At 36.1% G+C, this 144,179-nt stretch overlaps 2 protein-coding genes and 1 long non-coding RNA gene across 3 annotated transcripts; 2 read left to right on the top strand and 1 right to left on the bottom strand.

Moving 5' to 3' along the window:
* The first annotated feature begins 56,060 nt into the window (after positions 1-56,060).
* LOC131152041 (synaptotagmin-5-like) lies at positions 56,061-66,176 on the top strand. Its single transcript, XM_058103624.1, has 13 exons — positions 56,061-56,409; positions 56,661-56,767; positions 56,875-56,923; positions 57,075-57,195; positions 57,803-57,924; positions 59,337-59,438; positions 59,695-59,769; positions 60,518-60,597; positions 61,444-61,594; positions 61,681-61,911; positions 63,279-63,572; positions 63,696-63,809; positions 65,641-66,176. Exons 1-13 carry the CDS (start codon positions 56,305-56,307, stop codon positions 65,785-65,787), a joined length of 1,698 nt encoding a protein of 565 aa, XP_057959607.1. The 5' UTR covers positions 56,061-56,304; the 3' UTR covers positions 65,788-66,176.
* Positions 66,177-67,677: 1,501 nt separating this feature from the next.
* Positions 67,678-99,445, bottom strand: LOC131152039 (bifunctional purple acid phosphatase 26-like). The gene is made up of 10 exons (XM_058103622.1): positions 99,199-99,445; positions 98,090-98,302; positions 97,146-97,346; positions 95,899-96,010; positions 93,650-93,876; positions 72,823-72,961; positions 70,271-70,491; positions 69,060-69,181; positions 68,765-68,926; positions 67,678-68,104 (listed from the first exon to the last, which is right to left on the bottom strand). The coding sequence occupies exons 2-10, from the start codon at positions 98,282-98,284 to the stop codon at positions 68,011-68,013; spliced, it is 1,473 nt and encodes a 490-aa protein (XP_057959605.1). The 5' UTR covers positions 98,285-98,302; positions 99,199-99,445; the 3' UTR covers positions 67,678-68,010.
* LOC131152040 (uncharacterized) lies at positions 88,095-89,976 on the top strand. The gene is made up of 3 exons (XR_009135826.1): positions 88,095-88,361; positions 88,441-88,504; positions 89,575-89,976. It is a non-coding gene; the product is annotated as an uncharacterized LOC131152040 (long non-coding RNA).
* Positions 99,446-144,179: the final 44,734 nt, after the last annotated feature.

The raw sequence follows: 144,179 nt of genomic DNA, 5'->3' as shown, positions 1-144,179 counted from the left end.
TGTGAATGAACTATCTCCTGGATGTAAGTCTCCACCAACCTGTTGAGGGAGTAGCTGATCTTAATAGGCAAAAAGTGGGCAATCTTAGTTAAACGGTCAACAATCACCCAGATGGCATTTTGGCTGTGCAACGCCGTTGGCAGTCCTGACACAAAATCCATAGGTATATGATCCCACTTCCACTTTGGGATAAATAATGGTTGTAACTGTCCTGCAGGCCTCTGGTGCTCAGCTTTGACCTACTGGCACGTCAAACACTAGACTACATACTCGGCAATCTCTTTTTTCATACCACTCCACCAGTACTATTCTCGCAGATCCCTATACATTTTTGTACTACCCGGATGAACTGTGTACAAAGATCTGTGAGCCTCCTCTAAAATAGTCTTCCTGATCTTAGTATCGTCAAGAACGCATAATCTGGGATGGAACTGCAAAGCTCCATCGTCTACAACACTGAATTCCTCCCCCTAACCATTTTGCATTCTATCCATCACGTCTGCTAACTCCAGGTCTTCTTTCTGAGCAGCTTTAGTTCTTTCTTACAGAGTAGGTTGTACTACTAAACTAGAAATGTGAGCCTGAGAACCACTTTCAACTAATTCAATGTCAAGTCTCTCCATATCCATCGTGATCGGATACTGGATCTCCATAGCCACCAACATTGATTCCCCATATTTTCTACTCAACGCATCAACTATCATATTTGCTTTTCCTGGGTGATAACTGATAGTGCAATAAAAATCCTTAATTAGCTCCAACCACCTTCTTTGCCTCATATTCAGTTCTTTCTAAGTGAAAAAGTACTTTAGACTCTTGTGGTCGGAAAAGATCTCACACCGCTCGCTATACAGGTAATGCCTCCAAATCTTCAATGCGCGTACTACCGCAGCCAATTCAAGATCATGGATAGGGTAGTTCTTCTCATATTTCTTCAACTGTCTGAACGCATACGCCACCACCTTGCCATGCTGCATCAATACACAGCCAAGTCCCCTCAAGGATGCATCACTGTAGATAGTATAACCCTCACCCCCTGACGAGATGATCAGCACCGATGTTGTGACTAGCCTTTGCTTTAACTCTTGAAAACTCTGCTCGAAGTCGTCGTCCCATTCAAATATGGCATTCTTCTTAGTCAGTCGTGTCAGAGGTCCTGATAATGCTAAGAATCCCTCAACAAAACGATGGTAATACCCAGCTAGCCCCAAGAAACTCCTGATCTCCTGGACGTTCCTCAGTCTAGCCCAATTCACTACGGCCTCAACCTTTCTAGGATCCACAAAAATACCATCTCCAAAGATAACATGCCCCAAAAAAATGACCTTCTCAAGCCAAAAGTCACATTTACTGAACTTGGCATACAACTTCTTTTCTCGTGCATCTACAGAACCTACCTCAAGTGTGTCTCATGCTCCTCATACCTCCTCGAATAGACCAGTACATCATCAATAAAAACAATAACAAACTAATCCAAATATGGATGAAAAATCCTATTCATCAAATCCATAAATATAGCAGAAGCATTCGTCAGACCAAATGGCATAACAAGGAACTTGTAATGCCCGTACTTGGTCCCGAAGGCCGTCTTCAAGACGTCTTCTTCTTTCACTTTCACTTGATGATAGCCAGATCTGAGGTCAATCTTCAAATACACCCGTGTACCTTAGAGCTGGTCAAACAAATCATCTATACGGGGTAGAGGATATTTATTCTTAATTGTCACTTTATTAATCTCCCTATAATCTATACACATCCTCATAGACCCATCTTTCTTCTTCACAAATAGAATTGGAGCTCCCCACGGAGATACATTGGGTCGTATGAAGCACTTATCAAGCAGATCTTGCAACTGATTCTTCAATTCTGCTAACTCTGTTGGTGCCATTCGGTAAGGTACTTTAGAAATCAGCGTTGTACCTGGAAGTAGATCGATAGGAAAATCTACCTTGTGATCAGGTGGCAAACCTGGTAACACCTCTGGAAAAACATCTGTAAACTCTTTTACTACAGGTGTGCTAGTAAGTTTCAATTCATTCTCTAACACCTCCTTTACAACTACCACAAACCCCTGACAACCACTCAATAGAAGTCTCCTCGCCTGAATAGCTGAAACTAGCTGAGGTGGGGATTGTACTGGCGACCCTACGAACCTGAATTCCACTTTTCCTAGAGATTTGAATATCACTTCCCGTGAATGGCACTCTATGCTGGCAAAATTAGCTCCTATCCGATTCATACCAACTATTATATCGAATCCATGCATATCTAGCACTATTAGATCGGCAGACAAGATTTTCCCTTGAATATCAACTGAGCAATCCCGGAGTACCCTACTACACCTCACTGTTGACCCAGTCGATATAGATACCAACAATTCCGTATCTAACAACTATGTTTCTACCCCACATAGTCTAGTGCACCCCAAGGACACAAACGAGTGTGTAGCTCCTAAATCAAACAATGCAATAACTTTAAAAGAAAGCATACTAACCATAACTATCACCATGTCACCCATCGTCTCAGCATCACCTGACGTCAAAGCAAACACTTTGGTTGGAGCCGTATTCCTCTGCTGGCCCCCACGTGGTGCCTGATAACCTCCTCGGTATGGTCTGGGAGCTAAAGCTGCATTTGGTAGTGTAGGGCAGTCTCATACCATGTGCCTCGGTCTACTGCAGTGATAGCAGACCACACCACCTGCTCGACACTCTCCCCAATGTCTCCTACCACAAGTCTGACAGACTGGAGGACCCTGCACCGCCTGACCTCGCGACCTCCAGTCTCCTGCCTCTGCCCTATGCCATGGTTTCCTCTCCTCCACTGATTCTTTCTAGGGCCTTGCTGGTAGCCCGTTGATGCAGATCTCTTCCTTTGACTCTGCTCCTCTGCATCCAAACGCTCACCAACCTCTGCCAAGGCTGCTCTATCGACTAGCTCAGCAAAATCCTGGATCCATAGCACTACCACCTGCTTGAATATACTCCACCTCAATCCTCTCTCAAACTGCCTCGCCTTTTTTGCCTTATCAGGTACAATATACGGAGCGAAGCGAGGGAGCTCAATAAAACGCATCGCATACTATTGAACTGATAACTGCCCCTACTTCAGACTCAGGAACTCCTCCACTTTAGCTTCCCTAATAGTAGCTGGGAAATATCTATCAAAAAATAATTCTTTAAACCGACCCAAGTCATGGTTATCGACATAGTCCTCTACTACTCCAGAAGCTGCATAGCAGTCCACCACCTCTCGGCCTCTCCTGTTAGTTTATAGGTGGCGAAAAGGACCTTATGTTCTTCAGTACACTGCAACACAGCCAAGACTTTCTCAATCTCCTACATCCAGTTCTCGGCGGCTGCAGGATCAGCCCTTCCTGAAAATGTCAGAGGATTCATCTTCGTAAACTTCTCAATAGTGCATCCATAGCCAATCGACGGGCTACCCTGCTCCCTAGTGCTCCTAGTGATCTCAGTCATAACCTGCTAAGCCACGTTACGTAATACTGCGTCAGAGTTAGTCCCGCCTGCACTCGAGGGCCCTGCCCATCATTACCGCTCGCATGGGCACTACCTCCTTTTGGATCCATCCTGAAAACAACAAACACAACTCAGTAATCCTATCCTTATAATTTACCCACTAGACTTAGCCTCCTATATCAACACTCTCAGCTTATTTCTAACCCGAGTCCTACATTCTAGGAACATACCCGACAATAGTTTACTATGATTTTCCTGAAATCGTTACCCCAGGAAAAACACAGAAACCACCACGGTAGTCCTACCTCTAGACTATAGAACAAAACCTTAAATCATTTCCTATACTCTGGTATCGTTTCCGCTGCATTCTAAAGTCTACAGAACCTAGCAACCTAGGCTCTGATACCAAACTGTAATGACCTGTTTGATTTCCATACATTTTTTTCCATAATATAATGAAACCAATATCAAAAAACTCAGCTGATCATAATCCACCTGGACTCGTGGGTACCAGGGATACATCAGAAACACATAACAGAAGCCTAAGCAGCTGGAAACATACAATCATAATATCATAAACACAAAACCATCCATCACAATACCATCGTTGCTATATCCACTGTATATACATATGTAAACCACCCAAAAGAGTCCTAGGGTCATTCCCACAAAATCCAACTGACCCTAGCACAAAATACATACCCTTCAGAAAGGGCAAATCAGCCGTAACTATCACAACGGAGCTTTACCCGCTCTTTTATCAGGGGCTCCTGAAAAGTTCATATAATTCGGGGTGAGACACCTCTTAGTAAGCGAAATAAACTAATACTAGTGTGTGGCAACATGAGTATCTCCATGTTCTATATAAAACCATACATAAACATATCAATATAACTGTCTGTATCATATCTGGGAAACATATATTCTCATATCATGGCAGAACATACATAATTTTCATAAGCATAATTCATCTCATATAAATATAATACGAAAAAAATCCTGGTAGGTTAGCTGGCTATTGTCATGTATTACCCCCACATGACTGGGTTGTGTGGTCCGAAGGCGGGACCTGACAATGGTTGACTGACAACTACCGAGTCAAAAGTATAGAATATAAGTCTGATGGGTGTGCTAGACCTGGTCCGTACACCAGGGGCGCTCACACTTTTTAAAACCACATCGACCATCCAACCTCACACACTCCGTATAGCAGCGTTAACACAAATATCATGATGAATCATGAACACATAGCATCGATACCATACAAGTGCTAGCCTAAACCAAGCCGACCAGGTTCTAATAACATATAACATATACTGAAACTGTGATACATGAATATTTCATACCATTAATTACCAAATCAATATCATCATATTATTTTGCATATATACGTATATCATGAAAATCATCAGCCCATATGTTGGTATTTCACATTTTACCATAGCTCGGCCCGTACGCCGGTAAACCATATTTATAGCTCGGCCTGTATGCTAGCAAACATATCCATAACTTGGCCCATACGCCGGAAAATCATATCCATAGCTCGGCCCGCACGCCAACAAATCATATCCATAGCTCAGCTTGTATGCCGGCAATACATGTAAAAATTCTTGGCCCGTATGCCGATTTTATTATAAAAATCCACATCATTATCATATTCCTAGAAAAACAGTATTTCATTATAAATACTACTCATGCCACACAAAACAGGTTTTATACATATTTAAACATATCATCTTTTACAGCAGTATTTCCAAACATAAAGCATATATAAATATATATTTATTTTCCTGAAATTAGATGTTGTAATAACATACATACATTTTTAGAAAATAACTAATTTAGTTTATCCTTTTACCTGATTCCTGAAAAGCCCCTAAGAAAATATGTCCTGCACCCACAGGGTTCCTCGCTCAATACCCTGAAAATAATATTTCCCAGAACTAAAGTTCAATATTTCTACACGTACTACAATTCTTACAACTGTCAAGAAACCAAATACTGAGTAGAAAGCCTTACCCTGGATTTGGGATGGTTTCCAACTCAGCCCCACTGACGATCCACTCCAACAGATTTGAAAAGAACTCTCCCAGGAGTGTCGTGGTGGCTTCAGATCGTCGAACCGGTGAAAATCCGGCCTAGAAATTAAAAGAGAAGAGAGGGAAACCGAAGGAGGAGAGAGAGAGGACTTCTGAGACAAAATTCAGCCAAGAAATGGCATTTAGAACTATTTATACTATAGCCTTCGTCAACGAGCCACGTCACCTCGTTGACGAGGTCATGAAGACAACTCGTCGACGACCTCTCTCCTCGTCGATGAAATTCAGAATCACCCAAAACCCCCTCTCGATAGTTTCTCATCGATGAAACGTACCCTCGTTGACGAGCCCAATTGTAACTTCGTCGACGAACTCGAATTCCTTTCCATTATTATTTAAAATATTATAATTATTCAGGTCATTACATCCATCCACACGATTCCTCATATAGACGCAGCAATTGTACTCACATCTCCTATAGCCAATACAAGTCATATAGGCGTCAAACCTCTTATACCACTGCCTCGGAGACTGCTTTAGTCAGTAGAGTGACTTATTCAATTTGCAAACTAAGTGCTCTAGGTTGGCTAAACCCTTTTGTCCGTGTCATGTAAATTAGCTTCTCCGGGTTACCATGGAGGAATTTTGTCTTTACGTTCATCTACTTAAGATGTAAATCATGTTATGTCACTAGTCCCAACACTACCCTAATGGAAGTGTTCATGGTCACAGAGGAAAAGATTTCATCATAATCTACTCCCTTCCTCTACGAGTATCCCTTCGCTACCAAGCGAGCCTTGCACTTCTCTCTTTCTCTTTCTAAAACTGTTTCCTTCTTCTGGTATACCCATTTGCATCCAATTGCCCGCTTCCTAGATGGAAGCTTAACCAAGTCCCATGTATGGTTCTTATGCAATGATTTCATATCCTCCACCATTGCACCTATCCATCTACCCTTCTCCTAACTATACATGGCCTCCTGAAAGGTAGTAAGATCCCCACTGCTTGTGATAAAAAGCATAAGACACTAAAACTTCAAAACTGTTCTTAAGGGGTGGCCTAACGACACGTCTGGGTCTATTTATAGCTATACTCTGATGTGGCTTTTGGTTATCCAAGCTAGAACTCCTTGTGTTCTGAAGATCGTTATCTCCTCCCTGAGTTTCTAACTCCACATGCATCGCCATTTGATCTATCAAGCTAGGACTCTCTGCATGTCTGCCCTGAGTCTCTAACTCCACCTGAATCGTATTCTCATTGCTGCTGCAATTTTCTGGCACATGTTTCTCTATTTCTTTCTGAGTATGCCGCAACATGGTTTTCTCATTGAAAACCACGTCCTTACTAATCACCACCTTGTTTACCACTGGATCCCATAGCTTGAACCCTCTCACGCCTTTATGATATCCTAGAAAGTGCTCTATTTAGACTTCGCCTCAAGCTTAGATCTCTCCTCACTAGGAATGTGCGCATAGGCTGGACACCCAAATACTCTTAGTCCAGAGTAGTCTACCTTGTTACTCGTCCACACCTCCCCAGCAATTATCCCATTTTGTGATGCCCTAGGTGATCTATTTACGAGGAAACAAGCCAAACTAACCGCCTCGGCCCAAAAATTCATGGCAAGCCCAACTTGCAACCTGAGGCATTGAACTCTTTCAGTTAGGGTTCGGTTCATCCTTTCTGCCACACCATTTTATTGCAATTTTTAGCATACTGTAAAATGCCTCCTTGTGTCATGCTGCTCGCAGAACTCTCTGAAACCCGAGTTTGTGTACTTAGTCCCATTGTCTGTCTTGAGGAACTTGATCTTTCTTCCAGTCTGGTTTTTCACTTCAACTTTCCATAATTTAAACTTGGAAAACATCTCTAACTTCTAACACATGAAGTAAACCCAGACCTTTCGTGAGTAATCATCGATAAAACTTACTAAATACACATATCCCCCTCATGATGCCACTCTCATCGATCCCCAAACGTCCGAATGAATGTAGTCCAATACTTATTCCGTATTTTGTGTGGTTGTCATAAACTGAACTCAATTCTGCTTCCCAAGCGCACAGTACTTGCAGAACTCCAGCTTTCTCAATTTTACCCCCTTTAGAAGATTTCTCTTGTGAAGTTCCTTCATCTCACGCTCACTCATATGCCCTAAATGCATATGCCATAGAACAATTATGTCAGACTCAAACTCTACGGCTGCAACTCCACCTACAACCGTGGTACCCAATAATGTGTATATATTACCTAGCACTCTCTTCCCCTTCATCATGGTCAGGACTGCTTGGCTCACCTTCGTCACGGTCAAGACTTCTTGGCTCACCTTCATCACCCTACCTTCGGATTTGTAACTAAGCCCATTACAATCCAAGGTGCCTAACGAAACTAGATTCTTCCTCAACTCTGATATGTGTCTCATATCACACAATGTCCTTACCACACCATCGTACATCCTGATTCTGACATTCCCTATCTCGATCACTTTGCATGCAGCATTGTTCCCCATTAGAATAAAATCATAACTAATCAATCTGTACGTAGTGAACCAGTCCTTGTTGGGCGTCATATGATAAGAACATGCTGAGTCCAATATCCAAGAATCCACAAACTCATCCGACCCTTATAAAATCGAGAGCATATCACCGTCACTGCTCCCAAAGTCTCCTTCTTCTACTACATTCGCTGTTATTGACGAACCTTCTTTACTATCAACAACTCCCTTCCTCCTTTCCAGAAATTCAGGTTTTATGTGTCCTCTTTTTTTGTACTTAAAACACCGCACGTCCTTCTTCTTCCTAAACTTGGACCGAGCCTTATGGTTGCTCGATCCACCCTGGAAACCGCTCCTCCCACGACCATGATTCAACTTTGCCACGAGCCCTTTTGCATGTGAACCCTCATCGCTGGCCTTCAACCTTTAGTGGAACCCCAGTAATGCACTCATGATGTCCTCCTACACCAGGGTTTCTTTTCCCCAAGTCAGTGTCGTAACCAGGTTTTCGTATGTAAGAGATGTCGGTAGGGAATTCAGCAGCATCAATGCTTTATCCTCTTCCTTGAACTTCACATCAACTCACTTCAGATAACTAATAATCTGATTAAAAGTGTTGATGTGTTGAGTCAGGTCTGAACCCTTCGCCATCTTAAGCCAATTAAGCTTTTTCTTAAGATACAACTTGTTCGTAAGTGACTTGGACGTGTACCAGATTTTGAGTTTCAACCAAATCATAGCTGACAATTTCTCATCCATGACGTTGTACATTACGTTGTCGGCCATACAATGCCAGATAATGGACACAACCTTTGCTTCAAGCTTCTTCCAACTTGTGTCGTTCATGTCATCCGACTTCTTTCTGTATAAAGTCTTCACCATCCCTTGCTACACTAGCATGTCCTTCACTTTCCGTTGCCAAAGCCCGAAATTACCAGTTCCATCGAACTTGTTCACATCGAACTTCATCGAAGAGATCCTAGCCATTGAGAACCAATAGCTTTAATACCACATGTTGATATGATTCCCACCAACAAGTACCCGGTTCAAATACCAATTGTTGTGACAAACAACCTAGCTCTGATACCACTTGTTGATCGCGAATGCACAATGGAGGCACACACTCACACATGAATTAATCAACAAACAACCAATGTAATCACTTGATGATGAACAATACTAAATAAGTTGTATCAGAGCCAGGTTGTTTGTCACAGAGTAGAACGAAAACACAACCAAAATACGCAAGGTTTACGTGGTTTGACAATTTGCCTACATCCACGGGAGCAGCAACTTTGTTTTCCATTATGAACAATGTCAAAACTTATATTGTAATAACCCCAAAAAGGGATATAGAAAATTGTGGAGTGATTCCCAAAAAAATAAATAAATAAATAAATTAATTAATTAATTAAGTAATTAATTAATCAAAATTAAAAAAAAAAGAAAAAAAATAAGGAAAAAAATAATTAAAATTTATTTTTATTTTTATTAATAAAATATATTATTATTAATATTTAATTAAATATATTATTATTATTATTATTATTATTATTATTATTATTATTATTATTATTATTATTCTCCTGAAGCTTCTAGCTTCAGGAGATTTGTTTTTTTTGTTTCTTTTGGTTTTTCTTTTTCTTTCTTTCTTTCTTCTTCTTCTTCTTCTTCTTCTTCTTCTTTTCTTCTTCTTTCTCCTTTCCTGCATGCACAGACACTCTCTCTCTCTCCTCTCATTCTCTCTCCCTCTCTCCTTGATTTCGTGGCGGATTTTCGCCCGATTGAAAATCGAAAGATACCGCTGAATTCCATTCTCCACTGCCGTCATTTTTATCGAAGCGGATCGGTGGTAGGAGCGGCGTAGACGTATCTCTTGGGGTAAGTCAATTTCCCCTTTTTCTTTAATTTCTTGCAAATTATAAGCCCAATAGACGAACGGACATCACCACGAGAATCTAAGGATGATTACAAGTCTAGCGGGATGGAATTCTCGTGGGGTCGTCGTGGGCAAAACCCCAAATTTGGGGTACAAGGGTTATTAAGGGGCTTATTTTTAATTAATTAGGATTAATTTAAAAATACTAAAATGTTGAGCATCTGGAGTTGGAGTAGGATTTCTGGAATTTATGACTCGGGTGAGCGCCACGGGTGTAATTTTGGGACCCGTAGACAAAATTCAGAAAATTAAGTGAGGCTATTAAATGTTAGTTTAAATATTAATTTGAGGTATATGGAGCCTAGGGAAGGTTAGATGGGTATTATTTTGGAGAAATAAATTAATTAATTTGGGGAAAATATAAATTTCAGGAGTTGAATTTCGGGCGCTAACGGCGTAAGATTTGGGGTTTTAGCGAAACTCTCAATAAGTCAGGTAAGAGGAATAAATTATAACAGTATTTTTAGAATTACTCTTTAAATTAATATGTGAAAATGTGCTTATAATATTTTCTCTGAAAATTAGAATGATATAAATATCAAATAAATTGTGTGGCATTTGAGTAATTTTAAATTGTGATATTTAGGAGTGTGAAATATAACAATGAATAATTTCTGAGAAAATATTAAAATAAGAATTATTGATGTGATTAGTGAAAAATAATAAAATATGGTATTTATATGTGAGTAAAAATGTTTTGCTTGAAAGATGAGATTTTGTGAATTTCTGATATTAGAAAATAATGAATTATGGTATTTATTTGTGAGTGGAAATTATTTGTATGAGAAATGAGTTTGTACAAATTGTTGATATGAGTATTTTGGGAAAATATGAAAAATACGTGAAATATGATATATAATATTACGAGATGATGAAATGTGCACAGAAAATGATGAGAATATGTATATTGAACTGAATTATGATATACTGAAATGTGATTAATGAAATGCAAATACCGCATAATGATTGCGGGTATGTGGTAGTGAACCCTAATTGATGGTTATGATATTGAGCACAGTACCGTTGCTAGTGGTGTTAGTACAACCACACGGACTCTTTGAGCGAGTGGCATGACAGTCGACTAAGCCATTGTGTAGGGTTGTTGGCCCCTCTGAGTCCGGATCAGGGTTATAGGCCGGCCAGTCGTACTACAGACACGATATGTGATATGATATTTGATCTAAATCGGTCGGCCAACTGCGGTTAGATTCAGCCTTCGGGCCGCACAACCTTGACCATGGGGGGAAGCATGACGTGGATAGAAAGATCCTCAGGGTGGCCATGAGTTACAGACGCGATGTTGGTATTTGATACCGAGGATACTCATGAGCCAGAAAGTAAAATGAAAATGGAAAGTGAAAGAATGATAAAATTGGTTAAAATGATAAATGAAAGAAATAATGGAAATTGAGAAATAAAGAATGTTAAATATGATAAATGAACCGTGTGAATTAATAATATAAATAATTGAGGTGAAGTGAAACTCTTCACTTGAGGGCTTACTGAGTAAGGTGAGTGCCTTGATAGGTATTAGATGCGGTCATACCTGGCTGCATAACGTGTTAGGGCAGAGAGAAGCTACCTGTATGGGCGGGTAATCTTCCCTATTCTCGAGAACTTTGCGGATATTTATGTGTTGAAATTATTGAATTTAAGAAATGGTTTTAAAGCTTATAAAAGCTTGTGTTGTATATCTATATGAGTATGAGAATGAGTATATCAGTGTATTTTCTCAGATGAAACGATGATTTGAAAAGTAAATTATATTATAATTGAACTCATATGGCCACACACTGTAAATAATTTATTCCTTCTTACTGAAATGTGTCTCACCCAATTTATCTAAATTTTTCAGGGAACAGAGATTGACCGGGTGATAGAGCTCCGTGATAGTAGGGAGCTGGAACCTTGATATACATGGTGAGTTTGGACTAGGGAGGTGTGATTCCCCTAGTGTTGAGTAGTTTTTTTTGAGTTTGGGATAATGATGTATATGTGTGTATGTAGATACTCTGGGTATTGTATTCTGAATGATATAAATACATTGTCTTCCGCTGTTAAATTTTATAAATAAAATGACTTTTTACCTAGTACCCAATGCGGGCTAGGTCGTGCAAATGATAGTAGGATTGTTGATGTGGCCGATTTGTGAATGTTATGGATGATGAATGATTATTTATTTATTATTGAGAAAAAAAAAATTTATACAAAAATCGGGGCGTCACATGTATTAAGGTTACAATACATTGACTATATATGATCCCTAAGCGTACAAGAACCTTAGATCCTATCTAAACCATCCCTATAACAATCCCCAAAGGAAATCCCTCTGATTAGCCCAGTCTACTGGCCTCCCGATTTGAATTATGTGGCTTGCGTCTATTGAAACCGTCGATGGTTTAGGCCAAACCGCAGACGGTTAGAACCCAAACTGTCGATTGTTATCCCTCTGCCTACGGCCTCCTCTCATGCTTTTGCTCCTCGCTTCATGTAACTTTCCCTGTGCATTTGCTTCCACTTAATATATGAGCCACATCCCCAACAAATATGTTTTTATATATAAACAAGATTAATTAAATATGTTGTTGTGATTGTAGTAATAAGGATCACGTACATTAAATCAAGGCTTAGGTATTTTGATTCGATATGAGTCGTGCATATGTTGGAATGTATACACCTGCGAAACAAAGAGGATTGTTTGATCATAGGAGTATGCTGAAAGGTACACATGCTCGTGAATGATAAGGTAAACCTCACAAAATTGCTTTTTTTTTTTTTTTTGCAAAAATGAGTAAAGAATTTTTGAAATTGAGTTCAAAAGGATCATAGAACAATTTAAAATTAATCAAAGTTTTTTATGAAGCATAGCTCAAGCTTGAATTGAAGGAAGGTCATACGACCCAGATACGGTTCAAATGGGCGAGGAAGAAGATGCGGCTTGCATAGGGGTGTAATCCTACGTGTGGCCTAGGTGTGTGTGGGTGCACCCGGGGGTGGGGGGGGGGGGGGGCACACTTGCGAGCCCTACCATGGATTTTTTTAAAAAAATTTGAGATTTCATAAGTTTCTAGAATTTCTAGGATATATTCCATAATTTTTTTTAAAATTCCCCAAAAATTAAGTACTCAAAATTATAAAATTTTAAATGCATATTTCATATTGTACTTTCCAATTTTGGGATGAGAACTTTTGTGTTATTTGTGGAATATGCAAGAGATATGTTTAATTCATACTTTGACCATTGACATCATTTTGAGTTCAAATTGAAAATGTGAGTGCTATATGTATAAATGATATTAATGTACTTGAATTTCTAGTTTGATATGAAGTTGAAATAATTGAAAACAATCTAAAATGACCATGATTATTTAAGAGCTAATGAGCATAATTGGTTGTGTCCTCATCAATCGCGGGGTACAATCAATAGTGTTCATTAAAGTGAATTCTTTTTTATTTTAAAGATCTACTCATGTATACTTGTTTGACATTATTATTGGTGTTGGGAATTCCATGATTCGTGGTTATACCCTATCAATGTACTACTGGTTGTGAAATTTCTCGTGGGAATAAAAGAAAGTGAATTGGGTAATGGAATCTTTATTCCCGGATCTAGGGGTAATACGTTCAATGGAATAATTTTATAGATGTATTACAGCATCCACAAGGATTATGACCACTTTTTATAGGTCAATGGAATTTTTATGCTCGAAAACCCGATTCAAGTAGTCATTTATTTGCTACCCCCCAAAGGGGGTCTACCATTTTAACCCTTCTCGGGGGATTTCATCCACAAACGCAAAGTTTATGGTTGACTGATATTGCTCATCACCATTTAGCTATTGCATTTATTTTTCTTGTCACTGGTCATATGTATAGAACTAACACACTTGAAGATTCAGATACTTTATTAGTATTAATTTTTCAAATCTATAATATTCAATTACTTTGCTTTATTTTGCGGTGAATTGCTTTAAAATTGTAGTTTGGGACCCTTAAGCATAACCATAATGGAAAAGGGGGTGATGTTGCCCCATGTTTGAATAAGACAATGAGGAAATTGTTTATATAGCATGTTTTTCTTTGTTTGTATGCATAATGAATATGTTAATTTACTATTTCCTCAATTGCTCTGCCTCTGCAATTATCTGCCAATAAGATATTGTCTAGAACAATTATGAGAACTATATTGAGGCTTGTATGGTTTAGCTTGCCATCATGAATGTTGATTTGGCATTATGAGAGCATGAGCCTATGAAGCTAAATGGGAATGTCTTTGTTAGTGAGAAAACTCATTATGGGAAATGGGAACACTTAAATTGAGTGTGTCTCATGTTTATAAAGCATTATATGAAATAATCCATGAGGTAAAGTTTTCCTGAGATAGAGAATGTTAAGGTTTTTGAAAAAATAGTTTCTGAAAAATTTACTAATTTTGATAAGGTCAAAAAGGGACCTATATAAGACTACCGAGTTCCAATATGTATGACGGTTCAGGCGGAGTGCATGAGCATATCATGAAACTCACCAATTATTATAATAAACTAAATGAGATGAAAGTGTCTTTAAGAGAGTGTTTCTTGGTTGAAAAGTTCTAGAATCCTTGCCTTCTCAATTTTGCACTGAAAACCTCTTATAATGCTTAGAAAGAGGAATGTAGTTTGAATGAGATGACTGCAATTGTGGTTCAAGAGTGTTGGCTTTTTGAGTCCGATCCCTAGTTTTGATAATGACAAATCGCAAGTTTCTTATGTGTGTATTTTAGTGTGTGAACAGGTATTATTTTGGTCACACATAAGATCAAAAGAACATGGAAACCAAGGCAGGTCTTAAAGCACAAATCTGGCGTATTCCATGGAGTTAAAGAGCAAAGAAAATAAAGAAGACATTTGTTTTTACTTGTATATGCATTTATTTTTATATTTGGTATGTAATAATGCATGCATCTGCATGTTATGTCTTGTATGCTCAGATAGGCCTTAGATTGACCATAGGGAACGAAATGACCATAAGTCGGTCGACCGATGCCAGATTTTTGAGGTTATTTCTCAAAGGCCTTTGATTGACCTTAAGACTCATAATTCTGCATGAAAAAATCCCCTATTGTCTTATACTTAAGTATCATGTGAATAGGGACAATCTTATAAGAAGAAAAGGACTAAAATGCCCAAATTGGCATGTTCGGTAGACCGAACCCTAATACTCAGGGCCCTTCGGTCGACCGAACCTCCCTGGGGTCAACAGTTTAACCCTTCGATCGACCGACAAGAAATGCAGAGCAAAGCCCTAGTCGACCGAACGGACACGTGGGAAGTCCCAACTGCTTGGTCGACCGAACCACCAAGTTCAAAAGGACTTGGTTGACCGAAGTTCATAAAGTTCGGTCAACTAAACTCAATCTGGTCGACTGAACCTCGGAACTTAAGAATCGCCTCAAGTATGGTCGACCGTACTTGTAATTCAAATTTACCCTGGTCGACCGAACTTGGCACCACGGTCGACCGAACCTCTCAGATTGGGATATTTTTAAATGCTATAACAGAATTAAAATTTATTTAAACTTTTCTAATAATACCCAGTGTGTCCCCAATGATAAAAAAATTGTCAAACTCTATATATACCCCCCTTCATAAGCCAAAATTAGCAACTTTGATTAGCCAAATTTTTCTCTTTAATCTTTTGGGCTAATTTTTATCAAAGTCCCCCCAAACTAATTTTTCATTGCAAAAATCCTTCATTGGGGCAAAATTTTCAAACTCTTTCAAAACCTCTTTCATTTATTCATTCACTTGAAAAATCATTTTTTGAAAGAGAGTTTTTATTTAGGGCATTTACTTCATCAAAAGTATTTTACTCTCATTATTTCTTTCATTGTTTTAAAATCATTCTTGAGAGTAAATCTTGGTTCTCTCCATATGATTTCTTGAAAAACATTTAAAGGAGAATATTTTTGTTAGGGTTAGAACCTTTGAGTGTTCATCATTCGAATTATTTTCAAAGGTTGGAATATTATTTTGAAAAACACCTTTACTTTACTAAGCATATATTTCATATCATACTAGAGTGTTTATATTGAGTTTTAATGGTGTACATCCATGCTTGTATTTAGAAGTTTTTTCATATATACAAAAATGTTTTTCATGTATTGGTTGAGTTCAGCCCGGAATTGAACTGAGGAGTCTCAGCCCTGTAAGTTAGACCGGTTCGTTTTAGCCCGAAAATTGAATTGGAGAGTCTCAGCCCCATAAGTGAGACCGATTTGGCTCAACCCAGAAATTGAACTGGGGTTTTCCTCGCCCCGTAAGGAAAGAATGTAAAAGGCTTCTGCTCCACCTGTTTAAGTGAGCAGGGTTAGTGTAATCCTTGGGGCGTATGCCCAAGGCGGGGACGTAGGCTGGTTTGACAGATACTCGATAACAAATATCGTGTGTCACTCTCTCTCTCTTTATCTCATTTAATTACTGCACTTTAATTTCCATATGTGTATGCTTGTTTGTTCACTGCTATAATTATTCGCGTGCACACATTTTATTTAAATTGGATATGTTGCACAAGTGTATATCTGCACTGATAGCTTAATCATTTTACATACATGCTTGCATTATGAATGAGATATGAACTGTGTTGAATCGGTGTAAATGTTTAAATTAGCTAACATGTTTTAAAACCCAATTCACCCCCCTCTTGGGATCACACCAAAGTCAACAAAGAGAAAGATATATTGATAAAGGATAAGATGAACTTGGTTCATCTTGTCACTCATACTTTGTTTTCTTCTAGTGGTTTGAAGAAATTTAAGAGAAATGATAGGAACAACTTTCGATTTGGGAAAAAGAAAAAGGGTTAAGGTAAATATAAGGAATTAGTTGAATTTAAACCTAATAACTTCAAAGGGAAATGCAACATCCGTAACAAACTTGAACATAAGAAGATAGACTGCTAGAAGTATAAGAATTAAAATAAGAAGAAAGGTACCCTTCTAGCTTTGGTTTGATTGAATCAAATATTGTTGATATACCTACAAATTATTTGTGGCTAGATACTGGTACTACTATTCATGTTATAAATTCCTTGTAAGAATTCACAAGCCAGTGGACACCAAATGAGGGTGAACTGAAAGTGAATATGGGGAATGAAGTTAAAGCTAAAGTGGAAGATATGGAAACTATTAAACTTTAGTTGACTACTGGTCAAATATTAAAACTAAGAAATGTTGCTTACATACCCTCCATAAGGAGTAAATTTATTTCTATTTCACTTTTGGGCAATTATGGTTACTCTTTTAATTTTAGTAATGAAAAAAAATTGAGTTTTAAATCCCTTGTTGTTGGTGATGTCTTTGTATGACAAATTATATAAACTTGAATTGGAATCTTTTTTCATTAATATTGTATCTCTATAAGTGGGGAAATGTGGTTGTTGGATGTAAGCATGGAAGAACAACTAAAAATTCTTCTATGTTATCGCACAAACGTTTGGGGCATATTTTGAGATAGGGGATGGAGAGATTGACTAAGGAGGGTGTTCTCCATGAATTAGACTTCTCTGGTTTTGGGACTTGTGTTGATTGCATAAAAGGGAAAATTACAACTAAAGATATAACTAAAGGGGCTAACAAAAGTCAGAGTATTCTAGAACTGATCCTTATAGGTATTTGTGGTCCACTTATTCCTATTTCTATGGGTGGTTATAAATATTTCATTATGCTGACTGATGATTTTTCATGCTATAGTTTTATTGAACTTCTTCGTGACAAATCTAAATCACTAGATCATTCAAAGCATTAAAGCTTCTGTTGAACTTAAAGTGGGAAAGAAGATCAAAATAATATATTCAAACAAAGTAGGTTAATATTATGGAAGATATGATGAGATAGGTCGAAACCATAGGCCTTTTTCTAGGTTCCTACAAGAATGTGGTATTGAAGCCTATTATATACTATGCCTGGAACCCCTCAACAGAATGGAGTAGCTGAGCGTTGAAATCGTACCCTTATGGATATGGTGAGATGTATAATCAATAATTCTACATTCCCAGAATCTTTATAGGGAGATGAATTGATAACAATTGTTTACATTTTGAATCAGGTGCCTAGCAAGTATGTTCCTAAAATTTCCTATGAGCTTTGGATGGGCAAGAAGCCTAGTATTAAGCATTTTCATGTTTGGGGCTATAAAGCTAGGGTTAGACCTTATAATCCACAGTCGAAGAAACTTGATCTTAAATTTGTTAGTAGTTATTTTATTAGCTACTGCATTAGCTCATAAGACTCTAGATTTTACTATCCTATTAACACCACTAGACTAATTAAGTCATATTGATCCGTTTTCATTGAGGATGAGATTTTTAAAGATGATTTACAATCACACAACATTATTTTTTGAGAGGAACATGTCATAGTTCCTACAACAACAACTCCACATTCAAATGTTATGTTGCCAAAAACGGAGGTTGTTGTCATTCTACCAGTCATAATTCATGATTCAATATCAGTTGATGATGAAGGCTAAGGTCTAGAGGAGACTAATCCTCCATTAAGGAGATCTTAGAGAGCTAGAATGCCTACAATGTCAAACGACTTCATATTCTTTCTGCAAGAACATGAATATAACATAGGAATTGATGATGATTTGGTTAATTTCTCAAGAGCTGCAAATAGTCCTTAAGCTTCTTAATGGATGAATGTTATGAGATAAATTGACATCGATGGTTCACAACCAAGTTTGGGACTTGGTGGAGTTACCTAGTGGATGTAAAATAGTTTAGATATAAATGGATTTTGAAAACTAAACGTGAACCTAAGGGTGAAATTAAATGATTCAAAGTAAGATTGGTAGCTAAAAGCTACAACCAATGAAAGGGTATTGACAATAAAGAAACCTTCTCTCTAATATCTAAGAAGGATTCATTTTGTGTTCTAATGGTGCTGGTGGCTTATTTTGATCTAGATCTTCACCAAATGGATCATAAACAACCTTTCTTAATGGAGATCTGGTTGAGGATGTGTATATGGAACAACCAGATGGTTTTGAGGAACTTGGGAAAGAACACCTAGTGTGCAAAATGAAGAAGTCTATCTATTGATTAAAACAACCCTCGAGACAATGGTATCTAAAATTTCATAAAATAGTCACCTCTTTTGGGTTAAAAAAAATGTAGTTGATCCTTGTTTATATCTGAAGTTGAGTGGGAGAAAATTTGTACTTCTCGTGATATATGTTGATGACATACTACTTGTTAGCAATGATGCAGGTCCTTTGAGTGTCACCAAAAGGATGCTATCATGACAATTTGATGTGAAATATTTTTGGTGATGCATCTTTTGTTCTTGGCTTATCTTAGAAAACTTATGTTGAGAGATTTCTAAACAAATTTAATTTGCAATCTTGTTCATCGTGTGTAGTACCCCTGGTGAAGGGTGAGAAACTCTCAAGAAAACAGTGTCCTTAGAATGATGGTGATAGAAAATACATGAAAGAGGTCCCTTATTATTTGGCTATTGGTAGTCTAATGTATGCTCAAGTTTGCACACAACCTAACATTGCATATGCAATTAATATGCTTGGCGGATACTTGAATAATCTTGAGGTAGAATTATTGGAGGGCTACAAAGAAAGTCATGAGATATTTGCAGGGCACTAAGGATTACATGCCCACTTATAAGCGATGAGATCATTTAAGGTGATTAGGTATTCTAATGCTAACTATGCAGGTTCTTTGGATGAGAGGAAGTTTATATCTGGTTACAATTTTATGATGGTTGGAGGAACTGTGTCTTTAAAAGAAATGTTAAACAAACTCTTACAACTACATCAACTATGGAGGCAGAGTTCATTGCCTATTATGAAGCAACTCATTAGGCTTTGTGGTTGTATAATTTCATTATAAGACTCTATATGGTTAACTCCATTATAAGGCTACTATTAATATACTATGATAACATTACTACTAAGAGTTCTTCCCACTCAAAGCATATAGACATCAAATATTTGTTTGTTAAAGAGAATATCAGGATAAATAGACTTATATTAAGCTTTTATCCATAGAGCCAATGATAGAAGATCCACTGACTAAGTGATTGGCCCCTAAAGTCTTTCAAAAGCATGTGACTAGCATAGGTGTACTTGAAACCCTTTGATATGTTTGAGCTCGCGGGAGTGCATTATAATAATAGATGTTAATTATGTATTTATGATTGTATTATTCATGAGAATTATAAAATTGATCAACTTAATAATTCCTTGTTATGATGTGTGCACACCTATGTAAATTTTAAAATGGCAATATTATGAAATTGTGTGTGTGTGTGCGCATATGTGTGTATGTTGAGACATTTGTTTGGTCCAATTTATGAAATATTGATATTGTTGTCTCATTGTGATGTAATTGGAGACATTTTTGTATAAATCTTGATTGAATATTTTGATGTAAGCCTCATTTATGAAAGATAAAGACATTATGATTCAGTATCGTCATTGTATGTTTTAGAGACATTTTTGGTATTGGTCTCTATTGGCTCCTGTAAGAAGCATATGCATCTTGAAAGATACTAAGGCTATTGGAGACATTTTGGCTCAGACTCATTATGTGGTGTATTCAGAGATCTTTCAATAATTTAGTCTCAGTGAGCTTGCTTGAAGCTAAAGCATCTTAGGCAAATAGAAATGTTTATCACATTTTGTCATGTCGTTTTGATCACACTCCCATGTTGCATGCGATCACGAGATTATATAGGTCTTGAGAATGCATAGTTAATGCCCCTTTTGGCTAAGGTAAATTTACTTTGTTGGATATACATGATTTCATCATAAACCTAGTGCATGGTCACAAGGCTATGTGTATTTTGACGTGCATAATGTTGGTATCCTTATCACATACGACTCTTTGCACAGTTGGATATGCATAATCTCATTATGGACCGTTATGTTGGATGGTGTTTGCTTATGTTTGATATTCTTTTTTATGGTTACATGTGTATTTTAATGTGAAGAATTTGTTTTGGTTTTCTTTATAAAATCTTAACTATGTAGACCAAGTGGGAGATCATTAAAGTTTTTTGTGGACTTACATAGCTTTTTATAAAATTTAGAGACCCAAAAATTATAATAATTAAATAATAGAGAGAAAGGAAAAATTAAAAGAAGATAAAGTAGGGTTCGTCGACGAACGCGCTGGTTTCGTCGACGTAGTGTTCGTGGACGAGTTTTAGTGTTTCGTCGACAAAGAGATACCGAGAGGGGGATATTTCAGAGCCATTGGCTCGTCGACAAGCTTTTCACCTTCATCGACGAACTCCCTTCTTCGGTTCGTCGACGAATTCACGTGTCTCGTCGATGAAGCCATGTGGCAGCAGTCTATATATATTCGCAAAATCAGATTTTCAGCGAAATTTCATTTCCAATTTGGTTTCTCCGTCTACCTATGGTTTCTCTGCCTTCTTTCTAAGTTTTTGGCCTCGTTTTTTTCCCGGTTTGACGATCAAAAGCTACCACTATGATCCCGGGGAGATTCTCTATAACTTAGCCAGAGCAAAATTTTGGTTTGAGAAGTTAGGCCATTATCCCAAAATCAAGGTAAGGAGGTTATTTTAGGGTTTTTTTTATATATATAGTTATCGGGCTTCTCTAAACTCGGATTTTTTATAAGAAGAGAATATACTGGTGTTTGAGTTGATTAAACTAAGGTGTTGTGATTTCAGGGTTTGGATTTCCAAACACCTCAGGCATGGGTTAAGGATCCCAGCAGTTATTCCTCAAGAAATCAGGTAACGTTGATAAATGATTAATAGATTAGAATTTTATGGATATAATAGGATATGAGAGCCTGGGGAAGACATGAGTATAATTATTATTTTGAGTTTGGGTTAATTGAATTAAGGAATGTATATTTTTACAGGATTTTGAGTTTGGTATGTTGTGGGCGTAAGGATTAAGTTGGGTCAGGCTTCCCAGTCAGTTAGGTAAGGGAAATATGTTATGCCAGTTAAAATAGAAATTTTACCAGTAAAGCATAGTATTTGAATATGAGTTACAAAGTATGGTTTTTGAATAAATTAGAGCATGGAAATTGCACAGTATTACAGATGATATTTATTGAGTTTTATTTAATTTGTGTGGCATGAGAAATACTGGAATATTACAGAATTTAATACAAATCTATAGAATTATGTTATATAGTTTTCATAGAATAATGATATACAATATATACAATTTTATTTACAGAGCTACGACTATATAGAGTCTTACAGAATTAAAGATTACATGGTTATACAGAACTATGATATACAGTATTTTACAGAATCATGATTATACAGTATTTTACAGAATCATGATTATACAAAATTTTATAGAACCATGATTATCAATATTTCACATAATCATAATTATACAGTATTTTGCAGAACCATGATATATAGAGCATAGAACCATGACATAGAGAAATACAGTTGATACAAATATACTATAGCGTCATGGTTAATATAGAGATTTATAGCATCATGGTAAATATAGTTGATACAGAATCATGGTAAAACAGATAAATGTTATATAGAAATAGTATTATATAGTATCAGACAATGATGGAACAGAGCAGTTTACAGAGCATAGTAACGTAGCTATATAGTATAGACAATACAACCATATGTCTCAGATAAAGTATGGTACTGCCGATTGTGCCACAGGTAAAGTGGAGGGCTCCCTGGCGTCTGTACCAGGTAGAGCTGGCTTTTTGTGCTATAGATAATGATAAATACAGTTAGGCAAGCACTGGTAGGCCAACCAGTGTTCAGTCCCGCCTACGGGCCGCACAACCCTATCAAGAGGGGTTAAATCATGACATACAACCATCCACAGAAGTTTTTAGAATTATGTATATATATAGTATACACAGAAAACAAAGATTATATATTATAGATAGAAGTTTGTTTGAATTATTAACACAAAATTACTGTATTTTAAATGACATAGATGTGGGCAATAGTACAGATACTTTTACATGATAACTCTTTTATAGTTTTAAATAAAGGTTATGTTTTATGTACAGACTCATATGCCACACAGTGGTAATAATATGTTTCTCCTTACTAAGAGGTACCTCACCCCAGCATTATGAACATTTCAGGTAACCCAAAAAGATGTGTAGGGTCGGCTTAGAAATAGAGGAGGCGGTTGAGTCGGCATAGTTTTGGGGTGAGTCTCAGGTTGAGTAGTAGAGTCCTTAGTATTTTGGGATTTTTGGGGATTGTGTATTTTGGGATATGGTTGGGATATTTATGTTTTTCCGTTGCATAGGTAATATATATGGAATGCACAGGTTACCACGACATCCACTCTAGACCATGATGATGACGGATATTTATATACAAGGGGTATAAGAGTTATGATATAACAGTAAAAAAAAAAAAAAAGAATGGTTTGAAAATTTGTGTCGTTACAATTTTGGTATCAGTGCCTAGGTTTCTAGGTTCTGTAGACTACAGTGTACAGCGAAAAACAATACCAGAGTATAGGAATAGATTAGGAATTTAGTGAGTCAATGTTAGGGAAATTAAGATGAGTATTTAGGGTTTTGTTCCGGGATTGAGAAGCAGGATTTTCGTAGTGGTTTCTAAGTCTTTCCTAGGGTGACGATTTCAGGAAAGTCATAATAAACTATTGTTGGGTTATTTTTCTCAATTACTGGACTAAATCTTAAGTTAAGAATAAGGACGATATGTAGTGACCCGAAGAATAATAACATTTTAATAATAAGAGGGAGAGGAAATAGATACAGAAATAGAAGGAGGCTATAGACTTCGTCGACGAACACAGGGTCTCGTCGACGAAGGTCTTCAGAATTTCATCGACGAACACAGGGTCTCATCAACGAAGGTCTTCAGAATTTCATCAACGAACACAGGGCTTCGTCGACGAGAAAATACCGAAAGGGGTTCTCAAGCAGCCTGAATTTCGTCGACGAATACAGGGCCTCGTCGACGAAATTTGTGAAGGACTCGTCGACGAATACAGGGTCTCGTCGATGAAATTCCCTTTTTATATATATACGAAATTCGAGAAATGTTTCATTTTTAAGAAATCTCTCTCTCTCTCTCTACAACTCTCTTTCCCTTCTTCATTTTCGGCCCCACCAATCGCCGGATCGATGATCCGAGGCTACCACGATGCTCTTGGTGGAATTCCCTACAAGTTTGCCAGAGCGGATTGTCGAGAAAACGAAGTTGGATTTCATCCCAAATTCTGGGTAAGGTCTTTTATTGAGTTTTTGGCCTTATGGTAGTTATAAGAAATGACGTAGGTGGAAAAATAATAATATTTTGTTCTAGGATATTGTGTTTTTAAGAGGTTGATCTAGGAATCCTGCGGGTATAGAGCCAGATTTTTATAGGGGCTTTTCAAAGTTGAGGTAAGGGAAATATGCTATGCTAGGAATTTTTGTAATGATATTAGAGATTTTATAAATGCGTAACTACACCATTTTACTATACAGAATCCTCAGAATATGAATTTGAAACAGTATTTGTTTTAAAATATGAGTTTAAGTGATTGTGTGGCCTAAGTGATTTTTCATGAGATGAAGCAATTTATATAGCTTTAATACTGTATGTATGCATATTTATTCAGATCAGTATGTATATCATAGTTTTATACAAGATGTTATATTCACAGAGATTATATAGAGAATGTACATGCATTTACAGTTTTATAAGAATAGTTTCATGAAACAGAGATACACACACACACACACACACACACACACACACACACACACACACACACACACACACATATATATATATGCATATACATGTATACAATATTATTCAGATCGGTATCTATACCACAGCTTTATACATAATTTAGTATGCCATATTTCCTATTACCGTAATATACAGATAGAGATACGAAGGTAGCATCAAGATGCTACAGATGCAGTATACAGTTTTACAGTATATGTATATATATATATATATATATATATATATATATATATATATATATATATAGAGTACATAAAGATAACGTTACGGTAATTTTGGAAACATGATGAAAACAGTAAAAGAGTATATATGTATATAGTATCAGATCCCTGAGGAAAGATACACAGACAGATACAGATTACAGAGCACGGTATCGTTGCTAGATATAGATAGAGTGCAATCACATATCTCAGATAGTATGTGGGTACCGTCAGCCGTGCTCGGAGAGTATGCAGCTCCCCAGTACACTGGGTTGAGGGGGCCGGTTTGACAAGGTAGTAGCCAATCCCGAGCTTAGGAGAGGATGCAGTTTGGCCGGGCTGAGGTAGTGTAGAGTATGATGAACTATCTGGAGGGCCGACCAGATAAAGTCTCGCCTACGGGCCGCACAACCGTGTCATAAGGGGTCAAATCATGACGTACAGAGTCCCAGGGATAAAAGTACAGTTATATATATATATGTATACAGTTTTACAGTGTATGATGAGTATAGTATGATATTATCAGTATGAAAAGTATAAAATACAGATGATACAGTGTATTTTAAATTAAGAAAGATAGATATGCTTGAAAGATATGTTTTTACAGATTGTTGCATTACAGTTCAGTTGCTATATTTTAAAAGTATCCTTAACTTAGTTGCCACACACTAGTGATAACATATTTCCACTTACTGAGCGTTGACTTACCCCATTACCTTAATATTTTTCAGGTGAACCAGTTAGGCGAGCAGATCAGGCTCGCAGATAGAGTGTAGCCCAGATCACCCTGGTTATAGGATGAGTTTTTGACAAAATTGTGTATGTTTTGGGTTAGATGATACTTGAGGGGCATTTTTGTATGGTCTGTATATTCTGGAATATGGTATTGTACAGTTTATGTATAAATGATTTTATGATTTATGTTTCCACTGCGTAGGAATGTTTATTGTATATATAAAAAAAAATGGTATTAATTTTGAGGTCGTTACACGATAGGTTAGTTTAGGATATGAGATTTCAATTAGATAAATATGTTATTTATGTTATACAGATAAGGTCCTCAAACTATGTTTATCTTCTTTTCAAGATAGACCCCAGCGGTAGCAATGCCTACGCCAGTGGTAATGATGGTGCAGGCCCCTCTGGTGCAGGTGGTGGGGATTCAGATGCTGTTTTGCATATTGTGGTTCAGCAGGTTATGGCTGAGATTGTGCGGAGCTCTATAGAGCAGGGAGGCCTATTGACAAATTATGATTGTATTATTGAGAAGTTTACTAAAATGAATCCTCCGGCATTCTCAGGAGGAGTCGATCCTGCAGTAGCCAAAAACTGGATGTAGGAGATCGAGAAAATACTGACGGTGCTCCATTGTACTGATGATTAGAGGGTTCTCTATACTACCTATAAATTGATAGGTGAGGCTGAGAGATGGTGGACGGTTACGAGATTATTGGAGGAGCAGAGACATGTACCAGTGGTTATGACCTGGCGTCGATTTAAATAAATTTTCTTTGATCGTTATTTTTCTGCTACCGTTAGAGAGGCTAAGGTAGCAAAATTTCTAAAATTAACTTAGGCAAATCTTACGGTTCAGCAGTATGCGGTGAAGTTCATTGAGCTGTCATGCTTTGCCCCCTATGTCGTACTAGATGAGGTTAAAAAGGCGAGGATGTTTGAGAGGGGCTTGAGGCAAGATATCTACAAGCAGGTGGTAGTCCTAAAAGTGCAGGATTTCTCCGAATTGGTTGATAGGGCCACTATAGCAGAGGAAAGTGAACAAAATGATGCGGGGACCCTGAGTCAGAGAAAAAGGCCCACGCCTCTGAGATTTCAGGCAAGGTCCAGTCGAGGCTTTTGAAGGGGAGATAGATATGGCAGAGTTCAGAGACAAAAGAGAGGAGATCATGGGTACCAGGGCAAGCAAACATACCCTATTTGCCCTATATGCGGTAGGAGACATACAAGAGCATGCCAGTTGGGAAACAATATTTGCTACAGATGTGGTAGATCTGGACATATAGCATGGGAGTGTCATTGCCCACCGAACATTGCACTAGCCTATAGACAGATCCAGAGATATAATCAAGCACCCAGGGGTGGCAGCCAGCAAGGGAATACAACACTGGTGAGGGTTTATGCATTGACGCCGGGAGACGCTGAGACTTCCAGAGACGTCATGATAGGTATTCTTACTGTTTTACCATATAAAGTTGTTGTTTTTTTTTACATAGGTGCCACCCATTCTTTTGTGTCGTCGAGATATGCTAAATTATCTAGGGTCAAGGAACAACTGTTAGATGTTAAATTGTCAGTAGCCACGCCGACTGGATCAACATTGAGGTGTAGGAGAGTACTTAAAAACTTTCCAGTGGGTATTTAGGAGCAAGTATTACCAGCTAACCTCGTGATATTAGATATGCAGGGATTTGATGTGATATTGGGTATGGACTGGCTGACAGCTAATTACGCCAGCATTGATTGTCATAAAAAAGAAGTGATCTTCAAACCCCCGAGTGAGTGGGAAATCAGATTTATGGGATCATGTGTGCGCACCTCACCACAGCTGGTGTCAGCTATTCAGGTAAGGAGGCTGCTTCAGGGTGGTTGCTAGGGGTATGTTGCCTATATAAAGGAAGTGCCAAAGGGAGAATTGAAACAAGCTGATATTTCAGTAGTTAAAGAATTTCCATATGTTTTTTTTTTTAAGGAATTACCTGGTATATCACCCAATCGAGAAATAGAATTTACCGTGGATCTATTACTAGGATCGGCACCAATATCTAAAGTGCCCTACAGAATGGCTCCAGCTGAATAGAAAGAATTAAAAGACCAGTTGCATGAGTTGTTGGATAAAGGGTTTATTAGATCTAGTGTGTCGCCTTGGGGAGCACCAGTCCTGTTTGTAAAGAAGAAAAATGGGACTATAAGAATGTGTATTAATTATAGAAAAATAAATAAAGTGACAGTTAAGAATAAATATCCTCTTCCCAGAATTGATGATTTATTTGATCAGCTTCAGCGGACCCAAGTCTACTCCAAGATTGATCTATGGTCGGGATATCACCAGGTAAAAGTTAAAGCAGAGGACGTTTCAAAAATAGCTTTCCGAACTAGGTATTTGCACTATGAGTTCTTGGTAATGCCGTTCGGATTGACTAATGCACCAGCAGTGTTTATGGACCTAACGAACCGGGTATTCTAGCAGTACTTAGACCAGTTTGTTGTGGTACTAACGAACTTGGTATTGCAGGTATTGAGGGCAAAGAAATTGTTCGCTAAATTTAAGAAATGTGAATTTTGGCTAGGGCAAGACACTTTCCTCGGGCATGTGATCTCCAGGGATGACATATTAGTAGACCTGAATAAGATAAAAACAATGGTGAATTGGGTGAGACCGAAAAACGTTCAAGAGAACAGAAGCTTCCTAGGTCTGGCATGGTACTACAGGCGTTTTGTGGATGGTTTTTCAAGATTATCGGGTCTATTGACGTGACTCACAAGAAAAAAATGTAAAGTTTGAATGGACCGACGAGTGTGAGTAGAGTTTCCAGGAGTTGAAGCAATGGTTGGTCATTGCACTGGTGTTATCTATCCCATCAAGAGAGGATGAATTTGTTATCTAATATGATGCATCTCTAAAGGGACACAGATGTGTGTTGATGCAGCACGGGAGAGTTATTGCTTACGCTTCCTGACAACTTAAAGAGTATGAAAAGAACTATCCGGTACATGATTTAGAGTTAGCTGTAGTGGTGTATGCTCTAAAGATCTAGAGGCATTATCTTTATGGTGGGAGATGTGAGATCTTCACTGACAATAAAATTTTGAAGTATTTCTTCACCCATAAAGAACTAAATATGAGACAAAGAAGATGGTTGGAGTTCATTAAAGATTATGATTGCACTATCAGTTACCATCCAGGGAAAGAAAAAGTGGTGGCTGATGCTTTGAGCAGAAAAATAGTGGGAATAGTATTGTCAACAGTGGAGATTCAGCATCCGATTCGGATAGACTTTGAGAGGTTCGGTATGGAGTAAGTAGAAAATGATCACCAGACATATAATGTCAACCTAGTATTACAACCTGCTTTACAAGAGAAGATTAAAGCTGCTCAGAGGAATGATGCAGAATTGGTAGAGTTTATGGATAAAGTGCAGGACAGACAGGGAGAGAAGTTTACTATTTTAGATGATAGAACCCTGAGGTTTCGTACCAGACTGTGCGTATCTGCAGATGCTGAGATTAAGAAGGCTATTCTAGAGGAGGCTCACAGATCCCTTTACACAACTCATCTTGGTAGCACTAAAATGTATCGGGACCTTCGAGAGTCATTCTAGTGGAGCGGTATGAAGAAAGAGATAGCCGAGTTTGTAGAGCAGTGTTTGACTTGCCAACAAGTAAAGGTTGAACACCAGAGACCGGTAGGACAGTTGCAGCCACTCCACATTCCCAAGTGGAAGTGGGACTATATATCTATGGATTTCGTCACAAGATTATCGTCGGCGCTACATGGACAGAATGCCATTTGGGTGGTTGTAGACCGGCTAATGAAAACTGCCCACTTCTTTCCTATTAAAGTTAGTTATTCTATGGACAGACTGGCAGAGTTATACATACAAGAGATAGTTCGGTCTCATGGTGTGCCAGTATCCATAATTTCAAATCGAGACCCACAATTTACATCACGATTTTGGAGGAGCTTGCAGGAAGCTTTGGGATCTTAGTTAGCATTTAGCATGACATATCATCCTCAGACTGATGGGTAGACAAAGAGGACAATTCATGTAGTGACCCAAAGAATAATAGCGTTTTAATATTAGAGGGAGAGAAAACAGAACTAGAAACAGAAGGAGACCGTAGTTCGTTGACGACATTGCATTTTGGAGATAATATTAAATAATAAAAATTTCAGAAATTTGCCAAGCTTCATCGACAAACACAGGGTTTCGTCAACGAAGGTCTTCAGAATTTCGTGGACGAACACAGGGCTTCGTCTACGAGAAAATACCGAGAGAGGGTCTGGGGCAGTCTGAATTTCGTTGACGAATACAGGGCTTCGTCGACAAATTTTGTGAAGGACTCGTCGATGAGGTGACGTGTCTCGTCGATGAATCCGGCAGTATATAAGGAGGAAAAACTGGGATAATTTCATTTCTCTCGCCACTCTCTCTCTCCTACGACTCTCTCTCCCTTCTCTCTTCATTTCCAGCCCCACCGGTCGTCGGATCAACGACCCGAGGCTACCACGACCCTCCTAGAGGAGTTCTCCATGCATCTACCGGAGCGGATCGTCGAGAAATCAGAGTTGGAAATCATCCCAAATTCAGGGTAAGGCCTTTTAGTCTCCTTTTGGCCTTGTGGCAGTTAAAGAAAATGTTATAGACGAAAAAAATACTTATGTTTAGTTCTGAAAAATATTGGTTTCAGGGTGTTTTGTAGGAGGCCCTGCGGGTATCAGGCTAGAGTACAGTAGGGGCTTTTCAGAGATAAGGTAAGGGAAATATGCTATGTTAGGAAAGTTCTGAATATTATGCAGTTTATTTACTTACGAAAATTATGTATTTTAGTATGGTGTGGCTTATGATTATGTATATGGTACGGGGATATGTTTATGAATTTAGTTTCATGATTTTACGAATTTCAGTATTATGATTATACGCATTTCAATACCATGATAACACGAATTCCAGTATTACGAATATGCAGTTCCATGTTATGATTATTCAGATTTCAATACGTTATGCAGTATCGTGGTTATTTCAGTACTTCAGAATCATGGTAAATCAGATAGACATGTATATAGAAATATATTATACGATATCAGACCTTGTTGGACTTGCAGCTACAGAGCACGGTACCATTACTACAGATACTATGTTACTATATGAGTGCAACCACCTATTCAGATATACATGGTACGGTCAACCACCTAGGCCTTTGAAGAGGTTAGGCTCCCTATCCAAATATGGGTTGAGGTGGGCAGGTCGACTGACGGAGTTCAGTGATTTATTCCTGGTTGGCCAGCCAGGGTAAATCCAGCCTACGGGCCGTACAACCTCATCATGAGGGGCATGTCATGACACAGATGGTCACAGGGAACAATTTCAGTTACTATTACTTACGTATTGATTTTCAGAAACAGGGATCCTACTATATACACTAGAAGTATTTTGAATTATAACCATAATACTGATATGTTAAGCAATAAGGAAAATGGGTGGTGTGCTTTATTATTTGTATTGTACTTTTGTACCTAGTTATTCATGTTTATATGAAATAGATTTCATGATATGTAGTAGCTCATTTGTCACACGCTAGTAATAGCATATTTTCTCTTACTGAGCGTTGGCTCATCCCAGTGTTGATATATTTTTCAGGTGATCCAGGTAGGCGAGCAGATCAGGCTCGCAAATAGAGGGTGTCTGTAGTGCCCCATCAGAGAGTGAGTATCATTTCGAGAATGATTTTGTGTAACCCTAGCTAGTTGAGGGCATTTTTGGGGGATACAGTTATGTTGTATATATTGCAAAACATTTCAGAACTCTGGTATTGTACGTAATGGTTTAAGTTTTGTTTATATGATTATGCTTCTCGCTGCTTAGGATAATGTTATGGTATGATAATTATTACAGTGGAAAAAAAAATAAATCAGTTAATTAAGTAGGTCGTTACAATTCAGATACTTGAAGATATGTTACGAGTATGCGTGCTGGGTTTTGGGAATAGTTGAACCCAGTATATGCCGCTGGTTGAGTTTGTGTATAATAACAGCTACCAGGCCAGCATCGGGATGACGCCTTATGAGGCATTATATGGTAGAAGGTTTCGTTCTCCACTATACTAGGATGAAATGGGTGAAAGGTGAGTTTTGGGACAAGAACTAGTGCAATAGGCGTACGATAAAGTCCGACTTATTAAAGACAGAATTAGTGCAGCTCAGAGTCGTCAGAAAAGCTACGTAGATACTCGCCACCAAAATTTGGAATTCGGTGTGGGAGACCATGTATTTTTTAGAGTAGCACCGCTAAGAGGAACTATGAGGTTTGGGAAAAAAGGTAAGCTGAGCCTAAGGTTTATTGGCACATTCAAGATACTTGAGAGAGTGGGTTCAGTCGCCTATAGTCTAACTTTACCACCAGCTCTATCCAGGATCCATAACGTATTTCATGTTTCCATGTCGAGGAAATACGTCCTAGATCCCTCCCACGTGATCAGCTACGAAGAGATAAAGCTTAGAGATACTTTAGCATATGAGGAAGTTCTAGTGCAGATTCTAGATAGAAAAGAACAGGAGTTACGCACCAAAAGAAATCCATTAGTAAAAGTACTGTGGAGGAATTATGCAGTGGAGGAGGTCTCATGGGAGCTAGAGGAGGAGATACGACAGAAATACCCACATCTATTCAGTGGGGATCAATATTAGACAGAGAAGAAATAGCAATAGTTCAGATAAAGTAAGTTTTGTTTTGATTTCGTTTATATAGTACAGGGTAATTGATGTATGAGTTGTATATTAGGCTATAGGATAAGTAGTGTTTTGGTTTTGGGAGAATTTTATTTTATGTGTATATCTGTAATCTCCCAGAACCCTAATTGTAACCATGGTACTCCTCCGCCATAAGTGAGGGTAATTAATAAAATAAGTAGTGAATTTTTTCCTCAAAAGATGGTGTATAACAAAGATAGAAAATTTCGAGGATGAAATTTTATAAGGAGGGGAGAATGTAGAGACCCGAAAATTATAATAATTAAATAATAGAGAGAAAGGAAAAATTAAAAGGGGATAAAGTAGGGTTTGTCGACGAACGCCCTGGTCTCGTTGACGAGCTCCCATGTAGTGTTCGTGGTAGAGTTTCAGTGTTTCATCGACAAAGAGATACTGAGAGGGGGGGTATTTCAGACCCATTGGTTTGTCGACGAACTCTTCACCTTCATTAATGAATTCCCTTCTTCGGTTCGTCGACGAGTCCACGTGTCTCGTTGACGAAGCCACGTGGCAGCAGTTTGTATATATTCGCAAAATTAGATTTTCAATGAAATTTCATTTCATATTTTGCTTTCTCTCTTTACCTACGATTTCTCTGCCTTCTCTCTAAGTTTTCGGCCTTTTTTTTCCGGTTCGATGATCAGAAGCTACCACGATGATCCCGGGGAGTTTCTCTACAACTTAGCCGGAGCAAAACTTTGGTTTAAGAAGTTTGGTCATTATCCCAAAATCAAGGTAAGTAGGCTATTTTAGGGCTTTTTTTTTTTTTTTTTTAGTTATCAGGATTTTTTGAACTCGGATTTTGTATAAGAAGGGAATATACTAATGTTTGAGTTGATTAAACTAAGGTGTTGAGATTTCAGGGTTTGGGTTTCCAAACACCTCAAGCATGGGTTGAGGATCCTAGCAGTTGTTCCTCAGGAAATCAGGTAACATTGATAAATGATTAGTAGATTAGAATTTTATGGATATAATGGGATATGAGAGCCTGGGGAAGATATGAGTATAATTATTATTCTGAGTTTGGGTTAATTGAATTAGGAAATGTATATTTTTACAGGATTTTGAGTTTGGTTTGTTGTGGGTGTAAGGATTAAGTTGGGTCAAGCTTCCCAGTTAGTTAGGTAAGGGAAATATGTTATGCCAGTTAAATTAGAAATTTTACCAGTAAAACATAGTATTTGAATATGAGTTACAAAGTATGGTTTTTGAATAAATTAGAGCATGAAAATTACACAGTATTACAGATGATATTTATTGAGTTTTATTTAATTTGTGTGGCATGAGAAATACTGGAATATTACAGAATTTAATACAGATATATAGAATTATGATTATATAGTTTTCACAGAATAATGATATACAACATATACAGTTTTATTTACAGAGCTAAGGTTATACAAAGTCTTACAGAATTACAGATTACATGGTTATACAGAACTACAATATACATTATTTTACAAAATCATGGTTATACAACATTTTATAGAATCATGATTATACAGTATTTTACAGAACCATGATTATATAGTGTTTTACAGAACCATGATATATAGAGCATAGAACCATGACATACAGAAATATAGTTGATACAAATATATAAATATATTATAGCATCATAGTTAATACAGAGATTTACAGCATCATGGTAAATGCAGTTGATACAGAATCATGGTAAAACAGATACATGTTATATAGAAATATTATTATATAGTATCAGACCCTGATGGAACAGAGCAGTTTACAGAGCACGATACCATAGCTATACAGTATAAACAGTGCAACCATACGTCTCAGATAGAGTATGGTATTGCCGATTGTGCCACAGGTAGACTAAAGGGCTCCCTAGCGTTCGAACCAAGTGGAGCTGGCCTTTCATATTATAGATACTGATAAATACAGTTAGGTTAGCATTGGTAGGCCAACCAGTGTTCAGTTCCACCTACGGGCCGCACAACACTGTTATAAGGGGTTAAATCATGACATACAACCATCGAGGGAAGTTTTCAGAATTATGTATATATATAGTATACATAGAAAACATAGATTATATATTATAGATAGAAGTATGTTTGAATTATTAACATAGAATTACTATATTTTAAATGACATAGACATGGGTTATAGTACATATACTTTTACATGATAATTCATTTATAGTTTTAAATAAAGGTTATGTTTTATGTACAGACTCATATGCCACACACTTGTAATAACATGTTTCTCCTTATTGAGAGGTGTCTCACCCCCAATATTATGAACATTTCAAGTAACCCAAAAAAACGTGCAGGGCTGACTCAGAGATAGAGGAGGCGGCTGAGTCAGCATAGTTTTGGGGTGAGTCTCGGACTGAGTAGTAGAGCCCTTAGTATTTTGGGATTTTTAGGGAAAGGTGTACATATATGTATATGGTGGATCAGTAGTACTTTGGGTATTGTGTATTTTGGGATATGGTTTGGATATTTACGTTTTTTTGCTGCATATGTAATATATATAGAATGCATAGGTTACCACGGCATGCACTCTGGACTGTGATGATGACAGATATTTATATAGAGGGTATTAGAGTTATGATATATAGCTTGACAGTAAAAAAAAATGGTATGAAAATTTGGGTGGTTTCATAAAACCTGGATTAAATAGATATAAAGAATTATGGAAGCATGATTAAAAAGGCCTTATGGTATTTGAACGTCATATTATAGTTACTGGACTAGAACACCAATCCATGGGATTGTATATATGTGTGGGCTTTATTTGTACAAGGAGCCCATGGTGGGTAGGGTTTTCCTAGTGTTGATGTATATGTAACCAGGAGAGGTCTTGCCTTCATCCTAATCTCTATGTGGTTCCCCATCAAAGCTGCAAATATATGAAGGGAATAAGGTAGTAGTATCTTCTTGGACTTTGCAGAATTGTTCAAAACTTGAATAGTGGAATCTATGGTGCAAGGCACATAATTCTTAAAACCCTTAACTGTTTCATGATTATGTGTCTATGATAAATTTGAGATATTATTTTGTACTTTTAGAAAATTGTTGTTGCATTGTGCTAGGAACATACTTATTGCTTGCACCTATTTTTTCTAAAACAAAGCCTACTTTCATTTTTTAATTATAAAAGCATGAAGATAGACTATAAAAAAATGACTAAAAAAGGGAGGTGAAGCCTACCGTCAATTTGTGCATCCCATTATACTACCAGGGTCTTGCAATTCTTCTTTAAAAAACAAAGCCACCTTTTCATTTTTTTAATTATAAAAGTTTAAAGATTGATTAAAAAATGGAATGGAACCGACCTTTCATTCATGCATCCCACCATCCATTTTTCCATCCTATAACTTCCTTCCTTTTTTTTTGGTTTTTTACATAGGAACTCTTGCTCATCGATGCCCCCCTCGGGGACCCCTCTTCCGGCACCAAACCCATGGGTCAATGACCTTCCCCCCTGATGTGCCTCCCTTTAAATCTGAATGCAGTCACGACGTATATGGTGCCGAGTCAGACTTTCGGCCAACCCGCCTCCCAGGACCCTTCCCCCAGGATGCAGCATCATTGGGAGTATCAACTGAGTGCATCTACTAGGATTCGAATCCCCAATGCTCCTACTTGATTGCCTAGCAGCTTTACCACCGTGCCATGCCATCTCCACCATCCATTTCTCCCACCATACAAATCCCTTTCTCCTCCTCCTCTTCTTGTGGTTGAGTGTGGGGGCAGTCGTACACCTCTGAGAGATTGGGGTTCGTGTGGGGGAAAATTAATCTCCTTTTGTTGTCTAATTTAGTTCTAGATGGATGTTTATTGTGGAGGCTTGGCATGTGTAGGGGACATTGTACTTTGGTGGATTGCATTGTGAAGCTGGCTTCCTCCTTCCACAAGTCTTTTGTTGGGCTTTCCTTTATGTTGGGTTCTTTTGATTTTTTTCCTTTTCTCATTTGATTGTTTGTGTTTCATTAGCGTTTTCGACATTCTTAGTTACTTTAGTTTGTAGGTTCTATTTTTTGAGTTTGTTTCATCTGCATTTTCTAGCCTTGTCTATTTGCATTTTTTACTTGAATTAGTATATTATATTTTTTTAGTTTGTTTTGTTTGCATTTTTTACTTGATCTATAAGTTATATTTTTTAGCTTTTTCTATTTGCATTTTTCAACATCACTTGCTTCTATTTTGTTTAATGTTTCTCATTGACTATGATTTTTGTCTTCGCTTTGTATTCATGTGCATTCTGCTTTTTCTCATCTTATTTTGCATTACAACTTCATGCTATCAATCCAACATCTGCAATTTATGGCTTCATGCCATCTTACATGTTGCAGCTTCAAGCTACCTCACATTGCTGCGATAATATTCTATCAGCTTTGCATTATCATTTTGTGGCTTTGAGTCATCTATGTAGATTTGGTAGATAGTCCGATCCAACCATTGCACTTTCCCTTTTCTCCCTTATGTAGAGAAGGTAGGCAGTTCGATCTAGCCACTGCATCTTCTTTTTTGTGTAAAGATGGTATGCAGTTCGATCCAGCCATTGCACCTTTATTTTTCCCTTATATGCAAAGATGGTAGGCAATTCGATCTAGGCATTACGTCTTCTTTTTTGTGCTGAGATAGTAGGCAATTCGATCTAGCCACTACACCTTTCTTTTCTCCCTTACAAAGAGATGGTAGACAGTTCGATTTAGCCACTACATCTTCTTTTTGTGCAGAGATGGTAGGAAGTTTGATCTAGCCACCACATCTTTCTTTTTCTCCTTCACCTAGAGATGGTAGGCAGTTCAATCCAATCACTATGTCTTCTTTTTTGTGCAAAGATGGTAGGCATTTCGATCCAAGCACTGCACCTTTCATTTTCCCCCTTGCACAAAGATGATAAGTGGACACATCACTACTACATTCCTTTCTTGTGCATTGATGGTAGTTGGACATACTACCACAATACTTCTTTTCCTCTATATGCAGAGATGGTAACTAGACACGCCGCCACTATGTCCCTCCCTTATGTATGTTAGCCCCATAGTTTCATTAACTTGGTTTTGATGATAACAAACTATTGAGTACTAATGACTTGGTATTTAAGTTGTTCTTCTACAGGATTAAGTTCTCATTTAAGAGGATTTAAAAAAAGTGTTTATAGTACTTATCATTTAAAATAAGCTTCTACACACACACACATACACAAAAAGTGGCATTTGACTTTTATTACAAAAAATACTTATTACAAAAAGTTTTTTTTTTAGAACTTCTTTTTACAAAAAGTGAATTTTGAGAAACAATCTAAGACAACTTTTTAGTCACTTATAAGTGACACTATTCATAGGCGGGTCGATTTTATAAATATAAGAAAATTTAGTAGCTATTTTGTAATTTAGAAAATATATTAGAAGATAATCATATATTATATTTTAATGTATTATAATATACTAATTATTAATGAAACATAATTCACTTATGATATGAAGAAGAAAAACCACCTATTAATTCAGTTTAATATTAAAAATTAAAAATAATAATTTAATTAATAATATTATTTTAACATAAATTAATATGATAATCATATGTTATAAATATAAACTAAGAATAAGATTATTGTTAATCAAAAAATAATATTATATTATTTTTATTTAAAAATATTTAAATATTAATTAAAAATAACATATTTGTTAATTAAATTGTTAATTATTTTAAAATATTAGTAAAAAATAATAGATTACATAACTATTAATTAAAAAATAATCATATATTATTTTATTATGCACTATAATGTATTAATCATTGATAAAATATAATTAAATTGTGAAATGAATAAAAAGAACCTTCTATAAATTCAAACTAACATTAAATAAACTAAAATTTTTAATTTAGTTATTAATACTATTTTTAGCATAAATTAATGTGATAATAATATGTTATAAATATATACTAATAACAAGATTGTTGTTAATTAATAAATAATATTAAATTATTTTAATTAATAGAAAATATTTATTTTTTCATTAGAAAATTAATATATTAATTATTTAAATATATATCAATAACATGATTGTTATTAATTAAAAATAATAATCTTATATTATTTTTTAAAAAATATTTAAATTTCAATTATAACTATTTAAAATAATTATTGATGAAATTATTAATTAAAAATTTTAATATTTTTAATTTAAAATATGTTAAAAATAATCATATAGTACCCCATAATAAAAGTAAGTGTCTAAATACAAATTATTTTAAACACAACCAAACATCATTTATAACTTTCAGCACTTTTTTAGCTCAATGCTTATTATTAACACTTATTAAATTCAATATTTAACAACAAAAAAAAAAAACACTTCTGCATAAGTAGTTCCAAACGATCCCTAAAGCCATTGCAATTAAAGAAATGTTGAATAATTGTGAGAAGAAGTTGAAGGCTTTATTTGATTTATTTGTAATGTTTTTTCTCCCATTTGTGGTATACTTTATATTATAAAATCATAAGCAAATATAAGGCATAGCACTAATGAACCTAAGCTGGCAAAATGGGAGCAAAAGTATACCAAACTTGACCTTTGTGTCAGGGGCCGTTGATCGGCCCCTAAAGGCAGTCAACCGATCTTGTAGGTTTTCATTGCAACAGTCAGTTATCGCTCTCAAATGGCTACTACACGGTGGGCTGGACCTTATAGAAAGCCAACTCATAATGGGTAAATAAAATATTTTTTGAATTAGAGAAAATTAATTCAAAGAAAATATAAAATCAATTAGGAAATTAGGCTAAAAATAAAAAGAAATTGTTTTCTAATCATCCCCTATTTTTTCATGATTTTTGGCAAATAAAATATTTTTATTTATTTTTAAACTTTAAAATATTTAACAAATAAATAATTAAATTAAATAACACAAAACAAAAATGGATCGGTCAATTAGTTAGCATACCAATCTAACAGCCAAAAAGACTCTAACAAGCAAAACACGACTAGTTTTCATCCAATTCTATATATATCATCTTCTAAGCCTTAAGAATGTTAGATAAACTACCCATACTGAACATCTAAGCGCTTTTACTTTCAATTATCTCTCAATCTCTCTTTGTGCTCTAATTGCTTATCCTTGAAAGATAGTTTAGAAAACTCTTGAGCTTTCATTTTTCTTGAGAGTTTATTTTGTGAGCTTGAATTGTCTATCTTCCTTGTGAGAAATTTTCTTTGTAAGCTTAATTATATTTGGTTCCTTGGTCTTCGTAAAATAAAGGTTTTTGGTTTCCTTTGCCTCCATAAAAAACAAAGGGTATACTTGGTGTGTTTGCAGCTATTAAAGCAAGGGGAGTTAGTGGAACCTCAAGACAATTAGTCTTTAGAGAGTGGACATAGGTGGAGATAGTAGAACCATTGTAAAGGAGTTTGCAATTCTTTATCCCTTCTCTTCTTTATCTAATTAATTTTTTATTTGTATGATTTGCTCGATCATGTTATTTGCTTTAAATTATGTATCAAGATTTTAAATTTTATTACACCCAGTTCACCCCTTCTCTTGAGTTGCCTTTGGGGCAACAATTGGTATTAAAGCAATATTTGTATACTTGGTTGCATTTTTTTTTTAGCCTTTGCATGTGTTTAGTATGTTGCTTACTTTGAATAAACTAACATCATAATGAACTTTCCTCTAGTTGTGAGGATTATGTCTTCACATGCCTTTGAGAAATTAGAGGTAAGGGGGGGGGGGGGGTTGCAAACCTTTGGGAATCTCAAGGTGAGAGTAGTTTCTGTCTTTCGTATGACTGTCTAATATTTAAAGACTTGGTAATTAAATAAAATAAAATTACTAAAAGTCTTGATCAGTTGAATTTGAAGCCAATCTTAGGCTAATCAAGTATTATTTGATGAAAGAGAGTGTAAAGGGTGCTAGTACCTTCTTCTCACATAATTTTTTCCCAAACTTTATTTTGGTGACATAGACTTTGACTATTGGTTTCCTTGACCTGAGGTTTGACTTAAAGATCAATTAAAAAATAGTAATTAAGTGATCTAATCACACTTAGATAAATAAATGGTTAGTGGCGACTCCCTAGACTTTATTGATCCTATTTCTTGCAACAATCTTCATCCCCTATACTTTTAACCCATACTTTATTTGACACTTCCTTCCACTCGTCCATTATTATTTTCATTTATTAGGATTGTCATCCCTCAGCATTGACATCCCTCTGGGATTTGTCGACAAGATACAACAAAACCATTAGAAATTTGCAGGCAATAATTTAAATAGTTTCTTTATACAACTACTTTGAGAAAGAAAATGCTTGACTATGAAAAATTGCAAGGAAGAGGGAGTAATGCATTTGAAATAATAAATCTACTGTCAAAACCCCTTATAGATACAAAGCGATACAATTAATACCCTTTTCATAGACATTGTTCTTCAAAAGTTGTGTCTCTTCAAATAGATAGAGTTATTGCACTTAAATTTCAAACTCTATTTTAAAATGGCAGTTATTTTCAGTAGCCAATTAATTTGAAAAATTAATTATAAAATTTGAAAAAATATATATTTTTAAATTATAGGTCTTAATTAATCTCACAATGCATATAGCGAGTACCAAGTACACACACATATACTATTTAATTGCAAGGCTCTTCCAAATTTGATTCTAAATAAATGAGATGGAAAATACCATTTTTGTTTCTTTCAAACTTCGATGTGAGACAAACTTTTCCATCTTCCTCATATCACAGTCTACAAACTTAAAACTACAACAATCGTTATTGGTTGTGACTTTTAGGCTTTATTTGAAGCTTAGAAAACACTAAGAAAAGGAAACTTAATTTCATAAGAATCCATTTTTCTTATTTGGTAACCAAGGAAAATAAGAAAGAAGATAAAAAATATAAAATAAATTTGATTTTACACATCATTAAAATTTGAATTTTTTATTTTTAATTACATTCAATTAATTTTTATTTTTAATAGTATTTATATGTAATGAAAAATTGGTTTCTATCCCTACGGCATGATGCGGTGGAAAGACATTAGCAAGTAAGAAGGAGCATCGGGAGTTTAATTTTAGGTAGATACACTCACGGAACCAGCGATACTTGTGGATGGTGAGAATTTATTCTGTGAGCCAGCGAGAACCGTGGATGATGAGAGTTTTCTGTGAGCCAACGGAGATCGTGGATGATAATGAAGATATGTCCCATGAGTTGGGTTGGTCGAACATCCAATTAATGCACATAATTCGTGTCTACATTCGGACTTTACCCTGATCAGTGAAACCTGAGGGTGGAGGACGTTGATCCGTAAGTTTGGTGCCGCACCAGGGGGTCCAAAGGGCTTGTTGGTGGCTGAAGTTCCTATGTAATAAAAAAAATGGGTTTGTTTCTTATTTCTTTTTCTTCTCTGGTCTCCAAACAAAATTTTTGCTCTAAATGGACCCTAATCTTGTATTTAGAAACATAAATTGTGTCTTGGATTTAAATTTACATGAATTTAAATAAAGTATAATACAAAATTATATTAAATTTCTTGTAAATTAACACAAATTTAAATCCAAACTGTTGACACTGGATTAGTATTTTCCTTTAGAAGTCGTTTGATTCTCAACATTAAAAATATTTCCATGAAATGACATTCTTGGGAATCTCTTTTCACGGAATAGGGGTGCCTGTTTAATGAAATTTTTTTATTTTATTTGCTTGTAAGATTTCCAATATTGTAGACATGATTCCAATGTTAATATTTGATTCAACATAGAAATCCCGACTTATTTTTAAAAAAGATGACCATTATACCCTTAAATATACAAATAATAATTATATTTTTCAATATTTATATTTTTTTAATCCAAAACCTATTAAGAATACAACATTAAATTAAAGACTAAAATTTTTAAGACTTATAAATTTTTCAACACTTAATAATCAATTGACTGAAATAATTAAGGATGGTCTAGTGTCTAAATATTAATTATTATATTAGATTTTATAAAAAATAAAAATATTACTTTTTATTGAATAAAATACAAATTTCATTTATTAAAATGTCAATTAACGTAAATATTAATGTTTTTAATAGACATTTTAAACATGATCTAATAAGAAAATTAATTAAAATTTTTTAATTAATATTTTAAATATTATTAAATAAAATGAGCATATATTTATACTGATTAACATTTTAATTTGCCATCCTAATATTTTTAATTAAAATTTTATAATTAATATCTTCAATTAACATTTTATACAAGTTAAAATAATTAATATTTTAAATTTAAATATTAATTTTTATATGAAATTATTATAAAAATAATATTACTTTTATTTAATAAATTGCAATTTCAAATAATTAAATTTTATTGTTAATTTAATTAAAAATTTGTAATATTTATGCTAATTCACATTTTAAATTTCCATCCTAATATTTTTTTATTTAAATTAATTAAAACTTTAATTATTAATTTACATTTTATAGTTTAATATAATTTAAAATAATGAATGTTAAATTTTTATAAAAGATAATATTACTTTTTATCTAATAAATTGCAAATTTTAATTATAAAATGGTAATCAATAAAAATATTAACATTTTTAATAAACATTTTAAATATTTTCGAATAATTAAATTAATTAAAATATCCTTGTTGAATAACATTTTAAATTTCCATCCTAATATTTTTTTAATTGAAGGAAATAAAAATTTTATTTAAAACTTTATAATTAATATCTTTAATTAACATTTTATATATTTTTTTATCTATAAAAAATAATTAATATTTTTACTAATACAAAATTTTTACTTTTATATTATCAATAACTTATTGTTTTAAATACAATAATAGTATATTGTTGTAAAAGTTAAAAATAGTAAAAGTAATTATTGACCTAATTGATCACACCCAGTTTTGATCATAATAAATACTTTTGGTACTAATGGTTGTACTAAGGTTTGAATGCAGGTTCACTGTGCACGTGTATTCGGACTGAAAGATATACCATGATGGCGTGCGGTGTTCGTGCCAAAGAATGAAGAATTTTGTGTTGTATTTGTATTTATCATTTTATTTCTTCATTCTCAATATAATATTGTTATAGACTGTACACCCTATAGCCTGTAATATTTTGCATTATGCATAATAGGTAGTGAAATTAGGAATAGCTTCCCAAGAGGGGGATGAATTGACTTTTAAAAATTTCTTTTAATTCCTTTTGAGATACCTTAAACTTAATTTATTTCTTTTAACCAATTCTTGACTTGTTTGTTTAATTCTTTAATCAATCGAGAACTTAGTTCTTTTATCCAATCAATAACACAATTAAATAATCAATCAATTAAACAATATCTTCAAGCCAAACAATCAATTTATTTGCCAAGTACAAGTTAAACAACAAACAATCAAATCAAGATATAAATTATTCAGCACTTTGATAATATAACAACTCAAGATGGTTGTTTGTTTATATTTTCCAAATTTGAACCAAGCCCTGTAGTGAATGAAAATTTATACTTGCTGATGTGAAGTCCTGTATAGATGAATCAAATCACTCTTTCCAAATATTTAGAACTCAAATAAACTCTTGGTAAATTTATCTTTGGGATGTTAACCAAGTAACGTACTCCTGTAAGGTTTCCACAAGATATGGTGTAACCAACGTACTCCCTTTCAGTTTCCGCAACCCAAATCAAAATTAAACCTTAAGTTTGTTTGATTTCAAATATATGTAGTTTATATGATTTTCAAATTTTAAACCATCCACGCAATTTAAATATGCTAAAAATAAAGAGTAAGTGAAAGAGAGAATGAGACGGAGATTTTTACGAGATTCGGCTTATACCCAGCCTACGTCCTCACCTTTGGCAAACCACCAAAGGATTCACTTGTTCAGTTCCGTTGACGAGTGGAACAATACCGATTACAACACTCCTTGGTTAAGGTTAGAGCCCGCCTTCTCCAAACGATATTCCCTGATTCGGTCACTCCTTACATAGGCTAGAGCCCACCTCTCTAAGCAATGTCCCCTTGCTTAGTTAACGATCCAAACAACCCTTGGAACGTCAAAGAACTATAAGAAACAAGATATAATCTGCGTACAAATATACTCTCTTAAAGAGTAAGTTAGTACAATTTCAGCACTATATACTTGAATGTAAAATATCAATATGAAATACAATGAAGCTCAAGCGTAGAATTCACCAATATCCTTCTTAGATAAGGATTAGCAGTAGGAATTCAGAGGAGGAAAAATTAGCAATTCAGAATATTTCAGCAAAATAGATTTTCAATAAGTGAGCAAGAGAGCTTTTGAAGAACAAGAGTACTTTCAACTTTACAAGTAGATTTTTCAATTCTTGGATGAGTTTTGATTTGCAAAACCATGTATTTATAGGCTTTCAAACTTGTTTCCATATTGCAAAAGTTTCCTTAGAGAGTTTCCCAAGTTTTTAGAAAATTTGAAGCTCAAACGGCTATATTTTAAAACATTAGAATTTAAAAAATTTTCCCGTTGAACAGTGTTCAGATGACTGAAGGTTCGAGTTCAGTCATCTGAAGTTCTTTAAACCCCTTTAAAATAGAACTGGATATAGGGTCCATTAACTGAAATCAGGGTTCATACGTCTGATGTCGTAGGTTCAGTCGACTGAAGTCGCAAGTTCAGTCGTCTGAACTTGCTACTGTTACTCTTTGCCTATTCTGTCTTATTCTCTGTTAGTAGTGACCCCACTTCAATGTTTTGGCCATAATTTTTTTTTTATTTAACTCCAAATTAGGTGTTCTTGGTGTCAAATTAAAGTTAAGAGAAAATCCTACAACTTTCATGTTTACCACTTTTCAAAATAATGAGTTTTTGATAGTGAAAAATTCACCTAAATACGGCTGTATAAAAACTAAAAATGAAAGAACTCTTTTTGATACTTTTCATTCCAAAAATAACTCTAACCTTTTTAAAATAATTTTTGACCTTATAAAAATATTTTCCAGGTATTTTAAAAAGTATCTAGGTCTAAGTTAACCTAAGAGTTTCAAAATATTTCAAACGATATTTTAAACATTAAAGTACTTACATGAAAACTTTTAAAACTTTTTTCATTTTAGGTTCTTGAGTCTTCATGCTTTGTTTCTTCAAGCTTCCATCTTTTCTTCAAGCTTTCATATTCTTTGAACTTTATCACTTTGCTTTTCTTTGGATCTTTTAATATTCCTTAGATTTCAACAACTCATTTATGTCTTCATATTCTTCAAGGTTTGACATATTATCTTTAAATCCATGCTTTGACTCTTTTAAGCTTTATTTGATCCTCTTGAGCACTTTGACTTTACTTTCACATATATGAGCCATTTTTAAGCTTCATTTGATCCTCTTGAGCACTTTGACCTTGCTTTCTCATATATGAGCCCTGAAATATCATTACTCACACAAATACATTAAATTTCACTTGTTTGTTAGCAAAAAAACAAGATAACAAGGTTTTAAGCCTTGTAAGGCCAACAGGTAGGTATGTTCAGAAATGCCGTAGATTGACGTTAGGGACCGAATGACCTTAGGGCGCCCTTCAGTCGATCGACGCCAGGTTTTTGGGCATACTTGAAAAGACCTTAGGTCCCAAGACATATGCACTAATAAGTCCTCATTATCATCTTCATATCAGGAGAATTAAATTTGATTAAAATGAACTTAATTGAAAATGTTGAGAGGGTTGGGGCGACTGAACCCAAGCTGTGTAAAACGGCTCGGGAGACCAAACAAGCCAACATGTTGACTTTGTGTTCGGTCACCAGAACCACTTTTGAGCGTATCTTCCTTGGGCACCCGAACCTGTGTTAGGTTCCTTTTCAACTACCCGGGCACCCGAACGATCACGTTCAAAAAGGGCTCGGGCAACCGAATTGCTTGGTTCAGTTAACCGAATGTAGCCTCGGGCACTCGAACCTTGGACATTTGGCTACTGACTTTGGTTCAGTCAACTGGTTTTCAATTCGGGCACCCAAATATTTAAAAATTGAATTTCTGACCGAGTTTCTTCGGGCACTCAAATCTCGCGGGTCAAATTATTTTTTATTGGGGTTAAAATTTAATTAAATAGGGTTAATTTTCCTAAACCATTTTAAAATAATTTTAAAAATACCATACATGTCCCCAACGGTAAAAAAATCCTCCTTACCTATAAATACATGTTCATTTGTCATAATTAAAAGAGGATTAGCAAAATCATTAAGGCCAGATTCTCTCAAAATTTCAAAATCTTATTTTAGCCTATACTACTTCCAAACACTCATACACTCAATTTTCTTTTATCCTTCAAGTGTTGTGAGTATTTCTAAAGTGCTTGTGTCTAATATAGCCTGCTCATACTCTCATTAGATTATATTGATTGTTTGATTTTATTGAGAGTAGAAGTATCAAGTTCTTTGACTTATTTAACTTGATAAATCTTGTGTGGGAAGACTTGGAATGTTGTGGTTCTTGTATTGTTATTGTAAGACACCCAAGCTTATATTTTTGTGTGCAAAATCATTTTCAAAACTTGCATTCAAACACTCCTTATGCTTAGTACATTAAGAATATCTTGTTGAGATTGTTTTTGATATACACTCTAGATCTAGACTGATAATCTATACTTATTTGAATGTTTAGCACACATTAGAGTACTGAGCATATTTACATATCATACGTGCTTGCAATATTGCTTGAACTACATTGGTGTACATATCTGCTTGTGAAGAAGCATATTTCCGTGTACAAAAATTTTAAATCATTTGTTGTATTTCAAGCGTGAGTCTGAAGAGGGAGACTAGCCCTGTTGAATAGTTTCGGGCTGACTTAGGTCCGATTAAAAAAGTTAGGTGAGTCATCCTAGTAAGACGAGTTGGTTGAAGTCAGCCCCTTAAATTGACGTGGTTGTAATCGGTGTTACTTCACCCGTTTAAGTGAGTCGTAGTAGAATCCTTATACTAGTGTAGCCAAGGCAGGGACGTAGGCAATTTGGCCGAACCTCGTTAACATATTACGTGTATTGTTTATTTTTCCATACTTTACTTTTACTGCACGTGTATGTTTATTTGTTGATTGCATAGACAAACTTTAGGTTGTGTAATACTATTGTTAAACCGATTGACTTAGGTGATAACTTTTAAACTCCCAATTCACCTCTCCTCTTGGGGTTGCACCAAAGCTAACAGGTAATTATATTTAAAAAGTAAACATTTTATAGGAATGCGATTACTATAAAATTTATTTATGAAAAAAAGGTAAGAATAACGTATCAATTTAAATCTTATTATTATAAAATTTATTTATGAAAAGAAATAAGACATTATTATAAAATGTCTATATTTTATGAAAAAACCTTTCACTCTAAAAAATGTAAAACATTTTACGTTGAAATAAATGCAACACTCCAAATCTGGGTTGAACCAAACAGCTCCTTAAATTTCGCCCCTACGCATTGTGATGTTGTCTGACGTGGAGGTTGTGATGTAATTGGGAGATGGCAGAATCCTTGGAGTGCGTAAAGCTCGAGCACTCTTCTCCTTGAGGGCCTACGTGGCACGTGCACACTTCCACGCAAGGTCAATGTCGTCCATTAACCGCCACGTGCATGTGTCAGCCTGACACGTGTCGCAGTGCGGCAGTTCCAAGACTGATTGCAGCCAAAGAATAAATAAACAGAAAAAGGAAAGCTAACTTTTGGTTCTTTGTCCTGAAGGCATCTTCAAATAGAAAAGGGAGAATCGGATCAGATACTTTCTTTGCCCTGAAGGAATCTTATTTGTTGTTTATTCAACTTTTGCCCATCGCCCCCAAGATATTTTGCGTCTTGACTCCTTTCATATATTACTATACGACTTCTATAATTAATTTTAGGTTTGAATTTATATTAGTTTAAACTAAATTTAATACAAAATTTTAGGAATCTGATAAATTATGAATTATTTAATTTTTAAAAAAGTATCATTGATTTATCTTTATTTTTAATGTATAATCGTGTTAAATATTTAAGAGTGATAAGATAAATATGTTTTCATATTACCTTTAGTAATCAAATATATATATATATATATATATATATGTGTGTGTGTGTGTGTGTGTGTGTGTGTGTGTATTTAAGTGTAATATTTTTATTTGATCGAACCTTTTTCTTTTGATTCTCAAACGGTCAAATCATTTCTCTCAAATTTTGAACAATCCAACTTTGCACTTATGCTAAAGAAGAAGACATTAGGGATGTAAAAGAATAAATCAAAATCAACAAATTGTATTGAATCGGTCAATTTTTTATGTCAAATGGTTATATTCACTTTGGTTGAAATTACTATTTTTGCTTTTAATTTTATATTTTAAAAAATTGAAAGAACTTAAATCGACAAATGGATATGTGTGTGCATGTATATACATGTGTGTGTATATGTGCACGTGCGTATGAATCAAATAAATAAAGGTAGCATATGATTATTAATTATTAGTTAACTTTATTTTAGATCAAAACATAGGATTATTTTCTACCATCTCATCGAACTTTAAAATCTAAAATGACTTGGCAATTTACGTAATTTAAAAAGACTCATTTTGTTATTTGGTTAGTATCGTTTGAGTCACGCATATAATTTAATGAAATTCACTATTTGTTATTTTTTTATTGAATGAGAAAGTCTAATAAAAAGATCGAGAAAGTCTAATAAAAAGATCATATTAGTCTCTCGGAGGATCTAATTTTTTCACCTATCAAATTAATCAAATCTAATCGAATCAAACTAAATATTTTCAGTTCAGGCTTATGTCTTCTCTCACCTCGACTTAGTTCATATATTTCATGAATCAAATATTTTGATTTACATGAATTTTTTTTCTCAAAAAAATTGGATGGATTCCATTTGGTTACACCCCTAAAAGGCTTATAAGGGCAAAGGGGATTTGGTTGCAAAGAAGCACTAATGTGAAAATAAATATTGGGGGTAAGTAGTTGTAAAAAGCAAAAAAAATGGGGGCAAAAATTTAAAATATTGAAAGAAATGAAGGAAATAAAAGCAAAATGAAAAAGAGTTTTTGACTCAATCAACTATTGAAAAGTTTGTTTCGGTATTAAAAAAAAAAAAAAACTTTGAAATGTGTCAGAACTGACTTTTGGAAAGTCGGTTCCTATAAAGGTTGCCCTGCCCCCCTGCGCCCCACTGCCACCCCTCATGCCCCCTTTCCCCCCACCTCGGCCTATTTCTTCTTCTTCCCTCTCATTCTCCCTCCCTCTTACCATTTGTCCCTTCTCCTTTATTCTTCCTTTCCCTTCTTCTTCCTTTCTCCTCCAGCCTCCCTCAACACCTTCACCCTTTTACTCTTCCAACAGCTCTCTTTCAAGGGTCAGTGAGTATGTTGTCAGTTACCATTTTCACCTATTTGGAGTTTTGTTTTGATTTCATACATTCATTTCATTTGATATTGAGGCATGTTTACGATTATGGTGTATTTATATTAATATATTTTTGTGAGATGATGATTTATGTATATGAAATAAGATTTGTTTGATACTATTGCTGTGATTTACTCATAATATTTATTATTGTGATGAAATTTTTTAATATTATTACACATGAATTATTTTTTTTAACCTTGATTCTTATTGTGAAAATAATAGTTCTTACTGATTTGAAAATAATTAATTGTTGATATTTTGCTTGAAATAATGTTTTTTTTAAGCAAATAGGAATTAATATCTGTTGAGAAATTTTTATTCAGATATTTGTTTTGAATTGAAGTTAATAATTGTTAAAAAAAATATAGTAGCAGTAAGGTTTTGTTAAAAAAAGTCATTTGAATTAAATATTTTTTTAGATAAAAATAATAATATAAAGAAAAAAAATGTAGTAGCTGATGCATTGAATTGGAAATCAGGAAGTGTCTTAGTATCAGTAGTGGTGGGGCAACATCAGATTAGAATGGATTTGGAAAGGCTTGGGGTGGAGTTTGTAGAGGGTAATCACCAAGCGTTCATCGCTAATCTGGTTAGACAACCCACGTTATAGGAAAGAATTAAAGCTGCTCAGATAAAAGATGCTGAATTATTAAAGATTATGGATAAAGTGCGGAATGGTCAGGGAGCAGTGTTTAATGTCTTAGAGGATGAAACTTTAAGGTTTCATACCAGACCTTGCGTACTTGTTGATGCTGAGACTAAGAGAGTTATCCTGGAGGAAGCACATAGATCCCTTTATACAGTGCACCCTAGAAGCACTAAAATGTACATAGATCTTCGGGAGTCTTTTTGGTGGAGTGATATGAAATGAGAGATTTCCAGATATGTGGAGCAGTGTTTGACATGCCAGTAGGTAAAAGTTGAGTATCATATGCCGACGGGACAGTTGCAACTACTTCAAAAACCTGAATGAAAGTGGGAGCATATCTTTATAGATTTCATTACAGGGATGTCTTCGGCACTTCATGGACACGATGCTATCTGGGTAGTCGTAAACCGACTGATGAAGACTATCCACTTTCTTTCCATTAGAGTTAGCTACTCCATGAGTAGGTTGGCAGAAATATATACATACATATATATATATATATATATATAAATGAAAGTGGGAGCATATCTTTATAGATTTCATTACAGGGATGTCTCTGGCACTTCATGGACATGATGCTATCTGGGTAGTCGTAAACCGACTGATGAAGACTATCCACTTTCTGTCCATTAGAGTGAGCTGCTCCATGAGTAGGTTGGTAGATATATATATATACAGGAGATAGTGAGATTACATGGAGTGCCTGTGTCCATCGTCTCTGACTGAGACCCCCGGTTCACGTCACATTTCTAGAGAAGTTTACAGAGGGCTATGGGGTCTCAGTTGACATTTAGTACAAATTTTCATCCTCAGGCTGATGGATAGAAATAGAGGACCATATAGATATATTATAGGATATGCTGCGAGCTTATGTGTTGGACTTCGAAGGTAGTTGGATAAAATTTTTGTCATTAGTTGAATTTGCATATAATAACAACTATCAGACCAGCATTGGGATGACACCATATGAGGCGTTATATGGTAGGAGGTGCCAATCTACATTATACTGGGATGAAATTTGTGAAAGACAGATTTTGGGACTCGAGTTAGTCCAACAGACTTATGATAAAATCAAACTTATTAGAGACATAATAAGGGCAGTTTAGAGTCGGCAGAAAAGTTATGCTGATATTCGCCGGCGAGAGTTGGAGTTTGATGCAGGGGACCAAGTGTTTTTGAAAGTTGCAACGATGAAAGGGATTATGATATTTGGGAAGAAGGGTAAGCTGAGCCTTAGGTTTATTGGACCATTTGAGATATTGAAAAGAGTAGGTCCAGTTGCCCATAAGTTAGCATTACCACCGGTTTTGTCTAGAATTCATGACGTATTCCACGTAACTATGTTGAGGAAATATGTCTCAGATCCTTCAAACGTGATCAGTTATGAATTTCTAGAACTCGAAGATACTCTGTCTTGCGAGGAAGCGCCCGTTCAGATTTTGGATCGAAAGGAACAAGAATTGCGCACGAAGAGGATTCCGTTGGTCAAAGTACTCTGGCACAATCACACAGTTGAAGAGGTTTCATGGGAATTGGAGGAAAAAATGCGTAAGAGATATCCGCACTTATTCGGTGGGATCCATAATTGGACAAGTAAAGGTAAATAATGATTTTTGGCTTTTTTTTTTTTATATAGTGTAAGATAGTTAATTATAGAAATGTATTTTGGTTTTAGGATATAAACGGTTTTGGGAGAATTTTCTTTTTATAATTGATTGTAATCTCTCAGGACCCTATTGTAACCACGATATTCCTTCGCCATAAGTGATAGTAATTAATAAAATTACAGTAAGTTTTTCCTTAAAGACTGATACATAAGATAGACGGAAAAATTCAATGACGAAATTTTTATAAGGAGGGGAGAATGTAGAGACCTGAAAAATAGAAATAATAAGAAAAACAGAGAAAAGAAGGAATCTGTTTGGTATAGACCAAACCGTCAACGGATTGGTGGGGGTGCAGAAAACCATCGACGATTTTGCAATTACTGCAACACGGTTAATGGTAAAATGGTGAAAAAGGTTTGGTTAAAAGCCAAACCGTCAACGGTTTCAAGAAAATCGTTGACGGTTTTGTCTAGTAGTAGCTTTTATGTAAATCCTGCAGCTCATTTTTTCTTAAAGGAAATTTAATTTTCCTCTTTCTCTCTCTTAGGGTTGCTACTCTCCCTCCTTCTCTCCTCGATTTCTCACCTGATTTCAACCTGAATCAGCCGATAAATGTGATTTCGGGATCTCGACGATGATTCTCTACAGTTTAACCGCAGTAATTTTGTGAATCGGGCATTTCAGGCACCACTCCAAAACTAGGATAAGGAGGTTATTTTTAAAAGTTTAGCTAGTTATTGGTAATATGTGAGCCTAGGTATGTTGAATGACTGTTATTTTGGGGTTAAGTTGATTGAATTAGGGTTTATGGATACAAGCTTTGTGCAGGGCCCACAGACATAATATTGGATTCCCCGTAGGCATAGTTCTAGGAAACAGTTAAGGGGAATAGGTTATGCCAGTTAGTTTTAGCAATTTTACTAGTTAAAGTATAGTATAAGATTATGAGATATCAGTTTATGATTTTCTGGATATTACATGATATGAAATTATGGGCATGAAAATTTACGATTCTTTTCAAATGATATGCACATTTAGGAAAATTCAGAAATTTGGGTTGTATGAAAAACCCTATAGATGATATATTATTTTCATACAATAGGGAATATAATTTTCCCATATAGTAATAAAATACAGTTTTCTCATATAAAATATATTATTATGAGCATTACTCAAATTGTGTGGCATGAGAAATACTAGTTTTAGTACAGAATTTTAAAGCTTTTACAGAACCATGATATTTTAGCTTTTACAAAACCATGATATTATAGCTTTTACAGAACCATGATATTACAGTTATTACAAAATCATGGTATTACAGTTATTACAGAATCATTTTAGTTTATACAGAATCATGGTAAAACAGTAATATACAAAAATAATATTTTACAGTATTAGAATCCTGATGGACCAGAACAGAACACAGAGCACGGTACCGTAGCTATTACAGTATAGATAGTGCAACCACACATCTCAAATATAGTGTGGAATGACAGTCGATTGTGCCTCAGAGGAGAGTAAAGGAGCTCCCTGATAGTTCGGATCAGGTTGAGCAAGCCAATCGTACTACAAACGAGTTATAGTTTGACTTAACCTAGTAGGCCAGCCATGGTTAAGTTCAGCCCACGGGTCGCACAACCCGATCATGTGGGGTTAATTCATGATTACGGTTATCCACCTAGGAAAATTATCACAGTTATATATATACGTAGATTTACATAAACAGAAACTATGAATTATGACTAGAAGTATATACAAATAAAAATTTGTATTTTAAATGGTATGGGTGTGAGTTATGATACGTATATGCATTAAATGGTTATCTTAGTTACAGTTTAAATTAACAGTTACGTTATTTGTGTAAAACTCATCTGTTCCACACTAATATAACTTATTCTGTCTTACTGAGAGGTGTCTCACCCTACGAATCTTAAACATTTCAGGTAATCCAGGTAGCCACACGGAGCGAGCTTCGAGATAGTGGAGGTGTAGTTTCAGGAATACAGGGTATGTGTTTATTTTGGGGTATGGGGTTATGTTCGAAAATCCCTGGGATTTCTGATAGATTTTTGGGAAGTCTGTATGCATATTTTAGAGACTTTAGCACTCTACTATTGTATATAAAGTTTTGGTGTATTATGTTTTCCCCTCCGTAGTTAGAATGTATTTATGATAGGTATATCCCCGGTACCCCACTTTGGGTTCGGGGTTGACTTTGTTCACAATTTATGGTATTAGAGTTTATTAAGTAAAATGGAAATATATATATAGCCAAAATATTCGGGGCGTTATAGAATGAGGCTCGCCAGTAAGCTCACGGGGTTGCCCTTGTCGACAATGATGGTACACATGATGCCACATTCGACAATAACACCGCAGCTGTTGAGTAGGTGCCGCATAGGAGATGTCATGTTGGGCCTCGTTAGAGGCATGGGTGGGTCGCGCTCAAGGAGATGGTGCAGCATTGGCCTAGCCGCCACAGTGTAACTAGGGGATTGATGATTATATAATATTGTTGGTGGAGCAGTTTATACCTACACATACCTCCCCCTGTTCTGAGGCTTCTTATTTCTACTCACATATGCCATATACCTCTATGCAGACGTCTTAAGATCCATATGAGACATCCAGCAGTACACTGTATGTGCCGAAACCATCGCAGTCCATTCCATTCTACTCACCCCCAATCTACTAGGGATATGAGTGATACCAATATTTCCTGATTTCATCACCGATCTCATTCGATATGTTTAGTGAAATGCTGACTTGTAACAACAGATCCCAAAGACATCACATGTTAACGATGATGCACATGGACATAGGAGACAGCGACGTGTGCGTCGTATGCCTACATAGTAGCAGCAACCATGTGAACAACTATAGAGACAGAGAAGATTACGACCTTGTGGGACATGATTGTATTTTTTGTGCATTATTGTATATATTTTTTCGGGACATTGTAGTGTATATATAAAACTATTTGCACAAACAAATAGTATGAAAACCGTGTATTATTATTTTTCTATTTCTTAAAGTATTATAAAAATAAAAAAATTAACTCATCTTTTGTAAATTACTTTAAATCTTTTTACTATATTTTTATAATTTATCTTTTTATTAATAAATCCAAAATAGATAAAGATTGGAACAAAATTAAAATAAAAAATTTAAGGAAAATGGAAAAGATGAAAACATAAATTGGAAGGATGTTGTATGCATGGAAAAGGTAAAACCGACTTTTGACAAGTCAGTTTTTCTAAAATCCATGCAATTTTATATTTATTTAAAATCGATAGAGTATAGCCGATTTTTATTGAACCCAGAGAGCAATAGTAACCACTTCATCGACCTCTCTCTTTCTCTCTCTCTCTCTCTCTCTCTCAACTTTTTTATATATACATATTTTAAAAAATAAAAGTAAGGTGTCATTTTTTGTAATATTTAAAAAATTAAAAACTATTTGCACAAACAGATAATATCAAAACTGTTTATTATTATTTTCCTCTTTCGCATAAGTATTGTAAACATGAAAAATTAATTCAACATTTGTAACTTTCTCTCAACCCCTTTTTACAATATTTTTAAAATTTATTTATTTATTAATAAATAACAACTATAATAAAATTTAAACGCACAGTTGCACACATGGAGGGAATAATTGACTTTCGAATTGTTGGTTCTCTCTTCTCTGACTTCCTTGATTTCATTGCCAATAAAGTCGATTCTCTCTCTTCATAATTTTTGAATACATAATCGGCTTTTCAAAAGTCAGCCATCTCTTTAAATTGTTTAATATTTTTTATGCTAAGAACGGACTTTTCAAAATCGGCTTCTCTCTATTGAATTAAAACTTATTTTTCAAAATTATGTTTTGCTTAAAATTAACTTTTTGATTTGAGTCCATTAGTCCTTCTCCCCAATAATTATGCTTATTCTATTTTAATTTAAAATTTTCCGTAAGACTCGAAGGAAAGAACAGATTACTTTCTTTATTCCTGATCAAAGTACTGCTAATCACGACACTTCTAATTAACCAATCTCCTGATAATTAATGCACGCACGCTAGCCCTTGCGCTTGCACCCCCAGGCCTTCCCAAATCAAAATCAAAATCAAAATCAAAATCAAACTCTGCTTTTTTGAAGAAGCTCTGTTCATTAATGGTTTCTTCCATTGTCGATCCCCGCATAGCAAGCTCCCGTTCGAGCTAAAATCATTGTATAGGTCTCTGAAACTGGTCTGGGTCTTCTTGGTTCGTCGAATTTATCTACTGCATTTGACGAACAATGTCATTCTTTGTGGGTTTTGTTATTGGGATCAGCTTCGGCATTGGAGCGATCGTCGCTTTTGCCCGTTTCGAAAGCAGCCGATCCAGGCGTCGTTCGGAATTGGTATGCGTATACATAATTGTACATATATCATTCACATTTCTTCGCATTATTGAATCGTGATTGCTGATTCTGTGTTTTTATTCTGTTTTAATTTGTTTCATGTTTCTTAATTTATTTGATTTTAATTGAATGCATATATCCGTGGCCGTTATAGATTAAATCAAGCTCGCTATGTATTGTTTTAACATTTCAAAAAAGTCATAAATATTGCTCTTTGATGATTTTTTTTTTGTTTATAATATTATAATTAGGCGACAACTGTGGCAGCTTTTGCAAGAATGACAGTACAGGATTCAAGGAAACTTCTTCCAGGGGAGTTTTACCCTCATTGGCTTGTCTTTACACAGCGACAGAAGTTGAGTTTTACACTTGCAAATCTCCCTCTCTCTCTCTCTCTCTCTCTCTCTCTCTCTCTCTCAGTTGTTGGTTTGAGTTCTGACATTGTTTCATTTAATCTTTGCAGTTAACTTGGCTTAATCTGCAACTTGATAAGATTTGGCCATATATTGATGAGGTAATTCTCTTTCTTTTTCCTAGTCTTTCCTCTTGCAATAACAATTATATAAAGATTAAACACTGAAAATGAGTTTTGATTTCTCTGTTTTCTCTTTTGTTTTTTTTTGAATTTTTCTTTTCTCTTGTGGGTGATTGGGGTGGTGGCATAGGCAGCGTCTGAGTTAATAAGAACATCTGTAGAGCCAGTTCTTGAACAGTATAAACCTTCCATCTTATCTTCCCTCAAGTTCTCCAAGTTGACTCTTGGTAATGTGGCTCCACAGTTCACAGGTTTGTCTCCTTAATTACTTACAATCCAAAGTTTTAAATAGATAGGACTAGTTCCAATTTTTTGTGCTTTGGTAGATTTTGAGTGAGCAGTGAGGGATTGTAATTTTATACTTTGCGTAAGCATACAACATTAAAGCACTTTACTATGACCTAGACTTGATGAAAAGTGTCTATTTTCCATATTGATGAAGGGAAAAGGACTGCAGTTTTGGCCACTTTGTCACCCACTAAACCCAAAGTTGCCTTTTGATATATTCACACCCAAAAGAAAAGAGCCTTAGATTGTACCTGCATTGTGCAATTGTCCATTACACATTGTGACCTTCATTCTGCAATAAAACGAGGGTTATCAATGTTCTTGTCAAATTTCACCTTGTTATGGGAGGAGTGATACCATGTTGAAAAGTTTTTGAATGCCAATACTGCAGGTTATGTATTACACTAAAATGAATGTACCAATCAAGGAAAATGGGAAGTTTTCAGAATTTAGGAACATGGAAATTCCAAGTTAATTATAGGCAAGAGCATATTGATTCTCTTTTCCTTTTTTAGCTCCAATCATTTGAAATTGACTGCAATGCTCATGCACTGTGTCCATGTACTGTAGGAGTTTGTGTTCTTGAAGGCGGAGTAGGGGAAATCACCATGGAGTTGGAGGTGCAGTGGGATGGGAATCCAAATATTGTACTGGATATTAAAACTAAATTTGGCGTGACACTACCCATACAGGTAATCTTGAACTTATGACTTACACTCAAGCTCAATGCTAGAATTGGTGAAAATCAGTTTACTGGTTTTTTTTTTTTAGTGTTTGCTTAAAATTGGATTAGTTACTGCTAGTTTGATGGACAAATAATGAACTTAATTATTTCATTGTTAAAGTAATGAACTTTACTATGTCATTGTTTCGTCATTGATAATTTTTATACATTGCTCTATACTAAGGTTAATAAAAATTCATTTGAAAAACATAATTCACTGCTGCAAATTCATCCAAAATGTAAATATGTAGCAGAATTTTGGATATTTTAAAATTAACTTTTGTAAGTTTTTAAACTTCCAATTTTGAAGTGGATTTCAAATGAATTCAAAATCTACTTATGCCAGAAAGAAAATAGGTGTTTGCTAGCTCGCAGCTTATATGACATTTACATTCATTAACACTCTTAATCTTGACATTTATTAACACTTTGAAGTTTTATGTTCAAGTAATTACATTATTGTGTTTATGTGTATTTGTCTTTCTGGTTGTATTGGCATCCTACTCTCTTAGCTCAACTGATGCTATCTGCAAGCTCTCAACTGTTCCTTTTGCCTTCTAAAATTTTACACTGGATAACCCATAAAGCACTTCCTTCTCTAGAGCATACATTGTTTGCATTTCTTTTTAGTTTTACAAAAAGTAAATGTATTTTGAAAGACAAGTCAAGAAATGCCAATGAAGAAAAAGGATTATACGGATCATTGATGCAGCCCACTAGGCTTTGGCTAAACAACTGAAACAGGGAGATATCCATCCCCCATTCCAAACCCTCCTCACACCATCCTAAAGTTTGAGTGGAGGACCTCCAATATGGATGTTCCCCATGATCAAACCAATGGGCTGTCCCTTGGGGGTTATTGATGTGCTGTGATTTGTTGAATGCTTTTCAATATTGTGAACACAAACCATGTTGGTTTTTTCACTCAGTAGTTTCATCAATAATTTTTTACAATTAATTTTTTTGTTGCATCTTTGCCCCTTGCTCAAGATAGAAGCTGATACACATAAATCTAAGATGGCATAAAAGAAGAAAATTTTAATTGTTATTCTATGCTATAACTTTCTAGTAGAATAGTTTTTAGTATCAAACTGCATTCACATGCAACTATATTATGCCAAATTTAAGTTTTGTTGTTAAGGAAGCCATGTCTGTTTATCCAATTCAAATTATCTGTCATCAGTGTACATGTATGTAAAAATTAGGTCATATATGGGATTCTGCTATTTGTCATAAAAAATATATGCGTAATGTTTTGGCCATGCTGAATGTTTGCATATGAATGTAAAGTTATTTTTCATGAGAGTACTAAAATATTTCATTAACGGTTCTTTAGCATTTTTTTATACTTCATGTTTTTTTTTTGTTTTTTTTCTCTAGGTCAAAAATATTGGTTTCACTGGGGTTTTCAGGTTGATCTTCAAACCATTAGTTGATGTGTTTCCTTGTTTTGGAGCTGTTGCTTACTCCTTGAGAGAAAAAGTGAGTTAATATTGTTGCCATTTTTCTTTCCCCCCTTTCTGTTGCTGACATTTTTTTGGAAGTAGCAAAGATATTTGGTCAGGTAATTTGTCAGTGATATGCACACATCTATGCAGATATATATATATATATGAAAAAATATACATGTAGAAGACAACACATGAGCACCTGTTCATCCATACAACAAAATTTTTTTGTTACTTTATCCACACATATTCGTGATTAATATCAACAATCCATATGTTTCCACATGCAGAAAAAGCTGGATTTTACACTTAAAGTCATTGGTGGAGACATCTCATCAATCCCTGGGATTTCTGATGCTATTGAGGTTTGAAATTTTCTGCTGTTCTCTCTTAAAATTTATCCTCTGTACACATGCATTCTAATGATTGTTTGTGCTTCTGGATCTATGAGTTGCCTTTACTATGAAAGATGTTAATCCCGTGTTTAGAATTGTAACTGCGAATGAACATATATTCTTGGCACCAAAGAAGTGGGAAAAGCATGTCCACAGAAGCAGGATTGTTGGCTCTCAATTCAGCGGTTCCCACTAGGCAGCATGTAATTTCCATGAAATTAATTATTAGATCAAATAATTGAGGAATGATTTGTTATACTACTTTGGGGTGCCCTTTTTTTTGAATGCTAAAATTTCTTACTTGGTTGATCTTTGGGGAGGAAAAAACTTGTAATTACCTGAACCTCCACGATTGGCTCCCTCAGTTAGTTGGTCCCATACCTGGGCAAATGTACTCTATTCAAGTGAAAAACTGTATCATGATAACTTGGTCAATGGGCTAACTTGATCAAAACAATATTACTAGCTCACTAAAAGTATTTTACCTACCTCTTTCCTACAGTCTAACGTCACAATTTGTAGAGCAAGTCTTCTTTTGTAGGCAGAATCCTAATTACTAGTGATAAAATTCACTGACAGGGAAATTACATGTCACATAACAGATGATTATATGTAATAAAACAGTGTTTAATTTATTCTTGTTGCATTGCATTTATTTTGAGTACCAGAGTTTGTTGGACTTATTGCTTTCTGATGAAATTGTCATCTTCATTTTTAGGAAACAATTCGAGATGCTATTGAAGACTCTATAACATGGCCAGTTCGAAAGATAGTACCCATAATAGCTGGAGACTACAGGTACCGTAGTCTGGAAAAGATAATTTTCTCTGCAACTTCTGTAGCTTAAAAGGACTAGCTTTTCATTTTCTCAATCTTAGTGCCCATATCTGAGGCACAGGTAATCCAGATCAGAAAATGCTAGCCTGAACTCATCTTTTGAGGCCAGAAGAAGCATTTTGTCACTGAATTCATGCTTGAATTTGAGGCCGAAAATTTTGGGCTAAGTTCATGGACGGGACTGCTGATCCTCAAAGCTCAACTTAGTTTGAGTTTGTATTCTTGATCTTTTGGGAGTTTTGGGCTCCTTCAAAGAGCTAGAATGTTTGTGCTCAGATTGAGACTATTGAGAACAGGGTGACCTCATCCTAGTACAATGTAACTCAACTTGGATCACTATCTTGGACCCTTCCTATTCTTTTAGTTGACAAGTCCAGTTCTTTTATGATCTCACCTTTGTGCTTGTGTTTGTATAATATATATTATTTACTTGTGTCTAAAAGCTCAGTTCCACAGTTTGGGTTAGTATTTATTGAATTTCACTTTGTTGTGGTGGTTAAGGCTGTATGCATCTCACTGCACTGACCCTACTTTAGTGGGAACCTTGTGCAATGGACTCTGCGGTCATAACCCTCTAGTTTTGTACTTTTAACTGATCAATTGACCAAATCTAGCTCAGCTTCAGAGGAACCAGCTATGGATAATTTTTTGGCACTAAATGGTCACACACACACACTCCTCTGAAGCCACTATTGAGTTGCCATTAGGTCTAGTTGAAAGATCCTTGATGTACAGACACACTTGTACCAGAAGCAAACTTCTTGCCTACTGTGCAAATTGCTTCATTTGTGATTACCTTTGTTTTAGTGACTTGGAGTTGAAGCCTGTTGGAACATTGGAGGTGAAGCTTGTGCAAGCCAAGGAATTAACTAATAAAGACATCATTGGGAAATCTGATCCTTATGCTGTGTTATTCATACGTCCACTACATGCCAGAACAAAAACCAGCAAAACAATTGTGAGAAGATTTGTGTTTTTTCTCTTTGAATTCAATATTTTCCAACAGTTCAATATAATTATTCTTTATTTAATTTATTTTCACAGAATAATGATTTAAATCCGATATGGAATGAGCACTTTGAGTTCATAGTCGAAGATGCATCTACTCAACACTTGACAATAAGAGTTTTCGATGATGAAGGGGTTCAGGCTTCTGAACTCATTGGCTGTGCTCAAGTGCCACTGAAGAACCTTGAACCTGGTAAAGTGAAGGATGTGTGGCTAAAACTGGTTAAGGATTTGGAAGTTCAAAGAGATACTAAATACAGGGGTCAGGTGAGAATGCCACTTGCATCTCTTTTTCTTGCCACTGTTCAAGTTTGGTACTTGTGAGAGAATATTTCATCATTTTTCTAAGTTTATAAATAACAGAAAATTATGTCCAATCCTAATAAAATAATTTATGTAGCTAAGTCCAAGTGACAACACTTTATGGGGATTAGATGAACCAAAATAAATGAGGAAAAAAATAAAAGACTAGGCTGTAACATATTAATGTCTACAATTGATCAGAGTAAAGTAACTTCACATCTTAAGAAGCCTCCCAGTGGAAAATAAAAGAGGATTGTTTAAGCTTTCTTACATAATATTTGTAAATCATGCCAATTGGATCTTCTTCATCTCTTTCCCACATTTCTGTTTTATAATTACAATGTTATTTTTTTTAATCATGCATTACTTCTTATTAATTTTTGAAGTCTTAGGGTGTATCTCAGCAATAATTAAGTGACTTTTGATCAAGTCCACTTAGATTTTGTTGGACAGCTTGGATTGCAGGCCTCAGATTTGGATTTGTGTGGATTTGAATGAATCTCAATACAATTTTATATTGTATTTTATCGGAATCCAAGGTCCGAACTCCAAGCTCACAATCATAAGTTACAAAAGTTATAATTTTTTCAGGTTCAGCGACTTTTACTTTCTATGTAGCTTCCTAGTTGCACCCACTCATAGGCTGTTTTGTGGTGGAAACCTGATTGGTGACTGTCTTACCTAGGATAAGCTGCTAAGTTTTAGGAGTGGTTTGCATTTCTTGAGCAGCCCTACAATGTACCTTTTCTAAAGTAAGCACTGAGGCATTCAAATGTTCTTGCAATTCAATTTCCTAGCTTCTGTTGTGTGCTTGTTTACGAGCATGTGTATTGTGTGTGTGCATGTGTGCACAAGAGAGAGAGAGAGTGAGAGAGAGAGAGAGAGAGCCAGTTAGATGTCCTTGCCATTCAATTCCCTTGCTGCTGTTGTTTGCTTGTGTAGAAGCATGTGTATTGTGTTTGTGCTTGTGCAATTGTGCATGCATACACACATGTGAGGGAGAGAATTCAATTCCCTTGTTGCTGTTGTGTGCTTGTGTAGAAGCATGTGTATTGTTTTTGTGCATGCTCACTGTGTGTGCGTATGCGCAAAAGAGAGAGAGAGATGATTGGCCATTGTAATTTTACTTTCCAGCGTTAAAACACAATATTCCATTGCTAAGGCTGTTGTGATTCGTCTATAGTTTCACATGCTATATTCCACTACATGTGAATATATGATCACCTGAACTGCTCATTTTCTTTGCTTAATTTCTTATGAGCGCTTTACAATTTCATATTCTTATATTTCAGTACACTAGATCATCTGAACTACATTTTTCTTTGCCTTAGGTGCACTTGGAGCTATTATACTGCCCTTTTGGAATGGAAAATGGGTTTACAAACCCTTTTAACCCCAATTATTCATTGACCTCTTTGGAGAAGGCTCTTAAGGCTGGGGATGAAACTGCTGCAGGTGATATTGGAAAAACCGCCAAACAAAAGAAAAGGGATGTCATAGTGAGAGGTGTACTTTCTGTCACAGTGATATCAGCCGAAGAATTGCCTGTTGTAGATGTAATGGGAAAGGCTGATCCATTTGTTGTCATCCGAATGAAGAAAACAGAAGTTAAAAACAAGACTAGGGTGAGTTGAGATTCATATTTTAAATCCCAAAACAGTGCCCTTGTTTTGTAATTATCAGTAAGAGACTATTCATTCTAGTGCAGTTCCTTACCTTCTAGATCTCTTGCATTTTTGCTTTCCCAGGTTATTACTAATAGCTTGAATCCTGTTTGGAATCAAACATTTGACTTGGTTGTGGAGGATGGGTTGCATGATATGCTAATTCTAGAAGTTTATGATCATGACACTTTTGGGAAGGTAGTATTCTTTTTTCCATCCATTATTTGTTTAGCAATCTAAGTTTTTTTTGAGTTGTGGTAATGAACGTTGATATAGATTCTATTGATATATAAACCCTTCACAGCTGTTAAATGTCACATTTGGAATCTTGAAATCTTATAGTTTGATTTTTAAACCTCAAAGAAACCAAGTTGGATCAAAGCCAAAATTCCCTCCTAGAACAAATTCTTATCATAAATCATTAATCTTAGTTTAATGCATCGATTTAAGGCAATTTAACAAGATCCGTGTAAACAAACAGGGATCCTACAAATGCTGTAAAAGAAAATTCTATATCATTCTCCCCATATGCCCTTGCAAAACTAAAATGGCTGGAACAGAACTGCTCATATACCAAGGTAATAAACAGTGATGAAACTAACATTGGCATTGATTATGTTAGCACTGGAGGTGTCCTCACAAGTAGGCTCAATATACATGGGTGAGCACTAATTTGACCCAAAAACTTAAACCATTAGCTCTTGAGCCCAACCATATGCATAAGCCAATCATACTCCACTCAATTTTCCCAGGTGGGACAAACTTAGAAGTTAAATTTCTCAACAATATTCCTGTGACTTGTGAGTTTCAAGCAATCCCCTTAAGTGGAAGACATTCTTAATCACTTAATGTCAGGCATTCAAGTAGGAATAATTACTTGTTCATCTGGGGATTAGTGTCCATCTAATCCACCATTCCTCTTCCACGGGGCATACATCCGCAAGATCACATGCATAAATACTTGAGCATAGCTTGAACTAGTGGCTCTAATACAACTTTTTAGCACAAGGGAGTTCGCATGAGCAGTTATATACATGTTTGAGAACAACTTAATTTAAAAGCTTAAGCTGTTAGATCTTGGGCTCAAGTGCCCATTCATGCACATAAGCTACTCATCCTCCACTCTATTTTCAATGTAAGACAAACTCAAAAGAAAAAATTCTCAATAGACTGTTAACATATCCTCTCACATTTTTGCCTGCTTTGTGGATTTCTCATATTCATCTGCTTAATATATTTTTTTGGGATTTGCTCATCTTTTGGGTGCTTCTGCCTCAAATGATGAATTCGTCAAGTCAATGCGCAATACCCAGTGCACAAGGGTCTTATGCTGCATGTTAGGGTCAAGGAAGGGTATAATGTATGCGAGCTCACTTCCACATTTAGACATGCTCTTTCTGTGACTTGAACGTGTGACCTTTAGGTTTAGTGTAATGACCTTACTGTTGCGTCAAGGCTCGCGCTCATTCGACATGTATAATGTCATTATTATTTTCTTTCTAATAAACAAGAGTATTCAGGTTCCAAATTTGATTGGGGGTGTACGTAGCTTCTATCATTTATATTTCCTGTGTGTATATTGTCTTGATTAATGCAATAGGGACTGAGATTCTTTTTAAAGGAACAATTAAGAGAAAAATGTATGAAAAAAAAAAACTTCTATGGCCTCTTAAATCCAGGAATAGCTATTGGTGATTCAACCAACTGTGCTGCATTTATACCAATATGCAGAAGACCATCTCGTGAACTTTGATTTCGCATGGTTTCATCCCATTTTAGGCACCTGGTGTTTGGCTTTCACTGTATGGGCAGGATGTGAAACCTGGGTTTGGATAAAAAGGAATGGAGGTTGCTGATCCCCAAAAAGTATATACCAACAACCGGCTACTGTTAAAGTTGATGTTGCTGTAGAGTCTTGCTCTCAAGTTGTTTATAAAGGCTTAATATGATCAGCACTTACAATGCTGATTACAATCTTGATGATTCAGTTTCTCGACAATTCTGTAATGAACTTTTTTGAATATTTCAGGATTATATCGGGAGGTGCATCTTCACACTCACTAGGGTCATACTAGAAGGAGAGTTTAAGGACAGCTTCATCCTAGATGGGGCTAAATCAGGAAAGCTGAACTTACATCTGAAATGGACTCCACAGCCAATATACCGGGACTCGTAATTGATGAAAGACTTGCCATACTTTGCATGACTGACTTGCTTCTATGATTCTGGCATGTCTTCCTCCAGACAAGGGCATGAAAAAATTATGCTGCCTGCCCATCTGTAATTAAAAATTTGAGGAAATATATCTAAGGCCAGTCATTGCTTGGCATATACAGGGATTTGGATATGCTTATTCTGCTAGAGCTGCAGGGAAATTTTTTGATATCACACGTAGAGTTCACATTTTTTAACCTTGAATTTGTCAATCATTATACTTCTGCTATTGTAGATATGGAAGAAGTTGGATAGATTAAATTGAGGGGGATATTTTTTATATAGCAGTATATATTTGGCTTCATGTATACACTGCAGGACCTTTCTTGATAAAATTTTCATATATTCACATTTCTCTTGGAGTTTGTAACTTCTAGCTGATTATATATTTTTGGCTCTACTCTGCCAATCACTGTTACTTATTCTTTAGATGCCGTTCAAGAAACAAGATAGGGCTTCTCAATTTTGTTTGGAACATAATTGTCACGCTGTTTGCTCTTAGGGGAAAGCAAGAGATTGAATTTTCCATATATTAACATGGATAGAAAATTGAGTTCATAAATGAAACATTTTTCCGTGCAAAAGCTGCTGCTTCTCATGAAAGAAATTAAGGACAGATTGGTACAAGTGTTACAAATTAAGAAAATCAAAATAAAAAAATAAACAACTTATTTGGTTAATATTTTTAAAACAAAATAAATTAGAAGTTGGATGAAACAAATGCTCTTTTTTATTTTGAATAAAATAATAATTAAAATTATAATTAAAATAATAAAAAGTACAAGAAGACAAATTAAATAAATATTTATAGTAAAAATAGAAATTATTATCTTACTTAATAATTATATTTCAACATTCATTGTTTAGTGTACTGCAAGAGCAATTGTTTTGTACACTAATTTTAAAAAATAAAATTATTTTTTATGATCTTTATTATTTTTTCTCAAAATTTTAAAAAAATTTATGAAAGTTTTGATTTTATTTATATTTTAAACTCTGTATCGAACAAAAATGGACGATTTAACTCGCAATAATAAATTCTAAATATTATAACATTCTGGCAATTCTTTAATTTTTTTCAAAAGCATTCGAAAACCTACACCAGAAATATTTCACTAGTGACACTAAAAAATGTGTTATAATATATATATATATATATATATATATATATATATATATATTTTAAACCATATAGAAATAAAAATAGAAAATAGAAGTGATATGGACCCTAAAATATTGAGATCGTTCAAGCATCAGGAACCTTGCTCTTACATACAGAGGAGCACAAAACAAACCTTCCATTTTACATGCACACGACAACTCAATAGGTGGAAAAAATAGTGGGGATTTAAGATGTGCTGGTTTAAATTTTTGAGATTTGTACCATTTTAAGCACCTTGTTTTCATAAACAATTATCCAGCTGTGGATGTCTATAGAATGCCTAGCCATACAACAAACAAAAGGCAATTGGCAATTGGCAATTGGCATGGACTACCGAAAACTAAAGCAGCAACCAGAACAAAAACTTAAGTGGCCTTCTCCCAGACCATCAGTAATTGCTGGGGCTTCTAATAGGATACTCCAACTGGCGAAATGGTCCGTGTGTGTTACAAGTGGTTCACAAAGATGATAAATTTTTGGTAATGCTTATGGAAGTACCATACTCACATATAATCAGTTCTTTTGCTACAAAAACGAGGCTGCTGCATGAGGTCAACATTTTGTTTATAATGTAGCAGAGTCTAACAGCATTTAGGCATGACATGAAAATTGAATCATTCTATCATTAGAAAGTACTAATAAATCCATTATATTGATTCAATTGCCAAAAAACAAAAATCAGAACAGAACTTTTAAAATATAAATACATAAATAAATGAATTGGTGTTGTCCATCATGTCATATTACAAAATCATACAACCAATCAGATACATACGACAAAATAGACAACATAGAGCTAATTAGATGCACAACTCAAGAAAACACAGTGGAATACTCCCATTAGACATCCAAATGTGAGCTCTCCTTGGTGAAATGGTTCGGAGTGATGATGCGGTCCGCCATCACGAAGAAGTGGGACTCCATTTAATCAAATGAGTTCAGAGAATAAACAAAGCACATCCAATTATTTTTTTCCAATTATGTTCCGTCCACAAAAGCATGTCAAGCTTTAATAGTAAGTGCCTAAACCGATGAGGAAGTTGCAGAAGTCGCAATGCGGCTAGCAATGGTCCTGAGATTATTCTTCTTGAGCCTCCTCCTCTGAAGATTGCTGGCCCTGAATAACAACCCATTTCAGTGAAATATTTCATAATAAATAGAGCCAATATCCAGATAAATTTGACGGTCAATCTCAACTAGGTTTGAATATGCAAATCAAGTGAAACGGTCTCCGTACTTGGAATCAATGAAATAGGCATATCTTATGCGAGTAAACCATGTCAAATGAATGTAAAAACTGCCCATCAAATTTAAATAGCTTTTCTCATATAAAATTTAAATGGCGTATAATGTCACTTATTCTTGTGTTTTTAGCCCATAGCTCTATCTATTTATTTATTTATAAACAATATATTAACTCAAGCTGGTCTGAACTCTAAAGTTGTACTTAAAAGAAACTGCAGATTTATTAAAATACTTAATACTTCTTCTTTACAATGCAGTCAACAGCAATTTTTAGTTCCATGCAAGGATTGTCTGGGAAAAAGTTCGATGTTTGATTAGATTCTCAAAATTTTTAATATCTTTATGGAAGATGCACTAGGAAATTTCGAGTGGTCTCAAAATTCAAAGCTCTTGCACTCACAATCATGGAAGATGCACTGGGAAATTTCGGATTTTGCTGAAACACTGAATAGAACACTGACATGCCAGGTGCCAGAGTACAGAAAATAGGACTTTTTCATGGAGCAAGTGAGTTTACCAGAACATCACTTACCAGTACTGATTGAGAAATACTACTGAATCAGTCAGGACTTGCTTCCCGTCATCATTTCGGTTCCAATGGTAAAATGCGTGGGTTCTGTTCTTTATCTCTAATGTGGAGTGGCCATAACTGGCTTCACGGAATGCGGAATAATCAGGCTGCGGGTCCCAAAACCTACATTCCATCATAGCAAACAGAAAAAGTGAGTAGCTTGAGCAGGATGAGTGTAAAAATGCTTCAAAATCAATAGTGGACTTCATACGTTTAAAGATCCATCCTACTGAAACAAATACAAGATTTCCCTTACTTTCCAGCTAGACCTTCTTGATTTCCTCCATCTCCAACAGTTATATAAACAGGGGCTGATTTATCAGGTACAGGATAACAATCACCATTTGTTACATTGTAGTGGAAGTTTGAGATACGATACTGCAAATCAGCAACATTTTTCTTACTCAGATATGAAAATGCAGGTGAACAATTGGATAGGAAAAAAAACAATGCATAGGCAGGACTGTAGTTGTGGGTAAGCAGGTTATTTATAAGAACTACCAGACCTATAAAAAAAATTCAATTTTCTAATGGTCCAAACAGAAGATATCATCATCAAATTGCAAAATCTTGGTTGTCAAGATGTCAAAATACTTTCAAACCCAAATGAAATACTATGAGGTAAGGATGGATTTCCTGCTAGGAAGAGCCTTGTTCCATACTCAACTTACGGATGGAAGACTGCCCGTATTAGAGCAGGTTCATGGTGAAGTTTCAGTTATAACTGGCACTAGACATGAACAAATATAACTATAACCAGCTGACTTAAGTTACATCAGGAATGGTCCTAACTCCAGCATTGGCACGTAACTAGCAAGAAGCAAATGAGCCAGCTGCGCTATCATGCTGGAGAGTGGAGAGAATTTGATACCTCAAACATTATCAAACATCATTATACTCTAAATAAAAGCAAAAAATAAAAATATTTCAGATCACTACTCATTCTGAAATCTGAATCCATTCCACCTTCGAAGTATTTAAAAACTATTTTACAGTTTGTCCATACAATGAAATTCCATTAATGACAAGAATGCTGCTTCATCAAATACCAACTTTAAAATAGATGACAATTATGAAGTGATCATGACTCATTAAGGTTGCAATGGTCAAGTTATTTGTACAGTGTGTAAGCTGCAAATTTCCATTCCATTCCATTCATATATATATATATATATCATGAAGAAAACATTATATGAGAGCACATAGGACATTATGGAGTTGATCATCTGCAAGTGTAGTCTGTATTAGTAACAAAGGATCTCAATGCACCAAATCTTTTATTAATGTCCAAAAGATTACTTTACGTTTGGCCAAGAGCCTACAAAACATTGTTATGTGAATATAATCCCCCTGCTCAAAAGGGGCATCAATTTGTGCTTCCTTTTATTTTTTAATAATCTTGACTTTTTAAAATAATAATAAAAACAAAGCAGGAAGGAAAAAAAAAGAGATAGAACATATCCTTACTGATCTCTCATAAGCATGGACATGGCCGGCAAAGACAAGATCAACTTTAAATCGGGCAAACCAGCTCTCAAAGACTGCTCTCATACTTTCACCCTCCATATAGTGGGCTACATTGCTGTTGTAGATGGGGGCATGCATGAGAACAATAAGCCAGGGTGTCTTCTCTCTGTCCACTCGCTTTAGCTCTCTTCGCAGCCAGTTCCATTGTGGTGTGTATTTGACTAAGTAAAAAATTATTTATTTATTTTACAAATTGATGTAAGAAAACAGATAAAAAGAGCAATAGGAGCTGTTATAAAGTAAAGAATGATGAGAAAAAAATATATTAGAGATGTCAACAATGATAATACTTAATCTCCATTTTCATGAAAAATTGCAATTTTATCCAAATTAATCCAATCAATCTTCATGAACTGAAATATTAAATATGTCAACAACCAAAGCAAAGCATGGGATAATTTAAGCAAGATTAATTTTTCCAATTACCAAAATTTTGAATTTTGGGAGGGGTTGAATGGAAATTCAATGCCAATTTCATTTTTAGAATTTTTCAGCCAAAATTTCAAAAACATTAATTGAAAAACAAAAGGCATATTTTTTGGGATTTTTCCCCCCAACTTATGAACTTGCAAAGGAGCTCCCATCTCCTTTTACATTCTCTCACAAAATTGCAGCATGAGACCCATCTCAAATCTTCATCTTCTTGGACCTTGTCTTGGGACTTTCAGACGGGACTTGGCCTATTTGTTAATTACTTACAAGGACACTTTTTTGCTAAAAAAGAAAAAGAAAAGAAAAAAAAAGAAGAAGAAGAAAATCCACATTTTTGAGCCCATAAAAGTTCACTTCAAAATGAACCAAGGTATTCAAAATTTCAATGAATCATACTAACAAAATATCACAAGACAAGATTAGATATTGAATTCAATAATAAGTTGTTTAGATCATAAAATTTATAAATATCGTGTCAAATATTGAGTTATCTTAAATATATGTTTAGTGAGCATTGAAATGAATGAAATTTTTTTCCACATCGATGCATTATTGGTGATATGCTATTTATAAGCTCCACATACTATAAAATTGCCATATATATATATATATATATATATATATATATATTTCCTTCAGTTTACTGTGGTTTTAAATTATGCACAATCATCAGATTAACATTTGCCAAAGTTTCAACTGTAATTTCCATAATTCACCATAAGTTTACTGTCCTTCGAAATAAAAATTGAAAATTCGAGCGAAATCAAAGTTAAGTCCAAGTCAAGTAAAATGCTCGACTGTGAAGCACCAAATCCTAGCATGCAATTTATCCATACTAAGGCAATCAGTGCTCATGAGTTGAAAAATCAAATGTCAGTGGAAAAAATAGCCATCATGGGATAATTTAAGTTCAAAACTTGATCATGAAGCACCAAATCCTAGTGAATTCCTTTTACAATAGATATGCCATTTGGGCAATTTTCACAGCACTAGAAGTTTGGGTGGGGGTGTTGGGGGGGGGGGGGGGGGGGGTTAGTGTAAAAGAACCTAAAATTAAAATTTGTTTTCAAGAAAAAAAAAATAAAAATATGTTGACCAAGGAATAACCTAGTTGGCAGCCTAGATGACGTTTCTGTCTAGAAAAGGTACAAGATGCAATCACAAAAGCAGGGTTCAAAGGGGGGGGGGGGGGGTGATGTCATAGCTTTCGCGGAAATTAAAATGAAACAAAATGAAAGGATACAAGAATATTTTAAATACAAAAAATTCTAACTAGGAAAAGAAAAGAAAAGATCCCGATCTGTCTCTATCTCTTGAAAGTAACCCCAACTCTTCAATTTTAATAAAGCTTGATCCAAAGCAGCTGTGGTAACCTGCAAAAATCCTTGCATTCTGCTCTAACAAGGACCATGTCTCTGCTCAATACAAAACATGTCCCTTCTCACAGCCATGCCTAACTTTTTTAGCCTTTACTAGTCATTATTGCTTCTAAAACCACATCACTCTTCTTTATACATGTAATCATGTATGCTTAGCACAAATGAAACCAACTTAGGTGGATTTCTCTCTTGTAATCAATTAGTTAATTCTACTACCTGAAGATTTGCACAGATGCGCTCACTTTTTTTAAATTCTTCTCTTGCCACTCTATCAATCTCAACATCATTATTTTAGCTATGCCTAGTTTGGGGATTCATTTCCTTGCAGCCAGTAATTTCACAACATAATCAAAAGACTAATAGAGATTTGCAAAAGACTAATAGAGATTTGTATTCTATAAACCCAATCAAGTTGATTATATATCATAAATTGAGTTATGTTATAATTACCCCTCACATTGCTGTGCTATTAAATGCAGAATCTCTACACTTGAAACTTCTAAAATTCCATGAAGTTGATAAAATAAAACAAATATCTTAAACTAAAACAAAAATACTCTGAATTTACGGATAAAATATAAAGTTTAGCATATGTTAGATAAGGAAAACTCAAAACCAGTTGTCAATGAGAATATTAAATAGCTAACTAATTCAAAGAACAGGCAAGGGAGTGACAATTACCGAATGGAGAATAACTGGAAAGCACGATAATATGAGCAGATGCACGTCGAACAGCATACCAAAGAGGGTTTGTGCTATTGGAGGCCATATAGGGAGTGGAATATCTATGCAGATAAGATTTAAATGGAAGAACTTCACCCTGAAAAGAGTCATGTCTACATTAAAAAAATGACATTTTTATAAAGGGATTAATCATTAAAAACCTCTAATTTAATATATGAATAATATGCAGGAGGAATAAAAAAAAAAAAAACAGCATTATGTACAACATTTATTGAACAGACTTGCAGAAGGAAATTTCTTTAAATACCCATTATGGTGAAAGAAACACAATTGGACTAAATATTTGCATAGTGTCAGGGCATGGAGATCACAAAGGCCAAAAGGAATCACCCTTGTCTAGATCCACCTAAAGTGTCAAGGAGTCATGCTTATGTGGCAGCAAGACTACAACAAGTCCAGCCCAACCGTACCCATCCTTATCAAAGAAAACACTCAAGTGTCTAACCCAGTGGTCAAGTCTTACGGCTCGAACGCCCTTAAACTAAGGTTGTCACTGAAGAACCTACACTCAAAAGGTAAGGATGTTAAACTCACATTTCACCAGCACTAAGGGTAACTCATCCACACAGTACAACCAGGGTCTTGGACAACACTGCCCAACTATATAGCTGAAGCCAAGAAGGGCAAACACCCAAAACCTCAAGGATGAGAGTACCACACGATCTCATTCTCAAATGGATTGTTCATGGGGCTCCCAATCTCACACAAAAGCCCAAGAAACCCCTCGAGGATGTCAAGAGCCCGTCCTTGAGCGCTCCTCAAGGTGCTCACTTAGTACCCAATAGGTTATAGGGAAGGTAGGCTGCTCACCTGGTGTTCCCCCAAAATTCATGTCTTTGAAGTATTCTCATTCGCATACGAGTAACCACCAGGGATGTAATGATCATATTGTGAGTGAAGGTGTAATCCCAAGAGGGGGGTGAATTGGGTATTTTAAAATTTAACGCGGAACTATAATCTATTTATTTTTCTCAAGTGTTCTAAACACTTTAATCACCACAAAACTAATTTCAGCAAACAACTATACCAATGTTGAGATTCCTATATATATGAAACCAAATCACCAGATTTACAATATTTTTAGCAGATTAATATGGATAACAATATGCTCAACCACACAAATATTTATGCTAGTATTTGAATAATCAATGAACCAATTCCTTGCCATTCCAGCAGATTAAATCAAGTTTAAATCTGTAGCTACAGCAGAGTTTGTTCAGAATAGGTATTCAAAACATTCATGGCATCCACAACTCAAACTTTAACATTCATAGCGTACCCAAATCAAAATAAATCATTCACAGCAGATAAATCTCAATATATATGTGCTTGAAAGTAAAAAGATAAGGGAAAGAATAACACCGATATTTTTTACAAGGTTCGACAATGTGCCTACATCCTTGCCTCAAGCAACTTGCTACAAGGATTTTACTAAACTCTCCATTTAGTAGGTGGAGCACCTCTCAAGCAAGAGCACCCTCTTGCTTGTCACCAATTCACACTCAAATCATTCGTTTACAAGAAAATCAGCAGCAGTTTCGTATAATAAGAAAGCTCTCTCAAAGAGCAAATTTGTACACTTGAAAATCACTATAATTCTCTCAAAATAAATTTGCTATGAAGCGCAAGAGTCTTGCTAGGTTTTCTGGATTGAAAACTATGAAATTGAAGTATAAAAAGCTATAAATATTTTGCAACGAAGAAAAACGGCACATAGCAGCGTTTGAAAGATAAAATCAATGTATTTGCTTGCTATTGAATTGCCCTAACAAGATTAGGGTTAGCCTTATATAGCTAGGTTTGAATTCTAATCGTTTGCCCAAATTTTGATAACAATATATTTCGAAAACAGACAGAAATTGCGTTGTTCGCAAGATATATTGCGCACTTCAGTCGACTGAACTGGGAGTTCATTCGCCCGAACCAATTAAAATCATGAATTTCAAATCAGGCAGTAGCCTTTTGGTCCACTGAATTTTAGGTTCGATCGCCTGAACCTGTTTGGTCGGCTGAACTTTTGGTTCGGTTGCCCAAACCAACACTGTCTGGACTTTAACAATGATAGTAGCCATTCGGTCGACTGACCATGTGTCCGGTCGCCCGAACTCTCTAATGCCAGACCAGGTTGTTCAAATTCTTGTGAAATTCAATTTTATTTATCTTTTTGATTCCAAAACTCCTTTGTATTCTTTTGAAAAAATATTTGGACTTTGAAAAAAATATTTTCCAAGTTATTAAGACAGGTCTCCAAGTCCAATAATTTATCCTAAGAGCTTCATAAACAAACCTAAGTTTGAGACATACTTACATAAGACTCATATTACATTACACATGAAATATTGACTAAGTCTTCATGTCTTTAAGCTTGATCTTCATTCAAGCTCTAACCATTCTTCATTTTACTTGTTTTCTTCATGGCTTTTAAACTTAGATGTGGTCCATTGTGCTTATAAGATATAATACCTGTAGATTCACTTGAAAGCACAATTAGATTCCTTAGTTTGTCATTATCAAAATGAAATTAAGCCTTGTTAGGCCAACAATCTCCTCCTTTTTTGATGATGACAAATAAGGAGCAAAATGATGTAGCCTTGATGAGGCTCCCCCTCACAATAAGCATAATCACAATGTAAAAATTTTCAGTATTCTCCCCCTTTGAAAAATACAAATACAAGCTATTCTCCCTCTTTGAGAAATACTTGGAAAATTACAAGTACAAGAATATTATTTAGTAAGAGCAAATTATTCATTTTGCACAAAAATATTGATTCATTTTGCTTGTTCTCATCCTTTTGACATCAGCAAAAAGTACTCAATCAAAGCATAAGTAGCAAAAAGAAGTTCGCCAACATGTAGCCAGCATGCAATTCACAAAGATGACAATTAGTAGAAAGTCACAATCAATCATTCAGACATATTCAGTAATACCGAAGTAGAACACATAATGATTGCAAATAAAGCATATAACAATATTAACATACATTATATGTTAAAGTTGTTTGCAAAACAACAAAAAGTAATTACAATCAGAGTTACAATGTTTCAAAGAAACTCTCTAACAACAACTCTCAGTTAGTTTTCAGCAGTATCAACTCCACCAGATGAGCTTTCGTCCTCCTCATCATTGTCGTCATTGTCCTTGTCACTTGAACTCACTTCCATGGGAGCTTTCCCTTTTGATGAGGAAACACTACCCACGTTGCTCTCAATCAGAGCGAGCCGCTGATCGAAGGAACTGAAGTTGGATTGGAATGTCTGTTGAAGTGCATTGTATTTAGATTCAATATCTGCACGAATAGCTCCAAATTGTGCATCCAAAAACCATGCAGGAGGATTAGTAGCAACACCAGCAGAAGCAGGTGGCACATCATGGGGTGGATCATTTTTACAAGCACGTTCTCCCACCAAGCGTACATTCACATCATTGTGCTGAGGGGGATGGTTCTTAAGGATCCAACCAAGTGCTCGATCCAATTCATAACCCATGAGTTTCACGATGGTTGATGAAAATTTATCGGAATTTTTTCATTTGATAAAAAGAGTTGAAGAACGAGTTAGACCAAGGTACTCAAAAATGAGATTTAGAATCCCTCCATAAGGGAGAATGACTCGTCTAGTTTCTTCCTTAGTAATCATCCATTTTAGTATAAGAGTTGGAAGATCAAGACGCTTGCCGGTATATATGCACCACATAACAAAATGGTCTGAATAGGAAATATGGTCTCATGACCCACTCCTAGGTAGAATGTTGTATGTTATAAGCAAGTGAATGATCTTAGCCTCAAGAGTTAGCTGCCTATACAAAGGCGGATGACCAAAAGAAACTGGCGATTCAGATTAAATAAGGGGCAAAAATGCTTGGGGTGTAAACCCTTGATCCATTAACCAAGTTTGTCCTAAGTTTGGACATTCAAAATCCCCATACTGAATTCGAAATTTCTCAGCTATTGTTTGTAGCATAAGTGAAACAGATTTGTTCATGATTTGAGGAGTGTATATGATGCCTTTTCTTCCTAAGTTCGCATAAAATAGGAGAACCAAATTTGGATAAACCCCTTTGGGTTGATAAGCTACGAATCTATCCCAACCTAATGCAGCAAACATCCGAAGAATATTGGGAAAGTTTTCTTCCATAAAATGTATGCCTAAAATCTTACCAAGAATAAGTTCTACAGAATGAAGATGTTCATTGTAAAGTTTCTTTGCTCCCGGAATCAAGAGCTAGGGGTGAATTTGCTTGGTATCATCTTGTCATTTCGGAGCAAAAGAGCAGAGAAAACTGAGAAATCCGAGGATAAGAAGCAAGATTGAGGCTTAGATATGAGTTTTTGAAGCAAAAACGAGGGTTAGAAGGTTCGAAGAGGGTAAGACGCAGCTTCAGGTGAGAGAGATAAAATTCAGGTGGCCGAAGTGCTTAAAAGTTAGGGTTTTTCGCAAGTTTCAGATTTTATATTTGCACAGTTCAGTCTCCTGAACTGCATGTTCGGTCACCTGAACTTCCTGGATATTAAAAACTCCTAACACAGTAAGTGTTCGGTCGACTGGAGAGAGAGTTTAGCCGCCCAAAGTCTTTGGTTGACTTTAGGTTAAGCTTGCAGTCGCCTGAACCACTTGATATGGTCAGCGACTAGTCTAACAAGGGTTCGGTCAACTAACCTACACCCTTCGGTCGCCCGAAGTTCTGATACAACAACAACAACAACAAAACCAAGCCTTAGTCCCACTAAGTGGGGTTGGCTATATGAATCCTTTTCTGCCAATTTATGCGATCATGGACCATTTCTTTTAATAGATTCAAAGATATTAAATCCTTACTCACTATCTCCTCCCAAGTTATTTTAGGTCTACCCCTACCCCTTCTACTGCCTCCCACAGTAACTAAGTCACTCTTCCTCACAGGTGCACTATAAGGCCTATGTTGCAAGTGTCCATACCATTTGAGTCGTCCCTCCCTTATCTTATCTTCTATAGGAACTACACCTAACTTACCATGAATATGTTCATTTCTTAATTTATCTTTCAATGTTATACCACTCATCCATCTAAGCATCCTCATTTCAGCAACTTTTACTTTTTGGATATTATGTTTCTTCGTCGCCCAACATTCTGATCCATATAGCATAGCTGGTCTTATGGCTGTCCTATAAAATTTCCCTTTCAATTTTAAGGGTATTCTACGATCACATAGAACACTTAAAGCACTTCTCCATTTTACCCAACCTGCTTTAACTCTATGCATTACATCATCTTCAATTTCTCCTTCAGCTTGCATAATAAATCCAAGGTATCGAAATCTACAAGTGCTATTTATTTCTTCATCATCAAGTTTAACTATGTCTCCAATATTCCTCCTATCATTACTAAAATTACATTTCATATATTCTGTTTTATTTCTACTTATTTTAAAGCCTTTAGATTCCAAAACTTCTCTCCATAATTCTAACTCAGCCTCTACTCCATCCCTAGTTTCGTCAATTAATACAATATCATCTGCAAACACCATACACCATGGAACCTCCATTTGAATACTCTTAGTCAATTGATCCATCACTAAAGCAAAAAGATAAGGACTCAAAGCAGATCCTTGATGTACATTTATGGTAATTGGAAATTCTCTAGTTTCTCCATCTATAGTCTTTACACTAGTCATTACTCCATCGTACATATCCTTAATGACATCGGTATACCTACAACATACACCCTTTTTTTCTAAAACCCACCATAGAACTTCCCTAGGTATCCTATCATATGCTGGTTTTTCAAGGTCAATAAATATCATATACAAGTCCCTCTTCTTTTCCCTAAACTTTTCCATTAATCTTCTTAAAAGATAAATAGCTTCTGTGGTAGATCTCCCAGGCATAAAACCAAATTGATTTTCTGAGATCTTCGTTTCTAACCTTAATCTTTGTTCAACTACTCTTTCCCATAGTTTCATCGTATGACTCATAAGTTTAATTCCACGATAATTATTACAATTTTGAATATCTCCTTTATTTTTGTATATAGGTATTAAAGTGCTTTTCCTCCATTCATTTGGCATTTTCTTAATTTTTACAATTGTATTAAATAAATTAGTTAACCATATAATTCCGTTATCACCCAAGCATTTCCAAACTTCAATTGGGATGTTATCTGGTCCCATAGCTTTCCCATTTTTCATCTTTTTTAGTGCAAACTTAACTTCGTTAACTCTAATTTTGCGAATAAATCTTATATTTTTAGTCTTTTCCTCATTTGACAATTCTAAATTTAAGCCTTCTATTTGGTTTCGTTAAACAACTTACTAAAGTAACTTCACCATCTTTCTTTAATATCTTCGTCCTTAACCAAGACAATATCATCCTCACTTTTTATACATTTTACATTTCGTAAGTCCTTGTTCTTCCTTTTTCTAACTTTAGCAAGTTTAAATATATCTCTTTCCCCTTCTTTTGTACCTAATCTATTATACAAACTATTAAATGATCTATATTTAGCTTCACTAACGGCCATTTTTGCATCTTTTCTTGCCTCCTTATATTTTTCAAAGTTATCTCTGTTTCTACATTTTTGCCACGTTTTATACCAAATTCTTTTTGTCTTTATGATTTTTTGTACATCTTTATCCCACCACCAACTTTCTTTGCTATTTGAGAATCTTCCCCTTGATTCGCCTAAAATCTCTTTTGCTATCTTTTTAATAGAGCTAGCTAATCTATTCCAAAGAGTATTTGAATCTATCCCATCCTCTAAGGTCCAATCCCTATCTTTGATCATTTTATCTTTAAATTTTATTATATTTTCTCCTTTTAGGTTCCACCATCTAGTTCTCCTACACTGGTTTATTTTATCATTTCTCTTCCATTTTTTAATGCATATATCTAACACTAAGACTCTATGTTGTGTGGTTAGACTTTCATCTGGAATAACTTTACAATCCTTGCATGATAAACGATCTACCCTCCTAGTTAAAAAAAAATCTATTTGACTTCTATTTTGTCCACCTTTAAAGGTTATTAAGTTTTCTTCTCTCTTCTTCAAGCAAGTATTCATTACACTAAAATCATATGACATAGCAAAGTCTAAGATCATCTCCCCAGACTCATTTTTGTCTCCATATCCATATCCTCTATGTATCATTTCATAATTTTTATTATGTCTTCCAACGTGTCCATTCAGATCTCCTCCTATAAATATTTTCTCAGTCTCTGGTATGCCTTGTATAATACTATCCATATCTTCCCAAAATTGTCTCTTAAGATTTTCTGCTAAGCCAACTTGAGGAGCATAAGCACTAATGATATTTATTATCTCTTGTCCTAATACCATTTTGATTTTTATAATTCTATCCTTTACTCTAGTTACATCTACAACGCTATCTTTTAAGTTTTTGTCTATAATAATGCCTACTCCATTCTTATGTTTTTCTTTTCCAGTGTACCAAAGTTTAAATCTTGATTTATCGATTTCTCTAACTTTCTCCCCCACCCACTTAGTTTCTTGAAGGTAAATTATATTAATTCTTCTTCTAATCATTGTATCCACAATTTCCATGCTTTTACTCGTAAGTGTCCCTATATTTCAAGTTGCTAATCTAATCCTAGTTTCCTGAACTAACGTCTTTACCTGCCCACGTCTAGAATGATGCAGGAACCCTCGCATATTTGACACCGTACCCGGGCGCCGACACGGCGCGTCGCTTCGGGGTGACAACCTAGCCCACCCTCGCCCACTTTTCGCTACACCCGAGTGGTTCAAGTGCAACGCGTCGCTTGTAGGGGACACCCCAGCGAATATTCGGTAAGGATTCATATCATAGTGATCTGACAAATTTTACGCTGGCTGTCAGCTACCTAATGCAACCCTCCTCCTTAACCCGGGCTTGGGATCGACTGTGTGTGAAAAAATTAGGACATTAAGTGCATCACAGGCGGAGTTCGCCCGAATTTCTGATATTTTTAAATAAATAAATAAATAAAAACTTCACCTGGAACACTCAAGTTAAAGAACAATTTCTCCTCAAACTACTTCCCTAGTATGCAATAGGCCTAATTCACGTCTTATTAATATGAAGCGGTCCTCTTGAAGGGGTTTTGTGAATATATCAGCCCATTGTTCATCCGTGCTTATAAATTCAAGACTAATGTCCTCTTTTTGCACATGATCTCTAAGGAAGTGATGTTTTATATCGACGTGCTTTGTTCTTGAGTGAGATATCGGATTTTTAGATATGTTAATGGTGCTACTATTATCACATTTTGTAGGCACAGACTCATATTCCAAATTATAGTCTTTAAGTTGTCGCTTCATATACAACGCTTGAGCACAACAACAGCTTGCGGCAACATACTAAGCCTCGGCAATAAATAAAGCCATGGAATTCTGTTTCTTGGAAAATCAAGATACTAGAGAGCATCCTAAGAAGTGACATGTACCACTTGTACTCTTGCAGTCAATTTTGCACCCGATATAGTCCGCATTGGAGTAACTGATCATTTCAAAGGACGTGTCCTTAGGATACCATAAACCCAAGTCTATAGTACCAATCAAATAACATAAAATCCTTTTGACAGCTATTTGATGTGATTCCTTAGGTGAGGCTTGAAATCTAGCCACATGCAAACACTGAACATTATATCTGGTCTACTTGTCGTTAAGTAGAGCAGACTCCCAATCATAACACAGTGGTATTTGACATCTATAGCCTTACCTTGCTCATCTTTATCAAGATTAATAGAGGTGCTCATTGGAGTTCCCAATGCCTAGCCACCTTCTATATCAAATTTCTTAAGCAGGTCTTTTATGAAACCAGTTAGGAATGTACTCTTTACATCCATTTGATAGAGTTTGAAGTTTCTATGGGATGCGTAGGCAAGTAACATATGAATGACTTCCATTCTAGCTACTGGAGTATAGGTTTCCTCAAAATCAATTCCTTCCTCTTGATTGCAACTTTGTGCTACTAGTCTAGCCTTGTTACGGACAACAATGCCATTTTCATCCTTTTTAGTCCTATAAACCCATTTTGAGCCTATTACTGAATGATCATCGGGCCTAAGAACTAACTTCCAAACTTTGTTCCTTTCAAATTGATTTATCTCCTCTTGCATAGCTAATACCCATGAATCATTAGTAATTGCATCATTTATGTTCTTAGGTTTCTTTTGTGACAGGAACACACAATGATGACATAGGTACTTAAGAGAAGATCGAGTTGACACCCCTCGTGATGGTTCACCAATGATTTGGTCCTTAGGGCGGTTCTTCACAAATTTCCATTCTTTTGGCAATTCAACTTGTTCTAGAGAGTTATTATCAAATGGTTCTTTAATTTCACTGCTCTCTTCTTTGCTATCACGAATTGTTAAGTCTTCTAAACTTTTTCTTATATCTAGATCATCATTGTCAATGGTTTTAGAAGAGAATGGGTGGCTTCATCAAATGCGACATGAATGGATTTTACAATAGACAACATTCTTTTGTTGTATACTTTAAATGCTTTACTATTCAGAGCATATCCTAGAAAAATCCCTTCATCTAATTTTGCATCAAATTTTCCTAGGTCCCTTTTATCATTTAGGACAAAGCATTTACAACCAAATACATGGAAGTATGAAATGTTTGGCATCTTTCCTTTCCAAAGCTCATAAGGGGTTTTGTTCAATTTATCTCTAATGGAGACTCTGTTCATAACGTAACAGGTGGTATTTACCACTTCAGCCCATAAATATTTGGGTAGGTTATGCTCATTTAGCATAGTCCTAGCCATTTCTTGTAGGGATCCGTTCTTTCTCTCAACAACGCCATTTTGTTGAGGTGTTCGTGGTGCTAAAATGTTGTGTGAAATTCCATTTTCATCATAGAAGTTTCAACATCTTTATTTTTAAACTCTCACCTCTATCACTTCTTATCTGTAGAATACCATAACCCTTTTCATTTTGGAGATTCTTACGCAGGTTAGTAAGCATTTTACATACTTCATCTTTGGAGGCTAAGGATAACACCCTGGTGAACCTAGAGTAATCATCTACTATGACGAATGCATATTGCTTTCCTCCTAGACTTTGCGTTTTAGTTGGGCCAAATAGATCTAGATGTATAACTCCAATGGCCTTCCAATGGATATCAATTGCTTCTTTTTGAAGCTTGTCTTGGTTTGCTTCCTGAGTTGGCAAACATCATAAACTTTATCTTTTGTGAATTTTGTGTCGGGTAAGCCCTTATCTAAATTCTTCCTCACTAACTTGGATAAAAGGTCCATGCTAGCGTGTCCTAATCTCCTATGCCATAACCAATTGGACTCATTTAAGACCGTAAAACATTTTACGTCTTGAGATACTAGGTTTTTAAAGTTTATGCAATACACGTTTTCAACCCGATTTGCAATGAAGAGTGTTTCGTGTTTTTCTGCATTTTCAACTATGCACTTATCCTTTTTAAAGGTAATGTTAAATCCTTTATCACTAAGTTGACTAATGCTAAGCACGTTATATTTTAAACCTTCAACTAATAAGACATTCTCAATTATTAAGGAAGGTTCCTTACCGACTTTGTTGATGCCGATAATTTTACCTTTGGCATTGTCTCCAAAAGTGATGTATCCACCTTGCTTTAGTGTTAGTGATGTGAATTTGGACTTGTCTCCCATCATATGCCTTGAGCATCCACTGTCCAAATACCACTTGTCTTTCGAAGGGGTGGACCTAAAACATACCTACAAAAGGATTCAAGTAATTACTTTAGGTACCCAAACCTTCTTTGGTCCTTTTAGGTTAGTTTTAGATGTTTCTTTGACTTTCCACACCTTTTTAGTTTTAACATGCTTTCTTTTAAATGGGCACTCAAATTTTACATGGCCCTTCTCTTAACATAAGAAACATGTGGTGTATGTGTGTATGCATTGTTTGAGGAAGTATTGCATAGTTTTTAGATTCTCTTACAAAATAGCCCATGTAGAGATTCTTTTTCCTCCTATTTTCTATTCCATTAAATCCAATGCCTCCTTTGCCTAAAGATATCTTTGAGAGCCAACTAGTTTGTCAAAATTTTCTTTCCTCTTGTGAAGTTGTAGAATATTTTAGACTGATCTTCTACCTTTCTTTCTAGACTAGTAATCTTTAAATCTTTGTCATTTTCACAAGTGGCTGGTGATTTCAAGTCCTCTAATTCTTTTGAAAGTTTTTCAGTCTTATTCTCAAGTGGTGCAGCAATGTGTAAGTCTTTTTCCTTTTCAACAGTGCGATTGGACTCTAATTTCTTCATTAATATTTCGTTCTCACTTTTTAGTGTGGTGTTTCTTTTGGACACCCTAACAAAGCTTTTATGCAATTTGAATAACTCGATTTGAATTCAGTGTATGATGGCATGCCATCACAAGATTCATTGTAGGATTCATCACTAGAGTCAATGAATGAGTTAGAATAAGAGTTTACCTCATCATTCAATGCCATAAGGCAGAAGTTTGCCATCTGATCGCTCGAGTCGCTTTCCGAGCTGCTTAAGCTGGAGTCATCCGAAGTTGTGGCCTTCATTGCCTTTTTTTTCTTCTTCTTAGACTCCTTTTTAAGCTGTGGAAAGTTAGGTTCAATGTGATCTACCTTTTTGCAGTTGTAGCATGTTGGAGGTTCTGCTTTTGTTTCTTTTCTGCTCGTTTCTTCTTTGTCCATTTTAGATCCTCGAGATTTCCTAGTAAATTTCTTATTCTTTTCGAAAAATCTACCTAGTTGTCTAGTGATTAAAGCTAGGTCTTCTTCATCCATCTCTTCATCTTCCTCATCACTTAAGCGTTCTTTGGAAGCTTTAAGTGCGATGAATTTCTTAGTTTTGCTAGCTTCAGTTGTTCTTTTATTAATGGCCATCTCATACGTGAGAAGTGACCCAATGAACTCGTCTAAGGTCACGACTTTTAGGTTTCTACCTTCAGTTATGACTGTGATCTTAGGTTCCCAAACAGATGGAAGTCCTCTAAGGATTTTCTAATCATTTCGTATGTAGGGTAGTTTTTCCCAAGTGCGTTCAAGGGATTTATGATATGGGTGAACCTAGTGTACATACTAGATATGGATTCTTCTGGGTTCATCCTAAAATCTTCATACTCACTAGTGAGCATGTCTATTCTACAATCCCTATCATCTACGGTTCCCTCATAGGTTACTTCCAGTAGGAGTGAGCAAACGGTCGGTTCGGCCAATTTCGGTTAATTAACCGAATTAACCGAAATTTTCGGTTAAACAATACTATTAACCGAACCGACCGAACTGTTGGGCCTCACCGAACCAAACCCGACCGAATTTCTTTTCGGGTAATTCGGTTAACTGAATTTAACTGAAATTAACCATGCAAACCAAGAGGCGGCAGTTGCAGTATAGAATAGCAAACATTGACAGAATTCTTGTCTTCTAAGCTGGTGGGTTCTTTCATTTGGGACCCAAAATTTGAATTGAGCTCGTTGAGTTGCATGCACAATTAGAGCGGAGAAGGCTTCAGGACCCCGCCGGTGGACGACGATCTCATGTCTAGGACTTGTTTGGGCGCGGCGGCAGAGGAACCATGGTTTGGCACTGTGTTTTCATTTAATTTTTTTATTTTGTCTAAAAAAAAATTAGCACTTGGCAGGTGAAGGGAGATGATTATGTGTACACTTTGTTTATAAGAACAGGAGACGTCATGGGGGCCAGAACGAACGCCAAAATCAGCTTGGTGCTCTTCGACGGCAACAGCACGACGGTGGAGATGTCAGATTTGGAGGCATGGGGTGGGCTAATGGGCCAAAAGGCCCAAAACCACGACTACTTCGAGGCTTCGAGCGCGGCAACCTCGACATCTTCAGCGGGAGAGGGGATTGCCTCACCGGACTGGCTTGCAAGATGCGCCAGACGTTGGACGGCTCTGGCCTGCTTCCCGGTTGGTATTGCAGTCACTTAGAGGTAACTACCACAGGGAGCAACATCAAGTCATCAACGGCGCGGAGGCAACATTCTGTTTCATCATGGGGGTGAAATTCTACTTGTTGCTGGAGGCGGTGCCGCGGTGATGGCGTTCTAGCGCATAAGAACGCCCAGACTCCAAATGCAGAGCGATGTGGTCCACTAGCTCCGCCTTTTTTCCCTATCCCGCTCCCGCCTACGCCTTTAACGAAACTAATTTATATTTTAAATTTAATTAATTATTAAATCGGTTAATCGGTTAACCGAATTAATATTTTCTATTAACCGAACTGAAACCCGATTCACCGAAATGTTGGAAGGCATAACCGAACCGACCGAATCGATTTTTTTAACCAAACCGAACCGACCAATTTCGGTCAGTTAATTCGGTTAATTCAGTTTTCCCCGAATTATGCTCACCCCTAACTTCCAACTTTTTCCAGATTTCCTTGCCACTCTCGCAACTCATTAGTCTATTATATTTGTTGCGTCTAACGCACAATATAGGGCATTCATTGCACTAGAGTTTATTTGCATTTGTTTCATATCTACCTCATTCATTTCACTTTCTTCCTTACGAATTTCCTTATTTTCAGTGACTTTAGTAGGAACATAGTTTCCTTGGACTACAACTCTCCAAACTCTCCAGTCCATGGTTTGTAAAAATATTCTCATCCTCTATTTCCAAAAGGTGTAGTTCACACTGCAAAATATTGGGGGCCTAGTAGAGGATTGTCCTTCACCGAATGGGGACACACCTAGGTTTGCCATTTAGATCTTTGTGCAACTTCCTATTAGGATGTATTGCAACCTACGCTCTGATACCAATTGTGAGTGTGAGTGAAGGTGTAATCCCAAGAGGGGGGTGAATTGGGTATTTTAAAATTTAACGCGGAGGTTTAATCTATTTATTTTTCTCAAGTGTTCTAAACACTATAATCACCAAAAAACTAATTTTAGCAAACAACTATACCAATGTTGAGATTCCTACATATATGAAACCAAATCACTAGATTTACTATATTTTCAGAAAATTAATATGGATAACAATATGTTCAACCACACAAATATTTATGCTAGCATTTGAATAATCAATGAACCAATGCCTTGCAGTTCCAGCAGATTAAATCAAGTTTAAATCCGTAGCTACAACAAAGTTTGTTCAGAATAGGTATTCAAAACATTCATGGCATCCACAACTCAAAGTTTAACATTCATAGTGGAGCACCTTTGTCCGTTCAGTAGGTGGAGCACCTCTCTCTGTTCAATAGGTGGAGCACCTCTCAAGCAAGAACACCCTCTTGCTTGTCACCGATTCACACTCGAATAGTTTGTTTACAAGAAAATCAGCAGCAGATTTCGTACAATAAGAAAACTCTCTCAAAGAGCATATTTGTATGCTTGAAAATCACTATAATACTCTCAAAATAAATTTTCTACGAAGCTCAAAAGTCTTGCTAGGTTTTTGGGATTGAAAACTATGAACTTGAAGCATAAAACCATAAAATATTTTGCAACGAAGAAGAATGGCGCACAACAGCATTTGAAAGATAAAATCCATGTATTTGCTTGCTATTGGGTTGCCCTAACAAGATTAAGGTTAGCCTTATATAGCTAGGTTTGAATTCTAACTGTTTGCCCAAATTTTGGAAACAATATATGTTGAAAACGGAAAGATATCATGCTGCTCGCAAGATATATCGCGCACTTTGGTCGACTGAACTGTGAGTTCAGTCGCCCGAACCAATTGAAATCATGAATTTCGAATCAGGAAGTAGCCTTTCGGTCGACTGAACTTTAGGTTCGATCGCCTGAACCTATTTGGTCGACTGAATTTTTAGTTCGGTCGCCCGAACCAACACTGTTTAGACTTTAACAATGGCAGTAGCCATTCGATCAACTAAATCATGTGTCCCATCGCCTGAACTCTTTGATGCCAGACCAGGTTGTTCAGATTACTGTCAAATTCAATGTTCTTTATCTTTTTGAATCCAAAACTCATTTGTATTCTCTTGAAAGGATATTTGGACTTTGAAAAAAATATTTTCCAAGTTATTAAAATAGGTCTCTAAGTCCAATAATTTAACCTAAGAGCTTCATAAACAAACCTAAGTTTGAGACGTACTTACATAAGACTCATATTACATTTGTAGTAACCCGACCCAAAAAAAAAAAGATATTTTGGAGAAGATATTTTGAGATATTTATATATAAATATCTTGGAGGAGATATTTATTTAGATTACTTAAGGGCTAAGTAAAGATTTATTCTATAAATTCTCTTATCCTCTCTCATTCTCTCATTCTCTCATTCTCTCTCTCTCTCTCTCTCTCTCTCTCTCTCAAGGATTTATTCTATAAATTCTCGTATTCTCTCTCTCTCTCTCTCTCTCTCTCTCTCTCTCTCTCTCTCTCTCTCATTTTCTCTCTCTCTCTCTCTAAGATCCTTCGCCGTTCGTCATCTGTTTCCAAAAACGGAGGGTACTGCGTGGATCAGAAGAGAAAACTCTACACTTTTAGTGGATCGGATCGTCGTTTCGGAGAGTTTCGGGTTTTCCCAAGAATCGAGGTAGGAATCTGATCCTAATTTTGATTGGATATTTGGATAGCAGTAGAAAACATAGTAAGGTTATGTTCTGTGGTTTTAGGTTTTCGGGATCTTGAGTTGTCGTTTTGGACCGTTTTCGTACGAAGTTTCATTTTGAATATAAGGTAAGGGGAATTTGATTACAACAGTTATTTTGGAAAACTAAACCGCTAAAAAGCTAGTTTACGTTATTATGTATGATTTAACTGCTTATTTGTGAAATTCTACCGAGTAGAAATGCCGGTTTGACGATTTACGATTTTGGTAAAAACGAGGATTTCGACGTATGATCTCCAAATTTTACAAACATCTTTATTTGTGTTTATACTATAGTAGGAGAGACTCGATTCCTTTATTTATTTAGTTAAACTATGTATATTGAATTTCTATCATTTAGCGGGTTTTTGTATTAAACTTGTGTGATATATGTTGAAATGGAAATGAATGTATTTTCTATACTACTGATATAGAATATGGGAATGAAATTCCAATTTGTTATACTGACAATGTGATAAACAGAGGCTGGTGATAAACCGAGCCGCATCAGTAAACAAAGAGGGGTAAACCAGGTGGAAAGACGCCGGTTTGAACCCGCTGGAATTATTTCTATACTATTGATATAGATTATGGGAAATAAAATCTTATCATATTTGTATAAATTGAATTTATGATACACGGAACCACAGCTTGAGAGTCCCGGGAGGGTTGAAAAATACTTTCTTTGCAGAGTTGAAATAAACTACTGTTATATGATACGGCACGATATCGTAGCTAGATGTACACGTGCAACCACACGTACTAAACGATGTGGGTACCAAGATGGTCGGCTAGCAGGGTGAAACCATTGGCTGATATTGGGCCAATGGAGGCAGTCGGATCGTATGTAGGTACTCGACAGTGTCTGCACGAACAGGGCATTGGACGAGTACCAGTGCACAACCCGAGCCACGGGGTAAAACTGGTTATAGGGATATTTTGCTGTTGGTCATCTGATAAATCATTAAATGGTCGAAAGACAGATGTGGGAATTTTGTAATATGAATAATGATATACCTGATGCATTACTGTATTGAAAATATTTGATTTATATTCCAGATGTTGAATGAAAATATGCATGTATGCAGTCACACACTGTTGTAACTCCTTCTTCCTTACTGAGAGGTGTCTCACCCTATCTTACAACCTTTGTTTTCAGGTCCATCCGTGCGTCGGTCCTAGTAGATAAAAGGACTAGGGAGTTTATTTTGGTTAGCTTACGTAAGCATCTAAATTTTTGTACTAAACTTGATGAAAGTCCTTTTTGGAGGGTTGTAATATGACGATTACTCTAAGTCCGAATGTATGTAAATTATGGATGTATTAGTGAACTCTGGTATAAGGCTAGTAGTAATCCCAATGGATGTTTATGTTTTTTCGCGACATTTACATCATGATTATGTATGTTTTACACCTGTATGTCCCTGTTTAGGGAGGGTTGTTTCCATATCTTGAACAGGTATAGGTATTTGATGTATGTGAATGACACCTGAGTCCGTGTAAAGGGCCGGGTCGTTACAACATTACACATGAAATAATGACTAAGTCTTCATGTCTTTAAGCTTGATCTTCATCCAAGCTCTAGCCATTCTTCATTTTGCTTGTTTTCTTCATAGCTTTTAAACTTAAATGTGGTCCATTGTGCTTGTAAGATATAATACCTGTAGATTCACTTGAAAGCACAATTAGATTCCTTAGTTTGTCATTATCAAAATGAGATTAAGCCTTGTTAAGCCAGTACATATATCTTAAGTTGGAGAACAGCACCATTAGTACTATTCAAACCAACCAATGTCATAGTGATGTACTGAAACCATCCCTATGACAACCGTATAGTTCAATCCAAGTTAATCCACCTTCTCATGAAGTCAGAATTATATACCAAAACCATGCATCAAGGTCACAAAACTCTAAGACCCTACCATTTTCCCCCACTCCATCTTATTAACCTCTTCGTTGATGAACAAGAATAATCCTAAGTTCTAGAACACTCTCAAACACTCTAGAACCACAAAGTAGGAGGCTTTTGAACCACCATGATCCAAAGCTCTTCACAACATACAATCTTGCCAGTGAAGACTTGATCTCGATTCGATCCAAAGACATTGAAGGCACATACACATGATATTCACCAAACTCAAATCCAAAACTGAATGTTGCTTCCTTTGACAACCACAACCTAGATCTTATATTCTACATTGGACTTTCAGCATCCAAGATTGTAGCTCAACTGTAAGCCCAACCAACATACCAACAATTCAAAGATGACAACAACCTTCTCAAAACTCAAACTCACAATCCTTCACAAGGATCTGTATTTACATTCTAGTCTCTCAAAACTCAAAAAAGTTCTTCCCAAGGAGTAACATGAGCAAAAGTCCCATTCTTCTCACGATTTCCTTTATGATCCAATTTGATACTTTGTACAAATACCATATTTTGGCAGACAATACAACTTTGTTCTCATAGTAGTGGGGTCATGTTTTGAAACCCTTACCTAACCACAAATCAAACCGAAGACTTCTCTGTTTCTCAAAGCCTGTAAAGGTAGGTTCCAACATCCGAACACAAGCTTGAGGTTCCATACCAACTTTACACTTCCAAGGATAGATACCTTCTTAGAGGTTCTCGAAGTCTAACTATCAACCCGCTTTATAGTTAACTGACCAAGTAAACATAAAAACTTGAAACAAACATACTATTTCCGAAGGTGAGTCCCCACTCAAGAGTCTTACTAGACATAACTCCAAAGATAGATCCCCACTCTGGAGTCTTTTCACAAACAAACAAACTCAAAACCTAAGGTTATTAGCAAGACATCCAAGCATGATACCAACATATCATTCCAAGGGTGAGCCCCCATCCAAGGAGTCATGAGACACAAGTCAAAGGATGAGCCTGCACTAAGGAATCTACCCAAAACATGAACAATCCCAACATCCAGGATTTACAACCTAGTTCTTCATGGTGTAACAATATGTTCCTAAACCCACAATTCTGAAGTTAACCATCCGGTCCCAAATCCAACCATATGATAAAGACAAGAACTTCTTCAAGTGCTCAAGGTTCAATCTCGAGTCATACCTCAACTAACAATCTTCAATGTCGTTACCGAACTTTCACGTCCTCAAACATTCGAAGCTCAAGATTTCCAAACACTTATCCTTTGACAATCCAATCTGAATCGCAAATCATTGCGGTTAACATTCTGAACCACTACCCTCTAGCTCAAACTCAAGCTTTCATATAATAGGTGGCCTTCTAGCTCGGTTGTGCCGTATGAACCTGCACAGCAACAAAAAATAGAAAGGTCCTCTGGCCAATACTGCTCATGTGCCCACTGACAACATGGCTCAAGTGCTCTTTGGAAGAACTCATCCCAATGCCTTCTGGCATAGTCATCGATAAGGCTAAGGTCAACAACACAAAAGTGCACTCATCCATTCCACAATTTCGATCTCCAACCGTATTCCACTAGAATGCAAATCATAAATACATATTAGGGTTCCAACAAAGTCCAATGAGCAAAATTTGTGGTTCATTTCAAGTCCATACCCCAAAGGCTAAGTGTCACCATCGTGACAAACACAAAGTCACACTTGTGGCTTAAGGACTATCTGTTCAGGGTCCTCACAAATCATTCTTCCCCATAGATCCAAGAATATCACCTCTCTCTCTGTGGGTATGAATTTCCCAAATTCTGTGAAAGACACCCTAAAACAAACACCTCCAATTATTCAATTCCACTAGCTCTAAGTATCACCTTTGCCAGTGGAACGAGAACACCATGAAGTCTCAATGGATAACAATTTAAGCTCTGATGCCAACCACAATAGGACCATTGCCAAAGTGTGGCTACAATAACCACCTCAAGGGCACAAGGTATTCTCATCTTAGGTCTCCTTATTCAACCCTCATCCATTTTTGAGGGTACATGGCACAATCAAGTCTCTTGAGATTCACAAGACAGACAATTCAAGGCCAATTTTCGCCTCATTTACCGCAACAAGTCACATGACAAGATGGGAGCGCGAGACAAGAACCTACTCAAAGATAACTTGTTCCTTCCCCCACTCAATGTCACAAACTAGATTCCTATAATCTAGTTGAAGCCAACAATATCAATCTCATTTTCATTCAAGATTGAGAGATCCGCTTTGATACCAATTGTCACAAACATGGAGATCACAAAGGCCAAAATGAATAACCCTTGCTCGAATCTGCCTAAAGTGTCAAGAAGTTACGCCCATCTTGTGGCAAGAATACACCAAGTCCAGCCTAGTCGTGCTCATCCTTATCCAAGGAAATACTCAAGTGTCTAACTCAATGGTCAAGTTTCACGACTTGAACGCCCTTGAACCAATTAAGGTTGTCACTAAAGACCCCAAACTCGAAAAGTAAGAGTGTTAAACTCACATTCCATCATTATTGAAGGTAACTCTCATCCCACAACACAACTAGGGGTCTTGGATGATACCGTCCAACTGTATAGCCGACAGCCAAGAAGGAAGAACACTCAAACCTTTGGATTGAGATTACTACACGATCTCATTCTCAAATGGATCATCCATAGGTCCCATTCCCACATGGAAGGCCAGGACATCCCACGTGGACATCAAGAGCCCGCCCTTGACCACTCCTCCAGGTGCTCACATAGTACCTAATAGGTTACTAGTGGAGGCCGTTCACCTAGTGTTCCCCCAAAATTCATGCCTATTAAGTATTCTCATTCACATACAAGTAACCACCAAGGATCTAATGTTCATTATGTCTTAAGTTTGAGAATAGTACCATCACTACTACCAGACGAACAACAGTGACAATATTGGAACCATCCCCATGACAACCATACGGTTGAATCCAGGTTAACCCACCTTCCCTCCAAGTTAAAATCACATACCAAAACCATGTGTCAAGGTCACAAAACTCTAAGACCTTGACACAAAGCATTGATTTTATGTATTTTTTATTAAAAGGGGTCACATAGCATCATTAAATAAATGCCATTGTAACAATGTAGCCAACTCTAGTGAGGATAATTTTCATACAATGCAACAAAAGACCTATCAAATTGTGGGGGCAAGAACATTCCAAGTTCAACCGGCGCAAATTTCTTTAATTTAAATCAGGAATTTATGTATTCACTAAACACAAGGCTCATACATGAATAAAATGGAAAATAAAAAAAATAAATAGAAAATGCAAAATTATAGGGTAGAACCAGAAAATAGTACCATTTTGGGCATGTACTCTACTTCATGATTCCCAGTTGTCCAAATCCATGGTTGATATGCAGCACTTTGCTCAATAAGGCGGCCCCATGAATCCCATCTAATACCAACGTCATTATATTCATATCTATCAGCATAAGAAAGATCCCCAACAAATAAGACAGTCATTCCCCCACTTTGCATGTAATGTTGGAGAGTGGAAAGTGAATTATTTGTTTGACCCAAATCACCTATATTTACAATCCAAAAAAAAAAAAAACAAGGAAAAAACAAATGAGATTCACATAAAATATGAAATGAAGGTTATGTGACTAAACATATGAAAATGGCTTCTTGTTCTACATCAGTCATTCTTTATGCCTTTCTCACATCAATTTACCCTCCCGTCAAATCTAGACCCTTTAGCCATATCACCATCAAAATTGACAAAAGTAATTAATTTAAGCACTTTTCATAATGAATACTTATTTTTTAAGATGTTCCTAATGGGGGCCAAAGTGCATAGGTAAGCAACCTACAAGGGCAAATAAAGTTCATATATAATTTTCTTCAAAAGGAAATGACTACTTTGGCAAGCAAAAAAAATCAACATGAATTGCCCCATCAAATTGAGAACCCTTTGAATGTTGGTTGAAGCTTAGTTTCTAATTTCAACGAATTTGGCCATTCACCCAAGGGGCATCAGGGCTTTTGCATAGCATAGAAAATGGCACCCCACCCCCAAAGAATACAAATTTAGGGTCCATTAGTTATTGAAAAATTTTTCCATTTCCCATTTTATAAAAGAATTATAAAAATCTCTGCTTATTTTTTTAGTTTTTTAAGATTCGTATTGAAAAGGTAGAAAATAAAGAATTTGTTTCAATGTTCAAAATAATTTTTTACTTTTATTTATAGATTTCAAAGCAATTGCAAAAAAGACAACTTGTTTCTCAATTTTTTAAAAATTATATAAGGGTATTATTTGGAAAAATGGATTTTGGGGCTTGAATTTGGATTTGTGTGGATTTGGAAGAAACTCAATACATAATCCACGCAAATAAAAGTCCAAGATCCAAATTACATACTCCCATATGCAAAGTAAGAGTTAGAAATCTAGAAAATAATAAAAAGATGTCTTCCAACTTTTCAACATAAATTTAGGCCTTGTTTAGAACTTGAAAAATATTAGGGAAAGGAAAAGAAAATATCAAGGAATTTGCGTTTTCATGTTTGGTTATCAAGGAAAGTAAGAAAGAAAATGAAAAATATACCAAATTCATGAACAAATCTTTGATTTTACACATCATTAATACTTAGTTTTTCTTAATTTTTAATTATATAAAAACAAACTTTCATTTTTAATAGAATTTAATATAAAAGGAAAATACAACGGAAAATAAGTTCCCTCCTTATTTTCCCTTTCCTTTCTTTTTCTCAAGAAAAATCCTTGAACCAAACGGGCCTTAGAAAATTGGAAACCAAGGTGGCATTTTTGTAATTATATTCAAAATTAGAAATAAAAAATAAAACTATTTCCTAAAAAAAATAGTGCCACAATTTTTTTTATTGTTGATAATTTATTTTATACAAATGTGTTTTAAAATAAAAAACTAGATAACTTAATTTTTTGAGAAACTAAAATAGAAAATAAAAGCTATTTTCTACAACTAAATGGGCCCTTAGTGAATAAAGCCTTAAAAAATCCTGAGCATGGGCTTCAAATGAAAGGAAAAATCAGTAAAAGGAAATAAAAATTTGTGAAATGAAATTATACAAAGTTAAAATAGCAATGAAAATGAAAATTTCAGTAATTAAGGAGTATCTACATACTTGAAGATCTCCTTGGCAATTAGCATTTCTTTCACTCAAAGAACAGGATGTCATTGTCCACAGAGACAAAATTTGAACCAGCACGTAAGTTGTCAATAATTATGAACGTAACTTGATCTACTAGTCCCTGGTGCCATAGACTTCAAGCAAGGGAAATTGAGCGAACATAATAGATTTTTACGTGTCTGAGTTTACTCTTTAAGGCAAGCTCGTCTTCATTCTACTGCTCCATCTTTAATTGTTATGTAGTAGTTTGTTTAATTAACTGTCATAATCTCGGTTGAGGATTTTCAAGGTCTGTTACATCGCAAAATATCTAAACTATAAATCTGAAGGTCATTTTACAGTTGATGGCAAAATATTGTTCATCTCAAATCTCCCACACTGAAAAAGAAAATGAACATTCATCTTCCAAAGATGATAAAGAAGGAATTCCTTACCAATTATTCCAAAGGTATAGGGAGCATCTGCAGCAATCTTTGGAGGTGTTAGAAACCAAAATTCACGAGAAGAGTCACCTGCTCCAATCTTGTAATAGTATTTGGTATCATACTGAGAAAAAACATACTATTTGATGTCATATTATGCTAACATGAACTCATGTAATTGATAAAAATAAAAGATTAAAAAAAAAAGAGAAGCAAGTTCCCATTTATAAAAAAACCAATGAAAGATAAATCTCGCTTATTGAACTGAATTTAAACTATATAGGACTGGTGACTGCACAAAGTCCCATCAATGGTTATTGTATAAGCATCTAGGGAACCAACCATGTAGGACATCAAACATCATAGAGCATCAAAAAAAAAAATTAAAGACATATCCATCAAGAGTAGTAGTTTATGCATATGCCATGATGACAAAACAATTTTGCATTAATTCCTTTTTTAGGAAACCAATATCTCACATATTCATCACCCAAAATTTCAGCATGGTAACATCAGGAATGACACTTAAAAGGGAGTAAATTAGTGCCAAGGTGTTGAGGTACCAACCACCTAGGACTCAAACTCCACAAAAGGCATCTACAAAAAGCAGACAATGCCATCAATGAATGTTGTACATGTATATGCCAAACTCTACATGAGCATAATGATAAACAATATCTCAATTATTCATCACCAAAAGTTTCTGTGCAACACTATCAGTAGTAACACAAAAATGTGGAAGAACTAGTGCTTGGCACCAATATTTTTGTCTCTGATGATACAATAGTGCCAAGTCTTGTTTTAGCAGTGACTTCTAGTCAATAAAAAATAGAGATGTCTTGGGAACACAAGGAATGACATAACAGTATTCTAGCTGCTACTGTACTGAAACTGCTGGAGTGAATGCAGACAAAATCAAGCCATACATAGAATGCTGGTCAGATCAGGCTGATTTTCAAGAGAAGGCTGACAGACAGACAAAGCTGTCTCAAATGATGGAAATCACTCGCATACCAAATGGAATCATAGGGAACCTTGTCCAATTGGATTAAGCCTATGCCTTTCACTCACACAAGCTTGCATGTATGAATTTATACATAGAGGAATGCATGCCCAAGTACGTGTCAATTTAATAATTTATTTTATCATAACACTGAATTTGATATCAATAACATCTCTAATATAGACAAGACAAGAAATTTCATTTATAATAAAGTAATTTGGATCCTTATGACACTTGTTAGGTCACAATAAAATACCTCAAGGCCATGAACAAGACAATTGTGAATGTAGCCAGACTTATACTTGTAGAAGGTGTAATTTGTCATTTTGCCCTTGGCACTAAAATCATATTTCTTCTCTGATGTGCCATATTGTACTTCACTAGGTCCAGGTTCCTCAGTTGTCACCCATGAAATTATTACAGCCTTGCCGTCATAATCTCCTTGGGTGATATGCACCTGAAACAAAATATTAGAGCAGTGAACTTTTCTTTATCATTTGAGCACTGAACATAAACGACAGGAATAAAATATATCATCCTTTACTGCATTGTAGTCTTTGTAGAATAAAAACATACAAGAAATTTTTATTGGGTAATTTTTTGACCAGAAACAAATCTATAACAGACAGATAAATAATTCAGAAAATTACATATAATAAACTTCAAATAACGCGTCTTAAACTTCTTAGAGGCAAAAGTAAAAAGTACAGTTATATTGACATTGCTCAGAAACTATTCAACTTTCTTTTTGTAAAACATTTTAAATGAGTTCATTTTGCTTTGAAGCATCTAATTAGCCTATTATTTTTTCATCTTTCTTCAGAACTTGTTTAAAATGAAGACATGAATAACTTCATTTTCAATAAAAAGAGAAGGTTGTCTCATGTAGGCCAACTTTTCCAAATTCTAGCAAAGCATTTCTAGTTTTCTACAAAATTTGATTCCCATCAGTCATCTAGACTTTTTGAAGAACCTTTCTCCAAGTAATACGCTAATAATTTTAATGATTTTGTAAAGCGCTGTGATAAACTACCGTCCACCTGTCGATAATAAAATTGATATGATTGCAATGCTTATAATATAAACCAATTTGTATATCACAATGCAGAAGTATGTACAAAACTCAACTCAACTTAAATATACATTGCTAAATTTTCAGTTGCAATAATCAAGATTAGAAAATAAAATATATGAATTTACTTGCTGTGGTGCATTGTAACCCTTAGGAACTGCAAACACTTCACTATCAAGAGGAATATCAACAGATGGCCACTCAGAACGGATAAAAGAACTGGTGATCCTTGCACTCCCCCTTTCCAAAGAGCTTAAGATAATAATAAATAAACTGAATAGAAACTGGAATAATGAAAGCTGCACTCCAGAAGCAGCTAGCATGATTATCCAAAGGAAGCCCTAAAAATAATACAATTTAGTTAATCACAAATAAAACCATAATCAATTCATACAACTCAAAATCTACAAAATTTTTAAAAAGTAAATAACAGTACACTAGTGCCCTCCAACCAAAACTACATACGGGAATAAATAAAGCCAGGAGCAGTTGCTTCTTGCAGTCTCCTCACAGGCTCTCCCTATGATGGCGTAATAAATAATAACACATTATTTTCAATAATAAAAATGGATTACATGCTTAACCATTAACCATCATCACGACAGCTTAGCAAAAAAAAAAAATCATCATGAAAGAAATGAAAAACTAAAAAGGTGGCATTGAGAAATTTGAAGTGGTTGGGCCAATTATAGTTGAAAATGGGAAAGTGGCCCAATCATAGGAGAGTGTATGAAGAGATCTCTGTGGGGGAAAATAAGGATTAGGTTTCATTCTGAATGGCGGCATTTCCCTTTTCATCTCACTTTCTAATTTCAATCAATGTGTTTACACTTCAACTGTCTTATCACAGACCCACTCAAGACTCATTCTACCCTGTCCAATTTCAATCCAAAATCTGTCCTCACCACACCAAACTTTTACCAATCAAACCCATCAAAATTTTTTATTAAAAAAAAAAAAAAAAAAAAACACTGGCAACTTCCCTCAAACGCAAGATCGATCGAGTTAAAATCAATACACCAAGCCAAAGAACAACCTTCTGATAAAATCTTCTCTCTAACAGACGCTGTTTCACTCCAAGCGCCGTCACCCTCCAATACAAAAAAAAAAATCCTCAACCAAAATCCATAAACCCTTCACCCGCCTACCCGTACCATATTCATCAAACAAACTCTGAATTCGTAAAAACATATATCTACCCATTGCTAGAAGAACATCCAAAGTAGACTGTAATTACCTGACTCAATGGCAGAGATCGCAATAGAGCGCGCGCGCGCGAGAGAGCTCTGGATCGAAGTGGTAGTTTATTAAATTAATGACTAATGGAGTGGGTTATGAGGGCGGTGGGAAGCGTAGGATAGCAGGGAATGATGAAGGGTGGCGTAAGTTAGGAGCAACAGTTTGTCGTTTTGCTGCGCTGTGATAAGGTGGTTGTTTCCCCCCGCCAAGAGACCCGGCATCCGAGTTTTTCCTATTTTAATTTTATTATTTAATAAAATATTAAATAACACTTTGTTTGGAAAAAAAAATCCTCATGCTTGCAACGGGGCCAAATCTAACGGGATGGTCTCCGAGATTTGCATGGACAAATCTACACAAAAGATAAGCTCCCAGATTTGCAAATCTGCAAATTGTTTTTTTCATTTTATTTTTATTTTAAAATAATATTTTATTTGAAAAAATATTTTTCAAAATGACTCTAACGCAATCTCGTTACATGATCCAACGAGATTTAAAGGGTCAAGATAGATGAGACATCGACACGTGGCAAGCGAATCTCGCTGGACCATCTTATGAAATTTGCCTAAAAATCAGAGCTAGACGTTTGCATGCAAATCTATGTATGCATTATTGGAGTGAATGAATGGCTAATTAGGAGTTAGAAAGAAAATAGAAAACAAAGCAACCTATAAAATGTCTTTATCACATTTGAATCTATTCCATTATTATTATTATTATTTTCTTCAGAGAGAGGGAGAGAGAGAGAAGTATTGTTTGGGTAGAATAAAGTCAAACTGGGTGGGTAGGGTATATGTTCACGCAAAAAAAAAGATTGACAATATCAAGAAAAATACAGTACAATGCATGATTTGATATCATATGATAGTAGCCCTCCACCATTCTTCAAGTCCCCAAGGAGCACCCTCCACACATCTTTTTCTTTTTTTCTTTTTTTTTTATATATTATATGTTTTAAAAATATTAAATGACACTAACTCGAGCATGAACAATATTGAATGAGTCTCATTTGTTTCATTTACTTAGGGGTGGCAAAAATGGACTAGTAGGTCTGGTTTGAATGTGTCATAAGTGGGAAGGTGAATGAGGAAATGATTTTATTATCAAATTGGTTTTAGGATTAAGACAAAACAAAGTTAGGGTTTTTGACTTTGTTAAAAAAAGTAAGCATTTTCTATATAACCCCAAAAAAGTTATGCATTAAAATTTTGAATAAATAGGAAAATTTTAATTTATAAAATTATAAAATTTAACTTGTGTTTATTTATTTTTAAATAAATTTAAAACTACTAAAAACAAATTTTTTAAAAACAAATTATACATTACAAATTTTGAATAAAAAAAGAATAACTAATTTTATATAAAATAATAATTGTTGGCCCACCCATGTGGGTGTATTTATTGTTGCTTGGGAAGGCACAACTCGTGGAGCATGCGCAGCCTCGAGCATGCATCCCATTTTCAATGCTGCTCCATCTCAATACTCATCTCTCATATATTTATATGTGCACTGCTTTGTAAAGCTACGAATGTGTGAAAAAAAAATATACAGAGAGAAGAACAGAGATCGTTGTGTGCTGTGTGCGTGAGGCAGAGTCATTTGAGCTAGAGTTGAGTAAGAGTGTGTTCTCCTCCTCCACTGTATTTTTTCCTTATTGATCATATAATGTGACTCCCTCTCTCCGGTGGATGTAGGCCGATATTGGCCGAACCACGTAATTATTTTGTTTTGTGTGTGTGTTGTGTGTTGGTGCCTTTGTTTGCTGGATTCATCCCCCCCCCCCCACCCTCTTTTTCCCTAACAACTGGTATCAAAGCTAGAAAGGGAGAGGAGCATGATTTGTGCTTACCTTTGGGTTCGAGTTTGACAATGTCAAGTTAGAGCTATGGCAGCAAACCACGTCACAGAGGTGTGAAGGGAATTTTTTTTACGCACCGCCATTAATCTCCTCTGATCTATTAGCCCCTCGAGTTGCAGCATTTGGTTGTCTGTGTGTGAACATCACAATTTTTTTTTTCTTTTGTGCAAAGGCGGAGCAGAGTGCTCTCTGTACAGAGACGAAGCAGGTGAAGGAAGAAGATAATTTTAATCTTCTCCAGCAAGTCAAGGAGAGGATTTTTTTATTATTAACAACAAAGGTGTTTTTTAAATTAAAAAAAATAAAAATTGGTCACATCTTACCTTTTCTACTTTGGAGTCCATTTTGCATTGGAGAAGCTGTGTGCAGAAGTGTTTGCTGACACGCCTAGAGATTCCAATTTTTTGTCCACGTCATCAGTGGAGCCCACATATATCGGTCAGACCTATTCCTAACTATTTTGGCCGTTCTAGACGCATTGGTGCAGTCAATTTTTCCAAAAATCAGCCTCTAAGTTATTATTTTATAATGGATGACAATTTATCCAAGTTCGGCGTAGAAAAATTTGACGGTCGTAACAATTTCAGTTTATGGCAGAGTACAATCAAGGATATCTTGATTCAGCATGACTTGATTAAGCCGCTAATCTAGAAGAAACCAGAAAATATCAATGATGATGATTGGGCAGAGATGGAAATGAAAACGATTAGTACTATTCATTTATGTCTGTCAAATGAAGTTAAATATTTTGTTTTAGATGAATCATCACCCATTGAGCTATAGAATAAATTAGAACAGAGATACATGTCAAAATCTCTAATAAACAAGCTATTTTTGAAGAAGAAACTCTATCAACTAAAAATGGAAGAAGGCGTAAATATTTTTTATCACATAAATGATTACAACAAGATCATGACCCAGTTAATGAGTCTTGGTGTAAAAGTTGAAGAAGAAGATAAAGCACTTCTTCCCTTGGCATCTTTACCACCTTCTTATAATAGTCTTGTCACAGCATTGCTTGTTAGTAAGGAAACCTTGAATTTGGAAGAAGTGATAACTTCACCATGGGATACTGATACCCTGGGAAAGCCAACTGTTAACCTCTAGGGGTGTGCCTTGGTCACACAAGGTGAGAAACAGTCGAGGGGCAGAAATCAAAATAGAAATCAAAATTGTGGAAGATTAAGAAGCAGACGGTCCAAATAAAGAGCTCCAAGAAATTCCAACAACACTTAGAACAAAAAGCAAATCGAGTGTTGGATATGTGGCAAGATTGGCCACTACAAAAATCAATGTCGATCGTAGAAGAAGGAGCTAGAAAATAAGATCGAAGCAAATGTCGCCTCTTCTTTAAAAGAAGGAGATGCACTGTTATGCTCTTTGGAAAGGAAGGGAGAGTCTTGGGTATTAGACTCTGGAGCCTCGTTTCACGCAACAGGCAACAAAGAAATGCTTAATAGATATGTACCTGGTAATCTTGACAATTTTTATCTTGGTGATGACAAACCTTGTGAAATTGAAAGAAAATGAGAAGCAAAAATAAATTTGATAGGTACCACCTGGAGTTTGACTAATGTCAAATATATCCCTGATCTCAAGAAAAATTTAATATCTGTTGGATAGCTTGCAAGTGAGGATTACATTACAGCCTTCTGTGGAGATAATTGGAAAATTTCCAAAGGTGCAATGACATGCTTGCGCGGTAAGAAAACTAGTACTCTTTATATAACCATAGATGCTTGCATGTCAATTTTAGTTGCTGCAGGGAATGAAGATTCAAACCTATGGCACCAGATACTCGGTCACATTAGTAAGAAAGGTTTGAAAATCATGAACTTAAAACGAAAGATACTAGGTCTCCAGTCAGCTAATATTAATCAATATGAAATCTGCATCCTCGGCAAACAGAAAAGAGTCAGCTTTCAGACATTCAGCAGAACTCCAAAGAAAGAAAAACTAGAGCTAGTGCACACCAATGTTTGGGGATCAAGCCCAGTTTCATCCATTGGCAGGAAATCCTATTTCGTCACCTTTATTGACGACCATTCTAGGAAGATATGAGTTTATTTCTTAAAACATAAATCTGAAGTGTATAATGTTTTTAGGAAATGGAAGACCATGGTGGAAAATGAAATAGGTTTAAAAGTCAAAAATCTGAGATCAGACAATAGTGGTGAATATGAAGATAGAGAATTCAAAAGGTTTTTCTATGAGCATGGGATCAAACTTGAAAGAACCGTGCTAGGTACACCCCAACACAATGGCGTAGCAGAACGAATGAACAGAACCATGACTGAGAGAGCCAGAAGTATGCGATTACAAGTAGGTTTACCAAAGCAATTTTGGGTAGAAGTAATCAACACAGCTGCTTATCTAATCAACCGAAGTCCATCAGTACTGTTGACCTGATAGGTCATACTCGGTTTTGATAATGACAAATATTTGTTGTATTTTATGGCTATCAAGTTTGTGTGCGTGTTCATATTAACTTGATCATTTGATGACACGTGAAAACTTGAAAACTGAAGACCCAGAAGATCTATTTTATTGTTGTAATTTATATTACTTGGGTTTGTAATAATTTATATCGGTTTGTAGTAATCTCTGCATGTTATGCATGTAGGTATGTGTAAGCTCAAAATGACCGTAGAATGAACATAGGAGTTGAATAAGCTTAGGGCACCCTTCGATCGACTGATGCCAGATTTTTGGGACTATCTCAAACGGCCTTCGAAAAAACCCTAGTGAAACTCTAGGTCCAAACACTCACACACATATCATACTAAATTGAGGAGTGTTAAAAATGAACTTAAATTGAATATTTCTAATTGAGAGAGCTTGGGCGATCGAACCCCAGGAGTTCAAAACTCCTCGGGTGCCCGAATTGTTGAGAAGTCAACAGTTGACTTAGGCTCCTGAGTGACCGAACATATTTGTGCATAGCTTCCCCGGGCGCCCGAACTCTTTAAAGGAGACTTTTCACCAACCCGGTCGATCGAACCTTCACGTTCAAATCAGACCTCGAGCGACCGAACACACAAGTTCGAGCTGCCGAACATATGACCGAGCACCTGAATTTACGAAGAAATGTTTCTGACTTTAATTCGGGCCATCGAACTATAACTCAAGTGACCAAACCTATTTAAAAACCTTTTATGACTGTTTCTGTTCAGGCGACCAAACCAAGGTTCAGCCATCCGAATCTTGCCAGGTTAAAATTTTTTTAACTGAGGTAAATATGGGTTATCTTGGGTTAATTATGTTTAAACATTTTTTAACTTTTCTAATAATACCCAATAAGTTCCAAACAGTTATATTTTTTACCTAACCTATAAATATGGGTTCATTTGTGAGGATTAGTGAGAGATTAGCCAACAACAATTAGCAAAAAATCCTCTCTATTTGAAAATCCCACTTTGCTCAAATACCCTCAAATACTCATTCCTTTGATAAGTCTTGGTATTATTAGAGCTTAGTGAGTGTGCTTGTGATTGCTAGTATTGCTAATACTCTCAGTGTGCTTGTGTAATTGAGATAATGTTTTTGGGGAGTTTAGCTTAGGTTTATCCCACAAATTTTCATACTATAAATCTTGTGTTGGGATAACCTAGTAAGCTTAGGATATTTGCATTGTTATTGCAAGTGTCCAATAGCTTTGTTTTTGGTTGTGCAAAGATATTTTCAAACAAGCAAAATATTTTTAAATTAGTAGTGTGCCTATTTCATTGAAGAAAATCTCCTTGAACTAGTTTGAATATCTGATTGATATCTTTGGAATACCGATGTGCTATTGATTTGTGCATTGTTTAAATTCCAAAGTTTTGCTTGTTTAGAACACTCTTGAACATTATTGTGATCATATCTTGTTGAGTGTTATTTGCACATATATACACATCACTGAGCTTACATCTACCTACATTGTTGATGTGTATGTGATTAATTAAGTATACTGCGCATATTGGGGTACATATATGCTTTACTTGAGAAGCATAATCATTGTATCGGTTAGTTTGTGAAAAATACTGTTGTATTTCCAGGCATGGCCTGAGGGGGTTTGATCTAACCCGGAAGGATCAGGTTGGGGTCAGTCCTGTGAATTTGACCTAGGGCTTTCTCCGCCCCACAAGGAGAGTTTGTAAAGGTTGAGGTCAGCCCTGTGCTAATTGACCTGGTTGTATTAGGTGCCACTCTAGCCATTAAGTGAGCCATTAGTGGAATCCTCAAACTTGCAAGTTAGAGGCGGGAATGTAGGGACATTTGACTGAACCCCGATAACATATTGTTTGTCTTTTTATATTTCTGCACTTTATATTTACCACAAATGTATGTTATGGTGTGAATAATGCGTATGATTTAATTTCCACATCCTATTTATCTGCACATTTGGAAATTGCATAGACAGATCCTAAGTTGTGTAAATACTGCTTCTAGATAGATTAACCTAGGAGAAAAAATTTAAATACCATTCACCCCCCTCTTAGGAATACACCAAAGCTAACAAGTACCATTGTAGTTCCAGTTACTAGAGGAGGTATGGACCAGAAAGGAGGTAAAACTTTCACATTTAAAAGTTTTTGGTTGCATTGGTTATATACATATAAGTGATCAGGCTATAAGCAAGCTTGATCCAAAATTTCAAAAATACACACTTCTTGGATATGGTGAAGATGAGTTTGGTTACCGCATATGGGATGATCAAAACAACAAAATAATCAAAAGTCAAGATGTTGTTTTCAATGAAAAGGTTATGTACAAAACGCGACATCATCAAGTAATCCTACACTATATAACCCTGATATTGTAGAGTTGGATGATTACACTAACAGCAACATGGCACAACAGATTATTGATAATTCCCAGACAGAGGAATCTATTACAGAGGAGTGCTCTGAAGCATCATAGACTCCAACTTTGACTCCTACTCCGACTCTGAAGAGGTCTTCTCGACTGCATGTACCGAATATGAGATATGTGGATTATTTGTTATTAACTGATGCAGGTGAACCAGAGTGCTATGATGAAGCATGTGGATGAAGCTAGCAAGTGGGAACTTGTTATAAAAAGATGAGATGAAATCCCTCACCAACAACAGGGTTTGGGAGCTAGCTAGATTACCCAAAGGAAAAGAAGCTCTTTAAACAAATGGGTGTACCGCATAGAAGAAGGGCATGATGGTTCGAGAAGAAACAAAGTAAGACTCATGGTCAAAGGTTTCCAACAAATAGAAGGTATTGACTACTCAGAAATCTTCTCTCCAGTTGTGAAACACACAACCATTTGGATAGTTTTGAGCATTGTTGTAGCAGAGAATTTACATCTCGAGCAGTTAGAGGTAAAAACTGCTTTCCTCCACGGTGATCTAGAGGAGGAGATATACATGTACCAACCTAAAGGTTTTGTAGAGAAAGGCAAAGAAAAACTTGTTTGCAGGTTGACTAAGAGTCGGTATGGTTTGAAACAGGCTCCTAGGCAGTGGTATAAGAAATTTGATGGCTTCATGCAAAATAATGACTACCGCAAATGCAATGCTGATCATTGTTGCTATTTCAAAAGGTATAAATCAAGTTACATAATTCTTTTGCTTTATGTTGATGATATGCTAGTTGTTGGATCAGACATGGACGAGATCAGAAAATTAAAAAGGCAATTTTCCACTGAATTTGAAATGAAAGACTTAGGTCCAACAAAGTGGATGCTTGGGATGAGAATCACTAGAGACAGAAAGGAGGGAATCTTGCAGTTGTCTTTGGCCGAGTACATCAAGCGGATTCTCAGAAGATTCAACATGAGTGATGCTAAGGCAGTTAGCACACCATTAGCCAGTCATTTCAAGTTATCAAAGACTCAGTATCCAGAGTCAGAGGAAGAGAAAAAATAAATGGAAAAAATTCCATATGCTTCAGTTGTAGGAAGCTTAATGTACGCCATGGTTTGCATGAGACCAAATCTCAGTCATGCAATGGGAATTGTCAGTAAATTCATGTCGAATCCAGGAAAAATCCATTGGGAAGCGGTAAAATAGATATTTCGATATCTTTGAGGTACAATTAACAAATGTTTATGCTTTGGCAAAAGTGATATGACATTGTAGGGATATGTAGATGCAGACTTTGCTAGCAAGATATATCACAGAAAAAGCACTACTAGATATGTTTTCACAGTAGGCGTTACTGCCATTAGTTGAGTATCACAGATTCGAAAAATCGTTGCTCTATCCACTACAGAGGTAGATTATGTGGCCATGACAGAAGCAAACAAAGAGATGATTTGATTATAGGGTTTGTAGACAAAGTTAGGTTTTAAGCAGGTGAAGAGTGTTTTGTATAGTGACAGTCAGAATGTTATACACTTGAGGAAGAATTCAGCATTCCACTCAAAGACTAAGCACATTGGACTTCGCTATCATTTCATCATATCTCTTTTAGACGAAGGGGTATTAGCAGTTGAGAAAATCCTTGGCAGTCGAAACCCAACAGATATGTTGACAAAGACAATGACTAGAGAGAAATTGGAGTTATGCTCAGATTCAATGGTCTCCTAGATCTACTAAAACCATCCAAAAGTTGATCCCTGCATGTGCACCTTAGCTAGGGGGTGTAGGCACTCTCTCGAGGGGGTGCAAACGTCTTGAGTCTAAGGCAAGGTCACAGTGTTGCAACATCAGAGTAGCGACACTTGGTTGCCCCCACATGTTTGGGGGGGGGGGGTGATTTGTTGACCCACCCATATGGGTGCATGTATTGTTGCTTGGGAAGGCACAACTCATGGAGCATGCGCAGCCTCGAGCATGCATTCTGTTTGCAATGCTGCTTCATCTTAATGCTCCTCTCTCATATATTTATATGTGCACTGCTTTGTAAAGCTGTGAGTATGTGAAAGGAAAATATACAGAGAGAAGAACAGAGATCGCTGTGTGCTGTGTGCATGAGGTAGAGTGGTTTGAGCTAGAGCTGAGTGAGAGCGTGTTCTCCTCCTCCACTATATTTTTCCTTATCGATCATATAGTGTGACTCCCTCTCTCCCGTGGATGTAGGCCGAGATTGGCCGAACCACGTAATTATTTTGTGTTCTGTGTGTTTGTGTGTTGGTGTCTTTGTTTGCTGGATTCATCCCCGCCTTTTTTTTTCATAACAATAATAATTAAATTTATTAATTATTATAATTTAATTCACATATTTCCATGCATGCAACCATTTTTTTTAAACTTTTCCTATCATTTCTTCTCTCAGCCCACCCGTTTGCATGCATGCAACCCTTTTTAAATTATAATATGTGAAATATATGATTATCATAAAAATAAATAATGCTAAATCATATGAGGCATGTGTCATTACGACTTCACGTGTCAACAATTGAGCAAATTAGGGGTGGCAAAACAAGTCATAACCTGGCGGGTGATTCGTGACTCACCTGTTTAAATCAGGTTCAAGTTTAGTTGAAGATGGCCCGTTTATAAACGGGTTAGGCGAGTTTGAGTTGGGTACCGACCGGATGACCCATTTAATTTGATATATATATATATATATATATATATATGTTACATTTAAAAAAATATTAATTAAATAGATGTACTATTTTCTACATTTTATGTTTTTTGTTAAGATAATTATAAATAAAATAAAAGAGTATTGTTTTTTTTTTAAGGTGTCACTTTATTTGAAATTTTTTAAAAAATTAAAAATAAATAAATTATATTTTTAAACATATTCTTAATAGGTACCCATTTATTAAAATGATGAGTTTAGATTTAAATGTTAGTCATCCATTAGTAAACGGATCAATTCGAATCCAAATTCGTTTAACCTACCCACTTATGATCCGTTCAAACTCGACTTGTTAGTCCATTTTTGCCACCTCTAAGTAAATGAAACAAATGAGACCCTTTCAATATTATTCATGGTCGATTTGGTGTCATTTAATATTTTTAAAACATATAATCATATATATACCAAAAAAAAGGAAAAGAAAAAGTGTGTGGAGGGTGCTCCTTGGGGACTTGAAGAACTGCATTTTTCTTGATATTGCCAATCTTTTTTTGCATGAATGTATACCCTGCCCACTCAGTTTGGCTTTATTCTATCCAAACAAGACCTCTCTCTCTCTAAAGAAAATAATAATAATAATAATAATAATAATAATAATAATAATAATATAATGGATTCAAATGTGATAGAAACATTTTGCAGGCTGCTTTGTTTTCTATTTTCTTTCTTACTTCTAATTAATCATTCATTCACTCCAATAATATATACATTGGATTTGTATGCAAACAACTCGCTCTAATTTTCAGGCAAATCTCACTGGATGGTCCAGCGAGATTTGCTTGCCATGTGTCAACCTCTCAATTGTCCTGATAGACCAAGCAATGAGATTATGTCAAAATCATTTTGGAAAATATTTTTCCAAATAACATATTATTTAATATATTATTTTAAAATAAAGATAGAACTTGAAAAAACTCGCAATCCGCAGCAATCTGACGAAGTCTCTAAGCCATGGAGAGGTAGAATCCGAACGTCTCGCCGAGCTGGAAATGGCCATCTGTCTCCAATGTCGGTCTGGTCGGAGAAGACGGTGGCAGCGGCAACGGCGTCTGAGACGGCGATGTCTAAACTCTGTGACTAAAAATGGAGCAAAAATAAAATAAAATGATTTCATCAATGTATATCTCTAGCTCTGGCATGGAAATTTGGCTGGGGCAGGGGAGACGATTGATCTCAGTAGCAATGAGTTTGTTTTGAAATGTTGGTGCTTGATGGCTGCTTCATACTTGAACTCTTTTGGGGCGCTGCTGAACGCCGAAGAGGCGCATGCAGCTCACTGCTCAGGTCTCTCCCTTACCTCTCCCTATCCCGTTTTGATTATTTATTATTATTATTATTATTATTATTATTATTATTATTATTATTATTATTTTCCCATTTTGAGTAAGAAATCATAAGAAAAAAAAACTATTAAAAGTGTTAAAATGCTGCCTACCACCTGTTTGTTGAAATGCTTACCTCACTGTATTTGCAGATCAAGTTAGCTGAGCTCAGAAATCTAAGTAGCTACCCACCACGCTTGTTTCTTTCCTCTGCAAACTCACTGCTGCCTCTTCTAGCTACCCTCTCTTGCTGGAGAAGTGAATGAGACGGCCGGAGGGGGAGAACATGATGAGAGCGATGTCAATATCGCAGAGGATTGAGAGCTCGTAGGCTTTATTAATGAATCCATTTCTACGTTTGGAGAAGGTAACCTGTCGGTTTGTGGTGTTCTGTATTCTCTTGATTTGAAGCTTTACACGATCCATTTCTTAATTTGAGTGCATGCATGCACAGATTACTCAATCCCAGATAAAAAAAAATCAAATATATTCTTTTGTTGACAAAAAAAAAAAATCAAACAAATTCAAAGTTTATTAAATGCATCGACAAGCTAAAAAAAAATCAATAATGTATAAAATGAGATTATAGAGAATAAAAAACGAAGAGAATAATGGAGTAGTGGGCTAAGAGTGTGTGTTGGTGAGGGGGATTTGCATACTCTAGAAGTTTCCTCAAAGCCCACCACTTCACCGATCACATTCCCTACAAGAGTAAACTTACAAATTACTATTCAATAACAACATTTTCTAAACATTGATATACAAGTAATTTTAGAAACTAATTTTAAATATTCATGTTAGCGCGCATGTTTCCTTTTTTTGGTGGCACACATAGCACATCTTGTTTCATTTGAAAATACTATTATCTAAATTATTATAATTATTATTTTATTCAAAAAATCAAATATGGGAGATGAGATTTTACAGTAAATACTTGATATACTAAGACTAAGTCTCCTAAGACTAAGTTATCGATTTGAAATTCAAATGGAAGATTTTGAATCTGATTTGAAATTCAAATAAGAAATTTTGAAAACTCACAATCCCTTGATGGTAGGAAATGTGAGAGGAAATCTCTCAGTGGATGGGGTCTTGACCAGTCTATAAATAGGGCCTATGATTAACCATTAAGTCACACATTGACTTATGGTGATATAGAACTGGCCAAAAATCCTACTCCTTTTATACTTCTGAAATACAGTGAGAGTAAAGATAATTCTCAAATCTCTTTCTCTATTTCTCATAGTTCTCTTTCTTATTTCAGATCTCTTTCTTAAAGACTTGAGTAGTTATGACTAGAGGTCAGATCACTGTTCTCTTTCGATTGTAAACAATTGTTGGTTTGTAGTTTCTGAAATTATGCTTTCATTAGTGGTATCAGAGCCAACTCCATGTCATATTGCTTAGTTTCTATTATTCTAAAATCACATGAAATTATTTTTCAAGAAATTGATTTTGATATTACAGTATTAATTTCTATGATCAATCATTCACTTTTAGCATGAATAGGAAAAGGGGGTGGAAGGAAAAGCTGAGTGGGAAAATTATCCTGTTTTGCTTGTTGGTAATGGGTTGTAATGAATCCTTCCAAAGTCAATTTCGTTTTTTTTTTCTTGATGACATTTTTTTTTGGGGTAAAAAGTGAAAAAGGTAAATTATATAATTGATCCTTCAAGTTGCAGTTGGCACTTTAACCTCGTGTTTTGATTTTAACTCTTTAGATTTGCAATTAAATTACTATGTGATTCTTGACCATTAAATTGGCTTTAGCTTTCAGAAGGAACCTATGAGTCCTCTAAATTACTTTTTTGCTCACTTGAGTTTAGTTTTTTTTTAAGTGATTTAAAAGACTCATTTTTTAGGCCTTAATAGAAGTGGAGAAAAAGTGGTGTACAAGGCTCTGCCGCTTGTTTCTTGCATCTATTATGTATGTTAGCAGATTGATGGTGGTCATTGGTCAAGGATAAAGTTGCAATTTGATTGCAAGCAAAGGAGTTGAAATGTCATTATTGAAATATTAGGGATTAAAGTACAATTGGAATAAATTTCGAGGAACAACATTGCAATTTACCCAAAACAGGAAATAAACCTGCTTCTTTTCCTGCACCCATCTCCCTCTTCTCCTCTATCACACACTCTGCTTGGTTACTTTGATTAAGTTTCTCATCAACATTTTTGCTCTGAAACAAATAAAAATAATAAAAATAAAAATAAATAAATAAATAAAAAATAACCTGTGCTTTTATATTTAATGCATGTCATATATATGCATTTATTAATTTTTTTGGCCTATAATTGTGATTATTATTTGTGCATTTATTAAATTTTTATGTAAATGTCAATATATGTCTTTATTAATTAGGCTTATTGTTGTTAAAAATTGTATTTTATTTTATGTACATCAATATTGAAATACATGATTATATAAGCCTTAATTAAATTAATGGATTGTTTTCTGTGGGGTATGGATGTGTACATCTAAGGAAATCTATCTAGGAGATTGGATTTTAAGCGGGACCATTGTGACCCCTCCATCTTTTCTAAGAATCTTGAAGTTCTGTTTAGGAAAGAAAAATCTTTCCTAGGAACTTACTTGGTAGTGCTATTCGTATCTACAGTAAAATAGGCCTAGAATATTAAAGTTTCTAATTAATGGATTGAGCTATATCAAGAAAAAAGAATATCATTGTGTATTAAAAATTAGCCACAACAATTTTATGACATGCAGATATTTTTTTTTTATAAATTGGCTTTAAATCTACATTGCAGTTAAGTCGTAGTTGATGCTTTCTTTACCCTATAGGGAGGTAATTATTTTCTTTGACATGATTGGAATAAGATAGTGATTAAGAAAGGAAATACTAAATACCCATAGGTATAGGTTTCCTTATTCCACTAGTCTTATTATAAAGTATAAACATATCTAACGCATTATGCAACCTATACCCATAGGAAAGGTTTAGATTTTTGCTTTTGAATCTAACATTGGTTGGTTCAAACTACAGTTTTGTTTCAAAGTATTAATTATATTTATTGGTTATTGCAGTTGCTGTCACTTCTATTCTAAGTAATGATTCTCATATTCCAATTCTGAATGGTGAAAATTTTTCGAATTGTAAGGACAAAATCCTCTTGACATTAGGGTGCGTGGATATTGATCTAGCACTCCATATTGACAAATCGGCAGTACCTACGGAATCAAGTCCGACTACATATCAATTGGCCTATGAACGGTGGGAGAAATCCAACCGTTTGTGTCTAATGTTCATCAAGTTGCATGTTAGCAAGAGCATTAGAGGGTCAATTCCTGAGTGCGACTATGTCAGGGACTACATAAAGGCTATTGAGGAGCAATTTGTTAGTTATGACAAGGCACTTGCTAGCACCCTAATGAACAAGCTGTTAATGATGAAACATCACAAATCTAAGAGTGTGCGTGAGCACATCATGGAAATGAGGGACATTGCAGCCAACCTCAAGTCCTTGGAAATTGAGATTACATAATCCTTTCTTGTCCATTTCATACTCAACTCTCTCCTTGCAGCATATGGACCATTTAAAATATCATACAAAACACACAAGGAAAAATGGTCTATTAATGAGTTGCTGACTATGTGTGTGCAAGAAGATGAGAGGTTGAAACATGAAATGCCACGTCCCGAACCCGCAGATAGGTCTCAAGTGTGAAAATAGTAACCTAACCTGACTAAGTATCAATTAAACATACATGATACAATACTGGAAGAGGGTCCAACCCCGTGGGGTATACGGAAGCCCTAAAGAAAACATACACATACACATCCATACTCATCAAATACATAACAAAAACTGTTCAATCTATCCATATATCATACCATACTAGAGTCTATACAATACTAGGATATACGTTCCCATAATTACAAAACATACTCCAAGTGTCCACAAAAACCATCACGACAACCCAGTTACAAAACTCATACCTATCTAGGCACTACTATAGCTAAATGACACCCCCGCTTCCGGATGCTAGAACGTCAGTTTCGGCTACCCGAAGGACCTAAAAACATTTGTATATACATTCGGGGTGAGACACCTCTCAGTAAGGAAGAAAATAGGTTATATCAGTATGTGGCATACTAGTGCTATTTTACGTAAAACATAACACCATACAATACGATACGGTTTCAAAACATTTCCATACAATTCTAGTATTTTCACAAATCCATTCCAGTACCTACGATACCCAAACATACAGTCAGTGTCGTCACACTCAAGCAACTGAAACCCTGTGATAACCGAAGCCTCACAATGGTACGTCGCCAATACGGTGTAGCTCACACCATCAGTGACCAACCGAAACACAATGGTGATATTTCACACCCTTAGATATAAAGTTAGACACTCTCGCCCATGGTAATGAACCGGTACATAGCGCAGCGTACGGTAATTAACTGCCACATAGCTGTTTTAGCGTACGATAATTAGTCGCCACTAGCTGATTTCACAAAACCTGGAATCATTTTGGAACTCACATTCCTATACTCATTAGTGTACGGTAATTAGCCGCCACTAGCTATTTTACAAAATACCTGGAACAATTACATACAACCATACATTCCACACTTATTTGGTATATCATAAATCATATCGTTTTCCAATTCAAGCATACAGTTTTATACAAATATAGATACGATCACCTCAATAATACAGTTTAAACACAACACACAGTTTTCCAATCAAAGTAGAGATGATACTCGAAAATCTCGATTTTCTCAAAAATTATAACCCGAAAATCCTGCATTTTTACTTGATAGATTTTCCTAAAAAAGTACTCAAAACATACATACGATCGTAACCTACAGGTTTACCGATCTCGATTTCAAAAATAAATTGATATAAACTAAATCCCTTTACCTTAACCTGAAATCAAACCATGAACTCTACGGCTCCCAAAACTACGAACCGAGACACTTAAACCTAAACAATATAGAATAATACTTCCTTACAATTCATACTGCTACACATATTTCAAAACAGGAATGGAAACCGAGCCTTAACTCAATTTTTGACCAAAACTTGAAACTACTCGAAACGAGATTCTGATCCACTATTCACAAAGAGAATCTTGCCCTGATTTATGCGATAACGTCGGATTTATGATTCAGGCGATGAACGACGAAGAAATCTAGAGAGAAAGTGATCTTCAAGTTTTAGAGAGAGAGGGAGAGGATATTTTGAGATTACTTAGCTTGGAAGTAATGGAAACTAATATTTATAGCCCTTGACTCGACTGTCCTTATCAACGAAATGGCGTCCTCATCAATGAGTTACTGAAGACACCTCATCGACGAGATGGTGCCATTGTCGATGAGCCTGAGATCCCCGATTTCCTAAAATCCCTCGGCTTCTCCTCGTCGGCGAGTCTTTGAATTTCGTCAACGAGCGACATCTAGACTTCGTCGACGAACTCTGGCTTCGTCAACGAACTTTGCTCAATTTTACCCCTTGTTATACGCAGCCCCGTCACAATACACACATACATACTTACATACATTTCCTCACTTATGGCGAAGGAATACCGTGGTTACATACATACATGGCCTCGGGAGCTCACAATAAAACATGACTCTCCCAAAGACTAACCACACAATACTAATACAATAACAGAGTACTACATACATATATACCCATACTAACCCCGCTATCTCACTACTACTCAAAACAACTGTGGATACTTCCAGCGTATTTTCGCTTCTAATTCCCAAGAAGTTTCTTCAACCGCATGACTCCGCCACAAAACTTTCACAAACAGTATCTCCTTAGTACGCAACTTCTGAACTTTTCGGTCTAGAATATTAACTGGTATTTCCTCATACACCAAAGCATCCCCAAGTTCGAAAGACTTGTAACTAATAACATGGGACGGATCTGGCACGTACCTCCTCAACATGGATACGTGAAATACATCATCGATCCTCGAAAGCGCAAGAGGTAGTGCAATCTGATAAACCACCAAACCCACTCGTTCTAGAATCTCGAATGGTCCGATATACCTCGAGCTCAACTTGCCCCTTTTCCCAAATCTCATCACTCCTTTCATTGGAGCGATTCTCAAAAATACCTTACCCCCCACCTCAAACTCTAATTCACGGCGGCGAACATCTATGTAGCTCTTCTGCCGACATTAAGCAGATTTAATCCTATCCCGGATCAAACCCACCTTCTCAGACGCCTGCTGTACGAGTTCAGGTCCTAACACCTGACGTTCACCTACCTTTTCCCAATACAAAGGAGATCGACACCTTCAACCATACAAAGCCCCGAACGGTGCCATACCAATACTAGCCTGGAAGCTATTGTTATAGGAAAACTCCGCTAGTGGTAGAAACTGAATCCAACTACCACCAAAGTTTAACACGCAAGCCCGTAACATATCCTCTAAAATCTGTATTGTCTTCTCCGACTGTCCATCAGTCCGAGGGTGGAACGTTGTACTGAAAGTAAGTTTCGTCCCCATTGCTTCCTACAAGATTTTCTAGAATCGAGAAGTAAACCTCGGATCTCGATCTGAAACAATGGACATCGGTACCCCATGCATTCTTACTATCTCATGCACATACAAATCTGCTAGTTTACTCAAAGGGTAGCTAACCTTCATCCGTACAAAGTAACCGGATTTCGTCAACCTATCCACGATTACCCAAATAGCATTTTGCCCATGAAGTGCTAGTGGTAATCCGGTAATAAAGTCCATGGAAATGTGCTCCCATTTCCAAAACGGAATAGTTAAGGGCTGTAACGGCCCTGTCGGCCTCTGATGCTCAGCTTTCACCTACTGACACGTCAGACACTGCTCCACGAACTGGGCAATATCCCTCTTCATACCACTCCAATAGAAGGACTTGCGCAAATCCCTATACATCTTCGTGCTACCCGAATGTACTGTGTACAAGGAATGATGCGCCTCCTCTAGAATCGTCCTTCAGATCTTGTCGTCGTTTAGAACACACAGCCTAGTCCCAAACTTCAACACACCTCCCTCAGAGATGTTAAAATCTGCAAGCAATCTCTGCTGTACTTTCTCCACAGTCTCAACCAACTTTGTATCCCTAGCCTGCGCGGCTTTAATACGCTCAAACAAAATCGGTTGGATGACCAAGCTAGCAATGAAAGCCTGATGATCTCCAACCACCAACTCTATGCCAAGGTTTTCCAGATCATGTATGATATGATGCTGAGCTATAATTGCAGACATTACCGCATGCTCTGACTTCCAACTCAGTGTGTCAGCTACCACATTAGCTTTTCCCGGGTCATAACTGATCGTGTAATTGTAGTCCTTAATCAACTTTAGCCACCGCCTCTGCCTCATATTCAACTCCCTCTGCGTGAAAAAGTACCTAAGACTTTTGTGGTCAGTGAAAATCTCACACTGAACACCGTACAGGTAGTGTCACCAGATCTTTAGTGCATAAACTACAGCGGCCAATTCCAGATCATGCGTAAGGTAATTCTTATCATATTCCTTAAGCTACCGAGAAGCATAAGAAATTACCTTACCCTGTTGCATAAGTACACATCCCAAACCCTTTAGCGACGCGTCGCTCTAGTTCACAAAACCGTTATTCCCCGAAGGAATGGTCAAGATCGGAGCAGTAACTAATCGTCGTTTCAGATCTTGGAAATGCTGCTCGCAATCATCGGTCTAATCAAACTTCACACCCTTCCTGGTCAATCATGTCAGAGGCCCAAACAACTTAGAGAATCCTTCAACAAATCGATGATAATAACCCACCAGTCCTAGAAAACTTCGAACCTCATGCACACTCTTCGGTCTTGTCCAGTCAACCACAACTTCAATCTTATTAGGATTAACTCAGATATTGCCCTTAGACACCATATGGCCTAAGAACGCAACCTGATTCAACCAGAAATCACACTTCTTTAGTTTGGCATACTGCTTCCTCTCTCGCAGAATCTGTAGCACTAACCTCAGATGATTTTCATGCTCTTCTAGACTGCTTGAGTATACCAGAATTTCATCAATAAATACCACTACGAACTGGTCCAGGTACTCATAAAAAACCCTCTTCATCAGATCCATGAATACTGCTAGAACATTCGTCAGCCCAAAAGGTATGACTAAGAACTCATAGTGACCATATCTAGTTCAAAAAACAATCTTCGCAACATTTTCAGATCAAACCCTCACCTAATGATACCCTGACTGTAGGTCGATCTTCGAAAAGACCTGCGTTCCCTGCAGCTGGTCAAAGAGATCATTAATACGAGACAATGGGTAATGGTTTTTCACAATCACCTTGTTAATCTCACGGTAATCAATGCACATACGCATCAACCTATCCTTCTTCTTCACAAATAAAACTGAAGCTCCCTAGGGCGATACACTTGGTCGGATAAAACCCTAGTCCAGTAGTCCCTGCAACTGCTTCTTCAACTCTTATAGTTCTGCTGGAACCATCTGGTATGGAGCTTTAGAGATCGGTGCCTTGTCAGGCGGCAACTCTATTGCAAACTCCACCTCACGATCTGGAGGTAAACCAGGCAAATTTTCTGAAAATACATCTAAAAACTCGTTGACCACTCGAATATCCTTGAACCTAAACTCCTTTCGCGGCAGTTCCTTCACACAAGTTAGGTACCCCTGACATCTGTCCAAGAGTAGCCTCCTCGCCTGTAATGCCGATAGAATCTATGGCGTCGAATGCACACACGATCCCATAAACTCATACTCCTACTTCCTAAGAGGTCTGAACACTACTAGCTTCCTACGACAATCAATCACCGCATAACTAGAGAATAGCCAATCTATCCCCAGTATGACGTTGAAACCATACATCTCGTATACTACAAGATTTGCCGATAGCAGCCTTCCCTGAATTACCACTAGGCAGTTTCCTAACATCTTACTACAGTTCGTTACACTCCCAGTCGGCGTAGCCACAAACAACCTTTCGTCCATCACTTGGGTTTCAATCCCCCCTCCCCAACAACTTCACAAAGCTAGCAAATATAAACAAATGAGTTGCTCCCAAATCAAATAAAACGACAACTCTATTCAAAAGCAGTAACATGGTACCTGTCACCACGTTCCTAGAGTGTTCCGCATCTGCTGGAGTAAGTGAATATACCCTCGCTGGAGCCGTGGTTGCTTAGTTGTTTCCTCAAGCCATCTTATTACTCCCACGATTCTAGCTCTATGTAGGCGTATCTCTCATTGGTGTCTAACAGCTCCGTGACATGTGGCCCAGCTTGCCACAGTTGTAGCAGTTACCCTAGAATGGCTGACATTCGCCATCGTGCCATTTATGGCACTTGGCACACGGTGCGGAGGATGAATCCCCTTGAGAATTCTGCTGCTTGGTGTTCTGCCGATAACCTGAACTATAGTTCTTCTTTTTCTTCCATTATCCCTGCCGAGGACCAATCTGAGACCCAGAAGATACTGGCATCTTCCTCTGTTCCTGCACGACCTCGTCTCATTGGAGGTCGGTCTCAACTATGGTGGCTTTACTCGTGGATCTGCAGCATCCCCACAAGCCAGCAGATGTCTTTCCTCAGACCCCCCTCAAACCTCTGAGCCTTCTCGTACTCATTTAGAACCAAGTACGGCACGAATCGAGATAACTCGATATATCTGGCTACATATCTCAGCACCGTTAGGGTACCCTGCATCAGGCCCGAGAACTCATTGGCCTTCGCATTGTGAGTGGAAGTCAGGAAGTATCTCTCGAAGAATACCTCCTTAAAATGGTCCCACGTCATACCCGATGGACTAGCTCTTTGCTTTTCAAGCAGACTCACCGCAGTTCACCAATGCCCAACCTCTCCAGATAGTTGGAAAGTAGTGAAAATGACTCTCTGCCAATCTGTGCAGTGGAGGACTTCTAAAATCCTTTCGGTCTTCGCGACCTAATCCTTGCTATAATCGGATCGGGTTCTCCCACAAATGTTGGAGGGTGCATGTAATGATCCTAAAATATATATATATATATATAGAAAATAAATAAAAAATAAATAAAATAAATAAAATAAAATAAAAAATAAATTGAATCAAATAATTAACTAAATTAAGTAATTAATTAAATAATGATAATCATTAATTAAATTATATAACATAACATATTAATATATATTAATATAATATAATATATGATTATAATATATATATATATATAAATGGGATAACTCTCCTGAAGCTTCTAAGCTTCAGGAGAGATGAAGTTGTTTTTTTTTCCTAAAAAGACTCATGCCCCCCCCCCCAGGGAAATTCTTCTGTGCAGCTCTAGTTCCTTCCGTCTCCATCTCTCTATCTCTCTCAATTTCTCAACAAATTTGCAGCGGATCGGGAAATGAAAGGTGCCATTGGATTCTTGGTTCTGCTGCCGACATTTCTATTGGAGCAGATTTGTCGTGGAAACGGCTTAAGCACTGCTCCTGGGGAAAGGTAACTTTTCCCCATTTCCTCAATTTTGCTTTAAATTTACTGTTAAATCGACGATCGGGAACCATCACGTGGTTCTAGTCGCGTTTATCGTCATTTTGACGTGGATAAATTTTCAATTGGGATTTTCTAGGCCTCACTCCAAAGCGATAGTGGGATTTGGAAATTTTGGTAATTTGGCTAAATTTAAGGGTATATTTATTTATTTAGAATTTATGGCCCTAGGAAATATTAAAATAATATTTTATTTGTGGTTAATTTAATGAAATTAGGATTTTTGATTTAGGGTCCGGGTGAGTGCCGTAGGTATTTTTCGGGATCCTTATTGGCGTAGTTCAAGAAATCAGATAAGAGGGAAATTTAAATATTAAATCAGATTCTTCATGAATTAAAAATGACTATGTGTTATTTATGTATATATGTTTTTGTGTGAATTTAAAATGTCAGCCATGAAATTTATGTTTTCTGAGCCTAAGATTGTCGATATAGTTATGTATATGTGAAAGTGAACGAATGAAAGTGAAAAGAATTTTCTGATGAATTAAATAAGAAATGAATGTATTTTGAGCATATAAATGTTAAATGTGGGTTGGCTTATTTTATGAGAAATATATATGAATTTTACTACTAAATTGTGTGGCATGAGAATCTGTACAAATTATATATTAAACGTATGAGATGCAGGTTAAATAAGTAAAGCAATGAGAATAAAATATGATATGGACAATGTTGCTTGTGTATGTTAAATGCAACCATGTAAAGGTACAACAGCTGAAAGCCGGGTTAACAGATTCTAGCGCATTTCTATGTGGACTAACTGATGACGGCTAAAGAGTGACTGTAGTACAAAGGAATGAAATGAAAATGTTATGAAATGAAATGACAAGGAATGACAATGTAATGAAATGAAATGTGAAATGTAAATGATACAAATGGGAAAGAGTCACTTAAAGTGAAACATAAGGAAGTGTTAAGTTATGAACATGAAAGAATGTGAATGATTGAATAACGATAGAAAGAATGATGTATTATGATATTAGAAGTATCTATATATGTAAAACATGTTACGATTGGGCGAGACATACTCTTCGCCTGAGGGTTTGCTGAGTCAGGCGAGTGCATTAGTAGCTTCAGATGTGGTAGTAGCTGTATAACGCACTAAGGCAGAGGGAATCTACTTGTATGGGCAGGTAGAATTCCCTATCCTTAGGGCCTTTGCCGGTAAACTGTTGTTGAATGCGTGAGTACGAGATCAAGTTAACACTTAAGGACTTACTGAGTAAGGTGAGTGCTCTGGTATACTTTAGTAGTGACTTTCGGGTTACCTAAGTATCAAAGCAAAGAGGTGCTACTTGTATGGGCGAGTAATCACCCCTATCCTTGGATAATCTCGTGGGTAAACCTTTGCATGTGATTTTTAAGTTTAGAAAATGACTTTCAGTATTATGTTAATGATTTGCAAATATTATAAAATGATATGTATAATCTCATGATGGTCACACGTTGAGTTTAATATATTATTTTTTCCCTTACTGAGATGTGTCTCACCCAAATTTGAATTCATCTTTTTCAGGATTTCCTCAAGATTGAGCTTAGAGAGCTCGAGATTTTATAGCATTTTTGGTAAATAGAAAGAGAAAATGATATATTTTTATGTTAATTTTGATATGTATATTTTATGTTTTATGATTTATGTTTTAAGTTTTATAAGATATGGATGGTTGTGAAACATACTGGCATTTGTGGATAATGTTTTGGAGACATGTATAGATTTGAATACAGGTAGATGATTAATTTATTATGGTTGGTAGTTAAAATTAGTAAACTCTGGTATTATGTTATACGAAGATTATGTTTATATTTATCGCTGCGTATATGTGGATTATGGATTATCAGGATTTTATTAGGTATAACACGCTGGACTCAGATTTAAGAGTTTGGGGCATTACAGTGCATATGTGTGAACCTCTCGATGGTACACCTCGCATCGGTAGGAGAGCTCTCGCGTCTCCTAACACTCCATCTGATCTCTCGCATAACCTACCTCATCAAACCTCGTGACACGGAAGGAGACTCATCACTCGTAGTCCCCTCAGAGCCACTATCCAAGTTGTTACCCTTGGGCCCCATTCTACAAATAGAATAAGAATCGGTTAGAATTCCTATATCGTACACAGTTAACATAATTATTAGAACTAATCATGTCAACTACTACTCTAACGGGTCCAGGTCTATCCTATCACACTGACACGAATTCATCAATGGTTTGTCGTGATACTTCTGAAATCGCCATTCCAGGAAGAACACAGAATACCGCCAACGAGTCCCTGTATAGCAACAACACAATCCTCGACCTACTCTACCCATTTCCTACATCTTATACTCTGGTATGTACTCATAACTAAGCCTAACCAAGTCTATAAAACATAACAACCTAGTTAGCTATGATACCAAGTTGTCACGCCCCGAACCCACAAATGGATCCCAGGTGTGAAAATAGTAACCTAAACTGTCTAAGTATCAATTAAACATACATGATACGATACTAAAAGAGGGTCCGACCCCGTGGGGTATACGGAAGCCCTAAAGAAAACATACGCGTACATATCCATACTCATCAAATACACAGCGGAAACTGTTCAATCTATTTATATAACATACCATACCAAAGTCTATACAACACTAGGATATACGTTCCCAAAATTACAAAACATACTCCGGGTGTCCACAAAAACCATCACGACAACTCGGTTACAAAACTCATACCTATCCAGGCACTACTGTAGCTAAACAACACCCCTGCTTCTGGATGCTAGAACGTCGGTTTTGGTTACCCAAAGGACCTGAAAACATTTGTATATACATTCAGGGTGAGACACCTCTCAATAAGGAAGAAAGCAGGTTATATAAGTGTGTGGCATACCAGTGTTATTTTACATAAAACATAACACCATACAATACGATACGGTTTCAAAACAATTCCATACAGTTCCAGTATTTTCACAAATCCATTCCAGTACCTACGATACCCAAACATGCGGTTAGTGTCGTCACACTCAAGCAATCGAAATCCTGTGATAACCGAAGCCTCACAGCGGTACATCGCCAATACGGTGTAGCTCACACCCATCGATGACCAGCCGGAACACACTGGTGATATTTCACACACTCGGATATAGAGTCGGACACTCTCGCCCATAGTAATGAACTGGTACATGGCGCAGCGTATGGTAATTAGCCGCCACATAGCTGTTTTAGCGTACAATAATTAGTTGCTAGTAGCTGATTTCACAAAACCTGGAATCATTTTGGAACTCACGTTCTTATACTCATTAGCGTACAGTAATTAGCCGCCACTAACTGTTTTACAGAGTTCTTAGAACAATTACATACAACCATACATTCCACACTTATTTGGTATATCGTAAATCATATTGTTTTCCAATTCAAGTATACAATTTTATACAAATATGGATACGGTCACGTCAATAATACAATTTAAAAATAACACACAGTTTTCCAATCAAAGTAGAGGTGACACCCGAAAATCTCGATTTTCTTGAAAACTGTAACTAGAAAATCCCACATTTTGCATGATAGATTTTCCCAAATAAGTAGTCAAAACATACATATGATCGTAACCTAAAGGTTTACCGATCTCGATTTAAAAAATAAACTGATATAAACAGAATCTCCTTACCTTAACCCGAAATCGAACCACGAACTCTACGGCTCCCAAAGCTACGAACCGAGACTCTAAATGTAACGACCTGCTATTTTTTTATATATATACTATGAAATTTATAATGCTTTGATACCTACTAGATTAAACCAAATCATCAACCTAAGCAGCAAGAAGCTGAACTCATATAATCATAATCAAAATATACAATACCAGAGTGCTAGATTGTTCCTAAAATACACATGCACAACTAAACTAGAGCTACAAAAAAAAAATACTCCCTCTCGAAAAACACTCACTCTTTTTTTAGGGCAGTACTGTAGCTCCCTCCATCTACAAGCCTGATCTATTCGCTTAGCTAGATTACCTGAAAAATATTAATTTAATGGGATGAGTCGACGCTCAGTAAGACGAAATATGTCATTGCTAGTGAGTGGCAAATGAGTTACAATCCTATAAAAGTCTGATCTATATAATCATGTATAGCTGAAACTGTAAATACGGTACAAATAATATAAAATACCACCTTGCTCACATTGCTTAACATAACTGTCTTTATAAGTTTTCTATTCATTATACTTCTAATATACATAAGTACATCCTTTACTTCTGTAAACTATATATACAGATAAATACTGAAAAACTTCCCTGTGGATAACTATATGTCATGATTTAACCCCTCACGACAGGGTTGTGCGGCCCGTAGGCGAAATTTATCACTGGCAGGCCTACCAGGATAAACCACTATATTCCGTCAGTCAGATCAGCCCTCCTCAACCCATATCTAATGGGGAGCCTATCCACAACATAAGCACGATCGACTTATCTAGCATGTATTATCTAAATAGGTGGTTGCACTTTGAATTGTATATAGCTATGATACCGTACTCTGTAAACTGTATTTGTAATGGTCCATCAGGGTCTGATACTATATAATACGTTGCTGTATATAACTATTTATTTTACCATGATTCTATAATAACTGTATAAACCATGACGCTGAAATGAACTATTTCTATAATAATTGTATTTCTGTAATTAACTATAAATATGTATGTCATGGTACTGTAAAACTGTATAATTATGGTACTTTGAAATTGTTGTAAAACATATTTCTAGTCTGTATTTTTTGTAAAATGTGATCTTGGAAATATATTCTGTAAAACATAATCCTGAAAATTACTGTAAAATATGTTTCTGTACTATATCTATATTCTCAAGCCACACGGTAATTTAAAACATAATAACATAGTTGATAAACTATATAAATTTCTACTGTGAATGATAATCTGGTAAAAACGTCTAATTTATACTGAAAACATATTAGAATTGCCTAGCATATTTCCCTTACCTAATTCCTGCTAGAATCCCCTACTGTGACGGGTCCTACTCCCACAGGATTCTCCACTCAACACCTTGAAAACCATAAATCTCATAACAAAATGTCATTATTTTTACGTCTACTACATTTCCTACAACTGCTGGAAAGCCAAATTTTGACAAAAGACCTTACCCTGAATTTGGGATGAAATCCAACTTCGTCCCACTAACAATCCATTTTGGAAAACTTAGGGAGAACTTCCCTAATAGCGTCGTGGTGGCCTCAAATTGTCGATCTGGTGACTAACGGGGCCGAAATGGAAAAAAGAGGAGGGAGAGACCGTAGAGAGAGGAGAGAGAGAGTTCCGCAGAGTTTTCTGCGTAAGAAAACTAAGTTTAGCACTATTTATACTGTGGGCTTCATTGACTAGCCACGTCACCTCGTCAACGAGGTCATGAGATAATTCATCAACGAACTCTCCCCTTCGTCAACAAAATTTAGAATCGCCCCAAACATGCTCTTGGTATCTTCTCATCGACGATACATATTCTCGTCGACGAGACCCTCTTGTACCCTCATCGACGAATCCCCTGTGTTTGTCGACGAGGCCTTGAGTAATTTTCTTAGGTTATTACATTCTCTCATCCTTATAAAAATTTCGTCCATGAAATTTACTATTTATATAACTTATCATCCCTTAAAAGCAAAATGGTCTACTTATTTTATTACGTGCCCTCACTTATGGTGGAGGAATACCGTGGTTACATGGATAGTTTTGGGAGATTACAACTATAAGAGAAAATTCCCCAAATCCAAAATACTACCTATCCTATACTCTACATTACAGTTACACTGTACAAAACAAAATTGCCACTACTTTAATTTACACATCACTACTATAACCCACTAAACAGGTGGGGGTATTTTTGTCTAATCTCATTTTCAAACTCCCAAGAAGCTTCTTCTATCGTGTGATTCTTCCACAGGACTTTTACTAGTGGTATCTTCTTACTATGCAATTCCTGTTCTTTTTTGTCTAGAATCTATACTGGAGCTTCCTCATATGCTAGATCACCACTGAGTTCCAATTCTGCATAGTTGATGATATGGGAAGGATCTGGGACGTATTTCCTTAACATAGAAACATGAAACACATCGTGAATCTTGAATAAAGATGGTGGTAAAGCTAGCCGATAAGCCACTGACCCAATTCTCTCAAGTATCTCAAATGGGCCAATGAACCTAGGGCTTAACTTACCCTTCTTCCCAAACCTCATAATCCCCTTCAATGGTGCTATTTTCAGAAATACATGATCACCCACTTCAAATTCCAATTCCCAATGGCGAGTATCCGCGTAGCTTTTCTGCCGACTTTGTGCTGCATTGATTCTATCTCGAATGAGTTGAACTTTATCATACGCCTGTTGTATTATTTCTGGCTTCAAAACTCACCTCTCACCCAACTCACTCTAATATAAAGGGGAACGACACCTCCTACCATAGAGTGCTTCATAAGGAGTCATGTCAATGCTAGCCTGGTAGCTGTTATTGTACACAAATTCCATCAATGACATATATTGAGTCCAACTACCCCCAAAATCCAATATACACGCTCGTAGCATATCCTTAAGTACCTGAACCGTTCTCTCTGTCTAACCATCCGTCTGAGGATGGAAAGTAGTGCTGAATGCTAGCTGAGTCCCTAATGGCTCTTGCAAACTCCTCCAGAACCGCGATGTAAAACATGGATCACGGTCTGAGACTATAGATATCAACACTCCATAGGGTCGAACAATCTCTTGTATATAAATGTATGCTAATCTGTTCATAAGGTAGCTAATTCTGATGGGCAAAAAATGAGTTGTCTCTGTCAGCCTATCAACAATCACCCAAATGGCATCTGACTATGCAGCGCCAACGGTAGACCAGTAACAAAATCCATGGATACATGGTCCCACTTTTACTCAAGAATGAAAAGTGACTGCAATTGACTAGCCGGCCTCTAGTGCTCAGCCTTAACCTACTGGCACATCAAACATTGCTGTACAAATTCTATAATTTCCCTCTTCATGCCACCACCAAAAATACTCCTGCAGATCCCTATACATTTTCGTATTGCCAGGATGAACAGTGTATAGAGATCTGTGTGCCTCCTCTAAAATCATCCTCTTGATGCTGCCATTTGCAGGCACACACAATCTGGTGCGAAATCTCAAAGCCCCATCGTCAGAAATACTGAATTCTTGCCACTAAACATTCTGTATTCTGGATATCACTTCTGCTAATTCTGGATCATTCCCCTGCGTGGCTTTAATCCTTTCATAAAGTGTAGGTTGTACAACACGACTGGCAATAAATGCCTGAGGATCATATGCTACTAATTCCACGTCGAGCCTTTCTAGGTCCATCTGAATTGGGTACTGAACTACTGCTTCTAGTTGCATTGTATCTTCTGATTTACGGCTCAAAGCATTAGCTACCACATTCGCTTTACCTGGGTGGTAACTGATGGTGCAGTCGTAACCCTTGATGAGTTCTAACCATCTTTTTTGGCGCATATTCAACTATTTCTGTGTAAAGAAGTACTTTAAGCTCTTGTGATTAGAAAATATTTCACACTTCTCACCATATAAGTAATGTCTCCAGATCTTCAGTGCGTATACAACCGCATCCAATTCCAAATCGTGAGTAGGGTAGTTCTTTTCATATTCTTTCAACTGCCTGGAAGCATACGCTACCACCCTACCATGCTGCATCAGTACACAACCGAGCCCTCTCAAAGACGTGTCACTATAAATCACATACCCATCACCTCCTGATGGAATCTTCAATACTGATGCAGTGACGAGTCATTACTTTAATTCCTGAAAACTCTACTCGCATTCTTCATCCCACACAAATCTGGTATTTTTCCTAGTCAATTGCGTGAGAGGTTCTAATAAGGCTGAAAACCCCTCCACAAAATGACAGTAATAGCCTACTAGTCCTAAGAAACTTCTGAATTTTTGCACATTCCTCGGTCTAACCCAATTCACCATCGCATCAGTCTTGGTGGGATCCACTGATATACTATCTCTTGAGATTACATGGCCTAAAAAAGCAACCTTCCCAAGCCAGAACTCACACTTGTTAAACTTGGCAAAGAGTTTTTCCTCCCTGAGTGTCTGCAATACCTGTCTCAAATGCACCTCATGATCCTCTAAACTCCTCGAGTAAACCAGTATATCATCAATAAAAAACCACTACAAATCAATCTAGATACTGGTGAAAAACTCTATTCATTAAGTCCATGAATACAGCTGGGGCATTCGTCAGACCAAACGGCATAACGAGGAATTCATAGTGCCCATACCTCGTCCTGAAAGCTGTCTTCACAATGTCCTTTACTTTTACTCTCACTTGATGATACCCTGATCAGAGATCAATCTTGGAATATACCCATGTACCCTGGAGCTGATCAAACAGATCGTCTATAAGGGGTAGGGGATATTTATTTTTTAATAGTAACCTTGTTGATTTCTTTGTAATCAATACACATCCTCAAAGACCTGTCTTTCTGCTTTACAAATAACACTGGAGCTCCCCATGGTGATACACTAAGTTGTATAAATCCCTATTCAGCAAGCCTTACAACTGATTCTTCAATTCTCCTAATTCAACTGGAGCCATACGATAAGGAACCTTAGAAATTGGTGCCGTCCATGGAGATAAATCTATGGGAAAGTCTATCTCATGTTCAGGAGGCAACCTAGGTAGCTCATCTGGAAAAACATCTAAAAATTCTTGTACGACCGGGGTACTATTGAGCTTTGATTCATTCTCTGACACTTCCTTTACAAAAGCCACAAACCCTTGACTTCCATCCCGGAGTAGTCTGTTTGCCCGTATAGCTGATACTATCTGCAACGGTGCATGTACACATAAACCAATAAACCTGAATTCTTGTTCACCAAGGGGTCTGAAAATTACTTCCTTCTGATGGCAATCAATATTGGCATGATTAATTTCCAACAAATTCATTCCCAATATTACATCAAACCCACACATATCAAACACAATCAAATCTACTGGTAGCATTCTCCCCTGAATTTCTATTGAATAACTCTTGAGTACCTTTTTACACCGCAACACTGACCCTAACAGTGTAGCCACCAACAACTCTATATCTAATGATTGGGTCTCACTTCTAGATAATTTAACATAAGAAGCAAAGACAAATGAATGTGTAGCACCAGAATCAAATAAGACAATAACTGGATATGATAACACAGTAAAAGTACCTATCACCACATCTGTAGTAGCTTCAACAACACCTGGCGTCAAAGCGTAAACCCTCGCCAAGGCCACATTCCTTTGTTGGCCTCCACGAGGAGCCTAATATCCTCCATGATAGGGCCTGGGAGCTAGAACCTGATCTAGCGGTCTTGGGCATGCACGTGTCATATGGCCGGGTCTCCCACAACGATAGCAAACATCTCTCCCAACTCGAAACTCCCCCAAATGTCGTCTCCCACATGTCTGACATGTCGGGAAAGTCGGTGTACCTTGATTCTTGTGAGGCCCTAATATCTACCACTGATCTCCCCTATCACAACCTCCTCTCCATGAACCCCTACTGGAGCCAACCTGAAAACCCTGAGGCGTAGACCTCTTCCTCTGACTCTAGGCCGCTATACCCCTTTTGTATCCCACTCTCAATGATTGCAACTCTGTCTACAACCTTCGTAAATGTCTGAGCCCTGAAACCAATCACTTGCTCAAACAAATTATGCTTCAGTCCCTCTTCAAACTTCCTTGCCTTTTTCTCTTCATCAGGTACTAGATGTGGAGTAAAACACGACAACTCGACAAACTGAGCTGTGTAGAGAGATGGTCATCTGCCCCTGTACCAGGTGCATAAACTCTACTGCCTTTGCGCTCCGAACGACAAAAGGAAAATATCACTCAAAGAACAGCTCCTTGAATCGGTCACATGTCACCAATACTGGAATCGGGCTCTGATCCTTTATCAATCGCGTTGATCTCCACCAACGCTTCGCCTCCCTTGTTAGTTTAAATGCTGCAAATATTACCTTTTGCTCATCTGAACAAGGAAGCACAACCAATGTCTCTTTAATATCCTAGACCCAATACAACCAATGTCTCTTTAATATCCTGGACCCAATTCTCAGCTACAATCGGGTCATCTCCTCTAGTAAAGGATGGGGCTTCATCCGCGTAAACTGCTCGATCGAACAACCACACTCCCTAGAGCTCCTGGCCATCTCAGCCATCACTTGCTGAGTGACGCTACACAGTACAACATTTGTATCTCCTCCACCTATGCTGAAAGGTCTTGACCTATCCTCCCCAGCATTTGTGCCACTACTTCTTGGGTCCATCCTGAAAACAAAGAACACACTTTAAGAATCTTATCTCTTGCACAGACCTAATCTATTTTATTCCCCTCAAATCTCATATTCATAACTAACTATCTTCCTCGATATTAATTCAGAATCCAGTTCTGCAACTTAGACACAACCCGATGATAGTTTACTATGGTTTTCCTGAAATCGTCACCCCATGAAAAATGCAGAAACCACCACGGAAAATCTTGTACCCAGACCATAGAACAAACCTTAAATCATTTCCTATACTTTGGTATTGCTTCCGTTGCATTCTAAAATCTCCAGAACCTAACAATCTAGGCTCTGATACCAAACTATAACGACCTGCTATTTATATATACTATGAAATTTATAATGCTCTGATACCTACTAGATTAAACCAAATTATCAACTTAAGCAGCAAGAAGCTGAACTCATATAATCATAATCAAAATATACAATACCAGAGTGCTAGATTGTTCCCAAAATACACATACACAACTAAACTAGAGCTACATAAAAATACTCCCTCTCCAAAAACACTCACTCTTTTATCAGGGCAGCACTGTAGCTCCCTTTATCTGCAAGCCTGATTTGCTCGCCTAGTTGGATCACCTAAAAAATATTAATTTAATAGGATGAGTCGACGCTCAGTAAGATGAAATATGTTATTGCTAGTGTGTGGCAAATGAGTTACAATTCTATAAAAGTCTGATCTATATAATCATGTAAAGCTGAATCTGTAAATACGATACAAATAATATAAAAAACCACCTTGTTCACGTTGCTTAACATAACATTCTTTATAAGTTTTCTATTCATAATACTTCTAATATAAATAAGTACATCCTCTGCTTTTGTAAACTATATATACATATAAATACTAAAAACTTCCCTGTGGATACTGTATGTCATGATTTAACCCCTTATGACAGGATTGTGCGGCCCGTAGGCGGGATTTATCATTGGTAAGCCAACCAGAATAAACCACTATACTCCACCAGTCAGATCGGCCCTCCTCAACCCATATCTGATGGGGAGCTTGTCCACAACATAGGCACGGTCAACTTATCTACCATGTATTATCTAAATAGGTAGTTACACTTTGAACTATATATAACTACGGTACCGTGCTCTGTAAACTGTATCTGTAATGATCCATCAGGGTCTGATACTATATAATACGTTGTTGTATATAACTATTTGTTTTACCATGATTCTATAATAACTGTATAAATCATGACGCTAAAATAAACTGTTTCTATAATAACTGTATTTCTGTAATTAACTGTAAATCTGTATGCCATGGTACTGTAAAACTGTATAATCATGGTATTATGAAATTTCTTTAAAACATATTTCTAGTCTGTATATTCTTTAAAATGTGATCCTGGAAATATATTCTATAAAACATAATCCTGAAAATTACTGTAAAACATGTTTCTGTACTATATCTATATTCTTAAGCCACACAGTAATTTAAAACATAAAAACATAGTTGATAAACTGAATAAATTTCTGCTATGAATGATAATCTAGTAAAAACGTATAATTTATACTGAAAACATATTAGAATTTCCTAGTATAACATATTTCCCTTACCTGATTCCTACTAGAATCTCCTACTATGACGGGTCCTACACCCGCAGGGTTCTCCACTCAACACCCTGAAAACCATAAATCTTAGAACAAAATGTCATTATTTCTACGTCTACTACATTTCCTACAACTGCTGGAAAGCCAAATTTTGACAAAAAAGTTTTACCCTGAATCTGGGATGAAATCCAACTTTGTCACACCAACAATCCGTTCCGGCAGACTTAGGGAGAACTTCCCTAAGAGCGTCGTAGTGGTCTCAGATCGTCGATCTGTTGGCTAACGGGGCTAAAATTGAAGAGAGAGGAGAGAGAGACCATAGAGAGAGGAGAGAGAGAGTTACATTAAGTTTTCAGCATAAGAGAACTAAGTTTAGCACTATTTATACTGTGGGCTTCATCGATGAGTCACGTCACCTCGTTGACGAGGTCGTGAGACAATTCGTCAACGAACTCTCCCCTTCATCGACGAAATTCAGAATCACCCAAAACATGCTCTCGGTATTTTCTCGTCGACGATACATGTTCTTGTCGACGATACATGTTCTCGTCGATGAGACCCTATTATACCCTCGTCGACGAATCCCCTGTGTTCGTCAAGAAGGCCTTGAGTAATTTTCTTGGGTTATTACACTAAAACCTAAACAACACAGAACAATACTTCCTTACAATTCGTACTACTAAACATATTTCAAAACAGAAATGGAAACCAAGCCTTAACTCGATTTTTGACCAAAACCTGAAACTACTCGAAATGAGATTCCGATCCACTATCCACGACGTTGGATTTACGATTCAGGTGACGAACGACAAAGAAATCTAGAGAGAGAGTGATCTTCAAGTTCTAGAGAGAGAGGGAGAGGATATTTTGAAATTACTTAACTTGGAAGCAATGGAAATTGATATTTGTAGCCCTTGAATCGGCCATCCTCATCGACGAAATGGCGTCCTCATCGACGAGTTACTGAAGACACCTCGTTGATGAGACGGTGCCCTCGTCGACAAGCCTAAGATCCCTGGTTTCCCAAAATCCCTCAGCTTCTCCTCGTCGACGAGTCTCTGAATTTCGTAGACAAGCAGCATCTAGACTTCGTCGACGAACTCTGCTTAATTACCAATTTACCCCTTATTATATAATTAATCCATATATCATGGTTCGGGTTCTTACATGAAAATCTAGAGAGTGCCAATTTTGTCACTCACAAAAAGAGACAACGAAAGAAAGATAAAGGTGCTGATGGTAAACCTTTTAAGAAAAAGGAAAAAGGGTCATTAAAACGAAATGACCATAGGGATGCATGCTTCTTCTGTAAGAAAAATGGGCACCAAAAGAAAGATTGCTTGAAATACAAGCAATGACTCGTGAAAAAAGGTAACTCAATGTTCTTGTGTGTTATGAATCTAATTTCATGGATACTCATCATAATATATGGTGGATTGATTTAGGTACTACAATCTACATTGTTAATGACATGCAGGGCTTTCTCAGCCTAAGGAAACCAACGGGAAGTGAACAAGACATTTATTCTAGAAATGGGATGCGTTTGCACGTTGAGGCAGTGAGGACTTTTAGGCCTGTTTTAGAAAACAAATTTCAACTAAATCTTGAAAACACTTTTTATGTACCTTCTTTTTCCAGAAATTTAATTTCAATTTCTAGACTAGCACATTTGAAGTTTCAATTTCATTTTGTAAACTCTATAATTTATTTATCTAAAAATTCAATTGCCATAGGCACTGGAAGTTTAATAAATGGTTTGTACAAATTAAATCTAGATCCTCTCTATGAGCAAAGTCTCCTAACAATGCATGATAATGTTGGTACTAAACATACCATTATTGATGAGTCCTCCTCTACATTATGGCACCAGAGATTAGATCATATCTCCATTGAAAGAATGAAGAGATTAGTTAATGATGGAGTCCTCAAAACTCTAGATTTTTTTGATTTCAACACTTGTGTGGGTTGCATAAAGGGTAAGAAAACCAATAAGACAAGTAAAGGTGCCAAGAGGAGTAATGAAATACTTGGGATCATACACACTGATATCTGTGGTCCATTCAGGGCCCTTGTCTAAATGGTGAGAGATACTTTATCTCATTTATTGATGACCATACTCGGTATATGTATCTCTACCTTCTGGTTTAATAAAGATGAAGCACTAGATGCATTCAGGACATTTAAGAAAGAAGTAGAGAAACATTTAGACAAAAGTATTAAGATCATAAGATCAGATAGGGGTGATGAATATTATGGAAGATACACAGAATCAGGACAAAGACTAGGTCCATTTGCAGAATTTCTTAAGGATGAGGGTATTGTTGCACAATATACTATGCCTAGATCACCTTACCAAAATGGTGTTGCAGAAAGGCAGAATCGTACCCTTATGGATATGGTGTGGAGTATGTTAAGCAACAATGATCTTCCCTTATATTTGTGGAGTGAGGCCTTAAAAACTGTAGTGTATATCTTAAACAGAATTCCATCTAAGGCGGTTCCCAAAACGCCATTTGAGTTATGGAAAGGATGGAAACCAAGTTTAAGACACTTACACATATGGGGTTGTCCAGTTGAGGTCAGAATTTATGATCCACAATTAAAGAAATTAGACCCTAGAACAATCAGTGGATACTTCATTGATTACGTAGAAAATTCTAAGGATTATAAATTTTACTGTCACTCACACACACCTAGAATTGTTGAAGTTAGGAATGCAAAATTTCTTGAGGATATTGACATTAGTGGGAGCACTATTTCTCGAAAGATAGAGTGGGAGGAAACACAGAATAAAGAAAATGAATCTGTGAATAAGGGTAAAATGATTATCTCTCAAGAAAATCAATATGATGTTTTGGAAGAACAATCAAATCAAGAATTACCACCTCCACCTCAAGAGGAACAAGTCAATATAAAGGCTAAAGTACAACACCAACCTGATATGGGTGACACTCAAACTCAAGTTTTAAGGAGGTCTTCAAGGGTAAGAAGATCTGCTATTCCTAACGACTATCATGTATACTTGATAGAGTCTGACTTTGATGTTGGACTTAAAGATGATCCCATCTCGTTTTCACAAGCCATGAGTGGGAAAAATTCAAGCTTTTAGTATGATGCCATGAAGGAAGAATTGGATTTTATGGCTAAAAACTAAGTCTGGAATATCGTTAAGTTACCTACGGGAGTCAAAGTTGTGAGCTGTAAATGGGTCTACAAGACTAAAAGAGACTCAAATGGTAACATTGAGATATATAAGGCCAGATTGGTAGCCAAGGGATTCACTCAAGTAGAATGCATTGATTACCATAACACTTTTTCTCCAGTTTCTAAGAAAGACTCATTTAGAATAATCATGGCTCTTGTAACTCATTTTGATTTAGAGCTATATCAGATGGATGTGCAAACAACATTTTTAAATGGGGATCTTGAAGAAGATGTATACATGAAAGAACCTGAAGGATTTTGTTCTAATCAATGCAATAATTTTGTTTGCAAATTAAAGAAGTCAATATATGGACTAAAGCAAGCCTCCCGACAATGGTATCTAAAGTTTCAAGATGTTATTACTTCATTTGGTTTTATGGAGAACATTGTGGATTTTTGTATATGCCTCAAGATCAGTGGGAGTAAAATTATTTTCTTAGTCCTATATGTGGATGACATCTTACTTGCAACCCGATTTGAGATTGCTATATGACACGAAACAATTTCTCTCTAAGAATTTTGAAATCAAGGATTTGTGTGAAGCCTCTTATGTCATTGGCATAGAAATTCACAGAGATAGGTCTCAAAGGACATTAGGACTATCTCATAAGGCCTACATTGAAAAAGTTCTTGAGAAATTTAGGATGAATGAATGTAAGCTGAATGCAGCACCCATTTTGAAGGGTGACAAATTCAGCTTAAGTCAGTGTCCGAAAAATATATTGGAAAAGGAAAAAATAGAAAACATTCCTTATGCGTCTACAGTTGGTAGTTTGATGTATGCACAGGTCTGTATAAGACCAGACATAACATTTGCAGTAGGAATGCTTGGCAGATATCAAAGTAATCCTGGAATGGATCATTGGAAAGCTGCCAAAAAGGTTATGAGATATTTACAAGGAACCAAGGATTACATGCTTACTTATAAGCATGTAGACAATCTAGAAGTGGTTGGATATACAGATTCGGATTTTGTCGGATGCCAAGATTCAAAGAAATCCACTTCAGGATATGTCTTTATACTAGCAGGTGGTGCTATATCTTGGAAGAGCGCCAAACAGACAATAGTTGCATCGTCTAAAGAATTTTATCATGGGGCTTCAAATTGTGGATTCAATATCAAAGCCATTAAGGATTTACTATGATAACTCGCCAGCAGTGTTCTTTTCAAAGAACAACAAGAGTGGGAGCAGAAGTAAACACATCGACATAAAGTACCTTGCTGTCAGAGAAAGAATTAAAGAACAAGAAGTGATCATTGAACATATAAGTACTGATTTAATGATGGCAGACCCTTTGACAAAAGGGCTCTCAATCAAAGTATTTACAAAACATGTAGAAAGCATGGGATTGGTTAGTACACTTTGTTCTTGATCTCTTATTTAATTGTCGATAAAATCAACTTATTTGTGCACATATAGTATCTGTTCCTAAAATTGTCCATTGGGACATTAGACCCGCAATGACTTATAGGAAGTCATGCATAAAGAGTTACCACATGAAGTTTTATTAAGAAATGTCGTACATTGTGATACATGGAAGTAATTGTTTACTAGATAAAGAAAAACAAAACTACCATGATTCATGTATTATCTTTCTATAAAAGTTAAAAGTAATTTTGTGGCCTTATTCAGTTTTGAACTTCTCATCCCATAAAGTTTTCAAGATGTATCATGTGAGCCAAGTGGGAGAATGTTAGTGCGCATGTTTCCTTTTTCTGGTGGCACACATAGCACATCTTGTTTTATTTGAAAATACTATTATCTAAATTATTATAATTATTATTTTATTCAAAAAATCAAATATGGGAGATGAGATTTAACCTTAACTACTTGATATACTAAGACTAAGTCTCCTAAGACTAAGTCATCAGTTTGAAATTCAAATGGAAGATTTTGAATTTGATTTGAAATTCAAATGAGAGATTTTGAAAACTCATAATCCCTTGATGGTAAGAAATGTGAGAAGAAATCTCTTAGTAGATGGGGCCTTGACCAATTTATAAATAAGGTCTGTGATTAGCCATTAAGTCACACATTGACTTACGGTAATATAGAACTGGTCAAAAATCCTACTCCTTCTACTCTTCTAAAACACAGTGAGAGTAAAGATAATTTCCAAATCTCTTTCTCTATTTCTCATAGTTCTCTTTCTTATTTCAGATCCCTTTCTTGAAGACTTGAGTGGTTATGGTTGGAGGTCAGATCACTGTTTTCTTCAGCTTGTAAACAATTGTTGGTTTGTAGTTTCTAAAATTATGCTTTCAATTCAATGAAAAAGAAATTCTTCGTTCAATATTTTCTATCTAGCAAGCACAAAATAAGGATAATCATAAAAATAAAACTATAGTTATTGTTAAAATAAAAAATAAAAAATTGAGAATCTAGAACACCAATTGCATACCAAGGGTGAAGGCTACTTGAGACACAAGATTAACTTTTTTCTTTTTAACTAATTGTGTGCAAATTTGTTGTTTATAGTTTTACATGTAGCTAGTAAAATTGGCTGGTGCATATGTATTTTGATAGTTAGTTTTGACAATAATATCAAAATTTAACACATTATTTTATATCATTTGCACAACAAATATTAATGAATTTATATAAATAATATAATATTTATAAAAATTACACGTAGTAAATAGAAATTTTAAAATGTTACCAAAGATGCGCCAATCAATAGATACCAATATTTTCATCCCCTAGTTTAGTGCCGCTTGTTTGGATTCAAAATGTTCGCCTAGGTTAGAATTTCAGGTCATAAAAAAAAAAATTTTAAAATGTTACAGTCATGTACATATGATATAAGTTTACTTGCGGCAAACCAATTTAAATGTAAAATTAATACAGAAAAATAAAATACAAATATAAACCATACTAATATTGAATGAGAATTTAAAATGTAAAATTTGAGTAAAATTTAAATACTTTATTTTATGACATGTGGGAAGTTGAACATTTATTGATTTACATGCCTTTACGCATGTGTGTGTGTGTGTGTGTGTGTATTATAAATATATACTTATATATAATTGTAATATTTTGTAATTGAAAATTTTTGGTGGAAAGTAGGTGAAAAAAAATTGTATTGTATTGTATATATTGTATTGAATATTTTTAAATTAATTCCAATCACTTTTTAAATTCTAATATATATAATGTATGTAATCAAAAATCTAACACAGTATATATATTTTTATATTTTTTAGAATAATATAAATTAAAATTAATTCTATAATTTTAGCATACATAAGTATAAATAAAAGATAAAGAAAGTAAAAGCTAATAATTTAGATCAATTTTTGAATGTAAAAATTTAAAAAAAAAAAAAAAGTAGTGGAAAGTGATTGATTTAGGACCTATGTAAAAAAAATTAAATTATTAGAATTCATTCATGTTGGAATTTTAAAGCTTTTTGTCTAGAGAAAAAGGAGTTTAATAATAATAATAATAATAATAATAATAATAATAATAATAATTTACTAAACAAGATGTAGAGAGAGAGAGAGAGAGAGAGAGAGAGAAAGGAATTGTAAAAATAAATTAAAATTGATTAAAAAATTAGTGGGGCCTAGGACAAAAAAAAAGTTGAATATAATGAAAAAAAAAAATTAGTAGGCCTGTATGAGAGTCTTGCCTCTACCAACTAACAGTCTGATTAAAAGAGAGGAAAAAACAAAGAAAATTTGTGGCCAACATGGGCCCCTTCCTTTGTCGTAAGAGAGAATGGGGAGAGAAGATGATTTTTTTTACGAAAAAATTAATAAAATAAAAAAACACAAATATAGAGAAAATGGGAAAAAAATACAAAAATGTACCCAATCGACTTTTGGAAAGTCGATTTGGGCTTAAAATAAAATAAAAAAAAAATTGAGGGGACACCATGTCAGCCAAAAATTTTTTTAATAAAAAGAAAAAAAAAAAAAGAGAAGAGAGAGAGGAGAGTGAGGGGGAGGGGGCATTTAATGCTTATCAGGGGAATTAAATGAAAAAAAATAAAAAAAGGAGGATGAGACAAGAGAGTTTAATGCAGGGGAGAGATGAGAGATGAGAGAGGAGAGAGATGCATCAAGGAGATGGGATGCGACGCTAACGTACCGAGAGAGAGAGAGAGAGAGAGAGAGGAGAAAGATAAGTGTCGACCGAGTTGTTTGCTAAATTTAATGCAGGGGAGAGAGGAGGGAGGAGAGAGAAAAAATAAAAAGGAGATGAGACGAGACGCTAAAAGTGCACATGAATGGTGCATTAAACATGCATGTGTACATGAATAGTGTCCAAACCGACCTTTGAAAAGTCAATTTGGTGTTATAAAAATAATTTCACCCACCCTATATGCATGCACGCATATGTATGTAAAAATATCAAAACTAACTTTTCAAAAGTCAATTTGGTCATGTCTGGTACTTATATATTCGTTCATCATCTCTCACTATCACTCATCCTTTCTCTTCTTTAATTTCATTCTTCTTCCTTGATCCTCCAATCTACTTCACCACCTTGTAGATAAACTCTATTTTGAGAAGTCATAATGACATCAAATTCATCAGCTAATAAAGTTACGGTCTTATTATACATTGATAGTGAGATTATTCATGGATTTACCAGTATTGAGTACAACACAGGGCTAACAAAGACTATTCGAGTTCGAAGGACATTGAAGTTAGAAAGTTTAAAATGAAAAATATGTGAAGGATTATATATGGATCCAAATGAGTGCATGTTAGAAATGACATCAAGATATTCACAACAAGGGGGTGGTGGAAATTTTTTGTACATTGACGTCACAAATAAAAAATGATGCAGATGTCCTAATCACGTTGGACTCGCAGAGTTCTTGTTCGGACGTATATGTAGTTGAGATTTTTGTTAAACGCATTCCTAGAAGCAGTAGTATGGATGGAGCTCCAACTTTGTAGGGGGAAGCATTTATCCATTCTCAAGCATATAACGAATATGATACTGGTGAGACGAGCAGACTATTTGATCACCTTTCACAGGTGACTTTGACATTAGATTTGAATGACGTCTCCGATACATCATTTCAGCTTGAATTTTTGTCAACAGAGCTTTGACGTGAGGAGACTACTTTGCAAGGATTCAATGTGAGAAGTAGTTATTATCACGAACCACAACCATCAACAGAGTATAGGCATGACCAAAGTTCAACTGAAGTTGTGTTCATACCAGACTTTCAAATGTGTCCATCTATTGTTATAAATGAAAGGGAGGCATACACGGTCCAGCTAATGCAACCTGATATGGACTGTGACCATGAATTATAGGAAGAAGAAGATTTACAAGAGGATTTTGAAGAGGCAGACGCAATGGTAGATGAAGACGGTGAACAATATGATTATGGGGTTCAGCATGAAGAAGTTGTGGTGACTCTTCAGAACACACTTGTCGGTCATAGGAGGGTACACGATGTGCTGCCGTTAGCGTACATGGTCGATGTCAAAGTCGGTCATATCATAACCAAAGTTGAAAGTTCCCTCGAGGGCACTTGATGGGTTGGTGTCTCCGAATTTTGGAAATGTATGATTTTTGATATGAAGGATGACCTCATCCACTCTGTGCACATCCACCATGCATAAACACACCACAAATTTAAGGTGGTGCAATCGACCACGACAACATGGATGGTTGGGTGTAGTGCAGACGAGAGCTCTGTTTGGCAATTGCGTGCAAATCAACGTAGAAAGCATGGGCTCTTTGAAATTACACAATACAAAGGGTCACATACATGCATAAATGAGACTCTCTCGCAAGACCACTCGCATCTGAAGTCCAACTTAATTGAAGATGAAATCATAGAAATTATCAAAAGTGATGCTGGTGCTTTTATTGTAGCTTTGCAAGCACACCTGAGGTCAAAGTACCAACACCATGTATCTAATAGAAAGGTATGACTCAGGAGGCAAATGACAGTTGCAAGGGTATTTGGAGGCTGAGATATTTCATATCAAATGCTTCCAAAGTAGATGCATGCTATGTGTGAAGCAAATCTCAGTACAAAGGTGAAGTGGGTGCGGGCAAACTTGATGCTAACAACACTGCTATTTTGACATATGTGTTTTGGTCATTTACAATATCAATAAAGGGATTGCATCATTGTCCTCTAGTTCTCTGTGTGGATAGAACGCACTTATATGGCAAATATAAAGGTAAATTGTTAATTGCAACGGTCCTTAATGCAAATCAAAAAGTATTTCCAGTAGCGTTTGCCATCGTTGAGGAGGATAGTCTGCGCACATGGTCCTAGTTCCTTAAGTGCATTCGGGGTGAAGTGACTAACCGTGATAATTTGTGTCTTATGTCAAATAGACATGCCAATATTATTGCTTCCATTCATCATAATGTTGACTGGCAACCGCCGCGTGTGCACCATCGATTTTGCTTGTATCACATTGTTAGCAACTTCAACCAGAGGGTGCACAATACCATGCTCAAACGAATGGTTGAAATAGTTGGTAGGGAGCACCAAGTTAGGAAATTCAGTAGTATTATGAAAATAATCCTAATAGGAGGTGGGCTAACTACAAACTCTATTTTTTTTAAGAGATCCCTCCTCACATCCAGACACAACATCACAATGGTGGTTGAAGATACGAAAATATGACCACGAATCTTGTTGAATGTTTTAATGTCGTCCTGAAATGAACTCACAATCTACCGATAACAACCATTGTCCATATGACATTTTATCACGTTGCAAAGTACTCTAGTGCCCGACAGGAGGCATCTTGCCAAGCAATGGAGTCAGGGAATGGTTACACCCCACATATATTGTTGCAAATGCAGATGAGGGAAATGACGTATGCTAGACATGAGGTTATCAACTTCAATATTGAAAGGGGGTTATTTAGTATTCAAACTGCACCACGGCCACTAAATAAATATCAAAATATTCAAACTGTTGACATAAATGGACATCAGTGTACATGTAGGAAGTGACAAAATCTACACTACCCTTGTTCACAATTGTTAGTTGTCTGCGGTGCTAGGAGATTAGGGTACAGTCACTATATTGACTCTTGTTTCATGGTGCAAGAGCATTATATGACATATACGATGGACTTCATCCCCGGCCTCCATGAACAATATTGGACAGATCTAGTGGCGCCAATATTATTGTTCACAGTTCTCTTTCGTTTCTTTTAGTAGAGTTTTGTAATTTCGTAATTATTTTGTTGCATGCTCAATTTATAATTTTAAATTTTATAATTTTTTAAATTAAAATTTTCCTACATAAAATATAAATACAAATTTTTAAAAAAATATTATTATTATTATTCACAACTTGAAGAAAAAAAAAATTAATGTATACATGCATAATAATCTACTCTTGGGTCATTAAGACTCATATGGTCGCGGTCTCCTCTGTGTCCGCAACTATTGTCCTCATTCTTGCGATTGTTGACATTGTCGTCTCCGACGTCTAGTTGCCCCTTCTACACCCTTGTTAACTTCTGCTATTGGTGGGATATATTCCTGCAATCCAGCATCCTCTGACCCCCCATCAACGAAAAGATCAAATAAGATTACTAATGAGCTCAGGAATTTGTGGTATTGTTGTTGTTCCCAATGCATTGGGGGTGGGTTGCTCTGTGTTGACTGCGATGCTTCCAGTTGGTATGGTGTACTGGTGGGCTCTTCGTACTGATGCTAATACCCCCCATATGGTATATGGGAAGAAGAAGCCCTTGCATGCCGGGTGGAGGTCTGTGCCGACGTGAAATGTTGTGTCGATGCTCCCCAATCATCTTGCGTCCACTGGGATGGATGGGTGGGTGCCCCCCTTAACTTGAGCATGACCCCCCCCCCCCAACGGCTCTAACAAGGTCCAACATGATGTCTCCTATGCGACATCTTCTCATCATTTATAGCATCATCATCTGATTCGGCACCTTCCATGTCGGTGTGGGGAGACCAACGAATCGACTGACGAGCTTCATCAGCCACAAAATGCATACTTGCCTCTATAATTGGTCTAGCAGGACATGCTGGGACACAATCTGATAAGTGGATGTTCCTCATCATGTGCTCCTACAACAAAATGTTTTGAAAGTACCAATAAGTTAATGATAAATCACATGTCTGTTCCTTACATGAGTTGAGTAATTTCTTCACTCGCCACTATCATGTGCAAACTAGCAATTCTGCTCATGCAAAGAATCGTGATGGATCGGTATCAGTCATTATATTCGTCTTCTGCCCGTAAAGGTGTACGCCTAGGGAGTGGAAGCTCCTTAAGTATGTGGGCGACATTGCCTAGTTGACGTTGCCACATCTAGAGGGTACACTCATACTTAGTGAGTAAGTTGGTTTGATGACTCCCATGCTGGTCATAGTTGTGTAGATCCAAATAATAGTTGTCGAGGTCATACCTTGTCTGAGCTAAATGAGAAAATCTGCTGCCTCAACCCAAACTGCTGTAGTACAAGATCAGGCAAGTGTCACTCCATGATCTGAAAGCAGATCATAGGAGTGCAAACAAGCCAAACTTGTACTCCTATGAGGCATATAGGCGATAGATATCGTACACATCCGCTGTGTACAACATCAATATAAACTGCTAACAAAGAATTTATGTTAGAAAATTACTACGAATATTAAACTTTTCATACCCATATTTAACGATT

The sequence above is a fragment of the Malania oleifera genome, chromosome 3, assembly GCF_029873635.1.
Source record: "Malania oleifera isolate guangnan ecotype guangnan chromosome 3, ASM2987363v1, whole genome shotgun sequence".
NCBI lineage: Eukaryota > Viridiplantae > Streptophyta > Magnoliopsida > Santalales > Ximeniaceae > Malania > Malania oleifera.
Note: the sequence above shows the minus strand (reverse complement) of the source record. Positions and strands in the feature narration are given on the sequence as shown.

Bases quoted from the DNA above. Each gene is read 5' to 3' on its own strand.
- LOC131152041 (XM_058103624.1), top strand. From the start codon at position 56,305: ATGTCATTCTTTGTGGGTTTTGTTATTGGGATCAGCTTCGGCATTGGA. The intron at 60,598-61,443 runs GTACCGTAGTCT...CCTTTGTTTTAG, and splicing joins ATAATAGCTGGAGACTACAG to TGACTTGGAGTTGAAGCCTG. The intron at 61,595-61,680 runs GTGAGAAGATTT...TTATTTTCACAG, and splicing joins CAAAAACCAGCAAAACAATT to AATAATGATTTAAATCCGAT.
- LOC131152039 (XM_058103622.1), bottom strand. From the start codon at position 98,284: ATGCTAGCTGCTTCTGGAGTGCAGCTTTCATTATTCCAGTTTCTATTC. The intron at 72,962-93,649 runs GTACTATTTTCT...GACTCTTTTCAG, and splicing joins TAGAGTACATGCCCAAAATG to GGTGAAGTTCTTCCATTTAA. The intron at 68,105-68,764 runs GTAAGTGATGTT...GTTGTTATTCAG, and splicing joins GTATTTCTCAATCAGTACTG to GGCCAGCAATCTTCAGAGGA.